The sequence below is a fragment of the Rhyacophila brunnea genome, unplaced genomic scaffold, assembly GCF_057557595.1.
Source record: "Rhyacophila brunnea isolate RB1 unplaced genomic scaffold, BYU_Rbru_1.0 scaffold_12, whole genome shotgun sequence".
NCBI classification, from domain to species: Eukaryota; Metazoa; Arthropoda; class Insecta; order Trichoptera; family Rhyacophilidae; genus Rhyacophila; species Rhyacophila brunnea.
The window spans coordinates 13,319,140-13,441,035 of NW_028232774.1; the positions used below are offsets into that span (position 1 = coordinate 13,319,140).

The 121,896-nt window shown below is 33.1% G+C and overlaps 4 protein-coding genes across 6 annotated transcripts; 2 read left to right on the plus strand and 2 right to left on the minus strand.

Annotated features, from left to right (window-relative positions):
* Nucleotides 1-15,520: 15,520 nt before the first annotated feature.
* Fen1 (Flap structure-specific endonuclease 1) lies at nucleotides 15,521-27,801 on the minus strand. Its single transcript, XM_085960795.1, has 8 exons — nucleotides 27,618-27,801; nucleotides 27,464-27,529; nucleotides 24,706-24,909; nucleotides 23,728-23,873; nucleotides 21,898-22,065; nucleotides 21,579-21,797; nucleotides 19,965-20,120; nucleotides 15,521-16,293 (listed from the first exon to the last, which is right to left on the minus strand). The coding sequence occupies exons 1-8, from the start codon at nucleotides 27,697-27,699 to the stop codon at nucleotides 16,180-16,182; spliced, it is 1,155 nt and encodes a 384-aa protein (XP_085816921.1). The 5' UTR covers nucleotides 27,700-27,801; the 3' UTR covers nucleotides 15,521-16,179.
* Nucleotides 27,802-28,391: 590 nt separating this feature from the next.
* Sys1 (Sys1 golgi trafficking protein) lies at nucleotides 28,392-36,645 on the plus strand. The gene is made up of 3 exons (XM_085940140.1): nucleotides 28,392-28,906; nucleotides 29,692-29,813; nucleotides 34,495-36,645. Exons 1-3 carry the CDS (start codon nucleotides 28,736-28,738, stop codon nucleotides 34,679-34,681), a joined length of 480 nt encoding a protein of 159 aa, XP_085796266.1. The 5' UTR covers nucleotides 28,392-28,735; the 3' UTR covers nucleotides 34,682-36,645.
* A 2,592-nt stretch (nucleotides 36,646-39,237) lies between these two features.
* On the minus strand, nucleotides 39,238-92,072 carry LOC147077801 (uncharacterized). Its single transcript, XM_085960796.1, has 16 exons — nucleotides 91,946-92,072; nucleotides 83,468-83,604; nucleotides 66,574-66,697; nucleotides 65,562-65,669; nucleotides 64,001-64,087; nucleotides 61,039-61,205; nucleotides 60,083-60,181; nucleotides 59,484-59,606; nucleotides 58,572-58,740; nucleotides 58,307-58,485; nucleotides 57,025-57,180; nucleotides 56,688-56,867; nucleotides 55,930-56,054; nucleotides 54,391-54,519; nucleotides 53,113-53,209; nucleotides 39,238-50,776 (listed from the first exon to the last, which is right to left on the minus strand). Exons 2-16 carry the CDS (start codon nucleotides 83,591-83,593, stop codon nucleotides 50,693-50,695), a joined length of 1,953 nt encoding a protein of 650 aa, XP_085816922.1. The 5' UTR covers nucleotides 83,594-83,604; nucleotides 91,946-92,072; the 3' UTR covers nucleotides 39,238-50,692.
* A 1,070-nt stretch (nucleotides 92,073-93,142) lies between these two features.
* sax (type I BMP receptor saxophone) lies at nucleotides 93,143-118,221 on the plus strand. 3 transcript variants are annotated; one of them, XM_085960830.1, is made up of 14 exons: nucleotides 93,143-93,221; nucleotides 93,548-93,686; nucleotides 94,101-94,118; nucleotides 100,512-100,581; nucleotides 101,126-101,235; nucleotides 102,336-102,463; nucleotides 106,764-106,893; nucleotides 107,240-107,489; nucleotides 107,955-108,140; nucleotides 108,315-108,461; nucleotides 111,743-111,930; nucleotides 112,437-112,531; nucleotides 116,108-116,238; nucleotides 116,786-117,876. In XM_085960830.1, exons 1-14 carry the CDS (start codon nucleotides 93,161-93,163, stop codon nucleotides 116,936-116,938), a joined length of 1,806 nt encoding a protein of 601 aa, XP_085816956.1. In that variant the 5' UTR covers nucleotides 93,143-93,160; the 3' UTR covers nucleotides 116,939-117,876. The 3 variants fall into 3 exon arrangements, with proteins under 3 accessions (XP_085816956.1, XP_085816957.1, XP_085816958.1); XM_085960831.1 differs by lacking the exon at nucleotides 94,101-94,118 and having other exon boundaries at nucleotides 116,786-118,221; XM_085960832.1 differs by lacking the exon at nucleotides 94,101-94,118 and having other exon boundaries at nucleotides 101,126-101,229; nucleotides 116,786-118,221.
* The last annotated feature ends 3,675 nt before the right edge of the window (nucleotides 118,222-121,896 follow it).

The following is a 121,896-nucleotide window of genomic DNA, read 5'->3' on the forward strand; positions in this document are numbered from 1 at the left end:
TTTCTGTCGAACATCGAGCAAAAATTATGGCCCTTGAATCTTTTTCGCATCGAACAAAAAAGCATCGAGCGAGATGTTACACAAGTTGAGACATGTTCGAATGAGCGTAAAACCATTGAGCAAGAATGTTCCTGGGTATTTAGCAATAGAATTTGAAATGCCAATATCAATAAAATCGTAAAAAGTATAGGGCACAATAATTCCACTACTAATACTAAAATGAAACTTCCAAATTAAGAACAAAAACAATTAAATAAACATTACATAAGTATTTTTGTTTACATTATTTAGATGAAAATCACATTAGAAAGAGAACTAGGACCGCAGGCATATGTACAAATATTGGATTATGTGATTGATGACATTTGCGAAACTTTAGTAAAAGAAGACAAGCCATGGAGCAGTTATATTAGATCTATAAATCCACCCCCCACTGACTGCCCCATCAAAAAGGTATGCTATGAAAGAGTCCAACTTATCAGTCCCTTAGGGTCAAAGACACGTATCTCATTTTTCTTTACTTTACAGGAAAACCAAATACCTACTACTATTGTCTTATTGAAATAGATAATAATGTCCATTTCACCTTGGAATTAAACCACACTATATACAAAACTGGACATTAGTCAATTCCGACTTTGTGTTTTTGAATGACGGACAAAAATGTAAATAAAGGAAAACAAAAATATTATTTTTATTAAAAATCATACAAATTGATTTGGACCATATTTATGCGAACGTGTTCGTTCACAGTGCTCGAAATAGAAAATTTTCCGAAAAAAAAACCGAAACGCTCAATATGTTTTCAAAAAATATGTGCAATATTCGATATAATAACTGTAATACAAAAAATATCTCAGTTTTACATCTTGTACTTTATAAAACATTTTCATCACCACATTCGCCCGAATCAGTTGTTTGAGACATCATAATATATAATAATATAAGTTTACGAAATCGTTTACAAAATCATAACATTAATGTACTTACAAATATAAATATCTAAATGCATATGAATCTAATTATTGGAGTAGGAAACATGAAATAATGGAAAAACCAATACAATTTCCCATCGGTTTCGTCAGTAGTTTGAATAAATTATAAACGTATAACTAAGTGTAGATGGAAACATGAGTGAAGATACCTTGTCGTAATTGATTTTGGGTTTTTACCACGTGTACTTCTTCCTTATTTCCTCGTCATGTTATAATATAATTATTATGTTTTTTTTTTTTTTGTGATTTTACCGAGGCTTTGACTGCGACTCGCTGTCATATCGCCTCTTCTCTTCTAGAAGGGGATCCGTCGATCAGGTCCTCACTCCTATTCTGTTAAATAACTTTACAATTTTGCCTAGCTCTTCCGTCTTACCCACCGCCAGGACACCCTTCAATTCGTCGACATTCTCATAGATATCTGCAATTCGCAGCTGTACTCTGTGAACTTCATATTTGGGGCATTGCAGTGCTATATGTACAATGTCCTCTAAAACATGACATTCATCGCAGAGCTGCGATTCGCTTCTTCCCATGAGGACATCAAATCTTTTGCCCATGGTGTGCCCTGTTCTTAGCCTCAGTATTAACTGAGCGTAGTTATGCACAAAGCAGCCAAGCCACAATTTTGAAAAAAATGAGTTATTGTGATTTCCATAATCTCACACGTTTGTTTTACGTTCTGCACAAATCAGCCAAGCTGCTGTCATACAAACATCTCATATAAATGCGTTTTAAAGATTTTGCAAATCGCAGAATATGACATTTTCGATTTGCATAAAGCAACCAAGCTGCTGTCATACAAAAATGTCATATAAATGCGTTCTAAAAATATGCAATATTCGTTCTGCAAAAAGCAGCCAAATGATAATATTATGTATATACGTATTTTTTTAAAATCGTGACTGTAAGGTGTATTTTTCTACATTCAATTAATAAACATTATTTTCTCAATTACATTATATGTTTTTAATTTTATTATATATAATATAATATACAGATTTTTCATATAAAAAATAGTGCCAGGCAGCTAAATATTGATGTATAATTTACAAGTTTTTCGAATTGTTTTCAGAATTTTGAAATTCCCAAAATAATTTAGTAACTTAGAAGGCTATTTTTAAAGAAAATAACCAAAAATAATGACTTTTCTTAGAAAAATAAGAGATGGCTGCATTCTGCAGAATGCACATTCTAAAAAAATCATTTTACTCAAAACACCTAGACTGTTAAAACACCAAAATTTCATAGATTTTATGCTTTTATCTCTTCAAAAGTTATACAAAATCATATATGTATATAATATCTGTCATTCAAAAAGTATACACAGTATACAGAGGCTTTGCTGATTTAAAGAAACACAATTTACATAAAAGTGCTTCTATCTCTGTTTGACGTTTGTGTGGCTCGGCTGCTTTGTGCATAACTACGCTCAACTTAAGCTCATTCCTCGTCAAAGAAGAGTCTACAAACCAGGGCACCTCTCGTGGTGTTGGTAGAATCGACTTACTCCATTTCCCCTTTTCTAATGATGCCCTATGGTGTAAATCTATCCACATACTATGGCACATTTTCTTTATAGCTTCATTCCAGTCCAGGTTTTCTGGTATGATATCTCTTGATAATGGCCTCTGCAACTAGCCCGAAACGTCGAGGAAAGAAGGAAGATGTCCACGCGGTAAAAACCCAAAAATCAATTATAATGACAAATAGCCGTGAAAGTCTCAAACAGCAGATACCTTAGTAAAACCAAGACACATGCTACTTTATTCAAAGCTCTGATTTTTAGTAAATTTGAAATATTTAAAAAAAACTATTTTTTAATCAAATCAAAATATAACATGTACGAAAAAGCAAGAGCATCAAACATCAAGAGCACAGTATGAACATCGTAATAAATTAATTTAATAAAATTTGGTATTCAATTAATACACAAGTTTTACGAATGTAGCATTCTTTATTAAATATGCATACTTTTAAACAACCTTAGACCTAGATTCTTCGACTAGCTCTGGTGTGGTGATTTAGAACCAGGTTCACAAAATAAATAAAAGTGTTTCTTTGGTTCATCGAACTATCCAAATTATTTGTTTTTCTTATTGGTAAGAAGTTGAAATGGAGTGCCGCTGGCTAAGAATTATCTTGTTGCTTAATTCCGTATTTATTAATATTATTTACTATTACGCTTTTAATTATCTTGTTAAATCACACACTCAAAAATAGAGCCGCTTATTGGAGCGCCGCTGGTTTAAAATTATTTTTTTGCTTCATTTCGTAATAATTAATATGATTTAATATGACTATTTTAATTATTTTGCTACACACTCAGAAAAAGCGCCGCTTATTGGAGCGCCGCTGGTTTCAAATTATTTTATTGCTTCATTCCGTAATTATTAATACTAATTACTATTACTATTTTAATTATTTTGTTGAATTACACACTCAGGAAAAAAGCCACTTATTGGAGCGCCGCTGGTTTAACATGAACTCTTGAGACCGAAATGAATATAATCATAATAATAATTATTTACCAACTCAACATTCACAAAATTTATTTATTTATTGATATATAATATTACTCATAAATAATACTTACATAAAATATAGCCTCAAATCTTGATACACAATCAATACAATGAAAAATAAATATACACTCCAATATAATACAATACAATATAAGTTTTATGAATAACGTTAGGAAATTTAACAGAAATAACTTTGAATCCGCCTAACACAACGATAAATATTTCAAAGTATTACGCAACCCGAATGCAATATAAATTATAAAAATTATGTGTTACATTTCGGCCGGTCACACGCGAAAAATACACTCTGATCTGTTTTCCTAAACGCGCCAAAAGTAGTATAACTTCAAAAAAAAACTTTAAAAACAATATATTCACCTGCATAGATTGTATGAGTGCCTAGACATTTTCCAGTGCCTTTATAAGAATGTTGTGAATATTTGAAAAGTAGATTACATTATGAAAAATTTTATATTTTTAGCTCTATTTTATGAGAGCCTAATATATATTTTTAAAAATATGGAATATCAATATTATTTTAAGCGTAGTAATAAATAGGTGAAAATTGTAGAAGGCATTGCCATTTTTTCATAAACAATCTACCTGCAGGATCTTATGAAAGCCTAATACATTTTTTAAAAATATGAAATATCGATATTATTTTAAGCTTAGTAATAAATAGGTAAAAAATCTAGAAGGCATCGTCATTTTTTCATGAACAATCTACCTACAGGGGTCTATGAGAGCCTGATACATTTTTTTTAAATATGCAATATCTATATTATTATTTTAAGCTTAGTAAAATAGGTGAAAATTCTAGAAGGCATTGCGGCAATTTTAACTTGGATAATTGTGGCACCCATTTGTATGGACATATTATGTAGGAACAATAATCAGAGATTTCCAACCAGTAAAATCACTGTCTAATAGAAAGATAATTATTTTATTATGTTTTCAAAATATTTTGAACTGGAACGCCATATGAAATATTCTGATGTGGCTCGAGAATTTTACGAGACATCTTGCTATCTTCTAGGATTCCACGAGAAGGAACGGTATATTCGAGGATTCCACGAGACGGAACGGTATTCTTGAGGAATTCACGAACCGGAACGGCGCTCCAGGGCGTTTTGCTCCATTCCAAGCGCTGTATCGTTCACCTTTTCGAGATTGTTCCCTTTATTTTTTACCGACAATTTCTTAGACATTATTTAAATAGACATAAACAAAAAAAAATCAACAAACTTATACAAGTGTACCAGTAGTTGACCATTTAAGAAAAAAATTCAACAAAAATAACGATTAACGTTTAGCATTACACCGAATGTTGGCAAAGCAAGTCTACTCATAATGGATCAAATGTCTTAATTAATATGACAAGACAAAAATTAAGAAAGGGTCTGTTACAAAAAAAATTGTGTTCAATTTTTCAAGACCATGTTTTTGTTCCAGTAGTTGACCATCCAAAAAATTGAAAGTTCCAGTAGTTGACCACTATATGTTTCAGTAGTTGACCATGTCTAATCAGGGGTTCCAGTAGTTGACCACTATATTTTTCAGTAGTTGACCATGTCTAATCAGAAGGCTTTATGGCAAATCTGTCATCAGAGTTGCCTAAGGGCTTCCTGTCAGACCACTCTAGCCCATAGCTACTTGAATCAACTTGGTAGCAATGGGCGGTTCAGTAGCAAGTTACATAGGAGAGGATTTTGTTTGACAGCCAATCATCAGCTTTGTTCGGGTAACAAAAGGTCCAAAATTAGTTACTTCAAACTAAAAATACAAAAATATATTTATTTTAGCAACTAAGTACATACATACTACATAGTAACGCATAGGCTCAGTACTTACCAAAATAAAACTTAACATAAAAATCCTTAGATATTCCAAATAAAGTCCAATTCCGGAACTAAATAAACATTACGAGTTTTGCTTACTTGTGTCGGGTCATTTATGTGGGATACTACCACCTTCCATTTATAGCTAAGTACATCGGGTCGCTCTGGCCATTTCCATAGTCTCCCGCACTTTTGCATCGATGAAATAGTAGCTTTTACTTTAGAAATATGGACGATTTTCCCCGGGAAGTATTATAATATAATGTTCATTAATGACTTTCATAACGGACACCCATCGAGTTTTAGGCTTAAAGCTTTCATCACTAGACTTATGCCATTCACTCTCCGCTGAGTCTGAAATGTCAACACTTGGGTTAGAAGACTCGGAAGAAAAACGCATTTTCTTCTTGACTGCTTTCAATTCCCCCATTATTTTTCTTCCTTTGCTTGCTCATTTAGTTCTTTCTTTCTTTGCCTCTCTGCAGCCCGTTCTTTTTTCAACCATTCCATTTCTTTTTTCTTCCTCTTTTTGTTTAGGAAATACTCCTGGCAAGGTTTACCGGAAACACTGGTGGGGGTTTTTCCCTTTTTTGCTTTCTTCTTGAAATTGTCTTCCCCTTCACCAGGGAAGAAAAAATGTCTCTTGAATGGACTACGAATATTTGATGGACCAGCCACGGATTCACTGGCGATTGGAGACGAAATATCATTACAAATCCTTATACCAGCCTTAGGTGCACTGGCGATTGGAGACGAATCACCATCACAAGTCGTTAGACCAGCCACAGGTGCCCTAGCGATTAGAGATGAAACATCATAATAATTCATAGTATTACAGGCGGCCAAAGACATCATATCATCGGATTCCTCTTCTTGCAATGCCTCATCGATGAGTCTGACCGGGTCAGGTGGAGTGATATTTTCCAACTCATTTTTTACTTTTCATCACAGTGCGAACAGTGACTTATCATCTTTATCAGGTTCGTTGTTTTTGCGGAATGATTAAAGATTTTCCTCATCAATGTTTTTACTCAGGAACTCTCTCTAAATACTGCTTGGGTTCCTCTGATGTAACCATTGAAGGCACACTTTACGATTCTCCTAGTACTGTTATTGCTTAAGGGCTCCATGGACAAAGTCCACATTTTCGGAAATTTCTTGAGGAATTCTTTTGTACTTGTAGAGGACTGTCGTTGGTGTGACAGCCCCACCGACACTCCCTGTTACTATGATGGTTATGCATTCCTTATCGTCGGCATTTACCTGCTGGTACACTGTCTCGATTCTTTTTTTGGCTAAGACCCTGCTCCCCTAGGGGCGGCAGGTTATATGAAAGTATGGTGAAGCAGGCAGGTTATATAAAAAAGTATGGTGAGGTAGGCTGATAAACAATTTGCGCAAAACTAACGTTAACATTATTAATTATATGGGTACGTTATAATGACCAAAGTAAATCCTCCGTGATGCCCTGCATTTTTTTTATCGCGTCGCTATTTCTCGTAAGTTGCCGGCTATTGTTGACCTGCTTCATTCAGTCGCTATATATTCAGGGCTATATATAATTCAAGAAATTTTTGTTTTCCGAAGAAAAAATACACAATCAAAAAAAAAAGTTGACGCCTAGGTCATCTACTGGACAGAACCACCCTAGACACTTCTAATTAATAAATAACCATCATTCCATACTTATGAATGTAATTTTTTTTCAAATCTAAGTGAAATAATTTTATTTAATTTATCTAGTAGTTGACCACCCTGGTCAACTACTGAAAAAGTATTAAAAAAAGTTTGAGTAGTTGACCCCCCCACAAACTTGCTTCCTTGTAAATATAACTTAAAAATTACAAATGATATCGATACTTCAATATTATGACTGCCCGTAATGCATTAACTTGATATTATGAAGTCGAAAACATTAAATTGCCATATGCTTACATCCACTGATATCCTTAACAATTTACTTAAGAAATTAAAAATAAAATGATTACGGCGTGATGTGTTGTTTTCAAATAGCTGCTATGACGCTCCTATGACATTTATGGTGATGTGTTAGTTCCTCAATCCGACCACAGATGGCTTCACTTGTCTCAACTTTACAATTTAGAGCAATCCCGTGTCTACGTTTCTTATTTTGGGCATTTTATTGAAAAAAAGGTCAACTGGTACATGGTCAACTACTGGTACATTTACCTTAGGTATGTTATGCATACATGCGTCAGGAATTTATTTCAATTTTTAATTTTATTAAGTACGTAATTTTAATAGTGGGAAATAAAAACGTTAAACTAAAATGAAACGGAACTGCAGAAACTACACCCAAATAGCGAGAATTTAAAATCGGGGGTTTCATTGATCTACCAGTGGTTCTCACGTGAAATTTAGCTGTGGTCGCACAATTGACATTGACAATTCTATGGAAACGTCTGGTGGCCACACTAAATTTCACTTTTGTTGTGATTGAAAAAATTAAAGCTAAATTTCATTTACTAAAAAAATGGATCAATTTATTTATAGACAAGTCCGTTTAATAAAAAACATTTGAACATTTTAAGTAAGTACATGTCTATTTAGTTAAAAATAATGCAAATGAAAATTCCTCAATACTCCTTCTTTCACAGTATACAGTAGTAGGAAAAATCGACAATATTAATAAAGCAATTGTTGCCAATTCTTTAAATTGACTTGATTCTTGATCAACGTATAACTTCGACTAAAATTTTTCAACCGTGGTATTATCAAAATGGTTTTTAAGTACTCGGTCATGACTCATTTCCAATAACGCATAGTTAACGTTAGCCCAGTTAATTAAATTAAATACTGAAAATGATATTAATCTCGTTTGTAGTCCTATGAAATTTTTATTTGCCATCATTTGAAAAGGCGAAGTTATCATTTGAGCGTGGAAAGAAATTTAAGACAAGTCATGTGTAATCAACCAATTTCATAATTTTATAATATTTTTTTGAAATATCATTCTGCAAAGCGCTAGTGGCCGCAGCAAAATCCTCTAGTGGCCGCACATGAGATCCACTGATCTACACACTATCCCATGGATATAAAAAATGTTCATATTCTTTTTGTCAAACTTTTATTTAAGTTGCTATTTAATTCAAAATAAATCAAAATAACATTCTAGATACCTTATTTCAATTGAGTTTTTTAAACCGCAACATTCGGCCATTTTAAATTAACCTCATCATCCTTTTAGAATCTTAGACCAATGATTACAATTCTTTTTGGTTGGAGGAACTCTTGGAAGATTTTGGAAAAAATACATTTTTCCCTTCATGTTACAAATAATGTGCTACCTGTACCCCCTGAACAAAGACCCAGACAATTAGCCATCCCCCATTTGGAATGCTTTGGATAAGAGAATAATAAAATTCTGCTACACATTCAACTTTTCGATATTGCTTCATAAATATTAATATCATCTCTTTTGACCATATCCGATCCAGATCATATAGGCCTCATGTGGGTTTTTTGGTGGTTTATGGTCAATGGATGTTAGCCATTGCTCAACCTATTAGGTCCATACTCTTGACTTAAAACACAAATTGAAAAATAATGTGTATTTGCCAAATCCAGGCTTTGAACCTGGGACCTACGATATTATAAGCTGATGAGTAAGCCGCATGCCCATCGTGGGCGTTTAATTTCAAATACCTACCTAGAAGTTGAAGATTTCAATATTTTAGTGATTTATTTTCTCCCTCTAACTCTAAATTACACATGTTAATATAATTTAAAATTTTTATTCATATTTTTTTTATTCTGTCAAATTCATTTATTTTTCAAATATATGTTTGTATTCGTTACATATTTGTTTTCATTGATAGTTTTTATTTGTGTATGAGGGGGTTTGGTCCAGGGGGTAATTATTGTCCTAGAACCGTATTACCTGTACAATTTTGAAAAAACTCAAGAAACATATCCGTTAGAAAGAATCCTATAAAAAAAAGTTGGACAGAGTGGGACTCGAACTCACATCATCTATCCGGGTGAGTGTTCTAACCCTTGAGCTATCGATCCGAACACCATCCTTCTTTCTTGTTTTAACAATATAGAAATGTGTTTACAGGGATGACATACATTGAAAGATGATAAATTCTGTTTTGTATTGTTTTCAGGGAAGTTATGATATGTCCGGTATTAAAAGCGACTACACTGCCATGGAACTGAAAAGAGAAATGGAAGGGAAATATCGAGCGACAGTCGAAATATTCAGTAGGGTGGGTATGACCAAAGAGCAGTGGTTTTGTTATATAGTGAGTGTCAGGATAATGTCTGCTTAACATTCATACCATAGAGCAGTGTTTCCCAAACTTTCGAAATCTGTGTACCACTTCTATAATTTTGAGAAAACACTGAGTACCATTCGTCAAAAAAAAAATTGCATATACTTTAATAACAATCAAAATATATTTGAACATACATAATTTTGAAAAACACTTCTGAGAAAATATGTTATAAGTAACCAATAGAGAAAAAATCTTTTTTTGAAAAAAGTAATTGCGTTTTTTTTTTTGTACTAATTGCGAGAAATTTTAACTATTGGCCTTTTTAATACCTGCTCATCAGCGCTCTTCGAAATCAAGCTACTTTGGCAATCGGTTTTTGTTTATTAAATCAAAGTAGCTACCTACTACTTTAATTACTAACCGACGTTATGGCTTTCACCAATATTTTTATGATGTAACTTACTTGAACTTGCTAATATGAGCAGGTATTATAAAGGCTAATAGTTAAAATTTGTCGCAATTAGTACGTCGCCTTGTAGCATAAAGGATAAATGCGAGGACAGGGCGCGTAAACCCAAGAGATGCAGAGTTCGATTCCCTGCCGGGGTTTTACTTTTTTCAAAAAAAGATTTTTTTCTATTGGTTATAATATATTTTCTCAGAAGTGTTTTTCAAAATTATGTATGTTCAATAATTAGAATGGTACATTCTTAAGTCTTGTGAATTATTCGTTGAATAAAAGAAATAGTTAATTCAAAATATATTTATTTTTTCCTTTTTTAGTACATAAACAAAATAATAATAAACGAAAACATGTATTTAACCCTGTGCAATAGTAATAACTTAAAAAAAATTAAGCCCTGACGGCTCAAATTATTAAACATGGAACATGCTTTAGCGGTTGCTGCCGAATCTCTGAATGATGGTTTTCCAAATTCGAAAGAAAATTTATTAGTGAAATTAACCGAATCCAAAGGATTGAAAACAATTTTACTTTTCTACAGATGAACATTATGTAGCACTGTAGGCGAACTAGTGAACAATAATAAAATAAAATAATATTAGGCTGCGGCGACAGCGGCGAGCACCACAGCAACACTGCTGGACGATAAAATGAAAATAAAATATTAGGTTAGGCGCGAGCGGAAGGGGAGGGCGTGGCAGGCGTGGGTGGGAGGGGAGAGCGTAGCTTGCAGCTTGCCGGCGCCGCGAGACTCCACTAAATTTTCCTAACAATTTTGCCTCGCAGATCATGAGTAAAACATGTTCCATGTTAATAAAATTCATTCATAATAAAATATACTTAAATAAAATAAATAAAAGTTATTTATTATAAATAACATTCATTATAATCAACGAGAAGGATGAAATTGTTTATGTTGAGACCTTTAGTTTATGATTTTACGTGTGACAAAAATGTGTCGATCGTTTAAAAACAACATTTTCAACCCTAAGCAATAAAATCTGACCGGGCAGTTAACTAGACCAGTGCTTCTCAAACTTTTTCATACTACGGCCCCCTAAATCAGAAAAAAATAGTCCAACGCTCCCCTCCCGAAAATTTTAGTCTTTAGTGACCAACAGTACTTTATTTATTTAACATTAAGTACATTTTTATTAAAAATAATAGAACATTTAATTTACTTGTAAAGCAAAAATTAACTGTGTCGCTAAATTTCAAAACCCACTATAACGCCTTTTTGAAATAATTGAGATATATATATGACACCCCGGAAGTCCGGGTAGGGAGGGGAGTCGGTGGCCGCACAGCCCGATCCGACCTCCGCACTCAACTCTCCGGTCGACCTGACGTTAATGACGCCCTTAGTAGCGCGCCGTCGGTCGATACGTGTGAGTCACACGACCAGCTTCCACCCTTCGACTAGCTCAGTGATGTAAATTGTTTAGGGCGGTCAATCTGGGTTTTATGTTGGTAGAGCACGTTCAGTGTAAGGTAGTCTTGACAGTTGGGTAAATATAGGATGCCGGGATGATAAAAATGATGAACACACCAATTAATCGACGCAAAGGTCAACGGATTTTATTATTAATTATGGTTCACAAAAAGTTACATACACAACACAACACACAGGACACAATTATTAAGTTTTACACAGTTTATAAAGTTACAGGCACATTCGCGATTAAAGGTCGGTCTAAAGTTTGCAGAATATTAATTAAATTTTCACGAGTAGGTTCATTTATATTTTTATTCGCAGTGATCGCACGACTACACTATTATTTATAGAAGAGTTATCTAAGTTAATTTCTCGATTTTTAAATTATCTAGACACCTCTGGGCGCCTTGTGTCGCCAGCAAATCGCGATTCGCGTCACTTAACCGCTACAAGAAGTTGGTACGTAGTAAACACGTGTTGACTAACCGGATCAATTCCTGCCGATACAGAAATCGTTTTAAAAAAAAGTAGGTAAACAGCAACAAATTATAATCTTCGCGAAGTCGATTTTAAGCGGGACACGAAGTCCATCACGGATCAAAAGGCTTCGGCTTACTGACCTGGCAGCTCGCACCACTGGCTATGTCCCCTTTTCAGCCTTATCGCTGTCCCTCTCGATCTACCCCTGAACGCTCACCCCCTCTCTGTCATTCTCGCCCGTGGCAGAATGCTTGGCCTTTACTTGGGTTTTTCCTTAAGGGTTGTCCAAGTCACCTTTTTGCCAGGTAGTCGAGCGATTTCGGAGGAATCGAGCCCAAAAGAAACAACATTAGGTATGGTTTTTGAAATATTCGAATTACGACTATAAATATTAATCCTGCGTGACCAACCTTTATCTCGCCCATCTGGTAATTTGAACATTTTTAGTTAATAAATACAGAGCATTTTATTCATCGAGCGGCGATAGATGGACATTTGGCTTGGCGGACTATAAGAAACATGAATGTGGCATCCATAGCTTCGCTCGTACTTTACCCTAAAGGGGTCCTCCATACACGTAGAAACGTGGAGGTATCATATATATATCAATGGATTCATTATTAAAATCTCTACATGAAAATTTTATTGCCTCTTTCAAAGTCCGCTACGATTGACTGTCATTTATGAAACAAAATCAACGTGTCAATCAATTCACGCTATAACACTATGTGTTACATTCAAAATCCGCTACAACACAACTGACCATAAAAAGCGAGAATCAGACTAAATGCAACATGTCCGCCAGTACATTTATGTTCGACCAAGTTGCGGGAGGAGTGCTGTTTTGTTGATTTGATATTCTTACGATTTATAGTCTTAAAATGTGTGACGAACTTATAAATATGGTTAAATGTCCAGTTAATAAAGCAAGGAAGAGGTTGAGCCAACCAAAATCTTGGAAGTCAACGAAATGCGCCGAAAACGGTAAGTAAAATTAGACATAAATGTGTTAAAAATGCGTGGGTCATCATTTCCAGTGGCGTGTAATTCAATTAATTATGAACTGGTTAAAACTGTTCTTTTCTCTAATATATTTTTTTAATTGTATATTGAATAAATTATCACGAAACCATTTAAAATTCTCGTTCTAATATATGTAATATTTTATACACGCCAAATATTGATACACAGATAAATTAATATAAAAAGTTACTAAATACGTTCACTGCAAATTTTAGCTAATTAACTGTTTCATTAAATTTCAGATATGAATCGAAGAAATATAAAATACATGAATGAAACATGTTTACAGACAAATTATGAGAGTACCGCGTCACTCATACGTTTTTTAAATCTACAAACCAATGTATATTTTTTATTTTATATTATTTTTGTGAGAACGAAAAAATACATACAGTGTTTTTATGTAAATTGCATTGTATTTTTAATTGAATTATTTTTACTGAACAATGAAAAATTGTAACATTTTTAATGTTTCCTAATTTTTAATTATATCTTTATATTAAAGTTTTCCCTTAAATTTGTATTTATGTAATGTAGGATCAAGATGACAATGCTTTTTTTTTCATTTTAAGCTGCTATTTTAGAATATCTACCTACTTATAATATTAATTTTAAATGAATAATACGTTTAAATTTTTTGTTTTATTTTTATTCTTAAAATATATTTTGGTGTCGAGAAAACAACATTTTTGTAGCAACAACTTTAAATAAAAGTATGTAACCCTTTTTCATCCTACCACACGCCACCAATGGAAAATTCCGACATTAAGTTGTCAAAATATTCCCTAACAAAATACGCTATAACCTTCAATGCGTATTTCAAAAACCGCTACAACACTATGTAACTTACAAAAGCCGCTATAACCAAACATTTAAGTCTTTTATTTAATCAGTGGACTACAATACAATATAAATAGATATGCAAAATATTTGCAATAATGATCCATCATTGGGCGAAAAAAGAAAAACATCGATAATCCCTTTATCCATAAAGTGAGAAGTTTTATTGATTTTCTCAAAAAAATGAAAAAGTGTTATAGCGGGATTTGAAACGACACAACAAAATTTATTACAGCTACATCCTACAAAACCAATTTAATGAGAGGGTGGTGATTGCATATTTTTACGTAATAATTCAATATCCGGTATGTTATATAAAAATGTTATATAACGATTAATGCTTATAATGAGCAAATTCAGTCGGTCCTATCTTCCTCGTAATAACCAAGTTCGACTGTGTTTAATAAACGAATATTTTTTTACTATAATCTAGTATGGCTTGGATTAGGCAGGGTTTAATTGAATTTTAAAAACTAACAAACACCATCAACACATTGTAGTCTTGGTTCAATAAAAACAAACATGTTTCACTTTCATCACTGGTAGACAGGCTTAAATTATATGAATGGCCGATCGAAGAAAAAGATTCGCTGCTTCCAGAACACCTAATAATTTTCATCTTTGTCTCGATCGCATGGAGAGTCCTTAATTTCTTTTTGACAGTATCAATACTGCAGTTTCTCACTCGTTTATAAATTTATAAGGGTGAAATAATATTTCAGGGAGCAACTGCATGGAAGCATACAGCTCTTGCATTATTGACAAAAATTAGAAATGTATGAAATATCGAATTGTACGAAACAAATCAGTTAAATAGGATTGTTACCAAAATAACCATCAACTTTCAACTTATTTATTTGAATATAATTAATACGATGGCCACGCGGCTTAAGCGTCGTGGGTCCCAGGTTCGAATCCTGTGTCTGGCAAGTACACTTAATTTTTGTCAGAGTATGGACCTAAGGCGTAAAACCCACTTAACGCAGCAAGTGGGGCTCTCGCGCAAAATTTCACAAGTGGCGCGTAAATCATTGAAAATACAACGTAATCAAATACGCCAGCGCACACTGGATTTGACGACGCATTATGCACACCCGCCCCATGAGTCATCGTTTTTTGGCTTCTCGGCGATACGAATGAACGAAAATACAATGCAGTCCATTCATTGAACGCAGCGAGCAAAATCACGCTCTGGAAGCGTTGTCGATCGACGGGCGAGAAGCCATTATTTAATAACAGAGAACTCATTGTTTAATTTTATTGCGTGTCCGATATTTCGCTGGTAGAATAATGTCATCGTGAATATTAATTACAAGCCCCGAAATAATATAATATTTTTATTGCTTTGTTATGAGAGACGCTAATAATAATTATTTTGTGCTTCTTGGGCCCCTTATTACATAGGTGAAGGGTAATGCGTGGGTGGGAGGGGTCTACTCAGTAGTGAGCGCGTCGAGCGCTTTTTTGGTGGGCTTTATGCCTAATAGGTTGAGCAAGTGGCTGACATCCATTTCTCGTCAAAACAAAATCTATTAATACAAACCTCCACTTTGTGGAGGCCCATATGATCTTATTACGATTGGACATAGTCGGGAATATTATATCACATTATGGAAAAATATGGTAAAATGTAGGTAGGTTACATAACTTAGTTTTGCTAATAAATGAAACACAAACATATTCTCTTTCGAATAAATTTATTCAGTAATGGAAAATCACAATTTTATTACTGTTAATAAAACGAAACATGAAAATATAATATGGAAAAGGAAATAAATACACGTTTAAAAAAAGTATGAGAAGCTTCAATAACCTGAGATTTCAGGGGATATATTTTATCATGATGGTTTAGTGCGAAGATATTGTATGTGCAGTTTTTGTCGAAATCGAAATGGCTGGACTGTGCCACGGGATATTTAAAAATGCTAGGTCAAAGCAATTGGAGGATGGAGGACGCCAAGACCCACCAAGGGTTGTAGTGCCATAAATGATGAAGTTAAGTTGAAACATGACCGTCTCCATCATTCTGTCAGTAGACCAAAGATCCATTTTGGCCCATGTGTCATTTTGTACACCTTTCCCCTACTGATGGACACAGAATCAATATAACATTGTCCAATGGAAAAAGCCGTTTGAGAAGAAATTTGGAAGTAGCTCAGTAGGAATGTAGGATTATATTGGTGTCGAGCCGAAAGTCTGTGTGCATGGCGCCGAACAGTATAGTAATCACTGAAAATGTGAATACCACTGAAAATTCCACATTAAGTTAAACATTATACCGATTTAAAATAAAGTCGCCAGCGATGAAAAATAATAACCTAATAATTAAGAACTAGTATTTATTTAGGTCTTCCACGACCTTTGCCTCCCCCACTGGTCTTTCCTCTCTTTGGTGTTGAGCCCTTTTTAACGTCATTTGCTTTTCTCTTCGGCGTGCCTGTAGATGGCATAACCTGATGGAAATAAGAATAATCAAAAATGATTTAATATGAAGGTTGGTGTATAAACTGTCATCGTGCAGCTGAGAAGGCAAAAGTTTGCTGATGTTAGTAAAATGATGGCAATTGTTGTGAGAAGACAATCCAATTTGGTGATAATTTAATTATAATACGAGGGTGGGTCAATAAGTCCTTAGAAAAGCCGACAGGTGGCGCGACTAGTACTGTAAGCGGTTTGTTTTCATGCAGCGGCACTACCGATTCAGTATGCTGCGAAGTTTCAATCAGATTGGTCGGGTTGTTGTGTGTTTCTCGTACATTTAAAAAAAAAAATTGCTTGTTTACAAAAAAAAGAGAAAATTGAGTTTAGAGCTGTTATTAAACATTTTAATATAAAAGGGTTAACAGCAAAGGAAATAAAAAATGAGTTGGATTTAGTTCACGGCATATCTGCTCCTTCACTTGCAACTATTTATAACTGGTTAAATGAATTTAAACGTGGTCGTACATCAACAAAGGATGAACCACGCTCAGGACGTCCTGTAGAGGTGACTACACCAGAAATGATCAATAAAATCCACGATATGGTGTTAAGTGACCGAAGATTAAAGTTGAGTGAGATAATTGAGGTTACAGGGATCTCAAAAGCTGGCGTCATTTCTAATTTACATGACAAATTGGGCATGAAAAATATTTCTGCAAGATGGGTGCCGCGTTTGCTCACAGTCGACAATAAACGCAATAGGGTGGTGGCCTCTAAAGCCCTGTTGTCGCTCATGCAACGCAATCCGGATGAATTTTTTCGTCGCTTTGTGACTGTAGATGAAACATGGATACACCACTATACTCCCGAGACGAAAGAACAGTCAAAGCAGTGGATTGCGAAGGCAAACCATGTCCAAAGAAGGCGAAAACCGTAAAATCAGCTGGTAAGGTTATGGCTACTGTATTTTGGGATGCACGTGAAATTATTTTCGTTGACTATTTGGAAAAAGGAAAAAAAATAACAGGGGATTATTATGCATCTTTATTGGACCAGCTAAAAAACAAAATTGAAGAAAAACGGCCTCATTTAAACAAGAAAAAAATCCTCTTTCATCAGGACAATGCCCGTGTTCACACATGTTTACGATCAATGGCTAAAATTGAAGAATTGAAGTTCGAATTGGTCGACCACCCACCGTATTCGCCAGATTTAGCCCCCAGTGACTTTTTCCTTTTCCCAAACTTAAAAAAATGGCTAAGTGGACAACGTTTTTTTTTCAAATGAAGAAGTCATCGATCGGACAAATGCTTATTTTGAGGACCTTCCGAAAACTTATTTTTCTGACGGTTTAAAAAATATTGAGAAACGTCTAACCAAGTGTATTGAGCTCCAAGGAGATTATGTTAAGAAATAAAAAAAAAATACAAAAATAAAAACTGTTTTAATGCTTTTTTCTAAGGAATTATTGACCCACCCTCGTATAATGAGATTAGCGAGACAGTCAGCACTTTTACGTGTGAACAGTTATTATAGCGATAGTTTAAAATATGCACTATTGATGCAAGTAAATCCATATGCACGTGTAGAGTTGGGTATTTCCCGAGAAAATCTCAATCTCGAGATTCGGGATTTCCCGAAATGATGAAATTTTGATATCTCGAGATTCGGGATTTCCAGAAGAGAATTCTCGGGAATTCTTGATATCGGGAAATTTTAAAAAAACCTGTAAAAATCCTAAAATCAGTGTAAAAATCATTGATATACTACTAGATGAGCAGTTCCCATACAAGTGTCATTTTAAAAATGTACCACAAAAGATATTACGAATATCGTCTTAAAATATTTCCTTGTAGGTATAATGCGTTAAGACCGTTAACATGGATTCCCGAATTTCACCCGTATTGCCCTGGCTGTAAAACTAAATTTGCGTTCTGGGAATAGTGAACCTGAGGGTGCTGCAACGCAAAACAGACAGAGCAAGTCGTCATGCGCTGACTATTAGTTAGAGTAAGATGCAAGCTAGATCGGGCTTACTCAGTAAGTTTTAACAAAAGCCGAGTCGCTGAAAATCAGACGTCATTTTAACCCTTTTACTCCCATTCGGCCGATATTTCAGCCCACCATACCTATGCGAAAACTCCATCTGGGCCGATCCATCGGCCGAAAGTTTGGATCCAAATTTACGATTTATTCCAATTTTTTTCCCGTCATATTTCGTCTCATGTAGACATAGCATTATATTCGGTCTGTGTTAGGTGTGACTAATATTTATTTTAGTATGGCACTTGTTTATAATTATGTCATACCCTAATAACTCACAAGTTATAATTGCTCTTGCTGTCGAACTCGAAACCAAAGAGGGTCATAAAAATAATAAAACAATATTTTTATGACACATTTTAAGTTCTGAGATTTCTTTTAGTTGTTTTATGATTCATATATCACATAATTATGAATTTTGTAATTTTTATGAACTCTGACGAGCGAACAATGAATGCCCACTGTTTTTTTGGTAGGATGGTGAAAAAATACATGAATAAATATTATTATAATAGATTTAGTGCTTTGAAACTTATTTTTTGAAATTACTTCATTCCCATAACAGTTAGTCCTCGATACTGTATCGAATTCTCGTGCGATTTCGTGAATTGAATAATATTCTTGAATACCTTGACACTATACGATTTTTTTTTTTGATTACTTTATAAAAATTCTATTTCAAAGAGAAATAATAATAAGTTTATTTTTTTTTCTGTTACTAGATAAGAATAGATTATACTATAAAATTTGATATATCAATTCTAAATAAAAAAATGTTGTCACACTTGTTTTGCAGTTCAAACATAGTTTTATCCGTTCATTTCTAAATAAATATTGATACATTATTTTTTTCTTTTGTTTTATTGATGTAAACTATCAATATTATTACTTATTAATGCTTTATACACCATTGAGAACACACAAAAAAAGTTTCAAATTTTTAAAACATGTGTAGAATTTATATTATTTATTTAATATTATTTATTTAAAAAAAACTAAATCGACGATTTTTTGGCAAAAAACGCTTGGGAGTTTTCGCATATGCTAGGCTAAATCAGCTGGGAGTAAAAAGGTTAAGAAGCATATAATTCATCCAGTAGTATATCAATGGTAAAAACAGAAAAATTCCAAAAAAATATATTATTTTTATTTATGTAAGACAAGCAAAATAGAAGTATGAAAACAAAAATAATTAAAAACATTATTTATTAAAATAGTATTTCAAAAAACACAGACTGTTGCGTTTGCAAAAATTGTACTCATTTTGAGTGGACGTTGGCTTAATCGTGTTAAATGCCCCGATCAGTCTTTGAACGTTTTGTATTTTCTGACCACTTTTTTCATATAGAAAATCGTTTTTTTTCAATTAATATTTGAAAAATCCCCGAAAATTTCCCGAAATGTTAAAAATTTCAATTCTCGAGATTTGGGATGGAAAATCTCGAAAATTTCTCGAGAATTCCAGTTGGGAAATTCCCGAAACCCAACTCTATGCACGTGTACAGGTGGTAAGTTTTAACAGATTTTGATGAGCAAGCATGAGACAGCCGGTTGCTATGTCATTGCCTTGTCGAAATTCATGCTGACTCAGCTGGTTACTCAAACTGGTCATTAATCGCTGTATCTATAAAAAAGATGATAACCTAAAAAGCATTCTTACCGTAAAGAATGAGTCAAGTCTTCCTTGAGTGGTTCCAGTGCGAGACTTTGATATTTTCTTAGTTCCATTTCTGACTCTCTCCTCGTTAAATTGTTTGTCTCCGCATAAATACTTCACCAAGCCTTCTTCATCAGGCTCGCGCCATTTCAATTCAATCTAAACAAAGAGGATGCAGTCACATTTTTTAGCAGAAAATTCATAATATGACTGGATTGTGAAACAGGAATTTAAGGATGCTTGGTCAAAGAAATTCGAAATGCGGCTGTAGTGCCAAAAATTATGATAAAAGTTTAATCCTCCTTGAAAAATAATAAAGTCTTACACTATCTATTTTTTTTTTTTTTCATTACAACAGACCACATGGCTCAATGACAGTAATGTTGTGAAACAATCACATAAACACCCAGGTTTTGAAAAATCACATAATATGTTAATGTATTGTGACCTCAATCAAACCTGGAACCCCTGGAGGAGAAACCAGTGCCTAACGCACTAAAATACAAGTCACATTATAACTTATCAAGGAATTTCACGCGACAATACACAATCGCAGAGTAATGCACTGTTCACGAACACATTCATACAATTCATGTGTTGCACTGACACATTTGGACGATTTAATTTTTAATGTGAAATCTTCATCAGTGAAACCATCATAGCCAATTCGAAACACGCCAGTCAAACCACCAATCTTTCGCTTGTATTGTTTATGGTTTTTGATGAATGGACTCATAATCAGTCGATAATAGCTGTGAAGTTTGTTTCATAAGAGTCTACAATCCGAAATAACTCTACTTTTTGATGCATGTACAACACATTGTGACCTTCTGTCACAAACGTCCTTTAGGCTTAGCACCCTTGATATTATAAACAGCGGCGGCTCCTCTAATACCATCGAAGTGCTACGCACTGCCTGCATTTTTGAAGACATCACTCAACTTTTCATTATTATTCATATGTGTATCACTCACTTCGAGAAGTAGAACATGTAGCAGTATTATGAACAATACTCCGTTCATGAGCGCAAAGCGATTGCGATCCAAATGGATTTTCAGTTTGCACATGATTACAATGAGGCCATTGTATACTTCTTAAACGGTAGTCCAATGTTCCTGTGGTAGCGTTTTGTGTAGCATTTTTACACTTTATGATCGACGCACGAAATTAGGACTCTAGAAACAAAAACGCCAGTTTCTGTTTTATAACAATGTTGGCGAGTTAATTTTTAACAATTTTACATTTAAGATTTAACGAATCGCCAAACTTTTACGAAAATACAAACTGCCGCATTTGTTTCTAAACCACTCAAATACATTCAATATAATAAAAAAACACAACAGCCGGTTATTTATTTGGCTGACGCATTGTTCGCTCAGAGCATAAAGCCTTAAACCGTGACATTTATTTTTATTTATTGATATTAAATCATTCAACTGTTTAAAAACTTTTTTAAGAAATAGAATAAATAAACAAAGACATATTTAATTTACCTTGACCATCGGCCGCCACTGATTATAAAGTAATCTACTCGCCATGGAACTTTTTTTACTAGTCAGGGGCAAACTGAATGAAAGGAAAACAATAACATTGGCACAATATACTATCATAACTTACATCCACTTTTGACGTGTCTACAATTTCGGGTTTCAGAAACAAGTTTCTTGCTTGCTCATAGTTCCAATTCTCAGGGGGCGGGTACTTCTGTGTGTCAATGTTTTTTAATATCATTTCAATGGATCGGTACTCGTTGATCAAGTCTATGGCGCGCTTAGGGCCGATGCCTTTGATTGAGGGGCAGTAGTCGCAACCGAGGAGGATGCAAAGGTCTATAAACTAAAACATAAAGTAAATGTTAATTTATCTTATGAATTTTTCATACAACTTATACTATTATAAATTCCAACAACAAGGTACTATGCATCAATGTCTTTACCTCATCCCTAGAGAGCCCCATTCCTTCGAGCACCCTATCAAAGTTGAACTCCTGAACGGGAATTTTACGGGCTTCGCTGAAAGTCATATGACGTACCAGAACAGTAGACCCGAAAGTTAAGGCATCCATGTCCTCAGTCGCAGTCGCAAACACTTTACCGGAACGGACCTGAATAGAGGTATACCATCAATAAAACAAATACACTTATTCTGCACGTGTTACTAAGGCTGGTATTAGACTATAAAGATCTTTGACATATACCTTTTATGAAGAATATTATATAAAATCTTTTAGTGTCATAGACTGTATTTCATAAAAGATGTTTAACTTTTAACTTTTATCAAAGATTAGTCTATGGTAAATGGTTTTTTGCAGTGTTACAGTGCAAAAATTTTACTTGTTGAAAAATGGTTTAGTGGCCTTCAATGCGAACCAGTGTTATAGTATCAAAGTATTTTTTAAAAAATCACACAGATGTGACTTTTAATCCAATATAAAATATTAGCAGATCTGCTGAAACTACAGTCAACATGGTAACATTGGGTCTATGTTGTGACAGCTTGTTTCAAAATGGAACACAGCGAAATTAACCAACAATATTATTGAACATACCGTCACTGTTCTGGCAGAAGACACTAATTCGAAAAAATGACATATTGAGTTAGTACCAAAATGTTCCTTATTTCAAACTTTACCGTCTGGAAACCTTCTTAATAAATAAACAGTCTTTATTTTAAAGTCATCCTTTTTACGATTACTTAAAAACTCACATGATAGACCATTATTTCAAACTTTTTAACAACTTCAAAGTCAAATTACTCAAAACTAGTATTCTCCAGTTAGTGTGTTCTGCCAGAACAGAGACGATACATAACTTGAAAACACCTCAGATATATACCCACTAGAAAAATCACATTTGAAAAAAAATACAATGCTCAACAGGTTTGAACCCGTATATCCACTAGTATCACGCCAATATGCTTTAACCAATTAAGCTACAAGCCTCATACCTAATTGCGATAATTTAAACTAGTAGGTGCTACATGAAATGCTTATCAAATTGGGTTTATCGGTTTTTTTTTAAATTAAGGAATATTAATTACCGTAATTACTAACCGACGTCCAGCTCTCACCAAATATTTAGTTATAACATCTACTTGAATTTGCTAACAATAAAATTTTTAATAAACCATTTCTTTTATTCAACGAATGATTCACAAGATTTTGAGAATGTAACATTCCGTAATTCGTCACTGTCCAAGCCAATTGTCGTAACCCTCAAATATCAAATTGTTAAGGAAGTGAAAAAAACTGTAGGCATTGGATTTATTTATTATTTTAATTATATTATTTTACTACGCATTGAGGATTTTCTTTTATTGACACACCAGTGGCTTACATTTAGACGGTTACAGCATTTGGATGAAATATTTTTTGTCAAGTTACAAATGGCTTAAAAATTAGTTTTGATATAAAATAATTTTTTGGGATTTATGATACTTGGCCAATTCGTGTAAGAGTATGCAATAAGTCCATTGCCATCAAAATGTCACTTTGGTGAAGGGTGAGGGTTACGACAATTATTGCCCTGCACAGTGACGATATATTGAACTGTGCACTATTTATGTCTATGAATCTTAGCAGCATACATCCACCCCTCGCCACTGCAGTATAATAATATGCCCTCTCGTGTTTTATAAAAGAATGCTCTTAAAAGAACTGCTATCAAACATTTGATAAAACATCTTTTATAGTCTAATACCGGCCCAAGATTAAACAACAGTGAAGCATGACTATGCATCTGGCCCATAAAAATTATCAGCAAATTACCAGAGCAGCACACTGAGCCTCCGCTTCACAAGGGGCATCCACGTACGGAACTCCCATTAAAGTGAGCAGTTGCTTCGCTTCTTCAGCATGTTGCTTGGTTACCTTAACAAGCCGCCTGTTGTACTTTTCCACCATAGCTGCGTCACCTGTAAACATATCAAACACATAAACCTGACAGATTTGAATCGGTCATAATAATTGAGATGGCTGCAATTAAATAAACCGGTATATTTAATGTGATTAAAGGATATCGGGAATCACTTCATTCTACCGTTTAAATCAGTGTCTGTCAAACTTTTTTACCTGACAGCACACTGGGGATGAGGAATTTGTTTTGTGGCACGCCAAATAAATAGTGACAAGGATGCAATTGATTGAACAATTATTTTTATAAATATAAATAAAAAGGATTTCAAGTTATACACATTTATATTTTTTATAAAAATCAATGTTTTTTAAAATAGATATAAAAAATATTAAAACTATGAATTAGTCAAAAATCGCTTAAGTGATGCTTAGAAAACTTAATAAACTAAATTTTAATAATAAATATGACCATGAAATATATGTAATAATAGGGTGCGGTCCGATAGAACAAATTCACATTTTATTACATTTTTTAGAATTGTAAGTCTGTCTTTGACTTAAAATAAAAAATATTTTTATTTTAAATGTTTTCAGATACATATTTATTCATTAATACAGTAAAAATTGTAAATTATCAAAAAAATGTCTCAAATTGCAAGCTTTGTATTTTTCCGCTAGGTGCCTTTTTAAAAAAGACTCAGTGAAGACTTCGCCTTAAGAATCAATAGTTGTCTCAGCAAATGAGTATTTTCATGCATTTGTATTGGCCGTGTATTACAAATCATCATGTAACATGATGTAAAAATACAATGACTAGTGCGACTTCTGTTGATAAACTTCAAATATTAACATTGTATCACATAGGAAATTGTCTATGGTAATTCCACTAACCAGCTTCAGTAGCTTTGTCTAACTCCTTCTGTGCATCTTCCCGCCTCTCTGCTCTCTTGATAAGCTCTCCGGATTTAAGTTCTGGTGGCTTTCCGTCAAATACATACACGGGTTTGATGCCATGCTCTAAAAGACGGATTGTTCTATAGAATGTTCCCATCAAATGAGATGTGGTCTCCCCATCTACAGACGTCAACTGGGCACCTGGAATGAATAGATTCATATACAATCAATTCTGCTTAATTGGGACACATCGGGAATAGGGCAGTTTGGCCCAATTAAGCGCCTGCTCCAATTATGCGAATTCCACATTAAATTCAACAATGAATTTTTTTTCTTGGGAACGATCATAAAATTGTCAAAAATTTGAATCAAAGTGACAAAAAGCAATTTTACACATACGTCTAGCGATAACTGAATACGGTACACTTTTACAGGACTAACAACAGACATGGCGCGACACCGACGCAACAGTAAACATTATGTGATATCCGATTAAAAACAATGCAATGTGTAATTGAAGTGCTGTTACATTATATGAGATTGCATCATGTTACCTATAAATGTAACACAATAATATGTATTGTGATCTTAAATTTACTGTCTGAATTAAGTTGATGTTCTCCTCTACCCCAATTAAGCAAATCGTCAGTATATTTATATATATTTCCGCATGGGGAGCATTTCGATCGCCCACAAATTCATTTGCGTGTTAGACAGGTAAACACAATGAAGAAATAGATTCATTCATATTATTATTTCAAATCAATTTATTTCTACGAGCTATATGAAAAACATAAAATCCTTGGTATTGAAGAACACACTGAAAATTTTGATGTTGAGGGCTTGAGCAGACAGAGAGCGGTCAGGAGTTCTGCGTTCCGCATTCTTTGTACTGTTTGGACTTCATCATGACTGTGCACACAACAGGCAGTCAGACCGCGCCGGTTAATGAGAACGCTTGCGTTCTAGAGTTCTATTACCGGAATTACAAAGAACTCCGTACCTCTCAACCGTTGCAATGTCTGGATCAGAAAAATTAATCGATAGAGAGAAGATTGATACTTGATTTGTGACGCAAATTATATAAATCGTTTTTAATACAAACATATTGTTTTTAAATCAACACTTGATTGATTTACATGCATAAATACTTAATAATTTGGCGAGATTTATAGTTTTCATAGTTCAATAATGGAATAAATTTGACATGTGAGGTTATGGATAAAATTGAAAGGTTAGAATCGAAATGTCAAATATTATAGATAGAATTAGGTACACAAACAAATAAGTTTAAATGTCACTTCGTTTAAAATCATCGATATTAAGTTTTTAAATATCTGGTTTGATAAAATGCATTGATTACAGCAGTAATTTTAGTACCTAGATTATATTTAGTTTACAAGTCAATGTCAAATGTAATCAAATTATATAATTCATCGAAGCTTTGTATTGACATGCGAAAGTTAATTAAAAAGTCGTTTTTCATCTTTAATGAATTGCTGAAAAAGAACATTAAATTCTCCTTCTTTTCGCTTCATATTTATCGGATGCATCCAGTGCTTTCGTTTTGTTTGAGACGCCTTTAAGTTCCACAAAAGCAATGGTTCGCCTTCGGAATTTGAGCTGTCAAACAACATAGAGCGAAACCACACGGGGGCTTCGTCTGCGAGACTGTTGTATTCCGACTGCAAGTGGAAGTGAGAACGAACCGCTGTTGCGTACTCACTCCCACTCGCAGTCTGAATACAGCGGTCTCGCATACGCTGCGCCCTTGTCACTACAATGTTTGTATACAAATGGAACGCATTTATTGTTGACCGCCACATGTCTGCTGTCGGAACTCGTATTGAACGCTACCGGTCAACTGTCGGCTGAACGCAGAACGCTCTCTGGCTGTTCAAGCCCTTACGTACAATGTACATAGAGGGGACATGAAACCGGATCACAATCAAGGTCTAGGGTCAGTCAAAGATCGAATTAACTGTTTTAAACATAACCAAAGTGATGATGGAGAGAAAATCAGAAATCACATCATATCAGTAGACCGGTGATTTTCAACCGGGTTCCGTGAGGTGCACCAGAATCCATAAAATCTTGCGAAAAAAAGTACAACTTGAAACAATTTAGGTAATTAGTAAACACAAGGTTTAACAGGGTCTATTCAAAAACATAATATTTTCAAATCGTAGATTAGATATTATGCCGTAATTATTATTGAAGTACTTAGTAATAGTTTTACTTGAGGGACATTTTTGAAACAATAAAAATGAGGTATCAGTTGTCATTATCGAATGTCATCGCCTACTGCATGCCTACTGCTCATTTTGTTTCTGTCAAAGCTTTTTGTTTCTTTCTTTTGTTTCTGTAAAGCAAAGCATTGATGTACTTATTGTGTTTTTTTTGTTAATCACATTAGTTTTTGACAATGTGGAAGTATGTTAATATACCTTGTGTATCTGAAGAGTGGGCAATAAATGGAATAAGTACTATTTGATATATTTTTTTCAAAATTGATTATCACCTTGGGTACCTACCTACTTACTTGCAATTAATAAATATAAATTTGAAAATATAGCAGAAAATGCAACTACCGCACTAGACGTTACGCAGCGATGATACGATACATTGATGCAACAAGTGGATGCCAAGCTATTAACGCATGAATCTGTTACCTACGCAATAATACAAAAATTTACCTGAGTTGATAGGTTATAAACGTCATTACCTACATATTTCACAGTATGATAATATTTACCTTCAGTCCGTACGGCTATCAAGAATTGATACAAGCACATAGACGCGTCGATAGCTATTTTCCGCCCTGAAAAAGAAGTATTTCATCATTTTAGTCAATATTATTAGAAATAGATGACAGACAAGCAAGGCAAAAACATTACTAGTTTACCTACCAAAATAGTGTTTCATTTCACTCTCCTTGATGGCTTGTGGCGCAATGTCCGATATTAACTTCGCTAAGCCTAAAATTCCCATAATGCTGGTTGAAAATAATCTTACACGTATATTTAATCAAAGCAAAATTACGAATTCGCCGAACAACGGATTGGAATGGCGCGAAAAAATGGCGTTCGAAGTGTTGCTACCCGATGGCAACCATAGATAGTTTAAAAAAATATCATGCGTCGTTCGCCTAATCTAGTCGTCCAAAAACAACAACAAAATGGCTCTATTGGACCATTAGAAGCTATTTCCCAGTTAGTATGGCTTGTGAAATTTTCACGCGGAATGTTTTAATTTTTGGTGAATTTGGCGTCCTTCAAAATCGCCAAGGTAGTTCCATTACACCGTTAGATCACACCACTTTACGCCCGCTCCTTGTGAAACTTCCCTGTTTATGCATACACTGTAAGAATAAATCTATATAGGTATTTTGTACTCTCAAAACCTACCTACATACTCCTTGACTTGGGGTAATGTGCTTATCAATTTGAGACTCCTAGGCAAACTTTTTGGCCTATTCCCTCTGTATCTAGTTCCTGTCTGTAGTGAAGCATGTTATTCAGTTTGGTGAACCTGGCTTTGGTGGCTTCGCGACCGACCGAGGCCAGGTTGGAGATCTCTGTGTTTTGGTCTGTAGTAAGTTACCTATGTACATACTTTTATTATTTATTATTTGCGTAATTTTATAAACTAGTCTATGACTGATTTCTTTTATATGGCAATTCAATCGTCTTGTCATCTGTCAAAATCAAAGTAAAAATACAATGTTGAACAATAAGTTGAAATAAATTATGCGTCAAGTTATTTCATTCAAAGTTATACATGTAATTGTTTAAAAAGTCAAAATAAACATGGTTATCAAGTAGATACGATATCATATAAAAGTTATAACATTACCTTGATACATTGTCTTATTTGCCGAATTTTAAAGCATTGCACATCATGTCTACATGACAATATGATACTGTTTTTGTGAACGCAATAGATATTAACATCGTATACCAATTTTAGCACTAGCGGTGTTGTATTTTTGATTTCAAACACTTTGAACTACAATAATACCGGCAAAATGAAGAAACTTACAGGCTCATTTCGCTATACACAGTGGGATCCTATTCTTTTAGTATCTCAAATAGTGGCAATGCAGTGCGTGTTATATGTTTCCCTTGGTTTAATTATAGCATTAATGCAAGATATATCCAGCTCTACCAGAACCTTAGATCACATCTTCCAATATCACGTAAGTCTTCTTTGCAACTTGAATGTTTACATGTCATAAATAAGTAATTATTGTTAAAAGTTTCTCTCGCGAATTTTTATTTTGCAAATGTCAAAACAATTTATAAAGACACATTAAAAAACAATATTATAGCTCGACCGCCAACAAAATAAGGCTCTCTGTTCTGGATGTAGATGCAGATAGTCACATGATGAGTCTATATTAAACATCATTATCTATGTAAAGAAATAAGGGTTCTTGTCGATTTACAAAAAGTCAGTGGCAAACAAATTTTGAAAGTAGCCGATATACTGGATTATTTGTTAGGTTAGGTTAGGTTTTCATTGTTGAATTCATGAATTTTGCCAAAATCGGCTATGAAATTTGACGCGGTTCCCGCCTGGTTTTCTGTAAACCGACTTGTACCGAAATAAGCAGTATTTGAAACATTAAGATCAAGTATAGTTTATGAAACAGCTCACATAGGATAGTTCTGGGTATCATAGAAGTGTGTATTATAGAGCGGACCCCGTAGACCGTTGTGTAAGTTGTTTTAATAATGAAAAATTTATATATTAACGATGCATACTTATATGCAAATTTTACCTAGTTCTGTTTCAAAACAACACAATAATTATAATGTGTAAAACTGGCTTTAAAACTCTCAACACCAACAAGCTCCTCACATCACTGTGCGTAGAGACTGAATAGGACCTATTAATACACATTCTTATGTTAGAGAACCACCTATAATGAAGAACCCCAATTGCTTAAATAAATTAAATGAAATTTAAAATTTGTTGCAGGAAATACATGTGCGGGATTTCGAGGGTCAAGTTGTTATAATAGGATTTGTTTTGAATGCTCTAGTTGGGGGTTGCGCCTTGTGGATAATTGTGCAACGGACCAAATTGTGCTTAGACTTCAGGTAAGAGCATTTATTTATCATTAATATCGTGATTACCCCACGGTGGAGTACTTCGTGACAGAACATCTGTCTCTGAAGCCGTCAGTGTGAGTTTGAATTCTTGCAAAAATCATATATCGTTTTCTCAATGTGTTGGGTTAGTTGTTTAAGGCGTATGGGTTTATTCGCAAGAATCAAATTTGACGTAAGCGCCATGAAAAATAACAATGCTCGAAGCGTAAAAAAACAAAAATCGCTTCCCTCGGCTTCTCGCATAGTAGATACGAAATCAGAGGTTTTAAAAGTGTTGAATTAATAATATTTTTTTCCTAACAAATTTTATAAACATTTTTGTAGTCGGTAGAATACATTATAAGAATAAAAATAGTAGACCTCTAAATAAGAACCTCATATTATTGATATGCTGAATTTGTGAAGTGACACCTTTTCTTGAACCTATCATATTTAGGTTCAAATTCAGTGCAAATATTTTTCAAAAAAAAATCTAATACTAAAAAACACGAAAGTGTAAACAAATATAATTTTATTCATTTTCATAAGCTAACATTACAAATTATAAGTTTAAAACATTCACAAGATGGCATGAAAGATTTCTGTTATTATTGCGTTTTTATTAAATTATAAAAAAATGACTCATAAAAGAAAGCAATTCAATGAATATTTGTCGAGGAACGTTTTTTTTTTAAAATTTAGTACACAACAATTATGATTTAAGAAACAATTATTATAATAGCATGTATTTGACGGCAGTACGTTTTGGTCGCCGCGGAGGATTTCGGAACATTAGTGTATAGAAAATTAATAATTGGTTCCTTAATTAGTGTATTGGTTTAACGGTATGCAATGTATTAGAATAACTATTATAAATTGTTTTTTTTTATAATTTTATTTTCTTTTCTATTGATAGCTATTAATTGATAATTGATATTATTATATTGATAGATATTAATTGTTAACTTGATAATTATTATTTTGAGGGTTTCTTATATCCATCGACCGTGTTAGTCTAGGATCAACGAGTTCAGGCAATACACAATTCATATAAATCTTGTCACTTGTGATGTGAAGAGTAATATTGTTTTTATTATTCAATGAAATAGGTTCTTACCTCAATATATGTTTTACTTGAGTTAAATAATTACTAATAAATGCCTAAGGTGATTCCATTCAATTCAACTCGGCATTAAATATATTAAATTCTAAAAGTTTTGTACTATTTCATTTGAGTCGTTTTATGCGATCCTGGTTTCGCCTTTCAACATGGTCAGGATGCGCACTCCTCAAATATACACTGACAACGAAAGCAGCTAATTCTCACTTAACAATAAATTAATACAATAAAGTAAGGTAAAAACTTTATCACCTACCTATTAAGTCAAAGATCACAATGAAAAATTTAACAAACAATTAATTATGAATAGTTGAATTGTGGCAGTATGAAAAAAAAAGATTTTACCACAAACCATCTGAAAAATACATACATCATAAAACATATACGTGATTTTGTGCCCCAAAACACTTATTTTATTATTATTTTGACGATTAGGAAAATTATGACACATGTTTCAGTGGCCATTACTATGACAGCATTCGAAAACGTATTTTACTTTAAATTTTCTACAAATTTACTATTTGTGACATAAACCACTTAAGATCGATAATAAATAGACCTTGAAAAATAATATTATTTTGTTTCTATTGATAATGCCAATAAACATACTCCTGGATACGTCCCTTTGAAAATAACAAAACATGGCGACCCAGGTACATAAAAACTGTATTAAGTACATGCAAAGTTTTTCAAATCGTTTAAAGCCCAACCAAGTAGGTATTTATCAAAATAATTAAAGTCCACCTATATTTTATCTAAACTGCTTAAGTCCAAAATATTTTTTTTTATAAATGTTGCACCGAACGAATACCTTTAGGACTTCTTTGTAGCCATCGTGGTTATAAGATTCAATTATCTTACAATATCTGACATGCTGCAACCATTTGTATTACAAGATACCTAATAAATAATATAATATAACTACATTTTTCTCAGTTTGACATTCACTGGTATTTTATGATGTTTGATTTGTCAACACAAATTATAACACCTGGTCTACGTCATGTGGCCTTGCCAATTTGATGGTTACTGCAATGCGAGTAAAGGTCATTTTTCTATGAGTTAAAATACTGTTCGCGACGGATAAAATTTTGGAAAAAAAAGACGTCCTCACCCTTTGAAATTCAGAAGCCTACTAAGGTTAGAAATGAGAAATTAGAAAAACTATATGGATTAATCGATCAAATGGTCTCTTTTTGTTAATTTTGCAAAATAATTATATATCTAAATTGTCTGGAAATAGGATAAATACATGAAAACGTACGACGTGTTTTGGTAATATAGCGTCACTAATTGTACCGAATTTATGGGGTTTTATTTATTTTTTCATTGTTAATTATTATTTATAGTATTACAGAAATGTTATATTATAATAAAAAAATATTTTTATTGTGCAGTATATATTATTTTGTGAGAAAAAATCATTCAAAATTGGCTGATGTATACTCAAACTAAAATGGCTTTAAAATCTTTATTTTTCTGAAATTAAAAAAAGTACGTGAGTTAATCAATGAAATGTATTGTTTTACCCATTTCTTTCATACAATATATACCTGCAAAACTATTATTAAGTTCAAAAATTCACTGTGGCGTGACAGTCGTTTTGGCCAATTTCGAAAACAGGACCGACTATTTGTCATTTATTTTAAAAAGTAAAGCGAATCAGAAAATTTTAATGACACAAAAAGTGTTATTTGAATATTATTTATTAGATTTTAAATAAATAAAGTGTTTATTATGTGTCAATTCGTGTTAAACGTCCTTGCCATTTCCACGATTCTGAGAAGACAGGAAAAAACGGGTCCAATGGCCTTAACCACTCCTTGTAAAAAAAATAGTAAATAAAACTTTACAAAAACCCTGAGGTTGGAAATAATATCCGCGTCACTCATTATTTGAATATCTGGATCACATGAATCATATTCTAACCAGTGTCGGCCGGTGGTTTCCAAAATTGCTTTCATTGGGGGTGCACTCAAAATTTTCTTACCTTATTTAAAAAGCATATCAATTCAGTATTGTTTATGTTTAGCGAACACCTCAATCACTTCTCATTAAAGTCTTGAACTGTTTGTAAAAGTTTTTTCTCAATGCTTAACACAGGTAGACATGTTAAGTCAGTCCTGATTCATGGTAAGTATTTCTGAAATTAAGTAAGTAATTCTTTTAATGGTTGAAAAACACTTTTCAATTTCCACAGATGTCATCGGACCATCCTTTTTTTATTCTGTCTCTTATTATTATTATTGATAAAGTCTACGTTTACCGACATCATTTTAAAACACATACACTTAACTGATTGAACTATAATTATAAGTATTAAGTATTATAAATCTTTTATTCAAAATTTATCATTTTAAAACACATACACTTCCCTGATTAACCAATAAGTATATATATTGTTATGAATTTATTTTTATGAACAAAACTATCGAAATAACGTGACAAAACACCTAAAAAAGCCGACTATACCGACGACGACAGAAATCACACTGAATTGTATGTAAGAAATAATATTTGAAGAAAATATTAAAAAAACAAAATTGGTAACTATCGATTGTTTTGAATAGGTAGGTACATATTTTTCGACTCCTCGACAAATCGTCAGTTTCTTCGTCTACAAAAAGCAATAAAACTCCAGCAAAATGCCTGCATTGTTAAAAATATGACATCATGTTAATAATTCACTTACTTTGAGAAAGAACATGGTAACTAAGATTTAAATTTTTTATAAATTATATTCAAATATTTGCAAATATAGAACTATTAAAGGATCGATCCAAAATATTTATGTTGATAATCAATTTATATTCAATATCAGCCTATTTTCAATGAATTTATATGAGATTTAAATAAAAAAAATCTATTTTTTTATCAATCCTGCTAAATCTCAGTTACTACATTTTTCCGCGTAACTTTTGAGCTGCGTCCCAAATGGTCATAAAATTTTGTGTATTCATGAGTTATTTATCGTTTTCACGTGTCGGCTTGAACTGTTATTACCCAATGTAATATGAACGCCAAACTAAGATCCATATTTGTGCGTTCACGCGAGCGCACGAATTCGGTGACTGTTCACTGAGTATAATTATGCTTTTGGTATAAATTTACATGGATTAAATTGTGATAAACGAGTGATGACTTATGAATAGCATTGTTGCACATTGAGTGATGTTTAGGAAAAAGCAGTGCAGCGCACATGCATGGTGTTAGAGGAGCCGTCGCTGATTCTAACCACTCTGTATCTTATCGATGCTGTTCTTTGGCGATGTTTTGAATAAGAATTAAGCAATAATTTGCTTGTGTATTTAAGTAATAATAATGTACCCAAGCAGTGCATTTTTGCCGTTAAATGGGGTATGGACCTCTAAAGAGTGGAGGTTATATTAACAGACTTTTTTAAAAAGAATTATTTCAATAATTACTAGAGACTTTCACGGTTGTTTGTTGTCTCCATTTCTTGAGAATGAATGTTCTTCTGAGCCTGAAATGTTGAGGTAAGAAACAGGAAAAAAATAACACACGGTACAATACATAATTCTAATAAATATATATCTTTACCTTTTCCAGCTGCACATACCATCTCATCCATCTAGCTTGCTGCTGGTATTACAATGGACTCTTCCCGTCCACATATTCCTGGTGGTTGTTAAATATAGTGTGTGCTTCCATCACTTGCGTCTCCGGAGAGTTTATGTGCTTAAGGACTGAATTGAAAGCAATCCCATTGGGCATCAACTCAAAAGTGGACTTATAAAATTGTGAAGTGTAATTAATTATCCATACATGTATTCCTATAGACATTATTTATATTTAGGATAGAAAACTATTAAATGAATGATAAATATTTTATGCAAAAGAAATTAATAAGTTATAACGATAGTACCAGCTTTGTATGTATTTTTAGAAAATTGTTCCCTTGTAAATATTATAATAAAATATTGAAATAATAAGCTGTAGTGAGACTTCTGTATTATGGTCAATGACATTAATATGGACGAAGCATCTAGAAAATAAAATGACACTCACTTTGTGTCGGGTCTGCCGGATGGTGAAATTCATATTTTAATATCGGTATCCTACGCTCAAATGAACATTCTGCTTGCAAGCGGTCTGGCGACACCGCTGGGTCTGCCCATACAAAATTTCTGACTGTCAGGTTTCGACTCCACCGTTATTATTGTGTTACAAAATGCCAATGTGCCTAGTTAAAAATTGTAAAAAAATCTACTAAACACTCCAAGAAAGATGGGATATCACTTTGCATGTGTTGGTATTATTTATTATTTATAAAATGCCATTTTAAGATATTGATGAATGTTTATTCAACGCAATTGAATGACAGGAACCATTGGACAGTGATTCGCTGGGCTCACTTGCGTCTAATCTCCGAGAAGTCGTAAGTAACCGAGACACTAATACACCATTACAATAAAGGTTATATTACTATAAATTCTCGAAGCTTGTATCGCATAATGGAAACGGATACGTCAATGGTCACATGACATCTACCTATACATCTGTGAATGACTTTCATGCACAATTTCTCGTGCGCGCCGGGTATGAAGTGAGTCGTCCATTTAATATGTCATTGATTATGGTTGACATGTCATCACAGCCCTTTAGAAAATTAAATATTTCCCCCATTCTTTCTTGTACATCCCTATCCCTGACCCTTGCTTCCGTCCTTTCAGATTACTTACAGCAGTTTGACGTGTCAGTCACAGTATGGAAGTCTCTTACTACACGTTTATTTAAAAAAAAAACCCTACAATTTCCTCCCTTTTCTGAATTTCATAGAATAACCATTTTTGCATTTGGAAGATTAATAATTAGAACAGACGGGAACAAAGATGTTGAAAAAAACCTGCTTCTATATAGATGGAGTGTAGATATATAAAAGAGATTGCAAACAAAGGATCACTCGTTGTCATTCTAATTCTCAAATGAAAGACTGACAATATTTTTTTGCATACAAACATGGGAATTACGTCAAACTGAGCTTCAGTCATTTTATACAGAAACCACAGAAAACTACATCTGGAAGAAGATTCAACATCTTTGGTTGGAAATAAATCAAATTATTGTTTACTTATTTTATTTATGTGAAAATTAGTGATCCTTTTTTAAATAAATTTAACGTGTTGGTTTGTCATGCATTCTTCGTTGAATAATATTAACTAAATAAACAATCTTATGTTATTCTGCCCTGCTAAGCAAAAAGACAGTGTTTTTGATTTTAATGAAATGAGAACCCGTGTTTTAAACTACCCTATATTATGTAAAATTATTAGATTGTTTTGACATGATCTCTAAATATACTGTGTATTTAGAGATTATGTCAAATCTAATAATTTTACATAATATAAGAGAAAGGATAGTTTAAAACATGGGTTCTCATTTCATCAAAACTAAAAACACCGTCTTTTTGCTTAGCAGGGCAGTATTGCTATCATATACTGTTAAGTGTATTAGTATGATGCCACATTATTATGGAATTGTGTTAATTTTGACAGATAATGTGAAAAATTATTTTTACTATAGCAGCTTTTAGTTTCCTTCCATTTATAGACCACTCTATAGGTTGTAAAACGTGCTTACCTAACATAAAGTATCTAATATTTATTTTAAGATAATTTATTGACAATACCTAATTAATTTTTATATTATCCAAAGAAATCACATCTGCTATCGCTAATCAATAAAGAAGTTTTTCTATAATATTTGTTTTATTATTTTATTTTGTCTGCTGGTCAGGTTGCTGGCCTAGGTTCAGTGTTCTATGTATAGGCGGCCCTCGACTTTCGGACGTTCTGCTTCCATGCAGTCGCTCCTCTCTCCTCAGCTCCCCGTTACCTTCCCAAATAAGTAAAACAGTGGTGTGGTATTCAACTATCTCTTGACAAGTTTATAAAGGAAATACCTGATTGCTAATACGCCTTGTTAACTTTATTATACCCATTGATAAATAAATATTTTAAAGTACACTTTTTGACATTTCTTTTTACATTCCTCTACTTTCGAACACATTTTCAGGAACCAATTACGTGCGAAAGTTGAGGGCCGCGTCTACAGTGAAACCCCGATTTTACATTTCTAAAGGAACTGTTAATAAACAATGTAAATAGAGAGAAAATGGAAATCTGGAGTTATCGAAACTACAAAGCGAAATTAATAAAACAACAAAATGTGAAAATTTAGAATGAAAAATTCGCAGCGATCAACCAAAAATAGCGAAGAATACCATGTACCCTCCCTTAACTGGCTAAAATAAAAGATTGTCCACTAATCGCGCTGTGTAAAACAACGGATCACACTTGTTTTTTGATGAAAAACATTATGCATTTCGGTCCTCACGATGGTAGACTTTTGCATCACCTCTGTTCAGAGTGCTCTGTGCTTACTTTGACTAGAGCACGATACATTGTTTGAAAGGTAAAGAATGTGCCTACATGTTATTAAAAGAATCATCGAAATATCTCGAAAACTGTCAAAATCACCTCCGATTTTCACATTCTCACCATCTTAAGCACTGAAGCTAATAATATCATACCTCATTATTTTCATCTAATAGGTTCACGAAAAATGTTTCAGTCTGAAAAATAAATTCCCTCATTCAAGCAACCAAAACTTTTTTTTTTACCATGTCTGATCCTAATATGTTGTGAGTGGAGGATTGTATTAACAGATTCTTTGTTTTTACAAGAAATGAATGTTGGACTTGCTCAACCTATTAGGTCCACACCCTGACTCTAAACACAAATTGAAAAACAATGTGTACAGGCGGACCTCGACTTTCGAACGTTTGACTATCGCACAATTCGCTATTTCGCACATTTAAAAAAAATCGTTTTTTAAAACGTCGCGCTGTGGGATAAATATATCACCCTCTCGCTCTCTCACAAGCAAGTGCATTTCTTGGATCACTTGCATCCTGCTCACACCCGTCAGTTTCCTTGTGAGCTAGCTAGGAAAGGCTTAGTGAGTGAAAAACGGAAAAACTGCAGTGTTGATACCAAAGACATTGCACCAGAGTCTAATCTCTTTGGTTGATACGAACAAAAAGAAATCAAGGACTCATAAACTTCTCACGATCGAGACAAAGATGGAAATTATTAGACGTTCTGATAGCGGTGAATCTTTTGCATCAATTGGACGTTCGTATGATACAAACAGGTCTACGATATGTTGTGATAATTGTGGAAATATATCTTTAAAGAATGTTTCCAAAAGACACGGCATACTTATTGGATGAAATGGAAAAATCTTTGTCATCATGGATCGATGACCAACATCAAAAATATGTCCCTTTGAGTATTTCAATTATTCAAGCGAAGGCTCTTAGTTTGCACAAAGATTGGAAGGTTAGATTAAAAGAAGATTCTAACACGATTTTTCAAGCAAGAAACGGTTGGTTTAACAATTTTAAAATGAGGTATTCTTTTCATAATATTAAATTCACTGGAGAATCGGCTGATGCGGATAAAGATGCTGCAAAAGAATTTATTTCCTCATTATCCAAAATTATTGAAGATGGAGAATATTGCTCTAGCAAAATATTTAATGTAGATGAGACAGGTTTATTTTGGAAAAAAATGCCTAGTCGTACATTCTATCTAAGGAAGATTCAGTTGCCCCTGGGCATAAAAACCTTCTAAAAACCGATTGACATTGCTTCTTGGTGGAAACTTAGCTGGTGATTTAAAATTTATGCCAATGTTAATTTATCAACCAGAAAAGCCCAGAGCATTGAAAGGGAAAGATAAAGAATTGCTTCCAGTCATTTGGTAATCAAATAAAAAAGCCTGGATTACTGCGTTAATATGTAAAGATTGGTCCACTTTACATTTCGTGCCAGCAGTTAAGCAATATTTTCTTTAAAATAAGAAAAAGAAGAGTGGCAAACAGTTAACTCTTGGAAACTTTTTAAGGAAAACACCCGCAAACCCCACTTAAACATGTCTCTTAAACGCCTCTTAAACATCTTATATTAACTTATAAATAAATATTTTAAAATATACACAATTTGAATTTTTTTTTTACTTCCCTCTACTTTCGAACATTTAACATTCGCACACACTTTCAGGAACCAATTATGTGCGAAAGTCGAGGTCCTCCTGTATATGGCAGATCCAGAATTCGAACCTGGAACCCACGATGCTATGAGTGGACGTGTAAGCCGCTCGGCCATTGTGGGCAAAACATACTATGCCTGCAAATAAAAGACCGCTAATATTCCACTTATCCTCTTGATGTTTGAGTCATAGTTTGAAGCCTGGCGATATTTTGAATAAAAAAACACAATATCTAAAATTGATAACTGTTTATTCAAATATATATATTAATTTGCAAACAATCAAAAACAACAGCAATAATAAATTATTAATAATACTTAGATTAAACATAATTCAATTCATTAAAAATATAACATTCGATTCAAAATAAGTTAATATGTAATTTATGAATTCTGTAAAGGGGATATTAATAAATTCAAAGTACAGGTTAAAACCTTTTTTTTATGCAATTTCAAAGGCAAATTACGTAGCGTACTTAGCTATTAATAAATCGGTTGTCATTATAATCCGACACTTACATTTAAAATTCAAGCGTCAATTAAATCGCAACATAGATGTCACAATAATAATTCAAATTTATCTAGTATGTCAAATTTTATTTTCATATCAAGATGGCCGGAAATAATGAAGAATTTCACTGTGCGGTTCAACACTTGACTTTTGAAATAAAATATTACTTCCAAATGTGCAAAATGCAATGAAGTTAATTTGCTTAATTAGACATTTTGAAAATCATTTATTTATGGCGGGCAGAGCCAGATTGTATTGGTATGTAAGATAATATTAAACGGGATTAATTTTCTTTTATACTCACCAAACATTTTTGTAATAAATTAATATTATTGTATGAATACAATTTTCAATATTTTTAAAAGAACTTACGAAGATAGATTATGCAACATGATAGCTGTTGGTGAACATCGACGAGTTAGTGTACAGAAGTGTATTGAAAAATACAAATAGATTAAAAATTGAAGATGAAATGAACATAATTATGTTTTACGTGTGACACAATATCTTCTTAAATACCCTATTTGGACGGGTTTGGGTCGAAATCACGAATGCCAAAATCTCGAAGGCAGAAATCCCGAATGGCCGATATCCTGAATGGCCTAAATCCTGACAGCCGGAATCCCGAATCTTGTAAGTCCCGAAAGCCAAAATCCCAAGAATGATGTATCCTCTTTATATATAACTAAAATGCATTCGATTACAATGTGAAATCGGCCCCTTAAAGTCAAAGAAATGTATTTCATTTTTTTTTACTTTGCAGGAGACCCCAAACACAAGTAAATTTACTTTCCACAGACATTAACAAGAAAGTGTTTTCAGGAGATATGTATTCACTTATCTTTTATCGATTGAATTTTTTGATACATGATAACATGTCATTTAATGTCCAGTACCATACGTAACTCAACTAAGGGGCCGAAATCAGGGAGACAATTTATGTAATACTATTGAAAATAAACATTTAATATTTATTCACATACAGTACTCTCTCAGTAATCCACTGCTTGATTATCCGACAACTACTATAATCTGCCGGTATTCGTATGTAAAATTCAGTAGACCGCCGCGTGCCTATATCAGCTGTCCGCCGTCGAATATAACGTAGCTGGGGCATGGGACAACCTACCGAGACGAGCATTATTTAATCATGAAAAAAGCTGTGGCCTTCCATGAATTAAGATGGTGAAAACTGGGAACCGGGAGACTTGGTTCATTAGAAATATCGATTCAGAGGGCGACTGAAAACTCAGAGCTAACACGAAATGTTTTAGAAGAATGCATAGCAAAAAGTTCTGAGGAGTATGCGCCACTTCAGGCTTGGATTCTGAGGATGAAGGCAATAATAATTATTGTCAACCGACCGCAACTCGTTACGTTACTCGACGCGTTACCAGGGCAGAGGAAAATAATGCAACCGTCAACACATTCATCATGTTGCATAAAATTACAAAATGACACAATTTCCAACAATATTCAGAAAAAATAAACACTGAACAAATGGTTGTGTTAAGTGATTTACTGTTTAATATGTATGCAGTTAATAAACTTAGTTTATAATTAATATGTATAATTTAATACATAATCGATTTTTATCATAAAAAAACCGTATGTTGCTAGTACAAATTTCTCAATAAAAACTATTTTTACGAAATACCATACCTGTTTTAATTTTTACAATATTTTGTATTAATGCACTATCATCCGCCGTTTTCACTAATTCGACACTTTCTGGTTTTTGGGGTGGCGGATTACTGAGAGAGTACTGTATCTTAAATATTAAGTTGTTACTGCAAATAAACCAGTCAAAAACTAAGTATATGGTCAGCACATGCGATCAGGTACCGCTGCAGAATATAGACATAGAACAGCATGCATATGAAGGGGTGGACAAGTTCACGTATCTCGGATCCAGCCTAAATACCCAAAATAAGACAGCAGAGGAGATAAAAATCCGCCTTATCTCCGGGAATAAATGCTGGCATGCCTGCAAGCGGCTGGTGGGGTTCTAAAATTCTAGGCCGAAGAAGTAAACTTCTAATTTATAAAACAATGTGTGGCCAGTGGTCACTTATGGCTGTGAGACTTGGTGCTTAACTCAAAACGAGGAAAACAAATTAGCTGTCTTCGAGCGCAAAATACTCCGCAAAATCTTTGGACCCACGTTGGAAAATGGGAACTACAGAATAAAAATGAACCACGAGTTGGAAGAGCTCATTGAACAGCAAACAATCATAAGATACTGTAAGTCCCAAAGACTACGATGGGCGGGACATGTGGAGAGAATGCCTGAAGTTAGAGCGCCAAGGATCATGACGAAGTGGCTACCCCAACGGAAGAGACCCAGAGGCCGTCCAAGAAGGAGATGCTGGCTGATGCCGTAGAAGTGGACTGGCTTCATATAGGAAGATCCGGTAACTGGAGAAGTGTGGCGAGAGACCGGAGTGAGTGGAGAGCGGTTGTGGAGGAGGCCAAATCCCACCCCGAGATGTAGCGCCGTGGAAGAAGATGGGGTTTATATAGGTCACAAACAAGATTGCAATTTCTTTGTAAAGAATATTTACATAATAATTACAATATGAAGGTATTATTATTAAACAACATATAGGATCAACTATTGATAATCCTTAGCTTATCATGAAGTAAATAATATTTCTTAAGTTTACAATGATTATTTTTTTTACAGCGAGTAACAACTTAATATTTTTTTAAAGAGATAGGTAGGAAACCACAAAATTTTTTTAAAGTTTATGAAATTTGACAATGTAATTGAATGCATATTATTTTGACATTCGGGATTTTGGCCATTCGGGTTTTCAGCCATTCAGCATTTGGGGTTTGGGCCGTCGGGATTTCATCCAGCACCCATTTGGACATACAATTTTTTTACAATCTAAAAGTATATAATTCCCGTTTAGCATATAACACAATTTCAATAAAAACTCGACATATCTGTGCACTAACCCGTCGATGTGAGATAACATTATTATAATATATTATTATGCTATATTGATATATGTACCTAGAAAAATATTCATAATAAAATAGACATTTCTCAAACTCGCAAGCACAATTAAACGAAAACAAAAACACTAAATATACAATATCTAAAATAACACATTTGCCTGGGGTTTATGTACTTGTTTTACACTAATCAGTGTAAATACATTTTGTTCGCAATGGAATGATTATTACTTCGCATAAATATATAGCGAGGTTTATCTATGAAATGTTTGTTATACAACACTCTTTTCAATAATTATGATAAAATACTCTTGGGCGGTTATAATAAATACTAATCGACACAAAATTACTGCTAAAATAGACAAAAATATTTTTTGAATCTGCAAATATATAATTCTTAATTAATAATAAGTGATTTTATTGGTGTGAGGTCTAAGCCAAATTAAGTGCACATTCAAATTTTACATCTTATTAGATAAAGGCTATCTACACTTGGTGCCATTTTATTTCAGTTAATTTTAAACGGTGTCATATTTCTATGCCAGAAAAAAATAATTCAATGACACCTAAGGACAAAACGTGGCGATCAATCTTCTCAACTTTCGATTTAATAAACAATCATTAATATTATAATATTAAAACTCGCTTTCTAATACAAAAATAATACATATTTCGGAACATTATTATAATTTCAAGAAAAATAGCCTTTAGTTTTGAATTTTTGTTCAAGAAAAATATTGTAATCAAACAGGATCAAATGTCAGCAGGTCTATTCCAACTGTGTAACTTCGTAACAGATGACACTATATCGTTATATTACCATGATATCCCCAATATGTTATGGATGTAATCGAATGAGTGCAAATCAGTGTTGATTGACAAAATCATGCCAGATGGGGGGGGGGGGATGAAAACAAACTATTTGGCAGGAAAAATGCTATATTTTGTGAAAATAAAATTGCAAGTAGGTATATTTACTTATTCTACCAAGACTGAAATCCGAAGATACCTTTGCTTTAACGTATAGAAAAAAGTGCAAAAATCGAAAAAATGTTAATTTGTGTAAAAACCACACATTTTGACAGAAATATATTTAAAAATTAACAACAAATACCTATATGGCATTCAAGTTTCGTTTCATGTTTGAAGACGAGAGCTTACGACCTACCTGCATTAAGTATCTGATAAGTCAGAAATTTGATGCACATGAAAATAAATAAACTAAATAGCTAGCATTTTTCAACACATTTAAAGCTGTTGGAGGTATCAAAAACACTAGTAAAAACGCCACAAGCCAGATGCATGTTTTGCAAGCTAGATGTCTATCGAAAACTGCTAGATCTGCCAAGAAAAACGGTGCAAATGGTTATCTAAAAGGAAAATATTTGAGCCGGTACCTGTGTTTTGCCTGTAGTTTGAAGTCAAGGTGCCTCACATGAGGTTATGTGTTGTCACACTTGTGCAGTGTGCAATCACTAACTTCACAAAAACATAACAGCTTCAAGAGTTATCTAATTAATTTTGCATGGCAGAGCCGTCGTTAAAAGTGTTATTATTGATACTTCATATTAAATATATAATATGTAGCATTTTTATCATAATTTCAAACGATAAGTGTTATGTTGGAATAGACCTGCAGATGCATGTATTTAAAATTTTACTTCACTTACTGACTAAAATTTTAAGTTAAAACGACAATAAATTAAATCAAAAATTATAAATGTAACATAGATATTGACTACACATTTTCCAAAGACAATAATATTATTGCTAAAAATAATTATTTATGTCATTTCTATCTGTAAAAATATTAGTAGAGTACAGATTTCTTTGAGCAAAATCGAAGCAAATCACAGCGTATATATTTGTCAATTGTTATAAAATACACTAACTCTGTCAAGTGAAAATTTGTATATTTTTGCCAACACAATAAATAGTAATATAATATGGCGTGTCAAAAATTATGTATGTGTATTTAAAAATATTGATAAATAAAAAAAAAACAATATAGCAGAATATGGCAGTTGTGTGCTGTGCTGTGTTAATAATACTTATTAGATCGATTATAATTTAAAATGATAATAACCAGTACATAGCACATCATCACAGGAAAATATTTGCGTGCGAAAAGAAAAGAGAGATAATAAATTTGGATATGAGTTGAATATGCCAAATTAACTATAATGCAAAGATTCCAGAGATACATAGGGGTTCCCATACAACGTTATCCAAAACTCAAATTCTTTAGGCTCTCCTGAAAAGTAGTGAATTTAAACTTATCTCTCTTTCCTTTTGTACACGGATATATTATGCCTATTCAATTTGAAATCAAAAGCATGTAGAATTTGACTGCATCATTTGCATGTGAAAGGAAAACAGAGATAAGTCTCCAAAATATCAGTTGCATAGAAAGAACAGATCAAATCAACACATCTGAATTACTAAATGACACACTGAAACAGGAGTTACAATACAAGATTGTCTAAAACTCACTCTTCTTTTGACTCTCAAAAGTAGTGATTTTTGACTTTAGACATATCTCCCTTTTCACACGCAGATATTATGTCTATTCAATTTAAAATTAAAATACTGTAAAATTCAACTGCATTCAAAAATATTTATCAATTTATCACTGAGTCTTCTACGACAACAAATTGTAATTAAACAATTTTATTTAGGTTAAATTAATCGAGTTCTATGTATACAATTTGCCTAAGCGACAACACAAACTTAGTACAACATACAGATAAATAAAATCTCCATAAATAATATTGAATCGTTCTATCAAATACTGAAAAAAAGACGTATATAGTACGTCATATAAGTTAATTATTAATCATATACATTATTTGACTTAGTTGGTGTTTTTTAGATTTACAAACCCGATTTATAATTATTTATACACTATGTGAAGTAACTATATAAGTACCAGTGAGACATTCTACGTGTGCCATAGACAAGTTGGTTATCCATACTATTAATTCTTTGAAATTATTACTTTTTATTTATTATGTGAATAATAAAATGACAAGTGTAAACTTTACAACTTACGCAGGCAGTATTTTTAAACTCATATTGGAAGCTATTTATTATAGGTGCAGAAATCTAAATCAGTAAGTACTACTAGAAATTACATTTATTTTGTTAATGCTTATTAACAAAATGAAACCATTAAATGGCAGATATTATATGACGGATTTTTATAAATCAAACTAATTAAAGATGGCTGATTTAAAAAAAATATGTATGTTTCAAGATATGTATACATAATATATATTGTACGACAGTTTCAATAAAACAAAAGACAGAAATATAATATTTTTTGGAATGGCGAAACAACCTACAATAAATAAATAAATACTAGGGTATTAGTTGTATAAGCAGTTACCTCTATTTATTTAAAAAAAATTGTGATGAATTTTGTTGTTTAAGTACTTTTTCTACCATAATATATCAGTTCTATGAAGCTATCAAATCTAGCTCTTTCTGCTAGTAAAATTGGAAGTTAGTTGCAAAGTCAATAACATCCATTAACGAATATTGATATATTATTTGACTAATGACTCAATATCCCTGATACCAAGGCAGCGGAGGGTGCTGTACAGCAGACATAGGGAGTGGAGACGTCTCGTGGGGGTGGCCAAGCCTCTTGGCATTACACCTGATGTATGGAATGACAAAATACGATTTTCTAATAATTACAATGTGTTGTAACTCACCGTAGTTCGCCATTCACATTTATAATTTTTGTGAATACTTCCAAGTAAAAGTTTATGGAAAACGTTGACTTTGCAACTAGTTCCCTGATTTTAATTTAATATATTATAAAGGCTGTCAATTCATTACCCTGAACTATTGAAAAGTAAATTTAATTTATATGACTACAATAATTAATATATTGGTATGCGTTGTTTTAATGCTATTTAAAATGTTTCATGTATGCCTAGTCCACTTGTTTTATGATATTATCAACAATATCTTTTAAATATACATTTCACACAGCTAATAAAATCGAATTCGAAAATTTATATTCAATACGAAGCCACAATGTTATTTTAAACGACTAATCAATCGCAAGTTTACGACTAATTATATGAATTACATAGACGATTAAGGCAGGATACCTGTGTAACAAATGTCGATCAATAATTTTTATAGATAAATCAAGATATTGACACGTAAAAATTACATATTCTATCCACACATGCACGGCATTATTTATAGTGTTATGGTCTGATTGAATGGATATGTGGCTTAAAACATGATTAAATCACAGCAGTTCATATAGGTACTTCTGTTAAATAATATCAAAAATAGCAGTCTTATTCTGAATGTTGCACTATAACTATAGTGATACCACCAAAAAGATTTAAAAAAACAAGGTTCAAATGTTCCTTTTGGTTCGTCAACAAGCGTGACTCATGAGTAGGGGACAAGTCTGTACATATCACACGTTGTTAATTGTTAAAAATAAGAAATGTATATGTAAATACTTCTGATATAAATCCGACATTACTATAATATCGTATTTGATTCACTGTTGGATAGTTGTTTCGTGATCGCCTGTAGTTTGTTCAATGTGATAATAACTTTTCATAAAGTGCCTGAATTTTGTAATGAATTGCTCTTTTGCAAAGATCGTTTACATGTTTTTTTTTCTCGCTTGTATATTATTGCATGTTGCAGCAGCTATGAAATAACGCATGACCTGTCAAATCTTTCGATTCTTTTCCCTTTACACATTATTTTCTCAATGTTGCCAACAGGTATACCAAATTGACATAATGATTTTTTTATAATAATATCACTTAATATTTGGTAACAATAAAATCAAATTCTCATGCTTGCCACCATAAAGGCTTTTCATAATGCCGCGATCGAGACAGTGTGTTAATTTCAAAACTGTTATTATAATATTGTATATAATATCTACAATGAATTTTGCAGGGGGCCATGTAAACACAGTCGGTTCCGGCAATATATTAATTATTTCTTGCACACGGACAGACGTGCGCTACTGTCGACCTTACTTATTAAATGGCACCACTGTAGTTTAACATTTACACATTCAGAATAAAACAGTTATTGTTGTAAATTTGGCTACTAATATTAGCGATTAAGAAAAACTTTCAATAACCATACGGGACAATAAATTATTATTTATCACACAGAGTCGTTATAAATGTCACAGATTTATTTTGTACGACGGCAGACACATATTGAAGCAATGTCAAAATATATACAAAAAATAATTTAATAATCCTACTATTCAATACTTTTCCATAGACCCAAACTATGAAACAACCAAGACTGAATACGTGAAGGATCCGTATGTAATACCAAATAGATGAAAAATGTCTCAATTATATATCTGAGCATAGTTATAATATATCATATATAAATTGAGGAAGCTTCGTTTGTAAACCAGCCTTACATTGTTTCATAGATCGAGTCGCATTTTACAATACAACGACTAGAGATATATTATAAAATTGTCATCGATATTCAAAGAAAATACAATATGACATCGAACATCAAACATCAAAGCACTCTTTAGATTGCGGACACACATATTGCTTCCTTATTATGCAACATCAATCTACGTTTCTCATTAAGAGTATCTTGACATTAAAAATACAATATTAAATACATTTTCACGGTGAAATCATAACTCTTTTTAAATCACATAAAACAGATGTATGTCATGGATCCACCACAGGCTTACATTACATAAAAATTATTTTTGTAACACGTTATCAAATTAAAATTGATTTAAAAAAAACCATTTATAATACAGCTTTGACTTCACTTTTGACTTGACTCACATGCTCTTACTCTCTATCATGTTAACACTTTACCCACCGCTTCTGCTACTGTAGTGTCCTGTCGCAACCGAATACAAAGCATCGGATATGCCACCGTCTTTAAACATGCACAACTTTTGACGTACAAAATAAATTCGATATCAAAGAATGCATAAGTATGTCGTGCAGGTACATAAATTTAAATGTTAATATACCTACATGTAGTAAAATTGTGCCAACAGAACAGTTTCCGAACACCTAATGACAATAAATATAGAATCTGATACCATAATTATCATTTAATTAAGAAAAGCTGATCTACAGAATTTAGGATAAATTAAATCAGTTTAAATGATAATACAAGAGGATATTGCAATGTGCCTAATAAAATAATAGTTGAATGGACAAAGAAAAAGTTACCATCTCTTCATAACACTTAGCTGGCCAACCCGCCAAGCCGGTCCCCCAGGCTAGAGATCTGTCAACCCCCTTGTGAGTACTATGGCCTGGAGTGTCATCAGACAGATTGTTTATATGTATGCCAGATATAATATATTTTTTACTACAGTCGTAAATGATATTCCAAAGTGAAGTGGGTCTTAAATCGCACTATCGTTCGTTGTGATTGTGTTTTGAAATCTTTATGTAACAACTGTATTCGGTAGATTGGTGACAATAGCATTTAAAATTTGATTGTAATATAACAGGTGGTTCAAAAGTTATGTTATTTTGAATTTTGCGAATAAAATTTTCTGATTTATATCAAATATTGTCTGTCAGTGGTTTACCTACTTTGCCTAATTTTGCGAGCGGTACAGTGTTAACATAACAATGATAAAATAATTATTTGCTGGTGGTAAATTTGAAATTTGAAAAAATTTTGTGATTTGCCATTTATTTTACAGGAATATTGAAAAACAATGATACAACAGACATATTACGTCACTATTAGCGGTTCTCAAATAACTATTCTTACATCTTTAAAGGGCAAATTGTTGGTTATTAATATTTTAGATAGACTTCAATTTTTGACGGACGAGAGAGCAGTACATGTAGAATTTTGATTGTCTTTTAAGCCACAAGAGAAAGCTGCCTACCATTTAAGGTAGAAAATTATGCAAAATTTAAGCAGAATACAATGTTATCATAATATCTATCCATTGAGAAACGGCAACATGTAAATTGACCATGTTTAATCGAATACATTTTGATAAACTAGCTTACTGTAATATTATGTCGGAAGTGGAAGTATTTGGAAGGTATCTAATCACTACGATAAATAAATACATTTGTCATATTTTTACGCTCTACGGATGTCAATTTAGATGCAGAAAGAAATTATCTTCAGCCTACTTTCAAACCTTTTGAATATAAAATCTTGTGATCATACTAATATAGGTATATAGTAGGTAATTAAATAAGTCTCCTGGGGAATAAAATGTCTGATCTTAGTAATTTATACAAAGACTAGAAAAGTAAGCCTGCAATATTAAATTAGTTCGAAAATGGTGTTGGCAATTAATTAACTTCTACGTGTACTGTGCAAAACGGTGCTATTAGAAGGAAGCTAGAAGTAGAATTTTACTACTACAGACTAATGGCCAAATGCAGAGATGTCGACGTCAGCCTTAACTAAGATGTTCTAATAATAATAAACACGTCATTTGCTTTCCCCATTTATACTAAGTCACCGATATTGGTGACGTAAGGTTAAGCATTGGTTAAGCCTATCAACCACTTAATATGACTATGCATTTGACCCTAAATCACTACAATTTATTTAGTAATACGTATTCAGTGTTGTGATGTGCAATATTTACACAATCGACTAATTGTTGCTATATTATAATATTAATTACCAACACCATGTTCACACTAAGAGACCTGCCATCGATATAAACAAAAGAAATGAAATACCGGTAACATGAGGTGAATAGACACTTTTTGACCTTTATCATTATGCATCTTCATACTTTGAATATTATTATGTAGTAAGACTGTGTTGACTTTAAATTGTATCCCACTCTTGTCTGTATTCACCCCATAATCTCTTTTCACTTCATTTTAAGGTACTTTCTACTCGATAAGATAACTACTGCTCAATAATAATTAATATTTGTTTCGGCAGTTTTATAAGATATTCAAAAATTGAAATTGAAATTAAATAATCACGTAGAGAGACTTTGTAAAATATTGAGTGTAAATATAGGTTTTCCAACAAGAGCTTTAACATGATTCAATATACATAATATATAAATATATTATATATGCAATCAATTCGACTACATTTGACATAGGAATATTGCGTTAATGAATCATATAAATTCTCTTGTTGGCTAGTCTATAGAAATATGACTAAAATAAATTAGAGTGTGGTGCAATACAATAGAATGAATGGTCGCTTGTGAGGATTCATTAAGGCGATGTTTCGTCGTCCACTTCTTTTATAATGGAGTCTGCCTCCCAGCGAGTTCTCTGAAGCAACATTTCAGCCAGTTTCTACAATAAAATGAAAAATATATTGATCAATATTTAGAAAATTTCTATATGAGATATACGACATTGTGAATATCGATCATAGCTTATACTTGGAATTAAGGATTGCAATACTGAACGAAAATACTAATACCGGTATTTCGGTATTTCCAATTGAATACCAGTATTCGTGAAATATATGGAAAAACAGAAGTATAAACCAATAAAATATAGATATAAAAATCTCTTTAAAATATTAATATTTCATAGCAAAAATATATACCTACTTACTTAGCATAATTATATACATATAATATGTAAACTGTTAAAATTGGTGAAGGTATGATAATAATATAGCAGTGGTGAAAGGGTGGAAGTAGGCTGTTAAGATCCGACATAAATAGTGCACGCTAAACTTTGGTCATACATATTTGTTATCATTGACCTGCCTACAATTTTTAGATAGTTTTCATCAGTTTTTAAAATTCAATTAAACCCTACGTAAACCAAGCCATAATAGATAATAGGCAAAAATATTCATCTATCTATAAAATATCTAAAATTATGCCATTAAATCATACATCATACAAGTATTATTTAATATAATATAGAAGAATATTTTTTATCTATTGTGGTTTGATTCAGGCGGAGCTGAATGAATGAAAAAAAACTAACAAACACCACCTGTAATATGGATTCTCAATTCAACGAAAACAAATAAATATGACTGAAAAAGTGTGCAATATTTTTGCAGGATCGCCCATGGCATACCTAAACAATAATTTATTATAGTTTGGTTTAGGCAGGGTTTAAATGAATTTTAAAAATCAACCAGCACCAGTATTGTATTCTCAGTTCAGTGAAAACGAATAAGTATGACTGACAATGTTTTGTGTGCACTATTTATGTCGGATCTTAAAAGCCTACCTTCACCCTTCGCCACTGTAATAATATGGTAGAGATAGTAGTTGAACGATCGGCACTTTCTTCTTCGAATGATCGTTCAATAATATTATAAAGTGTTCTTCACTTGTAATTAATTCCATATAATGTTTTATTAGTTTTTGCACTTATACACATAAAAATTTCTTTACTTTTATTCCGTACAATATTACATTATAGTACAAACAAACAGAATTTAACCACGATTTCAGATTCATCTAAAAATACACCTGACACGTGTTACACTTGTGAGCGATTGGGGAAAATAATAGTTGGATAAATCTTAAATTAGGGAAGTAGGTACCTATGTATAATGCTAAAATCTATTTCAAAATCTGCACGTGTCTTTGCTGGTCAAGGACGTCAAAAGGCAACCGGATGTAAGCCAGACTGCGTAACCCGAAAAAAGTTACAGTCCGCAATTTATTCAATTTCAATTTATTTATTTTTTTAACATATTGTGGACATTACAAATTATAAGTTTAAGACGTTCACAACATGACATTTAGAAACAAGGATATATAAATATAACAGTATTACATAAAAAAAGAGATAGATGAGTAGATAAATTAGATAGGTACAATGAAGTACACCGGATGAGTTAAGCAGACCCTATTTTAAGAATTTATAAAACAACGTCCACCTAAACTCATTCTCACGTAGGTGGAATATATCAACACCCGAAGCAATTTCGTTGAACATAGTTATCGCCCTCCCAATTGGCATTACCAGTGGCAGGTTGTTTCTGCATCTTGGGAGAATAAACAATTGATGGTCTCTATTTCTAAGACAGTTATCAGGGACACACAGGTCAACACTGCCCAGAATGGCATATATACCTCGTATAACTCGAAAAAAATATGTAGCTAAATAACCTTTTATATTAATTAATACATAAGATGTATCAATATTATTATTGTTTCCAATTTCAATCCCGAATATGTATATCGGTATTGTCTGATTTTTAAAACCGGTATTTCGGTATCGAAAAATACTGGGATACCTGTTTTGAAATACCGATATTGCAATCCCTACTTGGAATGCAATACGGTAAACTGTTTGTAGAAAATGATTATTATAACATATTGAAAAATAAAATGTTGTACATATATTAGTACAATGAAATATACAATTGAAAATCATCTACTGCGAATTACAAACTATAAAAAGCACTAAGATCTTTCTATTAATTTTTTTTTTTATTATAAAACGAAGGCAACACGGCTTAAGGCAAAGTCTTTACCTGCCAGAGGCACCTAGGGGAAAAATATGAAGCTTGCAATTTGAGACATTTTTTTGATAATTTACAATTTCAACTGTTTTTTTTTCAATTTGTTCAATTTTTGTCGGATCTTAACAGCCTACCTCTCGCCACTGGTTTATGTCATATTATGAAATCATATGTATTTATTTTATACCTGAGGGGAGTTGATAAGAACAATCCTTTGTTCCAGCTTCGGTGTCAGCTGACATGACTGCTGTTCAAGATCGTCTAAAGATGCGCGTCGGGTTAATCTGAAAATACATAGACGTTAAAACTAACATTTTGAATTCGTTTTCTTTTGAACTGATAATGTTTCTCTTTACTGAGACATTATTTGCTTAAACAAAAAACAATAAAAGAAACCTGATACAATCGCGTTGTGTAACCTTGGTCTTGGGCACTGCAGACTTTTTTATAATTACGAATGCACACATGCATCTCGAATTTATTTTGATGCATTGAATTAAATGTCAATAAATTGGAATTATAATTTTAATATGTAAGTAATAAAATATTAATTGAATTATGAAAATTTCTGTCGTCAATCGCTGGAAATAAAAAAAACTGGGAATTAAATGTAATAATGTTGAATGAAAAAAAATGATGTTGTTTATAATTGAACTGGAAAGATAAACGACTAAATTGGAACGTGTTGCTTACTAAGGTCAAAATCTTGTATGTAAATATAAAAAAAACAGCATCAAAATGTACACATAATTACAATGGTCTCTAAACTAAACTATAGTTTATAATTTATGTTCCTCTTCTACTGAGATCCTCAAGTAATTCTTTTCAAAGACAATACATATAAACATATTCTTTGCAGTAGATTTTTAAATAAACTCCATAAATAGCAACCACTCCTGTATTTGGGCTGTTCTCATAAGATTTGCAGACATTGGATGTATTTTTAATGCATATTTTCAATTTGAATTCTATTCCCAAACCTAACCAGAGTAAATGGGTCCGAGATGACTATGCTCACAGACTTGAACAGCATCCAAGTGACTTAGAATGTTGGTATGCTATAGCCAAAGTGACAAAAATATAACTAAAAGAAAACTGAAGTGTCAGAGTCTCTTTACATGTTTCAAATACATACAAGACTAGTCATCCATAAATTATTACATGTCTAGTGTATTTTTATTTAGGTTTGAATTCTGGCATGCGTAATATGATAAAATGACAAAATGATTATGACCAGTTTGAGATATGCATGTTGCAACAAACCTAAAATTTGTTGTCTATGCCACACGCTTGAGCCATCATAAAATAATGGCATTAAATCTGATAGATCGGTTTAAGGGTGATCTCTTTCAGCTGTTCTGTATGTAAAAGTAACAATATATAGTAGGTACTTATAATAGCGTGAGTCATTCAATAATAGAAATAATAAAAAGATTGAATTTGTTCAGCGCTCGGATAACTTTACCTGTGATGGGCGGTATTGGTAGGGGGGGCATGCGGAGAAAGCGGTGTGGACACTTCGATGGAGGAAGCTCGCCGCATGGGAGGCGGTCCGTCCAACTCATTTCCGTCAAGCATTTTTACAAGACTATGTCTGAAATTATTTCAAGAATGGAAATATTGAAGACATGCATGAGGAAAATTCAATCGCAAAGATTCGTAGCTGAAGAATAAAAATCAATTCACCATGCAATAGGTACTATCCGATTTATAATATATTCATCAGCCGTATTCAACATCACTCACTTGTATCTTCTATCAAGAGATTCAGTGTTTGGTGGTCATAATTTATGACAATTTATAAAATGCATATTTTTAAATGGCTCTACAATTCAATGTGGATCTTGGCGGCATCGCCAAGAGGTTTTTTAACAGATTTTTGTTTTTTTTACGAGAAATGCATGTTAGCCACTTGCTCAACCTATTAGGTTCAGCTCTGAATTCAAACATACATTGAATAACAACATGTTAATTTTCCAGACCCGGGTGTCGAACCAAGTCAAGTTTCACGACATTATAAGCTGACATGTTACTGTTTGCCCGCATTATGTACATAATATCGTCGGTCCCTATTAAAAAAAGTCGGATCTGAAATTTTGTCATTTTCGGATTATTACGTAAAAGTTATTTAAACACTTTAAACATTTATACCACAATCACAGTTTTTTTTGTTTGTTTGAAAAATTTCGAGATATTCAAGTTAAAAATGACGGATCTACCGAGAGTGTCCGAATAGCAATGTCGGTTATTACCAACCAACGTTGTTGGCTCGGCGTGGCTGAGCAATATGCGTCGAATCTGACAGTTGCTGCTATGTTCACCGGACAGACGGATGTTTTTATAAACGTTTAGAAAAGTTTCTATAACCCGTATTTTTATTCATTATGGCAAGCAGTAGGTCACAAAGGATATTTGATGAAACATCTTTGATTGCTCGTACTGAAAAATAGCATTTTGCAGATCCGACTTTTTTAATAGGGACCGACGATATATTAACATCAATAATACATTAGTTAACAACATTTATACCCTAATTGTTCCCCACATTTTACCTACCACATTAAAAACCACTCTACTCAATTATAGCTTGGAATTTGACCAACTATCCTTTTCCCACATTTATTACATCTCTACTCTTTTTCTATACTATTATCAATCATATTATATGTTATATAATATATGATTAAAAAACTTGACGAAGTGTGACAAACACATGTCGTAAAGCAATTTTTATGTGGTAAATACCAAGGATAAACTCATTTTATTAACTTCGTTTACGTATATCAACATGGCCGTCAAATAATTATACCTTAGAATTTCATTAATCAATAACAGTCGCATTACAAACAGTCCATGAGTTTTAGCATAATGCAGTAGTAAGATTTATATGAACAGAAGTATTATAGAATATAAGAGGCGATACGACGGCGAATCGCAGTCAAAACCCAAAGGGGAAAAGGTAGTATATTGTATGATTATGGAAATAAGTTGAAATAGTACTTACCTTCGGCTGAGGGTGATGAGGGATTGTCGATGTTTGGAATGTTTGGCTCGGCCGGTTCGCATGTTGATTGCGTTGAAATGATTGTGGACGGCCATTCCGATCTCCGGGCACATATCGTCGTCAATCTATTATTTAATTTCAAAAACACAGTCAAAAAGAACATAGTCATAAATAATTAAAAAATAATAGCGTTTCAAGATGATCATATTGCATAGCGTCACCTCAATACTACAACTAGATAACTTGATTTTCACTGTTTTTGAGATAGCTATTGAATATGCTTCTACATTTCCTTCTCTACAAAACGATAAAACTAGGTAAGTCAGAAGTTAATGGGAACTGTATTAATTTTGTGTTTCAAAATATTAGATAACGTTAAAACATAAATTCATTAATTAAGCAAATAAAATAATAGACCTACAATATTTTTTCATACAATTGAACATTATTTAATTGTTCCCAATTAGACAAACGCAATTTTCCATTTTTATTTTAAATAATAATATATAGCCTAGATTTATGTTAATCAAGTAAAGTTTAATTTTCATTTTCATAATAATGACCAAATTAAAGTTATCTAGTTGTAGTATTGAGGTGACAATATTATAATAAGAACAAAAATGATTGTCATTCAACTATTGAATTGGTTGTTTTACTAGTACAGTAAGGTTCCGTCAGTATAGAAAAGGTTTTCTTCAATGTCTTTATCTCTATTTTTCCTACAGCAAATATTATAATTAATGAATTATTAAACGTACAATGATAGGACATCCCTGGAACATGTTATATCCATCGCATCCCTGGTAAATGTATTTCTTAACGGCGGTTCTGTAAACCTGGTCAGGCTGCAGGTACTCGTCTCCAATTCTCACCGTCTGCCTCTCCACACGGCTGCCTTCCGGTTTTGAGGGATCAAATCCAAACGACACACCAGCCACCTGATTAACAAAAAATATCAATCAGTAATACTCTTCAATGGCACACAATAATTACTATTCCATACTCCATTATGGAAAGTAAATGAAAACATGCAATATCATTCCAAAACTAGCCAAAAGTAAACGGAAAACATAATGCCCTCAATTTGATTTTTACCTGTGGGAATCTTCCTTCCAATTTAGGATACTTGCAGACTCCATTCTCGAGAGCTTTTATGATTATTTCTCCCGTACAAGAGAGAAGGATCAGAGGATCCCGCATCGGAATTATATTTGAGAGGTCTCGCACTGTGAATTCTCCAGCGGGATGCACCTATAAAAATGTAACATAAATAGTATATAATATTGTCACTGTATAAAAGATTAGTTTGCCGCCTCAGAACGATTCAAGTATTACATATTTTTCAATGTACCTAATAATAATTATTTATGTAGGATTCTTTAAGCGTTCGATGTGTCATGGGCTGTGCAAATTTGTACCTGAGACTTAAAGCCTCATCAAGCCATTGCATTTCAGGATAGCAACTCACTAGTACCGGCAAAGTATCATATTGACTGCATAATCTGCAAACCGGCTGACTCCATTTGGGCAAATTGTTTAGGAAAGAGAAAAAACATAATAATTTAACTATCGAGAAAAATTTTACAATTCCAAAAATACAAGTAAGCTGCACTATGAATTAATACACCATTTTAGCTTCCCTTTCATACAAAGAAGATTTATATAAAGAGCGGAGTTGTCCAATTTTCGATACTGGAAATTTGGCACCTGCAGTTGGCTGTTTTGTATGAAAAACGATAATGCATTAATTTATAGGGTTAGGAGTTTGAAATTTTGTGTGAGCATACAAAACATGCTTTATAACAAAATGCTACAAAAATCACATTCTTGGTCAAAAGTGCAGTTGGCTGGTTTGCAGATTAAGCTGTTAATTGTTTTGTTATCTACCAAACAGCCACTGGGTCATTTCTTTACAAACTTTCTGCGCCTTGTTCGGCCATGATCCACAATGACAACAGTAAATTATTTAGTCTAAGTTGAGTATGTGGCGAAGAGACAATCAAGGTGGCATTTTTAATCTACAAACTTAAACTAAAGGTTTAATAGTTTTGACAATTGGTGTGACGCTGAGCGTAAGGAAGCAATACAATATGCTTAAATTATGTAAGTGCTGGTTGAGAACACCCACGATAGCCGCGCTGCTTAAGCGTGGGCCTGTAACATCACGGGTCCCAGGTTCTAATCGTGGGTCTGGCAAATACACATATTGATTTTTAATTTGTATTTGAGTCAAAGTATGAACCTAATAGGTTGAGCAAGTGGCTAACATCCATTTCTCAAAACGGTAACAATAATCATATACAACCTTGCCTAACTGATGTGCACTGGATGAAATCATCATGGTTAAATTGTTCCACTGTAATAACCTGAAGCATACCTGATCACTCCGGAAAGTACCCGAGTTGATAATAGCCAGGTCGGCGCCGGTGGCAGCTAATACCACATCGCAAATCCAATTTCCCAAGTTGGATTCACTGGTTCGGATTGACTGGAATCTACCCTCCAGCGGCACGGTAAAAGATCCAAGTATTTCACCCATCTTACCCTCCACCATGGCTGGAATCACATAATTATATCAGTTAATTAAAAGTATTTAATTAAATCAAAAATTGATTGAATTAAATTAGAAATAAGACACTTACATGAATACTGTTCAAGTTTTTCTTTTAATATCTTATCCTCTGCGTACGCTGACGTAACACGAATCTCTTCGATGGAAACATTTACTCCTGTTGCCTTGTCAAAGTCCAATGTGATTTTTGAAAAGTTCCTGAAGTCCACTCCACTCTTTATTACGTACTTGTCATTGATCTGAAAGCATAATTATGCATAAATGAAGCAAGAAAGAGTGACTAAACACAAAACGTACATTCCCATATAACACGTAATTTTGATTATTTCGAAATAATAACTAAATTTGTTGGTGCTAAAGCCAGAAGATCTTTTGTTAAATAAATAATTTTTCACCAATTTTTGATTTTGAGGGGGACGGGATGCAGCTCAAATATACAGATTGCCCTGGACCTCGCATTTTTCTGAGGGTGACTAATATGTATCAGTTTGTTTTAACCATGCATGGAAGATAAACGTTTTCATCAAAACCATCTATCTCATCTTAAGGACAGGGGACATTTAGACGTGATAAATCTTCTCGCTCGGGATAGACGAATGGTAATGTGTCTGCTTATGAAATCCATGGGTCATGGGTTTCGAATCACGGTTCTGGTAAATTTACAAGTTACATGCAAGGACTTAATAGGTTGAACAAGTGGCTAACATATATTTCCCATAAAAATATCTGTTAACGTCGGCGGCCAAAATCCACATCGGTTTGTAGGGCCAATAGTGTTGCCAACCGTACTATAATTATAGTACAATACTATAATTTTGAATCCGCAAAAAATGTAAAATACTATAATTTTATGCAAATATCACAAAAATACTATAATTTTGAAGGAACGAAAAATGTTGAGGGCCAATGATAAACCAAAAATCTTGTATGAATTACTAATATATTAACATCAAAATAATATTTGGATGAAGTATTTTTTTACCAGTAATGTTTCGTAGACATGATCATGTCCACCAAGAATCAGATCGATTTCGTTGCAGTTCTCCGCCAGTTTGATGTCATTCGGTGTTCTCATGTGAGTCAACGCTATCACATAATCGCAGCCCTACAAATAACATGAACAGAGGAAAAATGAGCACAAAATAATAAGAGACGAACCTTGAGTATGTAGTAAATTAGAAGCTAGAATCCGGTTGTCTTTAAGAAAAGGCATGCCAGGTTGAGACCACTTTGAGCGATCTGTAGCATGTGACCAAGTTGGGTCCGACGTCGTTTCTTCACCTGTCTTGATAATGGTCGACTAATTAACTAAACTATTTTGTTTTATAGATACCTAACTATAAAAAATATAATATTATTACTGGCTTTCATTTCTTGACTATTTTGACACAACCTTTTGATATTTCGTTCAACGTGACTTTTTAAAAAATGAATATTTGAACAGTAAACGAAAATTCGAAATATATTTATTTACTAATAAACGAAAATTATATTATATTTTATTTAATTTATTAGATATCTGAAATATAAAAATTGCACTCGAAATGCTGCAATTTTGTGTTTCTAAAGAGACATGCTTACCTCCTGTTTGAGCTGTGCTCCGAGTTTAGTTCCTGCTTGTACGAAATCGAGGAATGTCACTTCCTCGGGGTTAATTGTTGCCAACGTGTCCAACCATTCCTGCAAGAAACCAGAGGAGTGAAGTATGTATTGCTTTATTTTACACAAATGAAACATTAAATATTATGACTTCACTTCAGTTTTCTATTGTTCTGAATCACATTTTGACTTTTTCACATTTTGATTATTGATTTCTACATTTCCCCATAAAATATCATTTTCTGCGCATCTATTCTATACAGAAGACCGCTATAGGCCGCTATCGAGGGTAGTTTTTCATTTTTTGTATCAAAGTACTAGCACTTATTGTAACAATTACAATAAGTTAGCCGTCTAAACAGTCAAAACTGTCTCTCTCGCTCTAAAATTTAACACAGCCAAGAGAGGTGCTGTTAAAACATAGCACTTATTTTAACAATTACAACTAACTTATTGTAATTGTTACAATAAGTGCTAATACTTTGATACAAAAAATGAAAAACTTCCCTCAATAGCTACCGATAGCGGCCTATAGCATTCTTGTGTATAGAACAGATGCACTGTAGCATCTAAGGTGTCACTGATAAGAGTGCTCCATAATGTATTGACTGTAACACACCATCGATAATAAAACGCACCCCTGAATTCAGAGATACAAAAATAAGAAAAAACATGCATCTTATAATCAATGCAATCAGGTATAGTATGGCAAAAGTACAAAATTTATCTGCTCTCTATTAAATTTATATATTTTTGAGAAATTTTATAATTCATCGCATCAATTATTAAATTCAATGACTAGTGAATTTTTTTCTAGAAAATTTCTTAATAAGTAATCAAAATTTATGAAACTGTAGACATTTCACTATCAGTAGTCAAAGGTTACCAGTCTAAAGTGGTCTGATTCAGTTTAAATTTAACATCTGGCGTTGACCAACCTGTTCGACGAGTCCCACAAGGCCGATTCTCCTGCCGCCCCAATCCACAACGTGTGTTATCTTTCCGTCACCGAGTGGACGGCCCGTCTCGTTATTGATGACGTTTGACATAAGCCATGGGAAATTACACATCGACACCCACTTTGATAGAATCTCCAAGCCGTGATCTGAAAAAAAAATGTTATGTTCACTACATTGACACTATCACTGTACATTATAAATATAGATTGCAATTTATTAGTTTGCAATAAAGCCGTTGAAGAAACAATATCATATTATGAAAGTGAAGATTACTAAGACTAATGATTAAAATAGCTGCAGATTTTTTATAGCACACGTCACACTATTATCGCTCTCAAGCACTATTTAGATTCATTCAATCATTCAATTCCATGAACTATTAAATGTATTGATATCGAATATACATAATTTGAAAACATCTCCTACATATACACACTAGAAAAAATTATTTTGTAGAAAAAAATATGACAGCCGACGGGACTTGAACATGTATCTGCTGGATTCGCGCCAGTATGCTTTTCCAATTAAGCTACGATTATCATAGTTAATTACGACGATTTTAACTAGTAGTTGTTACTTGAAATGCTTATCGAATTGCATTATAATGTTGGCTATCGTTGTTAGTACATTAAATTAACGTAGGTATCAATTAATTCCTTAATTACTAACCGACGTCGCGGATTCCGCCATTATTTAGTTTTTATATAGTACTTAGACTTGCTAATAATTGAATAAACTTTTTTTTATTCAACGAATAAAATTAGTCCCATCGGTGTCATATTTTTTTCTACAAAATGATTTTTCTAGAGTGTATATGCATGAGATGTTTTCAAATTATGTATATTCAATATATAGAATGTTACATTTTCAAATCTTGTGTCTTATTCATTGAAGAAAAAAAATAGTTTATGTATTGAATTACCAAGATATACCCTGAAACTTGAATTTGTGTTCTTATATTAATTATTCTATCTACATTGAACATTCCAAATACACAAAATGTTTGACTTGCACTGGATCAGCAAGTACAAATTAATAATGAAACTATAAATGCATATGAAAGAATAGACATCAATAAATTTTATTGTGTATAGATAGGTAGACAAATACACCGAACCATCATTATTTAGATTATTTAGATGTACAATCACAAAAAATTACACCATAAATAAACTAGAGCTGTAGTTTTTCAATGCACCAGCATACAGAATATAAACTTTTCTATGGCAATTAATAACCCTGTGGACATAAGCCACCCGTCAATAAACCCCCAGACAAAAATCCCAAATGTAAATAACCCCTGGACATTAACCCGTACATAAAAATTCCCAGACAATTGACTTCCCCCAAGGTTAAATTAAATATGATAAAAAAGTATTTATAAGTAAATAAAACATAAAAAATTTGGATTAGATATTCATGAAATTCTGTTACATTATAAATTTAATATTTAACAGAAAATATAATAGGGTTATAAATTTCTATATTTTATTAATTAATTTTTCTCATTCGCTCTATCTCTAAAGTGTGTATAATATAATGGCCCCCTTCACAATGGCACAAGTCAGGCAAAAGTTGACGCCCTTTGAAGCGTGTTGAAATACCGACACTGTGTCGATAGACGGTAAACCTTTGTCAGCCCTTATATCATCCTCTTCATAAAGATAAGCACTGACCACTAACATTTGCTGACTTGGGCCATTTCAAAGGCTAGCATTAGATGTTAGTATAAATATATCCACAGCCAAATAAATTTTTATTTTGTCAAACTCATATTAAAACATTTATTTCGTCAAATAAATTTTTGTATCCATTACTTGTTGAGTTGAGATTTTATTTTTATACGAGGGTTAATATCCGGGGAGGGGATAGATACAGGGGTTACTGACCTAGATTATCCTAGAAAAAAATATTTATATAACGTAAAACAAAAAAATTGTTTGCATTATCTATGTAATATTTAGGTAGATCAACTTTTATCAAAACGCCTTCATGTTTTATTAACAGCAACTACAAAAATCAGTCAGTACACATTTTTTTTGGCATTCATTATAAACTCATTTATGTAAATAGAACCACAATCATACTGCGAGCTGTGTCAATGACATGATGTACACAATGTACACAAGACCTTCAATCTAACTGCATTTATTTTGCAGAAATCTATTTACGATTTCACACAATATGTAATGATCTATGACTTCTAAAACGCGCCAAAATAATAATAAAAAAAACAGTTTATAAAACAATTTACAAAAACCGAATATTTATTGCAAAACAGGGGTTTATCAGATAGTAGAAATGGGCAAATTGTTCTAATTTGAAAATAAAATATGATAGAAAAAAGAAACTAACCAACTAACCAGTTTATGCTGGACACCCAATGTAAAATTAATGTAAAATATGATAATGCGTTCCATACCGAAAAACATGCTCAATTTTTTTTATTTGTAACGTTTATTCAATGAAAATTACTTATTATTATTTATGAATTTATGACAATAACTAATTCTTTTTTACTAGTTAGCTGTCTAGATACATTTGTTTTGGTCGACGCTTCAAAATTTGGTGAAAATGTGACACAGCATTATCATTAAATAAATTTGTAACGCCCATAGCCCCTCCTTATTAGGGTGATGCTTCTCAATATACGACGCAACAGTTTCCCATGCTCTCACCATTTCTGTTATTGCGCCAGAAGATTGTTGCTTTGTTACCTTCTCCTCCTCCACTGACAAACTCTTCTTCACAACTTCTTGCTGTGAAACACGCACGCACTGATGCGGAATGTCCCGGCGCACAAGTCAGTGACAGATCTGCCGAATTTTATTTGTTAACATATCGTGTCCTCACATATGTCACTAAAGTGTATGAAATATACAATTATAATAGACAGTTTTAATGATTTGTCTATAAGAATCAATAAAATTTTGTTATTTACCGAAATCGTGGTTTCCGAATACAGCGCAGTGAGTTCCGATTTCATTCAACACTGGTACCATCTGTTCTCCCTTTGTGTATGTGCTCACTGAAAAGAAGATTAATGTAATACTCATTATATTTATATGTACACAAGACACAGAAACACTACGTCTCGTTGACAGTTACATGTTATTGTAACTATGTTTATTAAACTACACAGAGATTTTAATAATCGTCAGTAACATTTTTAACAGCATTTATTTTATGTTTGCTGTATGAATAATTTGATAGCCCCAATTAAATCCAAAACTATCCGGCATATTTTGTACAATATTCTTCCAAAGTTATCTATTTGGACAATAGCTTCGGCGGCCAATTGTAAACTCACTGTCACTCAACATAATCATGAAAAATATCATTAGTATAACTTTTTTTTTTCGACCATGTCCGATCCTAATAATCAAATCAAATCAAATTTATTTATTTTACATATAATGAGCATAACAAATTACAAATTCAAAGCGTTCACGACATGACATAAAATAAGTGTTAACAATTTTTAAAATAAAAATACAGAGAAAGGTGACTTAATAATACAATATGGGCTTCCACACGGTGGAGGTTTGTATTAACAGATTTTTGTTTTTATGAGAAATGGATGTCAGCCACTTGCTCAATCTATTAGGTCCATACTCTGACTCATACACAAATTGAAAAACAATATATCTCAGTGAACACACAAGAGACTTCAAAGTTAGATATTGGTTGGGTCAATCATGGTCGCTTTCATCCCTCCCACCTCAATCCCCAGTTATTGTCACAGGACCAGGCGACCAGCAATTACGGGTAATCAGTCAACCGTGATTGAATAACATTCAGTTACCTCAAGACAGCGGGTGTGCCTAAGCTTGTTATAGCTAGACCGTCACGAGTAATTCAAAGCACATACAGACTGATTCAGAAAGTTAAGTGCAGACTACGAGCATGTACCGTGTAACCATCTTGGTAACCATAATTCTATTTGAGTCTTCGTGCAAACTCCGTTAATCAGACCATCTGTATCCGTGTTACCGGCACAAGGATGTCACCTCATTTATCATATAATTCATCAAAAGTGTACCATGCGAGTTCACGGTTCTTTTATGAACTAGTGGAACTAAATTCCTAAATTCTCCCCGCTTCAGCATCTTAACACTGCATTACGTCCGCCCCCTGCCAACTCCATCGTCAATGAGACGCGATGACGTGTACGCCAGCTTATAGAAATCGGAGTCTACTAGGATGTGAGGGCATGCCCCAGGGACCAGCTTCAGCCAGACCGCAGAACATCATAAAAGGTCAGTGCCTGGCATCCTACATGTCAAAGCACCCCCGGCATCAAAATCCACCATCACCATCATTCCACCATTCAATTAGTCTTCTATGAAAAGCGCAACCAGATATTATGTTGCAAAAATATGCCAGAGTGCAGTTGTCTTCATTACATTATCTAGGATAATTGATTTTGAAATTGATAAAATTAAAATTTATTTGTAAATATGTTCACTATAACCGAATGATAGATTTGCATTGTAACTTACGCATGCTGGGTGAAAAGATATCTCCGCTGAAGAGGACGAGAGGGTTGAGATGTGAGAAGCTCTTAATGGCCGTGGAGAAACGAGTGGCGCTGCCAACAGGCTCAGTTTCTAGAGATAAGACGAAAATAGTACAATATTTATTAATCTATTTAAATAGTGAGGTATTCAACTTTACGGTGTAGAACGCCATTGCAGTGAAGACGATCTCTTGATCTGAGCGACCTTTAGGGCATTCTCCGCTATGAATCTCGGTCTAATAAAGTTTGCTGTCTTTATGCTTCATTCACATTATCAATGATTGATCATGGATTGACAATTATTGCCAGACTCTTTAGTCTAAATAAACTAAATTAAAAGTATATTCTAATAATAATTATAATAACTAATTAAAGTATAGTCTAAAAAAACTAAAAAGATCGTGTAAATCAGAGCTGTTAACGGAACCAAACCTTGAGAGCCAAATAATTAATTTTGAACCGGTTCTGGACCTAATGCAAAACCTTGAGAACCCCGAACTGGAATCAAGCCCCATAAAAATGTTAGAGGTTCCGCATGTTATTAAAAATGTTTAGCAAAATAAAAAAATTTTACTGTAAAATATCTGTATTATTATAATATTCTTTACTAGTTGACAATGTCCATTTGAAGTGGACGAAACTGGTCCAGAATAATAAAGAAAAAGTGGAAGTGGTTACTAAACATCGTGTTTTATTTAATTATTAATAGGTACAATGCATTTCCATCATGAATTTACAGTTAGCACCATTAAATATGAATATCATACCTTTCCTTTTCGAAAAGGTACTCAAATCCAATGAAGTATAATTAGATTTTTTTTTGAAGAATACAACCGAACACCTTGGGTTTTTGTATTGGAACCATATTTTAAAAAATGTAGTGGTTCGACAGCTCTGGTATAAACAACAATTTGGCCGATAGTATTAATAATTTTAATTAACTTCTTAATCTGGAAAATATGGTCCCAATATAAATTTAATTAGGATAGACTTACGCGTGGCTTGCTCGATATTGTAGACATCGTTGAAGTGTAAAATGACAACCGCGTCTTTAGTCATGGTGCTGCCCCCTAGGGAAGAAACCGCTCGGCGCCCCGCCTGGCGAACCTCCAATGAAGCCTGACAACAATGGACCACAAAAATTAACCATGTCTCTTGCTTAAAATTCAGTATGTTGTCTTTGAAATTGCCCTCAGCATGTTACCATAACCCTAATTATATGAAAAAATTATTCATTGATTGCACTGGTATAATTGTGGTAATTAATTGTAATAATGCAAAGGTTAATTTTAGTCATCCCTACACAGTATACACTATAGAACCAGACTATCTAAAGAATCATTTTGTTTTATATAATATACTTCAATACATAAAATGTCAAATTTTACTTGAAAAAAAATACAATATAGTAAAAGCTTGATTATTAGGAATTGACTATGATTATCAGAAAGAAAGAGATCATGAAATCTTCAAACAGTGTGCAAAAAAAATTATTCTTGAAATAAAATGTTTTTTTCTTATCGTCACTGTTCTGGCAGAAGACACTAATTCGAAAAAATGATATACTTATTGAGTTAGTTATACCAAAATGTTCCTTATTTCAAACTTTACCGTCTGGAAACCTTCTTAATAAATAAACAGTCTTTATTTTAAAGTCATCCTTTTTACGATTACTTAATAAACTCACATGATAGACCATTTCAAACATTTTAACAACTTCAAAGTCAAATTACTCAAAACAAGTATTCTCCAGTTAGTGTGTTCTGCCAGAACAGAGACAAATTATAGAGTAATTGTTTAGGTTCATACAATGACATCACACGATTTTCGATATTTTTTGACACACACTTAGTCACAATTTTTTTACCTATCTGTCTAAATTACGTCACAATTTTGAACTGTCCCCCCCATTCGTTAAGAAACAAATTTGTTGAAAATGGTCGATAACAATATTTTATTCACATAAATAATATTTATATTTATTGTTTACAACCGCCCCAAACTCTCTAATCAAAAATCACATCATTATATCAAACCCCTCATGCGGTGTCATACATGGACGACCCCTTACCCGGTCTACCTTCATCGCACAATAGGTTTAAGTATATAATACACGTTATATTGTATTCTAAATTTTATGAAACAATATAATACTATTTTCTTACACAGCAGTTAACCATGCACAAAAATTATCATTATTATAGATGTACCATCATAAATCGTCAGGTGTTTATAACTAAGCTAATCACAGTATAGAAAGTTTTGAATGACATGTCAATAATCGTCAGCATGTGGCGCCCTCACTCAGCGGACAATTTATACTGGCGGATATATGAAGCGCCTAGTTTCAAAAGCCCCTAAAACGGTTTTTCAAAATTTTTGAATTAGACATGTATTTAGATGGATATTTTTGTTACCTATACGTTGGCCAAAGATTGAACTTTAAAAAACGCCAAAAACCGTCAATATGTATGATCAAAAATTAGGATAAATTTCAAAACCCGCTAAAATGGTTAGATGTGCTTTTCAAATACCACTAAAATGGAAACCCAAAATACTCTATAAAATGTAACGAATTAAAAAATAAATATGTAAAGTTTACAGATTTAATAGATATGATTTATTCTCATTTTTCTCAAAACTACCCAAAATCGTTTTTCTCATTTTTCTCAGAACTACCTAAAATCGTTTTAGGGGATTTTGAAACTAGGCACTTCATATAACTAAAAAAATAAATTAGTTTTTAATATCAAATTTTAAATAAACAAATATAATAATGGGGATACTAGAGATGGTCTGGTTATATGGGGATGTTATCAAAGTATTTTTTAAATTTACATCAATATAAAATTATTTCTCACCATAAAAACTTTGATGGCCGTTTATTTCACACAATAATAACAAATACAATAAGCTGTAATATTGTATTATGATTAACTACATGTGCATGAATTTTAAAGGCATTAAGCACTGGCTGAATAAAGGTTTAACCGTAATGTATCAGTGCGACTTCTATATAATGAATGGCCTACAAGTAATCACAACCATCTAGAGAACTAAAAATAACTGTTATTTTATATACATATCAATACACTTATCCTCGTCCTCCCTCCTTTCCGATTATTACAAATTCTCTTTCAATTTCATGTACATCACTATGCCGTCCATTAACACTATGTACTGTGTTCCAGTAGGGAAGGGTGGAGGTACACTGTTAAGATCCCCCATAAATAGTGTACATTAAACTTTGTTAGTCATACGTTTTTGTTTTTATTGAACTAAGGCTACAATTTACGGATGGTGTTTGTTAGCTTTTAAAAATCAATTAAGCCCTGCCTAAACCAAACCATAAGGGTTTTGGTATATTTTAGGAGATACGACAAAATTGTGCACACTTTTTCATACATACTTGTTATCGTTGGATTAAGAATACATATTACAAATATTGCTGGTTCATTCTTTTAAATTCATTAAGCCCTGCCTAAACCAAACTATAATAGATAAAAAAAAAATATTATATCTATAAAATATCTAAAATTATGCAATTAAATCATACATAACTTTGGAAATTTTATAGACGAGTATTTTCTGACTAATATCTATTATGGCATAGTTTTCGCAAGGTTTAATTGAATTTTAAAAACTAACCAACACCATCCGTAAATTCGAGGGCTTAGTGTCAAACAACACTATCTACAAAAGTGCAACTTAACAGGAGAGCCAAAAATCGTTATTTTAGATTCTTGTAACTTAACAAGGGAAATGTTTATTTAAAACCTAATGTTAATATTTTATAATTTATTGTGTATTGTACATTTATCTTGCTAATGGTAATGTTAAAATTTATAGTGATAGTTTTAAAAAAATATGAAAACAAAGGTAACTTATGTAATTAGCGTTAAACTTTACTGACGATTTAATAAGAAATCAGAAAAGATTGACATAACGTTGTTTGACTATCATGTAGCCGTAAATGTAAAATAACGTTATCTCAAAAAAAAAAAAAAAAAACACTTTTTTGTAGATAACGTTGTCTGACTTTAAGCACTCGAATTATAGTCGTATTTCAATGAAAACAAATACATATGACTGACAAAGTTTAATGTGCAATATTTATAGCGGATCTTAACAGCCTACCTCAACCCTTCGCCACTGATGTGTTCTGTGTCGGTCACTATATAAAAGTTGCACGTGTATAATATATATTATAAAAAAAAAACTAATGATAAATTACATGACAACATTCAAAAGCTTTGCAGTGCATTTTAATATCAAAGTGAGAAGCGTATACAAGGTGTAAATAAAAATAATCTGTACAAACTAAACTGTTTCTTCAACACAATATAAAATCAATATCGATGATTGGTTATTTTTTTTTTTTGTATAATTTGATTTGAAACTATTATCACTTTATGTTTGAGTAACAAAATCAACGTCTCGTTCACACAAACAATGTAGGAATATTGTTTGATCTATTCCTACAGCATGGCTTGTTTACTAATGAAGCAAAAAAGCCTCACTCCGTGTGATGCGATAAAAAATTAACAATAATTGCGCGTTACCTCACCAAATTACATTGGCCCACTTGGACAAACGTGTATGCAACATTTTTTTTTTTTACATAATTTACCAGACAGCCTTGACTATAATGATTTACTTCCTGCTCTGATCAATAGTAAAAAAAATATATATAAAAAGCGGATTTGTGTTATCTATTTCAATGTGTCCATCTTATAAATTTAGAAGGTGAGTCAGTCAAGCCATCCAATGCAGATAGCAGTAAATAAATTGATATATTAGCATATTTTATTAGAATTTATGTAAGTAAATTAAAATTCTAACGACATAAAAAAATTAGACACCCGGGGCTTGTCTTGTTCAACAGTCACAATTGATTTTAAAAAGTAGTTTGTTCTCAATTTGAAAACTTTTAGATCACTTTCCAATGTATGGTTAATTATAAAACCGCCCACGCACTGTGTGAAACATGGTTGGCTAAAAACGGCCTGACACAGAAATGTCGACCAAAATTTGATAGATAGTCTACAAGCTTGTCATTTTTGTCAACTGATTACAAAATTGTCTTTCACTCTTATTAGTAAGTATTAGGAAAGTTTCTTGAACTACATCCACAATAAGGAAATAATTAACTTCCTTTATTTTGTTAACTGTCAATTCATGGTGGAACTGCATTGTATTGTTGTTTTTATTTAATAAAACGCAATTTTTTTTATAGTACTTATTCCACTTTTAATTAATATATTAGGACCGGTTTCGTCCGCTTCAAAACAACAATGAAATAATTAACGATCAATTCATTTACATACTGTTTCAAGAGACAGTAGTTAACCTACAATTTGTACATTTCCATTAAATTGTACGTATGCAGTTGGCCATATTACAGTTCACCGTGAGCTGTTGTATCGGTAACTGATGTGTCGCAAAGTATTGAGATCAAATTCATGCCTAAATAAAACATTTAAAAAATACATAATAGAAACCACGGAAACCAATTAGAACTACAATAATATCGTATAACGTGCCTTTCAAATTAATGTTCTTATTGAATCTAATAAAATGGTAACATTATTAAAGGCCATCTCTTTCTGTTAAAACAGCTCACGATGATCTATGCTACGGCGATATGTAATACATACAATTTACAAGTAAACCAATTTGCTCCAACTACTGGAGAGCATATACTAACGATCCCTCTAATTTCTCTATTGTATGTGCGAATCATAAATTCATCTTAGCAGTAAATTTTGTACAAATAATTCTGTGCGGAAATATCCATCGGTTTTTTTTGCATAGATAAATGAACTCGTCTAATTATTGTGCCGCGAAAAAAAGTAATTATTTTTTACGTAAATTGCACAATATTCTTACAATATAAAAATGATATTGTATGGCAAACATACTATAATTTTGAATTTCTGAAATTTAAATAACATTGGTAATACAATACTTAATTAATAATAACTTAATAACTATAATTGCGTTAAGAAAAGGTGACAATATTAACTGTGGTCTCTCTTTTATACAATATCGAAATTTATTGCGTAACAGGATAGTGTGTTTGAAACTAAAAATAAAACAACATGATGACATTCGTCCTGTGAGAAATGAGTCTCTGACAAAACCGACAAATTTTGGTGGACGTAATAAAATCTATTTAGGCAAACAAAATATCGCATACTACTTTCTACAAAGTTTCTGTTTGCAGGGGTTGTTAACATTTGTGAGGATTTTTTTTACAATTGTCCGCGCACACCTTAAAACAGCGATGCTCAACCCGTAGCTCGTGAGCAACGTGTTGCTCGCGTACCGTTTTAATGTGGCTCGCGTATTCAGATTATGTATTAAGCGCGGAGTGTATGTCAAAAATCGGCAAAATTGCTACTCACTGTGGCAACACCTCGTTGGCAATAGGGATTGCAATACCGGTATTTCAAAACAGGTATTCCAGTATTTATCAATACTGAAATACCGGTTTTAAAAATCCAAAATACTAACAAAATTTTCGGTATAAAGAAAGCACACTCGTTTATGTTTTTGAAAATGAATTATAAGTTATCAAATCAAATTTATTTATTTTACATATAATGAACATAACAAATTATAAATTCAAAGCGTTCACGACATGACATAAAATAAGTGTTAATAATTTTTAAAAAAAAAAATACAGAGAATAAGTAATAAAATAAGAAAATAAGTAACAAAATAAAAGTAGATGGAAGCACACAGAGTGAACTTTGGTAGACCCTATCTTAAAAACTTATAAAACAACGTCCACCTAAATTCACCCTCACGTAAGTGGAATATATCAATATCTGAAGCGATTTCATTAAACATGGTTACTGCCCTCCCAATTGGCATTACTAATGGCAGGTTAGTTGTGCACCGTGGGAGAACACACAACGAATGCCCTCGATTCCTAAGGTAATTATCAGAGACACACAAGCCAACACCACCAAGAATGGCAGAGTTCACATTTACGCCGCGTATAAGTCTGAAAAAATATGTAGCTAAATAAAGATCCTTCTAAATTTTAAGCTACAGCATGTAAGCATCCCTAAGAGAAAATCAGTCGGATAGAGCCACGGATAATATCCATACAGCCGAAAGTAAAGGAGTCTTTTGGACTCTCTCCACCATAAGGCCGTACTTCAACTGTTGCGGGGCCCAAACGATAGACCCACTCTCAAGTCTGCTTCTAACTAAGGAGTTATAGAGAATTTTTAGTACCGTAACATCCGAAAAGACCCGGGAAGTACGCAAGACAAAGCCCAACATCTTTAGCGCCTTTTTACAAATGGTATCTATATTACCCAATGACATATTAAATGGACAACTCACTTCATACCCGGCGCGCACGAGAAATTGTGCATGAAAGTCATTCACAGATGTATAGGTAGATGTCACATGACCATATGACGTATCCGTTTCCATTATGCGATACAAGCTTCGAGAATTTATAGTAATATAACCTTTATTGTAATGGCGTATTAGTGTCATGACTCATTGCGTTAGAAACAGATTCTCGGTTACTTACGACTTCTCGGAGATTAGACGCAAGTGAGCCCAGCGAATCACAGGCGACTGACTGTCCAATGGTTCCTGTCATTCAATTGCATTGAATAAACATTCATCAATATCTTAAAATGGCATTTGATAAATAATAAATAATACTAACACATGAAAAGTGATATCCCATCTTTCTTGGAGTGTTTAGTAGATTTTTTTACAATTTTTAACTAGGCACATTGGCACTTTGTAACACAATAATAACGGTGGAGTCGAAACCTGACAGTCAGAAATTTTGTATGGGCAGACCCAGCGGTGTCGCCAGACCGCTTACAAGCAGAATGTTCATTTGAGCGTAGGATACCGATATTAAAATATGAATTTCGCCATCCGGCAGACCCGACACAAAGTGAGTGTCATTTTATTTTCTAGATGCTTCGTCCATATTAATGTCATTGATATTACCACTAAACGTCAGTTTACCGTCAAACGTAATTCCAAGATCTCTTACAGATGATATTCACGAGAGAACTCTGCCATGCATCGAGTACTGGAAAAACAATACTTGTGAGGCTTTAGTAAACGATAAAACATTGCATTTATCAATATTGAAGTCCAGTTTGTTACGCCTGTAAAAGTTGGAGTTGACGACAATCGTCCAAGGTGACAACTTCCATGAAGAGTTGCTGTGCTGCTAAAATGCCAATATATTGAGTGAATCCAACAGAGGTGAAAAATAATAAAACAAATTTCATCAAATATATTTATATAAGTAATTGTCGCGATGAATTATCATACGAGGGTGGGTCAATAAGTCCTTAGAAAAGCCGACAAGTGGCGCGACTAGTACTGTAAGCGGTTTGTTTTCATGCAGCGGCACTACCGATTCAGTATGCTGCGAAGTTTCAATCAGATTGGTCGGGTTGTTGTGTGTATTTCGTACATTTCAAAAAAAAATTTGCTTGTGGAAAATGGAAAAATGGAAAATGGAGAAAATTGAGTTTAGAGCTGTTATTAAACATTTTAATATAAAAGGGTTAACAGCAAAGGAAATAAAAAATGAGTTGGATTTAGTTCACGGCATATCTGCTCCTTCACTTGCAACTATTTATAACAGGTTAAATGAATTTAAACGTGGTCGTACATCAACAAAGGATGAACCACGCTCAGGACGTCCTGTAGAGGTGACTACACCAGAAATGATCAATAAAATCCACGATATGGTGGTAAGTGACCGAAGATTAAAGTTGAGTGAGATAATTGAGGTTACAGGGATCTCAAAAGGTAGCGTCATTTCTATTTTACATGACAAATTGGGCATGAAAAATTTTTCTGCAAGATGGGTGCCGCGTTAGCTCACAGTCGACAATAAACGCAATAGGGTGGTGGCCTCTAAAGCCCTGTTGTCGCTCATGCAACGCAATCCGGATGAATTTTTTCGTCGCTTTGTGACTGTAGATGAAACATGGATACACCACTATACTCCCGAGACGAAAGAACAGTCAAAGCAGTGGATTGCGAAGACAAACCATGTCCAAAGAAGGCGAAAACCGTAAAATCAGCTGGTAAGGTTATGGCTACTGTATTTTGGGATGCACGTGAAATTATTTTCGTTGACTATTTGGAAAAAGGAAAAAAAATAACAGGGGATTATTATGCATCTTTATTGGACCAGCTAAAAAACGAAATTGAAGAAAAATGGCCTCATTTAAACAGGAAAAAAATCCTCTTTCATCAGGACAATGCCCGTGTTCACACATGTTTACGATCAATGGCTAAAATTGAAGAATTGAAATTCGAATTGGTCGACCACCCACCGTATTCGCCAGATTTAGCCCCCAGTGACTTTTTCCTTTTCCCAAACTTAAAAAAATGGCTAAGTGGACAACGTTTTTTTTCAAATGAAGAAGTCATCGATCGGACAAATGCTTATTTTGAGGACCTTCCGAAAACTTATTTTTCTGACGGTTTAAAAAAAATTGAGAAACGTCTAACCAAGTGTATTGAGCTCCAAGGAGATTATGTTGAGAAATAAAAAAAAAATACAAAAATAAAAACTGTTTTAATGCTTTTTTCTAAGGAATTATTGACCCACCCTCGTAATATTATTTCGAAATAGAAAACATCCGTGACAAAAATGTTCAATTATTCTATAATTATTGATGACTGTACAAGCGTTGAATTTAAGAAGCTTTTCCTGCAGCCGGACTTATTTGCACTTGATGAACTTTTGAGGGCTTCAGTTAAAATTATCAATATATTCAAAATATTTGTTAAAAATCACGAGTTCTACAATTATGATCAATACATATCTTTAAATGTCAACATAATAAATGTAGGTTTTTGCTATAAAATAATATTTTAAAAAGATTTTAATAGCGTTATTTATTGATAAACACCTATTTCTGCTTTTTTAATGTTTAAGAAATACCGGTATTAAGGGGGGACATGCTCAGCGTAGGTCAAAATGGAGCTTTTGTTCTATTTTCAAAGCATGATCCTGGACATACCTTAAACGTTGTAGATAATCTATTTATATAATTTTGAAGCCTTATTATCCTTTATTTTTATTTTAAACATTTGATGACTGCATAAAGAATTTTTATTACATAAATTAGTATTCTTTTAAACCTCTCACTCTAATGTTTTAGAATATAGTCATATTTCAGTACATAAATGTGCAGTGGTGTTAAGATTATTTACATTTATCAATTTTTAAACGCATTTATAAAGCCATTAGTATAATTTATGACGAGATAATTGTGTTTGAGTGTGCGTTGCGTTTCAAAAAAAAAAGATTTTTTTTCGGTTAGGTACATGTTCAAACACGCACGTTAACATGATCTTACTCCCTACTTCAATTTTAGTTTGTCAATTTATGGCTACGGCCGTATGTTGTAGCTTAACTACTGGGGGATGACAAAAGAAATGGCGTATTTTAAAAAAACACTACCTTATTCTTAGGTCAATAATTATTATAAAGCAATCATTATTCGTAGGATGTTTATCACACTTGAATGGTCAAAGACATAGCTTATAATAAGTATCTTTAGAATCATCTTCAAATGTGTTAATCTTGCCGATTTTTTGAATAATAAAATGCCTAATTCTTGTCAAATTTGGGATCACAGATATTATCAATATAATTTTTTATCATAAATATTTTACAAAATTATTTCGTCATAAATTATATTAATGGTTTTATAAATGCGTTTAAAAATTAATAAATGTAAAAAATCTTAACACCACTGCACAGTTATGTACTGAAATATGACTATATTCTAAAACATTAGAGCGAGAGGTTTAAAAGAATACTATTTTATGTAATAAAAATACTTTATGCAGTCATCAAATGTTTAAAATAAATATAAAGGATAATAAGGGTTCAAAATTATACAAATAGATTATCTACAACGTTTAAGGTATGTCCAGGATCATGCTTTGAAAATAGAAAAAAAGCTCAATTTTGACCCACGCTGAGCACGTCCGCCCTTAACTGAAAATCAGTTGAACATGTCCGTCTGAGGATAAACTTATGGTAGAGGGGCATTAGGTGTTCGAGTTCGGCGAGATGCTTATGTACAAAATCTCCTTGAGCGCAAAGCATACGTTTCGCACCCAATCTGGCATAAGTCACATTCGAAAATAATGGGTGGATAGGGTATAAGTCAAAACTGAAAAAGTGATCTGTAAGATTTTTGTACATAAGAGCATCTCCATTGGTATAGCAAAAACAAATCAAACATCCATGTCATTTTATAACAATTAAAATAACATTGAATATATAAAACTTAATCTGGACAATTTCATCGGTTGATAATGCCCTTCTAAGCAGATGAAAGTGGTAATTAATGTCCTTCCTTCAATAATTGACAGTTAACATCATTAAAGTTAAAGATGTTGAAGAAAACATTTTTCTATTCTAAACACATGAAGCGAGAAACAAAAAAAGGACACCATAGACTACTAATTATCATATAAACCGAGTAGGCTGTTTGAGGAAATTGAAATATTGTTGCATAGAAGAATGACACTAGCATCAGTGATTTTGATAGGGAAGCCACAGAAGAAGCCATCTGTGGGTCTATTCTATACACAAGTCGGCTATGGACAGTAGTTTATCATATTTATGTATTGAGGTATGATAATTGTTACAATATGTTAGCCGTCAAAACTGTATATCTCATGCTAAAAGTTAAAACAGCCAAGAAAGGAGCTATTTAAACAAAACACTTTTTGACACTTTATACGGTTAACTTATTGTAACAATTAAGTCCCTCAATACATAAATATGATAAACTACCGTCGATAGCCGCCTTGTGTATAGAATAGACCAGTGGTTCTCATGTGCGGCCACCAACATCATTTTCAGTAGGTATTTAATTTAATTAACTGCGCTAACGTTAAATATGCGTTATTGGAAATGAGTCAAGACCAAGTACTTAAAAACCATTTTAATAATACCAAGGTTGAAAAATTTTGGTCAAAGTTATACGTTGACCAAGAATCTTTGAATTGGCAACAATTGCTTTATTAATATTATCAATTTTTCCTACTACCACATACTGTGAAAGATCATTCAGTGTAATGCACTTCATAAAAAACAAATATCAAAGCCAGTTGACAGATGTAAACTTAGAAGCAGCCATTGGAAAAAAGGAGTATTGAGGAATTTCCATCTGTATTATTTTTAAATAAATAGATAAGTACTAAAATGTTCAAATGTCTTTTATTAAACGGACTGGCCTATAAATAAATTGATCCATTGTTTTAGTAAATAAAATTTAGCTTTCATATTTTCAATCACAACAAAAGTGAAATTTGGTGAGGCCACCAGATGTTTCCACAGAACTGTCAATGTCAATTGTGCGGCCACAGTTAAATTTCACATGAGAACCACTGCTAGTAGCAACGTTTCTTCAATACCTTTGATCAAAATGGTAGGTATATTTAAAATATTTCTAAAAATGAAAAATACAAAAATATAGGTAGGTACCGAGTAAAAAGTATTAATTCTAAACAACTAATCATTAATAATTCATATAAAATATCTATTTAAATAATTGTAAAGTAATGTATCGTCAGTTTGTGTGTATTTTTAGTCTGAATCTAATCTCGTTGCGAACTTGAAAGCAAAAAGAGAAAATGTATTCCTGGGCCAAGTGGAGGAATGGGGGCGGCCCACATCTGCTGACATTGAAACTAGTCACAGTGCACTTCACCCACTTATTTGATCGACGGCAATTCAATTGGAACGCAGCTACTACAGGAGTTATCACTGTCACATATTTGGATATGTGATGCTGACAACATGTTTCAATTAAGAACCTATTTAGGTGAGGCATCATGAACCCCAGCACGACTAATATTTAATGACAATTTTCATAATAATATAACAAATAATTTTATAATAATGTGTGATTTTCCAAAAACGCGATTGGAAACATTTACTTAAAGGCAGACCGACAAAATCACTACCCATTATATATAAAAAAAAATATAGTTAGTAAATGAAATTTATATTTCTCTAATTTATTAGACGGCAAGGAATATACGTTGAGATAATAATATATTAAATCATCATGGAACATGGACTTCATGCTGAATATAGATTTAAAAATCTTTCCTTTTCTTTTGGCCATGTCCGATCCTAAACTGCCCTTCTAAGGAAGAAGGCAGTAACTCGCAAAATTTGTGAAATTGAGTTATGAATGCCATCCGTCAGGTAATTTTGAAAGCTATATATTCTGTTCACTTTAAAATCAGAATTATCACAAAAATACCGTTAAAATCCTTAGTGAAAAAATGGACATCTGCTAAAATAATACATATTTCTTAGCAAAAAGTCAGTAATTGCACATATTTATTGCAGTTACTGCTTGTTTATTAGTACTTTATTTGTATTTTAACATCCTACTAATAAAAATTATCACCGTTTTTTATTAATTCACAGTACTAAAGTTGCAAAAAAACCACATTATGTCATTTATCTCGAAAGTGTGTGAGAGTCAGTTACTGCCTTCTTCCTTAGAAGGGCAGTAATGGGATCATATGGGCCTTCACAGAGTTTGTATTAACAGATTTTTGTTTTTACGAGAAATGGATTGTTAGCTACTTGCTCAACCTATTAGGTTCATACTCCAAACACAAATTGAGAAACATAATGCGTATTTGTCAAATCCAGGATTCCCACCGACGAGACCTACAACATTATTTTAGTGTGCACTATTTGTCTACCTACCATCACCCTTCGCCACTGGTTTACACATATAAGAATTGTTTAATACTATATGTGTTTCACTCCCAATCACAGGATAATAAATTATGTACAATTATTATGAATTATCACCACGTGAACATTGAATCTATTGAAAAGAATCCATCATACTTACAAGTAGGTATGAGGTAAAAGTTTTTATATATGACATAAAATAATTAACTCAATAAGAATAATTAACATTATTGTTAGGGTTTGTTAAGTTGCTTAACACAAACTATTGAACTACATATTGCAATAAATAAGCTAAAAACATATTATTACTAATATGCACAAATATTTTATTCCAAATGAGTTATCTATATGAGTGGTTTTATTAATCCGATCTTAATAAATCAATATATAAAAAAATGGTTATCTATCAATGTGGTTATGTATGGATGTTCCGGTTAATTTGTTGAAGTGTTTCATTAACACCCAACAAAGTCACACATCCTCTCTCGCCAACCCAACAATATGTATGCAAATGGTCATTCAAAACGCTTCGGATCTATTTAGTTCTAAATGATTAACTTTGAATGAAAATAGGCCAAACAAGAATACGTCATTGGCAAAGGTGTTGAAGAAAAACTTATACACAGATAGGGCGTTTATATATTATAAAAGTGAAGCTGAAAAAAAAATTGCATTGCATAAATTTATTTGAACCAAATTTCACGCTTGTACTCTGAGATCTCTGTACTCTTTCAGGGCCATTTGAGATGAAAACGTTTCAGTGTTTCCCAAGCTTACTACATGCTAGCACCCATTTAAAAAAAAATTTTAGAGACATAAATTTTATTGGTGTACTCCGCAAATTGATGATGAAAAAATTATGCGTCCGTTTATATGTATTACATGGAATTAAACATTTTTGCTTCAGTGACTACGGTCTTTTTATCGTTTTTAGAAATTTTATTTTTCTTTGAGGTTTCGATGCAAAGGGATTCTATTCTCGCGTCAATAAATTGATAATGTTATTTTTCAAATCACTTTTTTGATTTTAAAATTCTACTTCAAAAATACAATATTATAGTGTGTTTAGCGTACTATGATTATTAAGTACCTACTATACATAGAATAAAACGCAGACCAAAACTTTTATAATAGTGAAAGTTATTTAGGTTCGAGGAGCACATTGACATCAAAAGGGTGGAGGTTACATCAACAGATTTTTTTTTTGTATTCAGCCGCGGGTGTATTCACAGACGGCCACTCTACAAACTATACCACCATGGATTTAAAATACTATAATTATAGAAACACTGCGCGAATCGTTGATAAGTCGAATATTTTTTTAAAGTTCAACAGCGTAAAAATCGTACGCGTAACACAGTTTAAGGAACACCGATTTAAATGAAAAAATTGGAAGTAACATTATATAATTTATTAACCAAAGCAAGATGACAACAGCATGCTGCCATTTACGTTTTTATTTACAAACAAAACTCTTAGATCACTAAACTCAAAACTTTTAAATAACAGTTATCAGTTTGATCAAAAATGTTCGGTAATCATTATCAGGCATTGTAATATAAAAAAATCATTAAATTCTTAGATCAATCTCTTTGGTTATTACACTAAAGTGGGATGACATTTGATTTAACAGTATTTTGTTTGTGTGATAGGTTATTAGGAATAGTGAAAAGATAATTAATTATTAACAATATTTACTTGATTATAAACTCCCAATGCAATGGCACTATAATATTTCACCTCTCATGTAGTCATTATTATTGTCCAACTACTTAAATAAGAAAATAATTGAAGTATAAAATTTGCAAACAACATAATATCATGGTGCAATAAATATTAATAACAGATAAGTAAAAATAAATAAAAACACTTCAAAGATAACCATCAAATTTAAAGTTGATATACCTATTTGGAGATAGTGAGAGAGCAATTTTGATAAAAAAAAAAACATTGTCAATGAATTTCAAACCTGCGTATATATGCTGATATTTTTATAAATTATGTCACATCCTATTTACAATATCTACTGTCTCCATAATATAAAAAAATACCTTATTAATTACCTATAATTGTTTGACTGGTTCCCTAAAAATTACTCTTTCCCAATGATAATACAGTGTGAAAATGTATAGATTCTATAAACTAAGCAAAAATTGCAGAAAACTATGTCAAACGATTACTATTTACGTAGAGTATGATTTACTGTTATTGCAAAGACAATTGTATTGCTTCAAAGTCAGATTAAGTTAAATAAACAGATGTAAGTAGTATGCGATGAAATTTATGCCGATTAGGTCAGACGATTTACAGTCTTCAGACTTTTTTCCATGTGGAGCACCCCAAATCTGCGGACTTAAAATTCCACAGACCAAGTTCGTTGGATTTCAAACATGTTTGATATTTTACTCTCTGAGTTGCCAGAATTTGTCCGTCTATCACAACGTAAATTCGATTTGACATTAATGTGCAATCATTCGGACCGAAAAAAACATGTAATTGTTCTATACATTTTTATTGATTCATGAAATTCTTAAAAGAAAACGTAAAACTTGTGTTGTTTTCACTGCTATATTATTTTATGCAAATCTACATGTAAATAACACAAAATTTTAGGATATCGGAAGACATTACGATAATTGCAACTTTGGACATTGACAGCTCGACTTAATTACACAATCGTTGATCGTCCGTTGGTCAGTAGGGCACAGACAAATCGGACGATTTATTGTCCTCGGACTTTTGGCTCGCCAATGGAGCGCCTGCATAGGAATCGTAAGTGCTACACGTTATGGTGCTATTTTGTCACAACATACAATAAATTAACCATATATCTCTGCCAGTTAATAGAAAAGTTACCTCATTTTCAATCGATGCATATGGAGCATACTTGGCACCAAACAATCCAATTGAAATATTACCAGTTGGTTCACTTTACACTTAGAAATCCCTCCACTCAATACAACAGGGAAAATTGTCCACACAGGTTTGGTAACTTCCCAATTTATTTAAAAACAACCGTGCATTAATAATTTAAATACCGACTACATAGTGCACCAAGTGAACTAATAGTGAATCGTTTTGTGCTTTTCTATATTTACAAAAAAAAAACATCAATTGTCACGTGAACATTCTCTAGAGAACATCTAACTTATTACAAAATATATACATTATTGATTTTAGGATGGAGGTATCTAAAATTAAGCTAGATATAGGAGAGCCAGGCATTATAGCATTACAATGCATTTAGCATTTAAATTTATTTTGAGCATTCCAAGCAAAAGTCATTATAATGAGAAATTGCAGCTTTGAGTAAAATATGTCAACGGGTTCAGATACCTAGACAATCTCAGAACAAACATGTGTGAAATTGTGTTTAAAAGTATCGTAAAATAATGTTTCTGCTAATAATGACTCTTGTCCAATTAAGTAAATACAATATAGAAATACAGTATAGAAAATACATTATTTTTTATACTTACACATATCTATGGAAATATTATAAGAAGCAATGTAATTAATTTTGATTGCAATCATTAGGATCAAAAAGAATATTCAATATATAAGTATCTTTTTTAAATGATCCATATTCTATGTAACACGCATTACATTGTAGGGGTCTTCCATAAATGATGTCACACGGTTTAGGGTATTGTTTGATTCCCCTTTCCCCATCATCACATTTTGTCAAATAATTTTTTACTCCCCCCAGTACAGTACTTAGTCATATTTTTAAAACCCCTCATTAAAATAAAACGTTGAAAATGACCGATTTCAGTATGGAATATTTTACTCTAATAAAAATATGAGTCTATATCTTGTTTGTTTTGTGACGACATTTTCTACAATTTAGTTCGTCACAAATCATCACATTATATCGGGCCCTTCTCCTCCCCATTAGAAAGTGACATCATATATGAATGACCCCGTATTAAATAATCCATAATTCACGGTGTGTATTAAATCACCATATGTGGATATCATGGCACTTTCCATGGCAATCCTATATCATTCAGGATGCTTATTCTTGCAGCCATGTTAACCGCCGCTGCAAGAATAAGCTTGCGATAAAAATAAAAAGACATCCATCTAGCGTACAACACAAATAGACAATTATAGAGTAGTTGGCATGCCTGCTTTAGCCATCCGACCACGGATCTGACACCCTCGGTGACCTCCCCCGGAACGTCGATACTCGAAGAGTCGATCAAATCTGTCCATTTTGATCTGAGTGCTGCCTGAGCAGCGAAGCCTGCCATGTTTTCTCACACTGCCAATATTATATCGCAGCTTTCAATATTTGGATATCAATGGGGAACGTGATATAAATTATTATCATTCAGAGTGGAACACGTGACAATTATTATTATCTTACAAAGCAAAGTTTTTAGTAATCCTAAACAAAAGCTATGTTTAAAATTTTTTAAATAAAAAAATAGAGTTTTAGTTCTGCTTACAGTAAAACCTCGTTAATTCGAAATCGACGAGACAGAAAATAGAATTTAGTAAAATTGTTCAAAATCATTATAAATAGATTTTATGAAAAATCGCGAAAATTTCGATTTACAGCGAATTTCAAATTAATACAAATGAACGTGTTCATATTGACGGCGTTTTACTGTATTCAATTTCAATGCCATGTCAGGCCGTGGCGTGAAATTATAAGATCCGATCATAGTGCTGTAAATGAATATTATAAGTAAGGTTCGATCGCTTGGACAGGAAACAAGTGTGGGAGCGAGACAAGGTGATATAATGGCCGATCTACACAGCGGCTGAAGTAGTGATCATAGACACTATCTGCGCACCTTAATTTGTTAAGCGGTACCGGTAGTTATTGCTAATAATTGGAGAGAAATGCGATAAACTGTTCCCAGTGCCTTAATAATTAATTACTATTTCACTAGAAAAAATTACCAGGTGGCAGTTCCACCTGTCAACATTTTGATTTTTGATTTTTTAACACTTTCACTTCAATATTCTTATAGAAGTTGACATTTTCAGAAATTTATCATTTCCAAAATTGCGTTTCCTATTCATACTTATTTATACCTTTCCGTCAATCTTTCACAAATTAATTGTAATGTCGTTTAATACTTTCTATATATTCAATATGCTAGTACTGCACTGTAAGCATCTATCAAACTATTATGAGAGTGTCCTATCATTTGTTTTCCTTCACGACCCGATTAAAATAAATGATTCTTTTATCTATTTTTCAAATTTAGAATTTGCGTTTACCTGTATGTTTTCTTTCACCTTACTGATACGTCTACTTCCTGTCTTGCTCTCTCCTACACATTTACTCATGCTTTAAAGATAGACAGATAGATAAACCAAGTCAAATACACAATGTAAACTGTAACAATTCTAAAAAGTTTTTAAACTAACACTTCAATCGGAACTTGCAATTTCGCATAGAGACCTGACTGTAGCGGGCTTTGATTCAACTCAAAATTTACCCAAAACATCACAACCTAATATTATGTTAATCTAAAACACGACAAATAACGCAAGAATACTCATCTATAATATGCCATAATCAGTCACAAGACTTATCATTCTGAAAATCATTGAATTAAATGTGACAACCTTGAGTTTGGAGCCGATCTATTGTGTAATGAAAAAACAGTCATACTCAATTCGAAAGACACCCATGATCAGCCGCAAACTACCAACCTTTCGGTAGAAGATCAAACACGCTACCAAACGCACCATTGCAGTGGCTAATTTGAAAAATTTTAAGAAAATTTGGTACACATAACTACTGGTTAAGGAGAAACCGTTACTCATAGAATTTTTACCAATAACTAAACAGAAATCGCTGGGTGTCGCTTCATTTTAGTATTATTATACATTGGAAGCTTTAAAGACAAGCCATAGTAGATATTTTCAATTTTAGCTATTTTTGTCTCTTACACATACAAAATGTCACGAAGACTATCTAACCGATGAGTAACTTGAGAGATTGTACAAAGAATCTTAATTGAAGTGAAGAAAAGACCATCGGACTGGTTTCATTAATGAAGAGAATTCCGGACACAGTTGCCATACATTGATGACAACAATGTTGAAGATTAGGAAAATGGAGAGCAAAACAAAACATTTCCATTCTGTTACATGCGCTCGTCACACACTCATAAATTTCCCAGAATAATATATCCCGGTGATCCGTGACGAAAACGTTCAATATTCATCATGGACCTATCGATTGCCAGACGCGCACATTACCAGTATAGCGCCTGTACACGTGCATGGATTTACTGTCAGTATTTTAAACTATCGTGACAAAATAGGGTCCTTTATTTTAATTGTGTCTCTAAAAACTGGTGTCGACATAAATCGAAAGAAAATATCGATACTTAAAATAATTGGTTTATACGATGGTGTGTATGGTTTTACTTGCACCAATCGTGTGTATTTTAAAATACCGCGATAATAACTGTTTACACATAAAAGTGCTGACTGTCTTGCCAATCTCATTCTTCAAGAGTAAGCGAGACGCAATGATGTTATTTTATGGTACTATTTGACAGATCGAAAAAATCTGTCGCTTGAAAATTCAGAAGCTTCCGAACTTTTTTGATTCATGCATGCACTCTTGTAACTTGCATGACAATAAGTGTTGACACATGCATTTTCTTGTTATGGCCGCGATAATACGTACTGTCATCGGTAAATTTATGTACGTGTAAACGGAGAATTATGCTACTCCGACAATTGTGTTTCCGATGAAATTGTTCGCAGAGTAAAGCTAGGCTGGAGTGCTTTTGGCCGCCTGTATAATGTCTTCAAAATTGACCTTACACTGTGCCTAAAGCGCAAAGTGTTCAACCAGTGTGTCCTTCCCGAGATCACATATGCGTGTGAAACATGGACCCTAAGTAAAAGAGAGATCCAGAAACTTAGAGTAGCACAACATGGTATGGAGAGGTGCATGGTGGGCATAACGCGAAAGGACAAAAAGAGGAATGAGTGGATAAGGAAGCAGACAAGGGTTTGCGATGTAATAGAGTTTATTAAAAGCCTTAAATGGAGATGGGCTGGACACATAGCTCGAAGAAGAGACAATTGTTGGACAAATCTAGTCATCCAGTGGTATCCAAGAAGTACAAAACGACCGCAAGGTAGACCTAGAGGCCGCTGGATCGATGAAATGATAAAATTCTGCGGAAGTACATGGCAACGCAATGCTCAGGACCGAGAGAAGTGGAAGCAGCTTGAAGAGGCCTTCATCCAGCAGTGAATAGAATCAGGCTGATGATGATGATTGACATTTTTTATCAACTTTTTTTATTTAACGTAACTGAACATTCTATGCATCATGGGCTTTAGCCACCTACTTTAAAGAAGTTTAATTTCTACTGTGCATGCCCTGCACATTTAGTCATTTTTTTCTTATTATTAGCCGCAAGAAATAAACAACAAGATCAAACACTTAAGCATTTAAAGCTCGGCAGAATTACCGAAATTATTTTACGAACTAGAATTATTGTAATATTATGTTAACACAAATTTAATACCACAATTAATTATACCTAAGTATGTATGCGAATATGTATTTATACAGTTTTCGATGCAAATTTCTACTCGGTTTATGCTAAACGAACAAATCGTGACATTATTATATCACCACCGTACCACATCAATTATCGGTTTCCACAAAATGGGCAGCGAGCCAAAGCGTATCAAGCAGCTGAACGCAGAAATATTTTTAGGCCCAATGATAATAATTTTATGAATATTTTGTAATGAGCAGATTGTATCTACATACTAATAAATTTACAACATACTTGGTGAATTTGATGTAATGCCGATTTAACGATTGGATCATTCCTAGAATACCATTTGCATTTAGGTACTCACCATAGATACTTAGAAGTAGGTATTGAATACTTGAAAACGTGTACTTAAAGGTCCATGTGCCATGTAATGGTAGAAAATGAAGAATTTGTATATCTTTGGCAGCTAAGCCTGAATAATATATATAAACATGTATTATATTATGTCATTATGATGCTCTATCTTTTTTCATCATAGAAATCAAAATTTCACGATCACATAAAATATATTAATATACTTATATTATTTAGTGTGGTACTGTTTCTGGCAGTGGCGAAGCGTGGAGGTAAGCTGTTAAGATCCGACATAAATAGTGCGCACACTAAACTTTGTCAGTCATACGTATTTTTTTCATTGAACTAAGTCTACAATATGCAGATAGTGTTAGTTAGTTTTTAAAAATCAATCAAACCCCGAGTGATTTTTAAAACCTAGCCAACACTATCTGCATAAATGAAAACAAATACGTATGACTGACAAAGTTTAGTGTACACTTTTTATATCGAATCTTTAACAGCTTAGCTACACCCTTCGCCACTGCCGGGTACATACCACATACCCAGACACTCCACACTATGAATCTAGCAATAATCACCTCGCCTGCAGGTATAACTAAGGGTGCTCACCTATGAGTATTGCGAGCTGTCGCATGAACAAGTAGTTATAGAATGCATGTGGCCTAATGGTCATAATTATTAGGATCGTTAGTGAATTAAAGCAAACATTGTATGCCTCAAATGCTTGCACCAATTCATGAGTGCCGCAAATCTTCCAGATACCACAAGCCTTACGTGTAATATAATTCCGAGAAATGGATCCAATGGAAAGGTCGAAGATGATAGCCAAATCATTGGGGTCACGATCCTCAGTTATGAAATCCTGATAAAGAGGAAGAAAGTAATATTTCATTCAACTAAATAATTTGTATTTTTTCCACTAGTCGGGGGGGGCTGACCCGGAAACCCTCTCCCCCTCCCGTTGTGTGAGCATCTCATACAGTTTGAGTTCTCATATCACTTTACAGCTCTGAAACTTTTTGTAATTTAATTTCAGCATCAATTGCATTCATACCAAATGGGGCTATCATCCAATCTGTGCAGCTATTCTTAATAGTTAACACTTTAGCTCGTTTCCGTTATATTCATTGGTCCAAATTAACACGGAAGCAATTCCATACACAAAGCAGTTATCAGTGGATAACTGCGGTTATCTACAATATTAGGTAAATTCCTAATATGGCGAAAATTTAAGTTGGTAGACATGTGTGTGAAATACGTCTATATTAGGTGAAATTTGGGTATCAGTATTTCATAGCTCGCGGATAACCATAAATTGAGGCGACAGACGTGACCGTTTCAATGTATAATTGATGTACTCTATCTTGCTCTAAATGTTAACACAGCCAAGAGAGGAGCTGTTAGCACTTTTTGATAAATCAGACCGTTAACTTATTATAATAATAAACTGCCTGAATAGATAAAGTGATAAATGTTATATATTTATCATATTTAGCTTTAAGAATTTAAATGATATGTTGGAATAGCCTCGCTGAGATACTTATATCTGTTATAACGCCAAATCGAACATGCATATCCGCAAGAAACTGTTACAAATCCAAAATATACACAAAAAGATCATCATCTCATACTTCAATGTCAATAGTAAAGTTGACAACGATAGAAATTGCGGAACTCACGACGTCTAATATTAATTTTGAAGGAATTGAGCTTAACAGAAAAAACGAGAAGGGCTTCTTTGCACGTTATTAGATTACAATTATTCCCTTATACCTAATTGTTTTAATTCTATAAAACATTTTATTTATTTTAGTAAATAGGTAGTAAACCAACCTATATTAATTTAATGCACTTACTTACTCAAAATTATTTTTTGTCTTTTTTGAGAAACACTAAGTTGAATTTAAAAATTGTTGGGAATTATCTGCAACATAGATGGTAAGTACTTGGGTCGGTAGCAGTGGCGAGGGGTGGAGGTAGGCTGTGAAGATCCGACATAAACAGTGCACACAAAGCTTTGTCAGTCACACGTATTTGTTTACATTGAACTAAAACCACAATGTGTAGATAGTGTTTGTTAATTTTATTTTTTAAATTAAATTAAACCTTGCCTATATGCGTAACCCTGCGTAACCCAGTGGCGAAGGGTGACTTTTGGAAGGAGGTAGGCTGTGGAGATCTGATAAAAAGAGCACACTTGTCAGGTATACTTACGAAAATAGTACGATATTTACTACTATAATACTACTAATAGGTACACACTAGTAAATGACAACGACACACTAATTCAATGACACTTCAAAAACTCATTGTCGACATAAAAATGAGCGATGTGTTTAAATTACGTATTATTCAAAACATGTATACCCATCGTAAATCATTAGATAAAATTTATTTTTATTTATAAAAACAATCTATACTTACTTATTTATTAATATTCGATTAAACGCCGTTGAAATTATTTTTTTAATTATCTAATTATTAATGATTTTGGACAAAGTGCGCAGTCGTGACAACATTATTATGCGCGAATGTTTTAGGCTCTACGATAGGAGCTTACCTTATTTCGTACAAATCAGCAGACTTGCTGCGGTTACGAGACGTAAAGTCCATACGAAAAAGAATCAAAATTATTTCACACATAATCGGAGATTTATTTACGTCGAGACGTCGCGGCGTTTATTATTTATTTACGGCGCGCTGTGGTATATTTTTTAATACCTTTGCAGTTGTTTTGTAAACTGTGTAATACTGTAATACATTCCTACATATACGGCATCTCTCGTTGGTAAAATAAATAATTTTTGTATAACATGAAATAATGAAGTGATTAAGTATATAAATATGTCAATATGCAATTAAAAAATATTTTTCTTAAGAAGGTAGGCTTTAAATAATCGCCTAGTATGGAGTCTTCGCCACTGGCGTAACCAAATCATACTAGATAATAGTCAAAAAATATTAGTCTATATAGAAAATGTCTATAAAATTATGCCACTAAATCATACATAAGTAATTTTATATATTTTATAGATAGAACATTTGGTAATAGTGCCGCAGATGATGACATTTTATAACTTTCTTTTCAGACCAAACCTAATCTAACCAAAACCAACCTTAGTGTGTGATAATGATGCATCAAACTGTATAAAAATATCAATCTTTAAATTAACAATTATTGGATCAAAAAGCATCTCCCCTGACAGAAAAAGGTATTTAATATAATTGTCTAAATGGGACAAACAATTTCCGCCAAAAAAAAATGTTAAACGGTCATCTGCGGATAACCGAAGATTTTTTATCTATTATGGTTTGGTCTATGAATGAATTTAAAAAACTTCTTAATTCAATGAATGAAAAAGTGTGCACTATTTTTGACGGATCACCCATAGCATATCAAAATTACATAGTTTGGCGTAGGCAGGGTTTAAGTGATTATTAAAAACTAACCAGCACAATCTGCAATTGGTATTCTTAGTTCAATACAAACAAATAAGTATGACCGACAAAGTTTAATGTGCACTATTTATGGCGGATCTTAACAGCCTACCTCCAGCCTTCGCTACTGATATAGGTACTATACCATCAATTTTAATGTTTAAATTTATAAATACGTCAGTACGTCTACATAAAACTCAACTAACAGCCTACCTTCTCCACCAGCCAGTGCTACCAATCCAAGTACTTACTTACCGTCTATCTTGCAGATAATATTTTCTAACACTTTTTAAATTCAAATTTTAACAAACGAAAGACATTAATTTGTTAAAATCTCACTCAAGTGAGTTTTTTTCCTATGTCATTATTCAATAATAATGGTTTCATGGACAGTACTTAAATAGTGTTACAATAAACAGCGCATTATAATATTCATTCTGAATTTCTTGAAATTATTACTTACAATGAAAATAATTTCTCACAAAGTTTATGTTCAATGTTTCCATGAATAATATAAGTACTTACCTAGTTAATACTATAAATAAAACCATGATAAAATATGATAGTATGGCTACATAGGTTAGTCAACCTGCTTTAGTAAGCTTGATGATCCAAAACGCAGATATTATGGCTAGAAATAAAAAAGAAAGAAAACAAGACGTTTAACTTCACTAGGTATCTTAAAACACCATCCAACAAATATTTTTTTACAATAAAACTATTGATTTGCCATAATTTTCATATCTTAAAACAACAATTTGCATTACTTATTACCAACGTCATGTCATATTGGGACCTTGTTTTAATTTTTATTTACAAAATTAGTATAATATTTTGTATTTATTATCAATTAAATACAAAAGTGTTGTTTCAGTAAGTAATTATTCAAAATTATATCTAAATCCGAGTATTTAAGGCGCACCAAATTGTTTAATTTCTAAAGGAATTCCCTTGACATTGTATAATTGTTTTAATGAGCACTGACAAAAGCAAATTTAGTATAAAATACACTATTATTATTAACAATGCTATCGATCACACAAGAAACACAAAAACTAACCGAAATTACAAGAAATAATTTATCAATGAAAACTCTTATCATTCTTGTTTTATTTGGAATAGACAGCTTTATTGAGATTATCCATTCAACTATTATTATGCGTCTAGGTCTAATTGTTAAATCAAAAAGTGCACCGATTTTAGGTAGGGTAATCCATAACCTTCATAATGAAATCGGGAACAAGGACACGATAATTTTAATCATACATCGTACAAGTATTTAATAAAATTTCATATATATCACAATATTTTTACCTAAACGGTTTAATTTCACACAGCGCGCGTTATTTTAAATCACGAACATTTCACTGAGAAAAAACCCGCCGTATTCAACTTAACTGGTAAAAAATCGTACACCTTTTATTTATGCGACAGATAATCGTTGCCCGCTGTCAATTGTCATTTAAAAACAATGTTTCCATTTCTCACTTCACATTTTGTATTCATTATGGTTTTGTTAAAATATTCCATAAATAATATGGGTACCTAGGTAAATACAACGACGATTACATGACATACACACATTGTTACTAAGTTAAAATCACTTGCTCACTGCGCCTATATTTTTTTTTATAAAGAGCTAAGAATGGAGAATAATAAAACCCATAAATATTAACATTTAACGTAAATTATTAAAAAAAAATTTTTTTCTTTATTTTTATATATTTTCACATAATCTAAAAACTCATACAATTATAATATTGATCTTGAAATACGAGACGGTTTTGGCAGAGCTTTGTAAAGTATTAAGGTATATGCTAATTTACAATATATAATAATTATATGATAGGTAAGTTTAAACATGTACACTTTTTTTGCAAATCGAAGAAAGAACCTACCTACCTACTAAACAAAACAATAAAGGTTCAAATAGACTATATGACGATCGGGCACATATATGCTAAGAGCGTTTTAGTGTCTATGATAAAATCTATGCCATTCCAACATTTATACATACATATTGTATGACAGCTATGACATCGTATTTAGACTCTGTGTCACCCTATGACACAGGACGCCAACATAAGAAACGGGTTTTTCGACATATATATGACCAATCGTCATAGAGTGTATTTGAAGCATAAGTGAGATATTTGATAACCGTAAAGAAGACCATCCAACAAACTTTTATAACTTTTTATAAGGTATACATTAATTTGTTCATTATTGGACAGATATTCTTTTTTGAAATTTAGTGGCCGGATGCTTGAGCCAAATGCTTTTAATTTTTTGTGTAGGTACCTATTCATATTTTTACTTAGAAATTTGATTTTGAGCGGCCGTCAAGTTTTAACACTTACATTTTTTTAAATTAAATCCAGGCAGGTAAATAGCCCAATAAATAAATAAATTTGTGTAGATTTAAATTTCATTGGATAATTAAATTAAATCATAGTGCACGACGGTATTTTGACTTCCACAGTGGAATGAATACATTATTTGCTCGATTGTCTATTGTTATGGTATACAATGGCGACCGTCAGAACAGTGCGATGTTTAATAATTCTATTTATTGTAAAATCATGTCAAGGTACACTAATGTTATATTTCAGACAACGTTTCCACCCATAAACGCTCATTTATAATACAAAGTTTTCTAACTTCACTTGATTACATCAGTATTTACACTTGTCCTGACTTATGGCAGTCTTTAAGCACAGTTGTTATGAAAAACTCCAACTGGATATGTTTTTGTCATTAAAAACTTGATATTATTACCCCTATCCCTCGTTTTCAAATTGATGTGTGTTTTCTACATGAAATAAATAAGCTCTCCAGCTGTTTCGCGCATCATTTCAAATTAGATTTTACGTTAAGATCGTATATCATTGACTTGATTTTGTTATGGAATTTTAGGGGGTATAAAGGACGATGGAATAGATGACGATGCCTCTGATAATCCTCCGGACCCTCCCTCAATCGACAGCAATCACATATTAGATCATCAGCTATTAGATATGCAAAAAGTTGCGGCTAATTTCATCCATCACCAAAGGTAAGGAGCACGAAGATCAAGGTGTTGCTTTTACTGCTGTTCAAACACCGAAAGGCAGAAAAATAACCATATTTTTTATTATTATGTATTCTGTATATACCTAGCTAAAATTGTTATCTCTGCAAAGTTTAAATATAACATTGACTGAACAATTCATAACACCTGCTCTATGTCAATTTACTTTATAATATTTTGAACTATTTTGTATAATTAAGCTGTTTTGCCAAAGGGAAACTTAAATTTATGATGTATTTTATAAACACATATAACTTTTCGTCAATAACTATCAGATTCCTCTGATCACTCAAATGCAATGTAGGAGATGAAGTTGTTTTTGACATAACAAAAATGTAATAAAGATTCCTTTTTTTAATACATTCTAATTATTCTTTATTTTAATGCTTTCGTTTCAAGACGAAGAATGAGAAAAAGGTAAGGAATTCAATGGCATAACTATTACAATAGAGCGAGTAATTCTGACTATACTTGCTAGTGATTCTAGAACATTTTTAGTGTGGCTTACGCGTCAGGTTATAATGTCGTGGATCCCAGGTTCGAATCCTGCGTCTGACAAACATAGATATTGTTTTTCGATTTGTGTTTGGAGTCATAGTATGGAGCAAATGGTTAACATCCATTTCTCGTAAAAATAAAAATCTGTCGATACAAAACCTCCCGTCTGTGGAAGCCCATATCGTCGCCCTAAAAGCAAAATTATACTTCTACAAAAAAAGAGTTTTGAGAAAAACGCTTTTTAAGTTTTGGTACATGGATTATTTGTTAGTTTGGGTTAGGTTAGGTCAGGGGGGGGCAAACTTTTTGGATGGAGGGCCAAATTCAAAAATTCAAAATGAGCGGCGGGCCGCAAGTAAAATACCATTTTTAGATATACACTACTTATTACGAAAAATAAACATTACAAAAAATTAATGAGAAGAATGAAACTTGTACATTATTGAATTTTTTTTTTAATTCAGGTGTTAATTTTGTAGTTGATATTCTCAAAACTGCCTCTAAATGGGCATCGGAGATATTTGATCGTAAAGAATTTTTATTGAGGTTCATGATCGAAAATGTTTGTTCGCATATATAAGTTGATCCAAAAATAACGAACATTTTTCTTACATAGTCTTTAAGTTGGTCGAATTTGTCTGAATTAAGAGCATTGTAAAATTTGGAGATTTCTTCGGAGACGATGCAATTCTCTTAAATCAGTGTCACACTGCAGATCAATAATCTCAAGTTGTAGCTCTGTCGGTACACTATCAATATCTATTGATCTACATACAATATCCAGAGCGAGATTACAATCCGAAATTTCTTTCCATTCATTCCTAATCGATTTTCAACGTGGAAAATAGTAGTTATGTACATTGTCTGAGACGAGACGCAAGGAAGACATACTGAGATAATACATTTACGAAACCACAAATTCTTCAAATTTTAATCTATTGTCAATATTTGTTAAAAAATTATAAAAAATTTATTCGTAATCAGAAGTACAATTAATAATGGCGGGCAGCAAAAAAATACCCGGCGGGCCACAGTTTGCCCCCCCCCTGGGTTAGGTTAACCTAACAAATAATCCAGTATATCGGGTATTTTCAAAATGTGTTTTCCGCTGTACCTAAGTTTTTTTTTTGAGTGAAAGAAGTCGTGTGGAGGTTATTTTGAAATATTCAGAGCGCAGGTGACTTATCACTCAAAGATTGAAATGTAATTTTTTTATTTTTCATATTTTATTAAGATTCTCGTCACAAGGGCCCTTTTTCTGCAACAAAATCTTTTATTTTATGCAGAGACTCTTACACATTTTAAAATGACACATACTTAGTACCCATTTCTTATTTTTGTAACCACTGCACATTGACTGGCAAAATCGTGTACATGTTACATTTTCGTTATACGTCAATTGAAAATTAATACTGTTTTGGCAGAACACTAATTCGAAAAAATGACATATTGAGTTAGTTCCAAAATGTTCCTTATTTCAAACTTTACCGTCTGGAAACCTTCTTAATAAATAAAGTCTTTATTTTAAAGTCATCCTTTTTATGATTACTTTATAAACTAACATGATTGACTATTATTTCAAACTTTTTAACAACTTCAAAGTCAAATTACTCAAAACTAGTATTCTTCAGTTAGTGTGTTCTGCCAGGACAGAGACGAAATATACAAGCGATCATTATTTTCTTTCGTAAATTGTGATTTAATGGATTTAGCTCCACAAGTGCCATTTTGCCTATAATGTAGAGAAAAAAAAATGCAAACCAAACTACTTTCATAACTCAAAAATGTCACAAGTGCCCTTTTGCTTTTGGGGCGACGATATGATCTTATTAAAATGGGACATGGTCTGATAATAATAAAATAAAATGGTCTCTTTTGACATCTTGCTTTGGTAACTTATTCACTGTTATTTGCAGTTTTACGCATTCTTCATCCAAATAATGAATGGTTAACTATATAAAAAAAACTTCTGTTAAGCTGGTAACACTGACTCAGAGTACAAATAATGAAAAATTGCTCTAAATGAAACTACAATGCAGAATGATTTTCAAGAAATTTAATCTTTAGCTTTCATAATATTTTATCAAGATCACTAATATGTTTACAAAATGGTTTTCATCGATGTTTTTGTTTTATTTCAATTTTACTCTGAGCTGGCTAAAATATTGACTGGGAAACTTCTTATATATGTTACGCCGAATGTGCGAAATTGAATATTACATGAAATGGGCAAAATTTTGCCTAAATCATGAAAAATGCAAGCCCGTTACCTTATTCATGAATTAGACAAAATATCTGGAGAGTGCGTGAAATCGGCAGTAATTTTTCTGCCTACTTCATGTCTTGGACAAATTAGATAGTAGCGCTACGGTGGTATTTTTTGCAACTAAACTAAATGTATCAAATGCTCATGGATTGGTCAAAATGTACATTTATATTATCTATGGTCAAAATAGATGATCGCGCTCCGTGGTGTTTTTTGCAACTAAACAAATGTGTCAAATGTCATTGATTTGAATGACGTTCATATCTATTTACTATGCGCAAAAAAAATCTAGAACTATAATATGATAACGGAAGAATTTTATTGAAAAGTATTTTCGCGATTTGATTCGTGCTTGGGTATCAATTGTGCAATGGTCGATTGAATGTTTGTGATAGTTTGTTGACACTTGATAGCTAACCTCAAAATGGACATTCAGTTGAATAATTTAATTCAGAATTACAAAACCTAACCTAATAATAATAATATTATATTATGTCCAATTATAACTAATAAAACCATCCGTATTAAATTTACTTTTTCTTCCGTCATGTTGACAGTTCAAGAATTCCATACCGTGGCGAATTCATGTACTCAGCAGAAAAATTACCTAATTCATGAATAAGGCAACTGGCTTGACTATTACATGAATTAGCCAAAATTTTGCCCATTTCATGTAATAGTCAATTTCGCACATTCGGTGTAACATATACATAATATTAGGGATTGCAATACCGTTATTTCAAAACCGGTATCCTTGTATTTTTCGATACCGAAATACCAGTTTTAAAAATCAGACAATACCGATATATTCGGTATTGATAGTGGAAACAAAATGTATTAATTAACATAAAAGGCTTAACAGGACTGTATTTTTTTATCTGGTTACGCGATGTCTAGTTTACTTCTGTGGCCCTTCATCTTCCTCGGTGACAAGCAATGACACATGTCATAAAATATTAATATTTTAAAGAGAATTTTACATAATAATATTATATTTATTGGTAGATACTTCTGTTTTATTCCAATTATTTTACGAATACCGGTATTCAATAGGAAATACCGGTATTGGTATTTTCATTCGGTATTGCAATCCCTACATAATATCCGTGAATGGCGTGAATATGTTGATTGAGAATTCTTGAGACCCCTTTACTTGAGGTTGAATGGATACTATCCGTGGCTTTATCCAACTGACTTTCTCTTAGACATGCTTACATACTGCAATCTGCAATTTAGAAGAAATCTTTATTTAGCTGTATTTTTTTCGACTTATACGAGGTATAAATGAGAACTCTGCCATTCTGGGCAGTGTTGACCTGTATGTCCCTGATAACTATCTCAGAAATAGAGACCATCAGTTGTTTATTCTCCCAAGGCGCAGAACCAACCTGCCACTGGTAATGCCAATTGGGAGGGCGATAACTATGTTCAACGAAATTGCTTCGGGTGTTGATATATTCCACCTACGTGAGAATGAGTTTAGGTGGACGTTGTTTTATAAATTCTTAAAATAGGGTCTGCTTAACTCATCTGGCGTACTTCCTTGTACCCATCTAATTTATCTACTCATCTATCTCTTTTTTTTATGTAACTGTTATATTTATATATCTTTGTTTCTAAATGTCATGCTGTTAACGTCTTAAACTTATAATTTGTAATGTCCACAATATGTTAAAAAATAAATAAATTGAAATAAAAATGGAAATAAGTCTAAAAACATCAATTCACACTGTAGCTATTTATAAGGTTGGTTTTCTGCGGTAAAACAAAAATGTTTTTATATTTTAGTTTGTTGAGAATTTACAATTTTTTTGCTAAAATTTATAAACATCCAAAAACACATACTTAATCTGATTTACCACAGAAAGCCAAACGTATAAATAGCTGCCCTGAGAATTGATGTTTTTAGACTTATCAACATATTCACGCCTTACACGGATATTAATTTAGTCATACTTTCATAATCGGTAACAGTAGTTTGTTCCAATAATACCTACCCTGTATCAACATGTTTAACGTGTCCCCATGTCCCCATGTCTGCGGATTAAATTGGTCGTTACGAAATCACTTACTGTCTTCAATCATTCATTTCAACTTACTGTGATTGTTTTATATTTGCACATCCTTTGTTAGACGTTTCAGTTACATTATGTAAATACATAAATGTATTCCATGTATATTCAAGCTGTTTTTATATTAAATTACTTTTTTGTAATCGAAACACGTGTCCTGTGGAGAAACTTTGATATGCAGTTTTGTTGTTGGTTTTAATATCCCTACGGTTACACGTTAATTGTATGTATTACATTTTGCCGTATCACAGTTCATCATGAGCTATCGTACCTAAAAGAGGTGGCCGTATAGCAATGGGATAAAAAAATATGTACTGGTCCACGAAACATTGCAGACAGTATTTTTTATTAGATTCAATAAAATCATTAATTTGATATTGGTTGGTGATACTGATAATAATGCTCATTTTTTCGAACAAACTCATTGGAAATTATCGATTTCAGCTCTGACTGATTAACTTATAATAACTTGTTTTGTAGCATCACATTTTCTACAAACCCCCCCCCCCCTCTATACCCCTCGCCAAAAATTATCACATCGTTCATGTGATATGAATGATCCCTTAGAGCAGCGGTTTCCAGTGCAGAAAGTTTTACCTGCAATCTTTTATTCAATAATTTATTGCTTCGTGTATTCAATTTGATGTAAAAATACATTTTTTTAAACAAAATTTTTATACATTTTAAATATGCGTTAAGATTTATTTTAAAATATGGGGCATAGTAGCATAAAGCTTGGAAAACACTGCCTCTAGAGTGTTCTCATATTGGTGAATATTGAATTTGATATGAACAGGGATTTGTGTCTTAATATTGTTCTGCAAGCCTGTCGAGTCGCCATATTCATCACGTCAGGTATAATTTAGTAGACGACTGTGTTTCTCTTGTGTCAGACCTATATAGTCAAAACAAGCGAATAACAATATGTTAAGTTTAATCAGTTATCGATATATAAAGCGAGGGAGAGGGTAATTCATTAATCTATCTTTATTGTATGTAGCATTGTTGATATTATCACAGGAATGCCTTTCCCCTGGGGGAAATATGATAATATATTATTATGATAGTTCTATCACAAATGATAATAATTAAATATGTTATTTGAATGTCATTTGTGACTTATTGTTTACAGCGGTTTTACGTTTTTTTGTTGCAATTTTGACGTACAATACAAAACCTTCAAATCAATTTACAGTAAACTTCCGATTATCCGTGTGCCAATTATCCGAATCAATCAATCAAAAAATCACTCGTTTTCATAAGCATGAACGTCGCTTTGGAAAATTAAAATTGACATTGTAAAGATTCCTGTAATCAATTCAAATTCACAGATTTTCTTAATAACTAATGAGTATTAAACATGTTAAAATAATTGTCTGCTTTAGAAATGAAATGTATGTAGTATTTTAAAAAGAAAAACCCATAGTTCGGATTATCCGTGTTTTTCGTTTATCTGTGCCGCCTTTCTTCACAATTAGCCTGTATAATCGGGAGCCTACTGTATAATATTGAAAGAGGTTTATATAAACAGGCCAAAAATATGCACCAAAGCAATTTGTACGATTTTTTTAAATAATAAGTTAATTAAATTTTTCAATTTTACATTTTCCCTCTACGTATTTTTGTAGGCCCCTTCAAAAATGTACGATTGGGGTTTCATTGTAAATAATATGTGTAGTCAAACTTCTTGTTTTTTCTATTCAAGAGATTCATGATATGTCAACAAAACACGTATCGTTGAAACTATATCTATATGTGGTGTATACCAATTGATAACCCATTTTAAAAATTCTTGTATTTTCATTGTATTATTCCTAAAATAATGAATGAAATTTGACGGAAAAAAAATATTGATATCATTGAAGATTGGAACAACATCTACTTGTGTGTTAGATTATTTGTACACGTGATAGAAATATTTAAACTAGCCATTATATAATTTACAATATTATTCATTCTCTTTTTTTTCAACAGATATAAATGTCACTCTTGCGAGCCGCCCGACTGTATTACCGTTGCTGAACCGTGCAAAAATGCCATACAGGTAAATAGTTATAAATTAATGTATTATTAGATACACCTTAATTACAATTATTGCCAATTGATTAAAACAATGGTCCTTTGATTAAATATCTTATTGAACATACATAATTTTGAAAACACTTCTGAGAAATCTTGAAATCGGAGAAAAAATCTTTTTGAAAAAAGTAAGACACCCATATCTCTCGGGTATCGCGCCCATTCAAAATTATGTATATGTTCAATAATTAGAATGTTACATTCTTAAATCTTGTAAATTATTCGTTGAAAAAAAAAAAATAGTTAATTAAAAATATCTTATTGTATATTCAGATGTGGCCAAAGTGCAATTTTTCTGCGCTCTCTGGTCTTATTGGCTCGTCTTAAAACTTCCTCAACAATGTAGACTCAACTTTATGTGCGTCGGTGCATTGAATAACGTTTTATTTGTGAATGCTAATTAAATTACATAGATTAAGCTGACCAGTTAGTGTTCTATTAAGTTTGCATTTGCATGGCATTATTTAAAAATTTCGAGAGAAAATTTACCTTTTTGCTTGTTATTTCAGTGCTGGAAATCCCACGTCCGTGATTCAAACGGAGAGGAGAGATATTCCCGCGGATGTACAACAAAACCTGACCAGCTGAATATGCTCTGCCATCCACCGGGCACGTACGTGTAAGATGATCTAACGATATTAGCCTGTAGCGTTGTTTGAAATGATTCTGACCGCTGGAATTCTGTGGCTTAAATATTTTGTCATAATAAAAAAGAAACTATTGTCTGACAACAAGAAATTGCCGATAACAGGAAGTCGCTGTGCTGTAGTTGCATGTAGAAGACTTCTCAGTGACCTACCTGTCATGGCGACAACGCATGCTTGAGGCGTGTTTAAATAATGTATCGGCCCTCCTTCTAGATGTGACTTTTCTTATTCGCAACAAACCAAAACTAATGATAATTCTAACATCACTCCTGATCGTTTTAGACATATTTTTTTTATAAAAATTTTCAAATTACGTAAATTGACAGATCCGTACACTACGGGAGCATAAATTGAAATAATCAATTTGGGGACGTTCCTCATTTGAAAATGGAAGTGTGATTAACTGCACTGGATAAGATTGTTAGTTCACAGTTTTAACATGTAGACAAGAAATTCTTGTTCGACGATAGTGATAATCGTTAACTTTCAACAGTTATTAACGATTCAGGTAGGTACCAATTAGATTATGACTACGCTTTTTCTTTTTTTCGTTTTTCGTTTGCTAGTATTAGTATTTTGGTTAGCTGTGACCAGAATTAGAGGTTGCATTTGAACAAATAACAAGTTGTTGATTGTATTTACTATAACATATTTTTGTTTCATACAATTATTGTCTGTTCAAATAACGAATAAATTTTAACGATAATAATTACGAAGGCAAAATGTCAGCATTGACATCGCGCCGAGCCGGTGGGGGTGCTTAAAAATGCATTCTTTGAATATTTTAAGCTATTTTTGGTAATCTTTGAGACAATCGTGGGCTCAAGTCATCGAATGGATTGGATAATAGAATTTTTTTCATTCATGACTTTGAAGAATATGCTATTCAAAGTGACATTTCTCGATCAGACCTCATGCTCAGTGGGAGTTAGCCAGTCTGCTGTATGTATTACATAATAATTGATTGGCACGCTTTCCACTGAAATACTTACTTAATTTTCTGCACCGAAAGCATTTTTATCCGATCGTAGACGTTTTGTTGAATGATCCTCTTTTCTATTGTCATCTGCAGAACAAAGTTAAATGCCAACAAGGGGCACCGCAAGCGTCATACTGCAGGCCAATTCAACATCACCTGCTGCACGGGAGATCTCTGTAACGCCGGAGACTTCCCCGAGCTTCCACCGCCCATATTCAGGGGTAAGTCTTAAATCTACACAGTTCATTATATTTGGACTATAACTCAGTGGCGAAGGGTGACTTTTGGGAAGAGGTAGGCTGTAGAGATCAGAGAAAAATAGCACACTTGTAAGGTATACTTACAGGAAATAAGAAGATAATACTTACGATATTAGTATTGATAAATAATAATATGTGCACACTAATGACAACGACACACTGAATCGTTGAAATTTCAATAGCTCACCGACGGTATAAAATTGAGCGATGAGTTTAAATTATGTATTTTCATAAACATTCATACACGTAACATACGCCCAAAAATATATCATTGGTGGCTTTGAAAAAAGCCGTTGTTGTCATTTGGCATTCAAAACACTTCAAGATATTTATAAAGGCTTACTATAATATGATCATTTTTTGTACTCTAAGTCAATTCGTCTGTTTTTCTGCAGAATTTTTTTTAAAACATCATAAAATGTTTGCCCACGTTTTAATTTAATTAATAATTCTTTTCCAATAGCTATAATTGAAAGATTCGATAATCTAGTTTGATTTTGAGTATTTCGACAATATGTGTGGACACATAAACGTCAAACTCGAAAACGAAATTTTTTAAATTTGATCCGTACTGCAACAATGACCAATTTCAATTGGAAAACTAGACATTTTTACAAATAATTTGTATTTAAAGCACTGACAAATGACTTAGGGTACAAAAGAAGATAATCTATCCACATTCAGAACACAATAAATCACTGAATTTTCTCACAAAATAAAACTATACCACCATGTTTTGAACAACAATCTGACTGACTTAAAACGATATAAATTATGTTTGTCTATGACTGAACTAATCTAAATAATTATCACGAGATACAATTATTTGTTATTTATTATTTGCCTAAAGCGGCAGGCATAGACAATAAACTTTGCAAAAAGAGTTGGAAGCGGGTCTCTCGAACGCTCCCGAAACGCGACAAAATTTGTAGACTTGCTTGAAGAGATGAGTCATCATAAGTATAGAAAACAATTTTCGATTATGCCCTCAATAATCGTCATTCAAAGAACAAAAACAGATGTCGCTACTCGCTTGTAATTTTTTGTTTGATTCTAAACTTGACTAATTTAAACAGTCGGGCCAATCTACATTCAAATTCACACACTAGATGACTCTTAACCTGTTCTCTGCCAAGAGGTATTTGTATGGCCATATACGGAGGGCCGCGATTTTCTTTGAAAAAATAAACCTTAGTAAATATACTTTTTTTGGCTTTATAATAATACCATATCATATAGACTTACCAAATTAATACACGATGTGTCCATTTACGCCGTTATTCATCCAAATAAATCACAATTAATGTTTCACAAAACGTCAGGGTTGTCACAACACTTACAGAGTAAAGATGAGAACGTGATAATGTATGAGAAGTAATTCTACAATGTGCTACTTTAGTCTTAAAACCAAATAAAAATATAACGAATTCAAAAAAAAATTAATAGTCTTCTACCGTGTGGTATGTCTCAAAACAAGGTTCAACGCAGAGAGCCACTTTGCACTGTTTACACTCATACCTTGATTCTCTTCGAAGTTTCCTGGATAAACACACCACACATCTTGCCATTGTTTTGACTTTTTTAGCACTTGGAGGTGATTTTGCCATAAAATGCCTCTCTGTGAGACGCGATGGCAATTCTGAACTGAAGATTTGGAAGGCACAACACGTTTGTATTCGTTAATTAATTGTCGAATGACCTCTAATTGAAATTGTGCCAACGGTACACGATTTACAGTTTTTTGACAAAACAGTATATGGCTGTTCAACAGTGAGAGGTCGATTAGATGGAAGAACATTTTTTTGTACCACCTCATTGTCAACTGCACCCATATTTTTATTGTAATCTTGGACACATTCCGGTTTTATTATCGGTTCATTCCGATACGTTCTTTTGCCTGTGTCGGTGAGCTGGGCAGGATGAAAAGTCGTCAGCATGGACACTTCCCATTTATCTTTCCAGATTTGTGCCGAAATAGTGTCTGTGTGGTAAGCTTTCATTTCTCCTTTTTTCAATTTCTCCGTATGCTTTGGCAATCCCTTTCGGTTTCTCCTTACAGTGCCGCAAGCATTCGTTTTCCGGTCATGTAGTTTTTGGAACAAAATTGGGCTAGTATATCAATTGTCTACGTACAGGGTATGTCCCCTGTCCAAATATGTGGCATATTCGGTGGTTTTTCCAGTGTACACAATAAAATTCAGTACATATCCGGTGGCACAGTCACATATCACAAAAAATTTTATGCCAAAACGGCTTGCTTTTGATGGGATATACTGGCGAAATGACAAATTGCCTTTGAAAAGTAGCAAACTTTCATCGATGCACACATTCATGTAAGGATACATGCACTCCGCAAACTTTTTTTTGAAATAGTCCACTAGGAATCTAATTTTGAAAATCTTGTCCCCACTTATTTGTTGCGTATTGTCACAAAAGTGGAGCATGCGAAGAATGATTTGAAATCTATTGCGGGGCATCGTATCTGAGTAAATCGGAGAAAATAGTAAAATATCTGTAGACCAGTGATCTTGTATTTTATTTCTCGAATTACAGGCCATCAAAAGACATATTGCCAAAAAGAGGTACAATTCTCCTACTGTTACGTCTACCCATTGTTTCAATCTCCAACTCAACTCATTGCAGTGATTTTTGACGTATTGGTATTGTTTATTGGTTTCCATGGCAACGAAATTCATAAGCGTGCTGGTTATGAACAGCTTGAAAAACTCCGATTCTCTGCTATCAACATTTTCTATGTCCGCTCCTGACCTCGAGCTATCAAATGAATTTATTTTGGGGACAAAATTATCGGTTTCCCATTCGAAAACTGGAACAGATTCGTCAGCCGGTACAGTTTCATCAATTTGTGCAGCTTCATATGCACTGGGATCTTGTTCCTCTTCATCCAAATCGACATCAAAATCACTATCATCCGATTCAACAGTTATGCCAACCCTGTACATCAAATCTTCGACCTGTTCGGCATTTTCTGATGAACTTTGTGTTCCTTCCATTTTGATTAGAAAGAAGATCAAAAGGTTTATATGTAAAAAAGTTCAAATATCCCAGAAACTTGACTTATTATAAAAAGATATAACACAAAAAGTCAAATAACTTAAACACTATGCGAATAAAATAAGTCCCGACACTAATATCTTATAAAATATACAATTACGACACACAACACAGATTACGAAGGTTTAAAAATTACAAAATCGTACCCGTAAATTACTGAAATGAATTATAAAGTGAAAATATTTCAGCCGCGAAACCGAATTAGGTACGTCAAATACGACTTCGAATATTCAACTGGCATATTTTCGAAGATGTGTCACTGCTATTGTATAGTTGTGTATATTCAGGAATCACAGTATTCCCCGTTTCTCGTATGCATAAGCGAACCATAATTTCGATTGCATCTACTATAAGTAAACGGGAATCCCGGCGAGTAATTTGAAAAATATCCGATCCGTGGCACAACCCTACTAGCGACGCGTTTCGGTAACCAAAGAAAGGTTTGTTTAAAATTGATGTTTCGTTGATGATAATATAGAAAATTACAAATGTAAGTATTACACCATGATTCTAAGAGATGTCGCTGTATGGGCAATGCGATTGAATTATTCAAAACATTGCCTCGGCCGATATATTGCGTTTCAAGTGAAGCGTCTTTGCACGCGCATTTTGCATGGCTGGCCCTCTGTTCTCGGAATAGAAAAGCGTGCTAGGACGCTGGTGGCACTTATCCGGTTAATATTTTAAAATATTCCATATTTTTATTTATGTATATTTGAAATAAATACTTGAAGATATAGTTTTCTTAAAAGGTCGGCTTTAAATAATCGCTTAGTATGGAGCCTTCGCCACTGCTATAACTAGGTAGAGTCATGTATGACATTTTTATAACACATTTTTAATGATTGTAAATCGCTAATCATCTATTGTAACAGTCAAATCTAGTCATCACAAAGGCCTATTTTAATACTTTTTAATAATTGATGACATGTGGTGATCGATAGGATCTCTTCGCTTAGTCAGCTCAATCGTTTTCCTTTGACTTCCGAATATTTTTGAGAATCAAACTCAGTCAAGGCACACCCAGTCAACGTCAACTATTTGCATCTTGTGATGTGATATTCTATATATATATACGCTGACAACGCGACTGGCGCGTGGCCATTAGATACTATTAGCATGATAATTAAATGTGGTAATTGGTCAGCAATGAATGCGTTAAGACAAAATTATGTGTTGTTTCCAGAGTCCGTTTCTCCGATTCCGTGGGCCGGCTACGCGCAATCTTGGAAGTTATGGTTTGCCGTTCTAGGACCCATCGTAGTGCTAGGGTTGCTGGGAGCCATCATTCTACTGCTCATGAGGAGATCTCATCGGTATGTAGATTATAAATGTATGAATGTAAGAATGTATGCTATTTTGTGGCATAATGAGTTTTTATGCAGTAAGTCAAAACTTATTGCAAATTCTGATGGTTTTTTTCTTACTAGGATTATTAATCAATGCAATGCTTCCGTTTTCGAACACATACATCGGGTTTTTGTAATGTGAACGGTAAACCGAATGAAAAAATGCAACACAGATGTTGAATCGCCGCTAATTTTGGCGGAATCTAACTGAGAGTGTCGTCTGCAATGAATTGGATTTACGAGGTTTACATGACAGAATGACGATTTATGAAAAATTGTAATTGGTGGGTGAATCAATGAGTGTGTGTTTTAGGTCACGTCTGTCGCGAGCAGCCATGCACAAGTTGTCTCCTCAGCGTGGCGTTCCAGCGTCATGTGCCAGCGCCTGCGACGACAGCCAGTCTGGGGCGCAGCACCACCTGCTCAAGGCCACGGCGGCCGGAGACACAACTTTGAGGAGGTACCTCGAGAAGTCTCTCACCTCCGGCAGCGGTAGCGGCCTGCCTCTCCTGGTTCAGAGGACCTTGGCCAAGCACATTAGCCTGGCTGAGTGTGTGGGGAAGGTCAGTTCTCCATTACACCATAATATTATTCTTTTACTGACTCTTCTGAAAATCTTTCATATCAATAATAATGTATTTAAAAAAGTTTCTTTGAACAACGAACAGAAATAACATTGCAACCAATGAGTAAATTTTACGGGAGACTAAATAACTGGTTTAACTAAATCTGACAACGTAAAAAATGTTAATCTTGCCCTGGCTAACAAAAAAAAACTATCGCGCTAAAGATATTCTAGAAATGCCATCAAACAATTATTAATGTTAATACTAAAATTCACTTCAATTAAAATACTCCCCTTGTTTATGAACAAACCATAACGAAAAGGAAAATCTACAATATTTTATTAAAAACAAAAAATCACAACAGTGTAAGAAATGAAGAATACATAACAGCAATTGTATGTAATATACATTAACAAAAATATTGCGCCAATGAAAATATTTCAAAGTACAATTTCATTCCAGGGTCGTTACGGAGAAGTCTGGCGAGGTCAGTGGCACGCCGACAGCGTAGCTGTCAAGATATTCTTCTCTCGGGATGAAGCGTCATGGCGGAGAGAGACTGAAATCTACAGCACCATTTTATTCCGGCACGAAGCTATCCTTGGCTACATCGGCAGCGACATGACTTCCAGAAATAGTTGCACGCAAGTAAGGATGTATTTATGCTATTGCTGAAATTTGTCAAATTTTAAGTGGAAATCCGAGTCCATAGCAATTTAAATATTTTATTAATTTTATTCATGAACGAATATAATTTCCGCTCCAGGTAAGATTTTTCCTTGACATTATTGTCAGTTACATTTTTTATGTCATGTTTTCCAGCTTTGGCTGATCACTCAGTATCATGCTCTGGGTTCTCTGTATGATCATTTGAACAGTACGACTCTGACGCACCACGAGATGATGGCCATCTGTCTGTCCACGGCCAAGGGACTCGTGCATCTGCACACCGAGATACACGGCACTCAGGTTGGTACAGATTATTTAAATTACATTCTACAGAAGTAAATTATACATGATCGGTCGATCTTGTATATCTCGTTTAATGCACGCCTTGTCAGTGAAGAAGTTATAAAAGATTGGCAATTGCTTTCTCCCTAACAAATATCAGATATGGTCACCACAGATGATGTGACAATGGGCTAGATACAGAGATGTCGCTGGTAAATTATTAACCTACCTAACATACGTGGTACCACCATCAAATATTTGGTGGATTTGAGAAACGCATTGTAGCATTTGTCAAAACAATCAAGCGTATTGCATATAGGATTCAAGCAAATATAGTATTGTATTTCGTTTATTATTTGGCAGATAGAATCTTGATTATTGCTGACGACTATTCGATAATTTGGAATTATTTTGTTACCCATAGCATGACCCGTTTGTTGCTGGTCTACATTAACGGCTTTGATAATGATTATTATCCACTAGGGGGTATCATTATTTTCATAAAATATTTGAATTCTAATTACAAAACAACTTGTTCAATTTGCGATACCTATAATAAATTTATTATCGGTCGTACATAACAAATTATTAATCTGCACTATTTGTGGTTACCCGTCGGTTTATAATGTCGTGGATCTGGCAAATACACACATTATTTTTCAATTTGTGTTTGGAGTCGGAGTATGCACTTAATAAGTCGCACAAGTGGATGTTAGCCACTTGACAAACATCTGTTAATACAAACCTCTACTCTGTAAAGGGCCATAATATCGACCCTTAATCGGCAGAACAACGTAAGCGACACTTTTTGGTAAATTGCGTTTTAAATGGAGAACTGTTCAATATCACCTAGCGCATAAGTGACAAAAATATTAGAGCCCGATCTCAATCGCGTGACATTTTTTTAGGGTCTGTGCCTTTTAGCGTTTTAACTTGTATCGCATTATAAAGTAGAGCAAAACAACGTAACCGACGTTATTTGATAGTGTAAGCTACGGTACGGTTTATTCGGTGGTCCGTCTGGTAGTGAGTTGTGCGAAAACCGATTTGGGAGCAAAGCTCGCGCCCTCCAGTAAAACTAGCTGAGATAAAATAAACCTGGTAAGAGAGTTTATTAAACAATAATTACCCGCCGTTCCATCTCACTACTGTCGGAATAATCTACGAAGAATAGTATCTTCCTGTAGATTTTTGAAATGTTAAAAATGTATAAGTATAAAATTTATACTGAAAATTTGGATTCTTTGAATGAATCCACTAATGTCGTGATTCGGAATGTTTTCAGAAACGTATTTAATAGACAGTAAGTTCAACTTGGGTTTTCATCTACCAAAAAAGATAATAGTGTTCTTTTTGCGAGAAAGTAACAAATATGTCTGGTGACGAGAGACTTCGGCTAATTGAAACGGATACTTACAAATGTCCCCTTACCGTAAAGGATAAATGCAAGGAGATGTTCTTTAATGATCTGGCCAAAAGTAAAAATCACAATGACATTTTGTGCGCAAGATTTGACCTCGAGAAGGTGCTAAACACTCCCTAGTCGAAATACGCATACTATAATGAAAGTATCTACGAAAGTGGAACAAATTATGGATACTGCTTTTTATGGGGTGAAACTGATGGTAAACGTGGCAGTAATGAGATCTCAGCAATCATGCACAAATCTTTAGACAGGACTGACAAAGCGGGAAAAAATCAAGGAATTATTATACTGTGATTGGTCAGAATAAGAACCGGGCAACACTGGGTATGCTATCTTATTTTATGAAAAATTCAACTTTCATTGAATTGATAGAAATACATTTTCTATTACCAGTGGATCTATTCTGTATTTATCGACCGCTAAAGTGAAAAAGTGATAAATATTATCAAACTTAGGGTAGGTTTGTATTATAGAATTAGCACTTACTGTAACAATTACAATACGTTGATTATAATTGTTGCAATAAGTACTAACACTTTTATATAAACCTACCCTAATTTGATAATATCTATCACTTTAGCGGTCGATAAGTATAGAATAGACCCACTGGTCGTACTACGATGCCGGTCGATTCCCTTCATGCGACAATTGAGTCATTTATATTCAGAGTAGTTTAGGCACTATCAGAATGACCCACCATCATTTCCAACGCTAGGTCATCATGTCATATGCAGAATTCCGTGACTGGAAATCTTTCGCTGCTACTTGCATTCCTTCAAAGTTCAAAATTAAATTTGGTGAATTACGAAAGGCATAATTTAAAAAACTTACCAAATATTGTACCTACTCTGGTGACAGTAGAACTAAACTGTTAGACCTAGAAAATGTCATCAGATCCCGATCAAGTGCTGTGATGCTTTAAGTGCAGCCACCCTTGCTGTATAGTGCTAAATCACCAATATCGGAGATCCAGTATAACGATCTTAAAAGTCTCTGTATTAAATGTAATATCCCTCAGAGATGACGGATGAGTTTATGAAACTGCCACATGGATTATCAGTGGAAGATACTATTATATATATTATCTTCCGATATAGATTACCGGAATCCGATCAAGAAGATGTGAATGAGGATAATACAGCGATTACTGCTTAAAAAATGTGGGACAATAATTTTTTTATGAAACTGAATAGTTGATTACAATTTTATTTTATCATAATTAGTAGGTCCCCATATTTAATTATGTACGAGTAGATACGTACCTATTTCATTTTGAAAAATAGCAATACCTGATAATATTAATAATATAAGCGAAACCTTAAAAATACCAATCATTTATTTTTATTTTACCTATATGTGATTAAGTATCTACAAGCAAAAATATTAATTTAAAAAGTCAAAGTATTTTTAATTTATTTAACAACGTCCCCTTTCGTAAAATAAATGGGTGCTTATGTTATTTATTTTAATACTTAATTAGTAATGCCCTGTGATGACAATTAGCATGAAATTTATAAATAAAAACGACTACGCCAAATAGCGTAAGCGACATGCCTGGAAAAAATATTGTGTCATAGACATAAGCAAAACAGCGTTACCGCCACTATCTCGAAAACTAAAAGCACTATTGCAATTGTTTTATAATTTCCGTATAGGCAGTAACTAATTATTATTAACCACATTAACAGAATTCATTTTTGGAACTAATTACGGAAATAATTTTAAAAAAACCTTCTCCTCTAAAATTTATGAATTGTCGCTTACGTTGTTCTGCCGATTAAGGGTCGATATGATCCTATTAGGATCAGATATGGTCAAAAAAAGAAAGAATAGTGATTGTAGCTTAATGGTTGTTCATTATTTTTGTCACCAGGGTAAACCGGCGATAGCCCACCGGGACATAAAGACAAAGAACATATTGGTGAAGGTGAATGGAGAATGCGTCATCGCTGACTTTGGTCTGGCCGTCACGCACATACAGTCCACCGGGAAGTTGGATGTCGCACCTAATCCCAGAGTAGGAACAAAGAGATACATGAGTCCTGAACTCTTAGAAGAAAGGTTTGTATTTAGTTTTAACCTAACAAGTAATAAAAAAAAATTAACTGTATATTTCTCAATACATACCTATATAGGACACTTTGTGTAAAAATCATGTTTACCCCTTTCGTTCCCTAGGTTTTGATATATAAAAATATATATAAATGTAATGGTCGGTACTGACTTAAGCAAATTTGCGCTCACGTATGGTTTACGCGTACAAACGTTCGTGCCGATTAAAATTTTTGTAATCAAAAGTGTACGCGCATGCAAATTCGACCTTGTACTGACTTGAGAAAATTTGCTCATGTCAGTACCGACTTATATTTCATTTGGCACGCTATTTATAAAACTTCAGAATAACATTTAGCTGTCATTCATATGAATGTCGTAATCATTTAAAAGGATTACAATAATTTTTATTGAGTTGACCTTTATTTTACAAAAAAGGCTGTATTTTTTTGCCTTTCAGCCATGATGATATTACACTTATATTCAGTTTTGACATTATGAGTTTTATTTTTCAGCATAAACATGGATTGCTTTGAATCGTTCAGGCGATGCGATGTTTACGCGTTAGGCCTCGTCATGTGGGAGGTCTGCAGAAGAACAATGTGGAATGGTAAGTTTTCATCTAGAAACCAAACTTTTTTCAATTTCACCTATTTAAAAAAAACGATTTTTTTTTTTCGGTCAGGTACATGTTCAAGTATGCGCGTTAACATGATCTTACTCCCTACTTCATTTATCGTTTGTCAATTTATGGCTACGGCTGTATGTTGTAGCTTAAACCACTGGGAAATGCCAATAGAAATGGCGTATTTCAAGAAAATACTACCTTATTCTTAGGTCAATAATTATTATAAAACAATCATTATTCGTAGGATATTTATCACATTTGAATGGTCAAAGACATAGCTTATAATCAGTATCTTTAGAATTATCTTCAAATGTGTTAATCATGCCCATTTTTTTAATAATAAAATGCCTAAATCTTGTCAAATTTGGGATCACAGAGATTGTAAAATATAATTTTTTATCATAAATATTTCACTGTACAGTAAAACCTCGTTAATACGAATTCCATGGGACCGAAAATCGAAAAAAAAATTGAAATGTGAAATGTATAGGGGATAAATATAAAAATTTTGAAATTTTCTTTTTCATTAATTTCGTTTACGATCGTAGATGTGCCTACGAAATTTCCGATTCCGTGTGTGTTAGTGGGTCATTTATTACGATTTATTGAATATTTTTGTATGCCAGGACTCTGAAATCATTTCGAATTACTAATGGTTATGGTATGGTTATATGACGAGGGACTTTTTTTTTGCAAAAATTTCCAATTACGGCGAATTTAGAATTATCCGTGTTCTTTATTAACGAGGTTTTACTGTATAATGTTAACATTAATTTTACTAATGGTTTGTAAATGCGTTTAAAATTTAATAAATCTAAAAACTCTTAACACCACTGCACATGGATGTACTGAAATATGACTATATTCTAAAACATTAGATCGAGAGGTTTAAAAGAATACTATTTTATGTAATAAAAATACTTTATGCAGTCATCAAATGTTTAAAATAAATATAAAGAATAGTAAGGTTTCAAAATTACAGAAATAGATTATCTACAACATTCAAGGGATGTCCAGGGTTATGCTCTGAAAATACCATAAAACTCCATTTTGACCTACGCGTGGCACGTGGGCCATTAAGATCCAGCAGTTGCGTTAATTCACATGTTTATTCAATTTATATTTTTGCTCAGATACAAGACATGGTCCCAATGGCTACTAACCGATCCTTGAAAATTTTACGTCTCCGTATTATGAAATTCCATATGCTCTATCTTGCGGTGGAAATGGCAACTTAACCTGGCACTCGCGGGCTATTGTAGTATGACGAATTCACTCTCCGCGGTGACGGTTTTTGTTTAATTTAACTTCTGTGTTTCATAATAAAAATGGCAATAAAAAATGAGTTTTATGGCTCTTTAGGGCCTAGACATGTTCAGATTATTTTACAACATTAAAAAACCGTAATAAATCAGTCATAATGTCAAAAATATCCGAAGAAATTAATTCTATACAAAGACTCACCATTTATAAGATTTCCGCCATTTTGTTTTATGTATATGGAGCACTGCAAGGCTTGCATTTTGTTATTCGTCACGCTCGTGCTTGACGCGAGTATAGAAACACTTCTCAAATGGTAATAAAATCACACATAATGTTTTTTCCCTGAGTAGGGTCGTAAATATAGCACAATAATTTTAGACTAAACAAACTTTTAGGCAGACACTTAAACAGCTATTAAATATTATTACTGAGTTACATATTTATTTTTACTTTACACATTTAAAATTGTTTTGAAGAGTGGTAGATTTTATAACATGGACTGAGACATAAAGCCACATTGCAAATACAACACATATATCTAGATAGAGATGTTTTTTTTTTATTAATTTTCTACCGGTTGGACCGAAGGAGTCATCGTGCATGGTTGTAAGCATGTGGACATCTCTTCTGTCACACCATTTGAGAGCCAACAATGGGCTGTTTGACTTTACCTCTGTCTCCCCCTTTTTCAGCTTTTTGAAGCATGGCATTTCTTTGCGATTCTTACGTACAGTCCCACAAGCATTGGTTTTATTTTCATGGAGGTGTTTGAATAACTGTGGACCGGTGTACCAGTTATCGCACCACAACGAATGCCCTTTGCCCAGATACTCGGTCAGCAGCGTTGTCACAACAGCTCCGGAAATTCCAAAGTTTTGGCTATCCACTATGTCTGTCCCGTCACCACAATAAATAATAAAATCTAAAATATAACCCGTCATAACGTCACACAGCACGAACATTTTGATACCGAAACGATGACGCTTCGATGGAATGAATTGTTTAAAAATAAGTCTCCCTTTAAAAACAATAATGCTCTCATCGATACAGAGATTTTGATGCGGAATCATCGTGTCTTTGAAAATTTTGCGTGTATGCTCTAAAAGTAACCTAATTTTATTTAGTCTATCTGAGGTAACACTTGTTGGATCGGAAAAATGGAGCATTTGGAGCAATAACTCATATCGGTCTCTAGGCATCGTCTGACCGAAAATGGGTGCACTTAAAAAACAATCCGTACTCCAGTGTTCTTCTAGTGACAAATGTTTGTTTCGTGTCATGAGCATTGACACCGCAAAAAATGCATATAATTCTGATACAGTTGTATCGATCCAATTATGAGAACGTGATTTTGGTCCAAGATCTTGAGTGTTATACTGGTAGTGGAAAAAAATGTTTGTTTGTTGGACTACCTTCAACATTATATCACGGTTTAAAAAATGTTCAAAAAAAAGACACTCAGGCGAAGTCTCAGTCAAATCGCTGTTTGCTATGCCGGATTGAAAATCATCAAACTCATATACTATCGGAACATGGGGTCCGGATGTCCATGTTCTCAAGTGTTCAATTGGCTCTTCTGATATATCTACATCACTGAGGTCAGATGGTTCCAATTCTTCTTCAGACATTTCGTAATCGGAGTCCAATTCCTCACTTAAACCAGCCATATTGAAGTTTGAAAAAAGTTCTCAACCAAACACTCACACGATAAAAAAGGTAAAATAGTCGAAAAAAATATAGTCAAAACACTTTATAACAGTTTAATACACATGAATGGTATAGTTAAAAACACATAAACAATAACACAGACAAAATATTATAATAAAATTCACACAATACAATAGATCGCGTAAAATACGTAATATTTTGTACGGAAAAACGACAAGAGCGATTCCTTGCACAGTCCTCTCACAACAGTGATATTATGCATACTGCGCAAACGCAGTAAAGTGGCACGATGTTTCAAACCAAAATTAAATGAGCGTAGATTGACGGCCTGTCGAAGGCATGTCAAACATCTTAGTTTTAGTATTGTAACAAAATTTATTTGACAATATTACATATATGTCACCGTTGGTAATGAAATAAGGCAAATTATGGTAGAGATTTCAAAATCATGCGTCATGTATATTCTACATAATCGACCGGCGCATTTTTGCGTACAACATTGGCGACAGAAGCGCTGTAGCCCCGTAGTTTTGAGAAATTTCGCGTACTACACTCGTGACAGAAGCGGGCGCCGGGTTAAGAATGAATCATTATGCAAAATAATTATTTTGTGGTTGTAATTTAAAGGTATAGCTGAGGAATATAAACCGCCGTTCTATGATGTGGTCCCTTCAGATCCTTCCTTTGAAGACATGCGGAAAGTGGTCTCGACGGACGCCATGAGACCCTCATTGTCAAACAGATGGGCTAGCAACGCTGTAAGATTACTTTGATATTATTACAATAACACTACAACAGGCCACGCGGCCCAGTGACAGTAGTGTGGTGAAGCAGAGTATTGCAGTAGTAGAAGTGAAACAATCACATAAACATCCAGGCTTTGATAAAATCGAACCCGGAGCACTCAGCTAAAAATCCAGTGCCTTACGCACTTGACTATGAGCGCCGCCATAGTTACTTTGCCCCTTTTTTTATTGAAATTTAACATGATCAAGCTTCACAGGTGATTTCTCATTATAGTGATGAGATAATATCAGTTTTTCCCTGAAAGTGTAAGGATTATCTGTCACAGCGATTCGTAACCTAACACAAATTTAATGTAACTAGTATTATTGCAAACAAGCACTACTTTTGGATGCTAAAATTAATATTCTGTATATTGCACAAATTATTCAAGTACACCACTGGTTGAGAACCGCTGATCTAGCTATATATAATTAATGTCACTCTTCACTATTTGACTTTATAGTTAATTGCCTTTTTACCTGTGTTTTATGTTTGATTTCTCTGTTATTTCTTTACTAGACCTTATCGGGAATGGGCAAACTGATGCGAGAGTGCTGGCACCAAAACCCATCGGTCCGGCTGCCCATCCTCAGAGTGAAGAAGACACTCGTGAAACTGGCAGCCGCCGATAGTGCTGTGCATCTCAGCTCAGACACAGAAGTGTGTGTATGATGTACAATAATATATATCATTATACATTATATATCACTCCATAGACACACGGGCAGTGTGGAAATATTAGTTTTTTTTTGTTGGCTGTCAAGTGAAAAGTGCGTCGGCCGGGTGCTGTTTTAATTAATGAAGCGTATCGTTATGTGGATATTCAGGACAGTGGAATACAGTGAAACGTTGTGCTTGCTTCCGATGATTGTAGAATTTATAGACGTGAATAGAAAGTTTTACGAGTATGACTAGCGAAAATTGTAATGATTGTAATAAGCAGAAAGATTAGACGTGTTTATTTTTGTGAAAATGATGTGCGTTGAATGTTTGCCAAGCATTGTGTTACAAGAGTTTATTTTTTTAATAAAGCGCTTCGAATTTAATACAAATAATGAAAATCGAACAGTGTATGGGGGGATATGTGGAGTCGTGGAGTTGATATATTATGATAATATTATATTAATTTAGACATTACTAAAAAGTATTCTCAAAAGATGTGACAAAGAACTTAATTTAGTTCTTATGTTTGTTATCTTTTTTATTATTATTAGGTATCCGTAAGTGCAAGTTCCATGACTGGTATAATTTATGTCGAGTTATTACTTTTATTTAATACAATATTGTAGTTTATGTTTTTTTAAATGTTTATCAGGCAGCTAGATCGGAAGAATTAGTGTCCTGTTATATAATAGTACGTACACCTTGCCATAATAACCAGTAAAACCGTCCTACAAATAATTTTTATTAAAGCCTGCTGTTCGAACTTCGTGACTGTGATGGGAGGCGACGGCACGTGACAGAGAGACGTCTCAGAGGCAACGATTAAATGCAAGGCGAAAAGTTTGCGTGACAATCAGGGTTTCTTACGCTTACGAAAAATACGTTTCAATCTTGAAATGTATTTGTCTTTCACGGTGGCTTCTTTCCAAAACATTTCTGGTTAACATAACAAAAAAATTATTTGAGTCACTTAGTTGCTAAACCCGCTCCAGAGGTTTTTTTTGAGTTTCGAGTAAATCACGAAAAACTGTTTGTGCATTTACGATGATATGGATGCTTGTTGTAATGGTGATGTTTGTATAGCGATTTAAACGTATGCTAAAAATCATGATATGAATCACAACGTCTGATGGTCAGCTATGTAGAGCGGATTTAGTAACTTGTTATTTATTCTAGAGTAGATTTGATCACTCAAGTCAATATTCATTTTGATTTTTTGATGAAACGGCCGAATTTAAATCTCGCAGCTCATAAGGCAGGTAGACCTATAGATTTAGCACATACGTACATTCAAAAATAAATTTTATTGAAAAATCGCCCAGAGCGGGTTTGGCGATTAAGCGACTGATCTAGTCATTCAAAACCCATTTATTTATGACTTGTAATCGTTTAAAGATCATTAAACTGTAATTTTCGTTTGAAATGTAATTTCGAATTTTAAGAAATGAAAAGAACAAACTTTCTATACAAATTGATTTTTGGTAGGTATTTGTGAAGTGTGTCGTATGTACACGATTAGAACATTTTTGTGGATTAATTTTTCAAATGATTAAAATTATCATTATGAAAGAATCTCACACAATGGTAGATATTGGATTATTCAGTAACAATCAATTTTTTTTTTATTGATTTATTGTTTGTAGAAAATGACGATTGTTTCATTTGAATAATAATACCTTAATTAATTAATATCGACGACATACGATTGAAAATCTCCATTCACTGCGAACAGGTTACCGCATTGTTAAGAGTGTACTTCAGTGAAACGGCAAAAATTTTCAACAGTAGGTGCGACGAAATTTGTCACTCGTCGCCTGGACTCGCCAATTGGAGACCAACAGTGCGCACGTCAATTTGTTTTGTCATGGCGTCACGGACGTCAACAAAATATTCTTAAATCATGTAAAGATGACAAAAAAACTTTACGTATCTTTTTAGACCATGCCTCAACTGAAGAATAGCTTTAAACAATAACTAGGAACTCGCAATTCAGTGCCACCGTCTGACTATAGATGGCCTTGAAGAAAGACCAACGATATGTAAAGATAATATTAGAAATGCGTTGCTAAATCAATCATCTACTATCAGTACCATGACAATAGCACAGATCGGTTCATGATCACTCCACTATCATATTGCGAACCGATGCAAAAGAAGTCACTGTTGCATGCCGTTGTCTCCTGTTCACAACATTCGAATTGCTACATTAGTAGAGAATAAAGTATTGAATAAACTATTGTCGAACAAGATTTTCTTGTCAACGTGTTAAAACTGTGATATAATAAACCCCTCCTGTTTTTAACCGCACTTTGACTGCAACGACTTCCGGTTATCGACAAGTTGTCCACGTGTTAAAACTGTGAACTAACAAGCCTCCCCTATTTAGTTTATCGCACTTCGACTCCAGCGAATTCCGGTTATTGCCTAGATCTTCTTGTCAGACAGTAACACAGATAATTCGACCTATCTTGATATTCATTCGCCTCCGGTTTTTATCTTTGATTGTTTCATTTTGACAATGCCCAATTCATTTTTTTAACAAGCGATTATAACAGCTTTGCACTAATGATCTTCTAATCGACCGTAATTAAATTTGATTGAGGTTTTATAAATATCATTTGTCAAGGTTCAGTTAGGTAAGGTTATTATGCAGGGTCGTCTATGTCATATATTTTTTATTATGTGTTCCACAATACCATCTCAGATGCCATCGGTATTCTATTGAAGACTTTATAGTTCTGTAGACATGAATTAATTGCCATTAGATTTAAAATATATTAATTATAATTAGTGATAGGACTGTGACTTTCCTGTTATCCTCCGTTAAATATTGATTATTTAAGGATATTGTTGCATTTATATTGATGATTTTTTTTTTTGAAATTCATAATTAGAAAATAATATATCAGTTTTGTGTATTTACATCTGTCCCTATTACATAACATACCTATATATCATAATATTTGTATTCAATATTTTCCGGTGTATATCAGGAAAGTGATACATACCTAAGTATATATGTTTGGTTATGGATGATTGTTATAAATTTCAAATCTAACGAGGGTATACCTACATGTTTAGTATATATAAGTTTTCCTAGTGTCTAATAATTAATTACAAACTAATCTAGTTCGTGTGTATTTGTTTCTCCGAAACTGTCCACAGATAACTACCATTTGTATTTGTCGGCAACGGTTCGTTAATTTTGATTTTATTCCAAAACTTATATCAAATGCAGACTTCTATAGATTAATTCTTATTTCTGTGGTCTCCGGGTGAGACTGCATCAGTCTGACCAATTTAATAGCAGTGTTTCCTTGTGAATAGTAAATCTTTGGGTAAAAATACCTACGTAGGTCATCAGTAGATTTTAAGCTAATAAAAGTTTATGTGAAATACATTGTCACCTCACTATACGGCTTTTGGCTATAATGGTTTTTTTATTTTTTAATTATGGCGCAATTTCGATTTCAATATATTTTGTATTTGTAAACAAATTGGATAGAAATATTTTGACCGGATGCAGAATGTGTCGTGAACACCTGAATCATAAAATTTCATAAATGACAACAAGATAGTAAGGATTTGTCGAAAGCACTTCCTCATTTCTAAAACAAGGAATGAACATCTTCCTCTAAATTAGCCCGGATTAAAGAACGCATATATTTTTATGACGAAAATATGGTTTTCCTGTGGAAATTGAAGATTCGTTACATGGAATTTCACTTTACGGACATATTTCCTAAGAACAAGAAGTAAAGTGAGGTACCTATTAATGTACCGCATAACAAAAATAGAACTGGCTTTATGTTGTGCATACATTATTGTCTTAAGCTGAGTACTCATTAGCACTCTAACCAACTCTAGATGCGAAATAATTATTTATTAGGCTCCGCGAACGAATTATTTGGCGTCCATACTGGTTACTCTATCTGCAACGGTCACAGTTATGGCCCGCTAAAGAGTATCCAGCTTTACTCATCTCTTATAAGAAAAAGGTTAGGGTAAGTAGGTAGATTATTATGTACATAATATTTAATTTAGTTTTATGTATGTCCGTAACAGGAGCACTAAAAAGTTGTTTTCCTTGAAAAGTTGATATTTTTTTATCTACGTAGTGTTACCTGAAGACCACAGATTTATGGACTCTTGGAAATACCTCGACAGTGCTGTTAAGTATGTTTTAACTTATATATTATATCAAAGGGATTTAATTAAAACTGTAAAATACTAATATGAAAACAGTCTGAATAAATGTTTTCTTTCACTACCCTTCATGATATTAATTTCCTGTACATATACATATATGTAGTTATTAAATTAAATTACACTAAGGCGAATGTATGTAGCTTCTTTTATATTATAAAATCAGAAAATGTACATACTGTAAGTATAATAAATAAAACAAATACATATATCAAATATTCATGTCATATTTCATTCGATAAACATAAAATGTTGTGAAAAATATTATTTAAACATATCTGCTGGTAATTTTTAACATGTTTTAAAGGTTGAGTAGATATCAAAAGTACATTAATAGTATTATAATATCCCAAGAGGCAATATTGCATGATTTTTTTGTCAATTTCTAGTAATCTCATATCATTAGTGAACGCATTTCAAGTGTTACGTTTATTGTTTGCTTAATAAGACTAAAATTTAAATCCTAGTGCTACTTATGTATTGTTGTATCGGATATCCCCAAAAATATCATTTATTAGGAATAACTGTTAAAATCCAACATACATACTTGTTTTTTCACAATACTAGAATACTTAATGAAATATTCATAATATACATCGTCGCTGTATTTTAAATACCTCATATGTGGTTTGAGTCGTATTCTGAGATAATCGAAAAGAACTTTTTTAAAAAATAATCGTAAATGATATAATTATAGTATGTGTTAACATTTTTTGTAGATTCCTAATCATAAATTAAAAATGGAAAATCATATTTTTTTT

Coding starts and splice junctions, on each gene's coding strand:
- sax (XM_085960830.1), top strand. CDS start 93,161: ATGGCGACCGTCAGAACAGTGCGATGTTTAATAATTCTATTTATTGTA. Junction 100,582..101,125: donor CGTGCAAAAATGCCATACAG/GTAAATAGTTAT, acceptor TTGTTATTTCAG/TGCTGGAAATCCCACGTCCG. Junction 106,894..107,239: donor CTCATGAGGAGATCTCATCG/GTATGTAGATTA, acceptor TGTGTGTTTTAG/GTCACGTCTGTCGCGAGCAG.
- Fen1 (XM_085960795.1), bottom strand. CDS start 27,699: ATGGGAATTTTAGGCTTAGCGAAGTTAATATCGGACATTGCGCCACAA. Junction 27,530..27,617: donor TGAAATGAAACACTATTTTG/GTAGGTAAACTA, acceptor CTTCTTTTTCAG/GGCGGAAAATAGCTATCGAC. Junction 16,294..19,964: donor GACTTGACTCATTCTTTACG/GTAAGAATGCTT, acceptor TATTTCCATCAG/GTTATGCCATCTACAGGCAC.
- Sys1 (XM_085940140.1), top strand. CDS start 28,736: ATGAAGAAACTTACAGGCTCATTTCGCTATACACAGTGGGATCCTATT. Junction 28,907..29,691: donor ATCACATCTTCCAATATCAC/GTAAGTCTTCTT, acceptor AATTTGTTGCAG/GAAATACATGTGCGGGATTT. Junction 29,814..34,494: donor AAATTGTGCTTAGACTTCAG/GTAAGAGCATTT, acceptor TACCTTTTCCAG/CTGCACATACCATCTCATCC.
- LOC147077801 (XM_085960796.1), bottom strand. CDS start 83,593: ATGGCAGGCTTCGCTGCTCAGGCAGCACTCAGATCAAAATGGACAGAT. Junction 59,607..60,082: donor GAGCACAGCTCAAACAGGAG/GTAAGCATGTCT, acceptor TGTTATTTGTAG/GGCTGCGATTATGTGATAGC. Junction 54,520..55,929: donor CTCATCACCCTCAGCCGAAG/GTAAGTACTATT, acceptor AAATAATTTCAG/ACATAGTCTTGTAAAAATGC.